The 144,179-nt window shown below is 38.1% G+C and overlaps 2 protein-coding genes across 13 annotated transcripts in view; both read right to left on the reverse strand.

Moving 5' to 3' along the window:
* Nucleotides 1–29,736: 29,736 nt before the first annotated feature.
* PCMTD1 (protein-L-isoaspartate (D-aspartate) O-methyltransferase domain containing 1) lies at nt 29,737–76,173 on the reverse strand. 12 transcript variants are annotated; one of them, XM_081324680.1, is made up of 12 exons: nt 75,949–75,976; nt 74,830–75,241; nt 74,347–74,433; nt 73,475–73,664; nt 67,240–67,373; nt 65,489–65,584; nt 64,877–65,300; nt 63,875–63,977; nt 42,840–43,011; nt 33,960–34,083; nt 31,952–32,044; nt 31,742–31,853 (listed from the first exon to the last, which is right to left on the reverse strand). In XM_081324680.1, the coding sequence occupies exons 7-12, from the start codon at nt 65,181–65,183 to the stop codon at nt 31,843–31,845; spliced, it is 810 nt and encodes a 269-aa protein (XP_081180806.1). In that variant the 5' UTR covers nt 65,184–65,300; nt 65,489–65,584; nt 67,240–67,373; nt 73,475–73,664; nt 74,347–74,433; nt 74,830–75,241; nt 75,949–75,976; the 3' UTR covers nt 31,742–31,842. The 12 variants fall into 12 exon arrangements, with proteins under 12 accessions (XP_081180812.1, XP_081180805.1, XP_081180813.1 ...); XM_081324686.1 differs by having other exon boundaries at nt 29,737–32,044; nt 74,969–75,241; XM_081324679.1 differs by having other exon boundaries at nt 29,737–32,044.
* An 11,705-nt stretch (nt 76,174–87,878) lies between these two features.
* Nucleotides 87,879–144,179, reverse strand: part of ST18 (ST18 C2H2C-type zinc finger transcription factor) — a gene marked incomplete at its 3' end in the record, with an annotated part of 117,311 nt that continues 61,010 nt past the window's right edge. The window contains exons 7-21 of the mRNA XM_081324677.1: nt 142,527–142,617; nt 140,893–140,997; nt 138,308–138,513; nt 131,779–131,990; nt 119,595–119,840; nt 111,370–111,482; nt 108,024–108,086; nt 107,578–107,646; nt 102,632–102,694; nt 102,471–102,551; nt 101,633–101,854; nt 98,493–98,581; nt 97,626–97,729; nt 91,583–91,726; nt 87,879–88,019 (exon numbers count right to left, since the gene is read on the reverse strand). Of these exons, the coding sequence (XP_081180803.1) occupies nt 87,879–88,019; nt 91,583–91,726; nt 97,626–97,729; nt 98,493–98,581; nt 101,633–101,854; nt 102,471–102,551; nt 102,632–102,694; nt 107,578–107,646; nt 108,024–108,086; nt 111,370–111,482; nt 119,595–119,840; nt 131,779–131,990; nt 138,308–138,513; nt 140,893–140,997; nt 142,527–142,617 (1,949 nt within the window). The remainder of the gene's footprint in view (nt 88,020–91,582; nt 91,727–97,625; nt 97,730–98,492; nt 98,582–101,632; nt 101,855–102,470; nt 102,552–102,631; nt 102,695–107,577; nt 107,647–108,023; nt 108,087–111,369; nt 111,483–119,594; nt 119,841–131,778; nt 131,991–138,307; nt 138,514–140,892; nt 140,998–142,526; nt 142,618–144,179) is intronic.

The following is a 144,179-nucleotide window of genomic DNA, read 5'->3' on the forward strand; positions in this document are numbered from 1 at the left end:
AGATTAGACAAATAGAAATATAACATTTGAAATGGCAACATTCTACAAAAAATGAGAAAAGATTTCTGTTTTGTGGGAGTCTGTCAAGGCTGACAGAGACACTGCAAAGTCTGTCATTTTACAACAGTGGTATTTCAGAGGACTCCATCATGCAACCACTGAATTGAAAATAACCAAGAAGTTTAATAAATCACAGTACAGCAAACCATATCTTAGCACTTTGTATGAATCAAGTTATAGTCAGTAAGGGTATCTTGAAAAAAAAACTTTTTAAACTGCTATTTTATGCTTTCTACACACATGCTGAGTATTTGCATTCTAACTTCCATAGTAAAGTAACCTAGAAAAATGTTGATTTTTGTGTTAAATAAACCAAAATATTGTACCAAATCAATATTTTCCCAGTTTATGTCGCTGTTAACAAAATGATGTGGAACTTCATTTTTTTTCTTGCTCAACAATAACTAAAGTGCCAGAAATTACCTCCAGGAGATGACAACAAAGTCAGGAAGATAATAGATAATCTTTAAAATTCTGAGTTTGGCTTAAGGGGGAAGGCTTGTTATTTGTTTTATTTTATTTTATTTTTATTTTTATTTTGTTTAACAAAATGGAGAATGGAACATGAGTGCTTTGACATGTACAACTTCTCTTTGCAAGTCATTGAGACCAACACCAGTTATAAAACCTACTGAGAACTAGGGATATAGGTTTTATGTTCTATTTTGAGGAGCTGCCAAATTTGGTTAGAAGATGGCTATGTAAATGTTTTAAATAAATAAATAAATAAATAAAATATTGGTTGTTTTGAAAATGGAAAAGTAAGTGACCCTACATCCCATGCACCTGTTCTACTTTATCCCCAAGATATTATATTTAGATATTAATGTCAAAGTACAAGAGATAATTATAAAAAATGCTCTCTCTGCATATCTTATTTACGTTTGTATTAAAAAAGGTCTCCCTCTTTCTTTGTGTAAGAGAAAATCAACAAAAAAAACTTTGGGAAAAAAGCAAGAAAGAATTCTGTGGGAACTTATACGGTATGCAACTGAACAATAGCAAGTACCCTGCTAAAGAACACAGTTGTGAAGTTTCAGATACTAGAGCAGACATGTCAAACACAAGGCCTGGGGGCCAGATCCAGCACGCGAAGTGGTTTCATGCAGCCCGCGAAGCCATCCTGAAAACAGTGAAGGAATGGCCCCCACGGCCTTGGTCCTGGCCCAGAGACCCTCCTTCTGCCAGAGACCCTCAGATCTGTCCCACTCTTGCCCAGGCCCCCATAGGCCCCCTTGATGCAAACGATGTAGAGCTGGCCATGCCCACCCAGTAGGCCATACGCACTCTAGCCACACCCACCCAGTAGGCCATGCCCACCCAGGCCATACCCACCCAGCCCCCTGAGGGCAACCACAATGCTGATGCGGCCCTCAATGAAATTGAGTTTGACACCCCTGTACTAGAGTATATTATTCTATAATTATTAACTTTCCTGTAATTAACTGCACAGAAGTTGTAACAATTCAAATACTGTTCAATCCATTCCCAATTAAATTATGAGATATTCTGATTTTATATCCAACCAATTTCCATAGCAAGCTTTCATCAGACAGAGCAGCTTCTACTACTGATGCATGCTCAGTTCGTGCTGAACTACACCTATTATTCAGACTCAAATATTGTCATTCTTTACTGTCTTAGATTTATAGTCCAGCTGTCACTGATAGAGGAATGGCTCAATATAATGCCAAGAATATTTAACTCTTTGCCAAACTTATTGATTGTTTCACTTAGATTGTATCTTTCCCTAGTCATCTTTGTGAATTTCCTGAGGCTTCAATAAGACTTTGATCACATATTTTATGGGCACAACATTTATCTATTTTGCTCTGATTCTCCAGCCAAATCAAGCATCTATTCATTTCATCAATAGATCACGATGAGCAGGGGGTGGAAGAAACTATAGTAGCAGCAATGGTTTCCAGTGCATTAAGATTTTTGCTATTTCCTACGCAAATAATCTGGAGCATCATGCCATTGCATAACACATAATGTAGCACAATATTAGCCATATATTTAATATTGCTATGCTAATGGTGGGGGGGATGAAACAGTGAGTAAAAGTCATTTAAGAATATCAACATAGTTACATAAGCCTTTGAATCAACTACATTTCTGCCAGGATTATATGAAATTCTGATACTTATTTTCTTAGTAATTACTCATTGGCTTCTGAATCCTTTTTTATCATTCATTCATTCAAAGTCATTTCATAATTTGACTTCTGTGCCAGCCATTTTGTGAGAGTACGCATAGCAACTTTTCAAAATTCTAAAATTCTAAACAGTCTAAGCAGTCCAAACTAGCCCTAGGAGTTGGAAATAAAACATTTTCTTCCAAGATATAAAGAATATAGAAGTATAGTAAAGTATGATACATTAATTTTACTGTAAGATATTATTTAAGTAAGTTGAAGCTGGCTTTATTTTGAACAATACTTACAGAAACACATGAGATAAAAATTCTATAGTATGATATTAATTCAATGAAAAGTTGATGAGCAGAAGTGATTAGCAACTATTTCTTTGGAAGGTTATATCTAATGTAGCATTTGACATTATGTAAAGTATCTCAGTATTAGCACTTTAGGAGGAACTTGTTTAGTTACAGCAATTTTACCCAGACCACTGAATTTATTTCCTAAACCTTTGCAATTTCTTCCTTCACAGAAGTAATAATCCAACTGTATCTACTGACATTTTTCTGGGAGATTGATCTTTACAGTCATATGGCTTTTAGAAACATAGTACCCATAGTTACATGATATATTTTATGCAGAAACATTTTCGTAAGTTAAGTATCATTTCAGCTTGTCTTCAACCAAATCAGTCTATGCAATACTAAGCAACAAAATGTCAATTTGAATATTTTGTCTTTCTAAATGGTCCATAACCAAGAGCAAGATTATTCAGGAATAAATCCACTGCAGCTTTGTGACTTTGAAAGAGTTTCATAATTAAAATATCAGAAGCTGCTGAAGTTGATAAAGATCTATTCAGATGAGATAACACTGTCAGCCTGCCAACAGAAATCATCAGGTGTGCTGTCCCACTCACTCACATACACGTAATTGTGATTTAGTGAGTTTATTAATATTCCACAGCAATTCCCTTCACCAAAACCCCAAAACTGTCCCAATTAAGTCCAGCCATGAGCAAACCAATGCTAGTCCACAGGTCAAAGAGTCAAAGAGTCCACAAGCTACTTGAAAATTTCTCAATCAAAATAAACCCACCAGGCAAACTTAAATCCACAACACAAGAGAGTTTATGAGGCAAGAAAAGTCCAGAGTTTCCAGGCCACAATCAAAGCACAATGTCAATCCAAAGTGAGGCAAAAATCACAATGACCAGAAAACACACATTGCCTCCATCTGTCTGCTGTGCTAAATAGACAGCTTCCCATGCAGCCTATCAAGAAGAGCAAGACTTTCTCCTCATGAGTAATCTGGCTGACCTTCTCTACTCTGCCCTATATGTTCTTGGATCAGGTGCAGAAGGCAGTACCTCTTCCTCATCACTGACCAGCTGCAGCTGCTTTCCCCACCTGGAGCTTCAGGAATGTTCTGCTGCAACTGTACGTCAGCCAAATTTCTTGCATCAGGACCTCTTGGATCTCTGGGTAACTGCACTAGATGTGAGCACTCCAGGGACATTACTAACCTAATGTGAGAAATTGACAGTGGTGCAACTGACAGTGAGAAATTGACAGTGATCCAAATGTGAGTGTGATCTCCTTCTAAGAACATCCCTGATGGTATGTCAAGGCAGGGGTGAGTGCTCAGTCACTGAAACTCTGGCCATCTCTTGGTTGGACTACTGCAACATGTTCTACATGTGGCTATCCTTGAAGAGTGTCCAGAAGCTTTAACTAGTGTAGAACACTGTTGGAGGGGGAGGTCTTGGGGTCCCTAGAGTGATCCATGTTACATCGATGTTCCACAAGCTGCATTGATTGCCAGTTTGCTTCCAGGTGCAATTCAAGGTCCAATTACTCTGCCTGCAGACCCCCATAGATCCAGTTGGATTTCAGAACAAACTATCATGATAACAAACAAACAAACAAAAAAGAGAATGAAAGTATTAAACGACTAGAAGAATTCATAATAACTGAACACAGTCTTTTATCATCAAACAAAAATGGCAAAGAAAACCAAAGGTGCTTTTTCAAGAGGCAACTGGGCTTTCTTGTTTTACTTTGAAGAAGTTTCACTTCTTATCCAAGAAGCCTCTTCTTCAGCTCTGAGCTAGATGACTGAGAATCTCCATAGACATTTAGCTATGCAGAGCTGAAGATGCTTCATGGATGAGAAGCAAAATGTCTTCAAAGAAAAACAAGAAAGTCCAGTTGCCTCTTGAAAAAGCACCTTTGGGACAACCATGACCTGAATGACTGAGAATCTTCACAGACATTTAGCAATAGCAAGGAAAATTATCTCAATGAAGAATGTAAACAAATATTGAAACAGTACAAATAATTAAGTAATATTGTTAAAATCAGGGAACTCACAGGGACATCTATGTCTAAAGTAAATTGCAGTCATTCATGGAGGCAATCTACCAGATATAAAGGAGCATAAAAGAAAGATGAAAAGAATACACTCAATCCATTTAGGAATGGTAGCATTGATTAACCGAAACATATAGGAAGAGTAATTCAGATGCCAACTCCACTAAAAGGGACATAATATAGACAATAGACTACCTGTCAAATAGGGAAGTTCCAAGAATAGATGAAACACCTATTGAATGCTGCACAAAAAGAAACAAAGTTCTAATTTTATGTCAACAAACATGAGTTTGAAAAAATACACCTGAAAAAGATTGGTCTATATTCCTACATCATATCAAAGGCGAAGGATTCAAGGAACTGTGAAAATTACTTAACCATTGCATAAATTCATTGCTTAAGCGGATGTTAATATCTTAGAAAAAACAATAGTCATATGTGGTAATGTCAAATGAACAGGGAGTTTTGGAAACAGATAGACACAAAAGATCAGATAGCTAACATAAAGTAGCTGCTCCCTTAAGCAAGTACACTGTGATGTCTAATAGGAAATTAAAAACTGAAAAACATTTCCAAAACATCATCTTGCCCCCGTTTTAGATGCCAAAACTACAGAGATACTTCTGGTGAAATATAGCTCTAAAATAAGTTTTCGGAAGGGATGCTTCCTAAAGGAACAGTGAAAGGAATTTTTTTTTAAAGTTCTTTATTGTTTCTGTGAAACTATAATTTTTCTAATTTCATACATACATACACACACATATTGAATTTCCTGTCAATTATTAAACATGGTTGGATGCTTAATGGTTAGACTAAGCTCAGAAAATCTGTTTCTGAGGGATTCCACTCCCCTGAAAAAATGAAAGCTAAAGAGCTAAAAAAAGAAGAAGAAGCTATTTTCTATAGAAAGCAGCATAAAAGGAGAACAAATTCTCTTGTCCTATACATTTGTTTAAAGTTATGACAAGTTCAGCAGATCTACAGTAGAGGCATTTTGTGGATATAGTTTTAGATGTTAATTATAGTTGATAAAAAGTATTCCATCCAGTTGATAAAAAGTCTTTAATCAAGACATAAAAGCGTAATTTTCACTACAGCAAACAATCACTAAATGAAATCCAAATTTAGCCATGACTACATTGAGATGGTTTCAGTAGAACTGTTATAAGCAGGACTTTTGTGGACTTATGCATATGTGTTGAAATTTGTTTTATAGATAGTCCAGATGTTTTCAGCTTTTTGGTGGCTGATTATGAATGAACCCTCAAGCTTCCACTACAAATCCCCACATATGCACATATACATACATACATACATACATACATACATGGCTGTGCCTCTTTGTGTGTATGGCAGTAGTAGTGTCCAGGAATGAAGGTATTCTTTCCTTCTGTTTGGATGAAGATAATGAATTAAGTAGAAACGCTGCACTTTCAGGGAAGTTTTGCCACCAAAATCCACTGCTATAGCTTCTACAACTTCAAAACAGGTTTGAGAGTTTATGGATATTTGCCACAGGTTAACCACTAGGGATTTAGATATATTGGGATCACATACAACCAGTGGTGGGATTCAGCCAGTTCACACCACTTCACCGGTTTTTCACATATTTGAATCCCACCACTGCATGCAACTCACTAGCATGCCTTTAGTAAACCTCATTTCCATAAGGTGGATGACATCTATAAACTAAGCCTGGTATTTGTCCCCCACACCTTTTTAAGTAATCTTTCTTTTGAAATGACAATTTGACAATTTGAATGCCTTAAGTTTTGCAAGCATTTAAGAGTCCTGTTTCACAAATTCTCTACTCCATAGACCCAGTTGATGTCACTTGAGATCCTTCTCCCTTTATGTTTGTAATGCAGCATTCAGGCTGGTAGAAATTCCACATCCTAAGTATTAATTAACATCTACTAAAATACAAATTTTTGCTATACACACTAACCAGTGAATGCTGAAAAGTCAAGCAAAAAAAAAAGAAAATCAATAAGGAATTATTGAGCTTTTCAACTCATTTCAGCTAAATGGAACTTAAAGCATGCTATTTCTTTATGTAATAATAAAAGTTCAGTCTTCACTCTTCAAATCAATTCAGTATTCAAATTGAATAGTTCAAAGTTTAGAAACAAAATACAGTTAATTGTAATTTGAAATGTCCATACTCTCAATGCTGAAGAAAAAGTTCATCTATGATTTCATGGCCATAAGCTTACCTGTACATGTTGCTGTGGGAAATCAGACATAATGTGGTTTCTAAGAGGTGATCCCAGTTTAATGGCATGTAATTATCATCAATCATGCTTTTAGTATTTAGTACTTAATATTTTTATTTTATTTCTAGGCATAAGATCTATTTCAATGTTACCATTCATGCATTTAATATTTATTATATCACATTAATTTGTGTTTCCACTACATAAAATTAAGATAAAGCCTCTTGAAACAGTGTCCTTGAACAAAATTATAATAAGGCATAATTTGTGTAACATGTGTAGTCGTTCTAATATATTCAGTTTATATTCACGATTCAATAAAATTTGAAATAACTGTCAAGGTTGGGTATGATATTATGCTGGGAAATGCTATTTAGAAAAGAATTTGTGGGAATATGAAGACAATAGGTTAAAAGAGTTTCAAGAAGATTTATTGTAAATACCCTAAAACAGTGTTTCATATTTGAAAGTTATTATAAATAATTCAAGTGCTGACTAATTGCCTAGTTACTTTTTGTCTGGTAGATGAAGGGCTCACCACTTTATAAATTTTTTGCCTAGATGGAAGAGAAGATGTTACAAATAGCAGCTTCATAGATTTATTTCAGTTTAATCTTTTCAGCTCTAGAAGGATTAAAAATTCTCTTTGTAATATCCTAATTTAAAAAGAATATTTTATTTTATTTGGTACAAAGTGACCAATGGCCCAGAGTTGCTTAACAGTGATATGGACAGTAGCATAAATAAATAAATATATAACCCATAAGATTGTGCTAACACTATTCTGAAACACTGTCTTAGAACGACATGCCATTTTCCAAATCAGAAATATGTAGTCAATATCTTGGAACCTAGATGCTGTAAGTGACTTCTGCTAAGAATATTTTATGAAAACACTGCTTTTAGTACGTTTCCCTCCCCCTAGCAGGTATTAGATTAGGGTCCTTCAGCTAAATTGTTACAAGTAGGAAGACAGATAACAAGTGAGCCAGAGCAATTAACAATACACTGATGGAATGACAAAAATTGCTAAATAACTTATAGGTATAGGTATACAGGGACGCGGTGGCTCAGTGGGTTAGGACGCTGAGCTTGTCGATCAGAAGGTCGGCAGTTTGGCGGGTCGAATCCCGAGTGCCGCGTAACAGAGTGAGCGCCTGTTACTCGTCCCAGCTTCTGCCAACCTAGCAGTTCGAAAGCACGTAAAAATGCAAGTAGAAAAATAGGGACCACTACGGTGGGAAGGTAACAGCGTTCCGTGCGCCTTTGGCGTCTAGTCATGCCGGCCACATGACCACAGAGATGTCCTTGGACAAGCGCTGGCTCTTCGGCTTTGAAACGGAGATGAGCACCGGCCCCTAGAGTTGGAAATGAGTAGCACGCATGTGCGGGGGAACCTTTACCTTTTTATAGGTATAGAGGTATTGTAATACCAAGCTTGCTAAATCTGATTAAAAAATTGTCTCAACTAGCTAATCAATCTATTCTACAAAACTATTACATATGCAAAGGGGGAAAAGAAGGGAACACATCACTATTTTCTTGCCAATTTTTTACAGGATAGAGAAAAAAAGAGAAGTTGCTAAACATTTCTCTCCTCCCTCTTTCCTCTGCTAGTTGAATCTACTGGATCATAATCCCTTTTTTTCCAAGCTCTCATCTGTTCACTGTACCTCTCATTTTTAATAAATCATTCTCAATCATTCTTTATTGATGACCTATCAATTAAACCAGCTTGAGACATAATAATTCCCAATAAAGAGCACGTCTTTCAACATGAACCTGTAGATAGTAGGAGAACATGTACTAATATACCTTGTATGAATTTTTCACATGAAAGAAAGAGCCCATTCTGCCAGCAATTTCTTTCAATCAGTATGTAGCAAAACCTCTTCCAGGAAGAATTATTTGTCTTCCAATCAATAGTGTGGTCTGATTGTATGATACTGCAGATGATTAATCCTGACAGGCAGACTCTGGTTAAAGTCTTGAATTTTAACTTTTCCTGAATTTTTATTTGCACCTTACCTGACAGAATACCAGTATTAGTATTATAACTCCCAGGGGAAATAGCATTCTTCTCCCAGCCAGCTATGTCAGGAGCCTTGGTGGCGCAGTGGGCTAATGCCTCCTTAAGTAACACCAGCTGCCTGCAATTAGTGCAGGTTCGCATCCCACCAGGCTCAAGGTTGACTCAGCCTTCCATCCTTCCGAGGTAGGTAAAATGAGGACCCAGATTGTTGGGGGCAATAAGCTGACTTTGTAATAATGCCGCTTGGGGGGGCCCAAAAGCCCTAATAAGCAGGCATATACATAGAATGAAGGCTACTGCTAAGCACATTTGATTTGTGCTTAGATTGTAAGCCGCCCTGAGTCTTCGGAGAAGGGCGGGATATAAATGGGATTAAAATAAAAAAAATAAAAATAAAAAATATACCCATGAAAAATGGAAACAAACAAATTACAGAATTGTATCATTTGAGATGTAGAAGCATTACTTTCTTATATACGCTTCTGTTGAAATATGTAATTCCAAGCTTTACAAAGGATTGCCCTATCTTTTTTCCTTATGAAAATCCAAGGCCAGTGTACTTCTATGTAAGAAATCAATGTGGGATACAACCTCATTTCTGAGTTTAAAAAAAAAAAACCTTGAGAGAAGCCCACTGCTTTATAAATATGTTATACTTCTTTGCCTCCCATACTAAATACCCAGACAAGTTTGTAAGCATTGAGAATTTGGGCTCATAACAGCTTATGTTCCATTCTTCAGGGAAGGTGAAAACATCATAGCATTTGGATATCTATGGAGATTCTCAATTATTCAGGTCATGGTTTTTCCAAAGGTGCTTTTCAAAAGGCAATTGGACTTTCTTGGTTCTTTTCCTTGAAAACAGTTTACTTCTCATCCAAGCAGCTTCTTCAGTTCCATTTCACATATCTGAAGAACAGCACTGAAGAAGTTTCTTGAATGGGAAGCGAAATGTTTTCAAGGGGAAAAAAACAAGAAAAGCATCTTTGGAAAATAGCAGTTGGATAGTCAGTGGTCTAGGCTTGCATAAGTTTTACAAATCACTACATCTTTCCTGAGGTCATCTTGGATCGAGACAGATAGCAAATGGCATGTGCATCCTAAATTAAGATGCATGATAAATTCAGTAAAATTATTTATGTTAGATAATCTGTCAAAAACATATTCTGTTTTTTTAGTAACCAGTGTCACAGCTCCAGAGATAAATTATTTTTATTGAATGGTTTTAATAACAGAATCATGCAAGTCTGATTGTGTTGCAATCAGGGATGTCTTTCACTAAGCCTTTCCCTCCTGTTTTCTGTTCTGTTCGTTATGGCCAATATCTTAACTGCTAGTCCACCTGCATATTTGACTACTTTTTAAAAATATGTGTTTCATTTTCATATTTATTTTATGCTGCTTCAGCTTCGGGAGAAGGGCGGTATACAAATCAAATTATTAAATTAAATTATTAAATTAAATTAAAACCCAAATTGGCTTGCAAGAATAAAACAATGAAACAATTTATAGATTTTTAAAGGAATTTAATATAAGAACCTTTATATTTATTTAGCCTGTTAAAAGTCATTTATACTGATAAAAGATGCAGGAAAAAGGAGTTTTGTTATTGTGAGATTCAGTTTCAGACTGGAACAATCCACTTTTAAAAACACTAACTTCAACTTTTACTAGCACTCTGTGAGAAACTCATTTAATCAAAAGTCTACATAATTTTATATTTTAACTTATAAGAACATTCATTTTTATACAAAAGTATAAAATATACTTCTGATGTATGTATAGCTATGCAATTTTTAAGATGAGATATGCATTTCAAATAGTAGAAAAATATGGAATCCAAAAGATTGATATTCCAAGGTATCTATTAGTGCAAAATAAATAAATACTTATAATAAAGACTACATTACATTATCCTGTGAAAGCTGTAATGCAGGCAAAAAAGTCAACAAATAATAATAATAATAATAATAATAATAATAATAATAATAATAATAATAATAATAATAGTAATAATAATAATAATAATAATATAGAATTAATCCAGATTTGGACTGTCACTATATATCTGAGCTACATCTTTTAATTTTCTTTTAAACTGAACAAAATATCATTTAGTTACTTTGGTCCCTTAAAATATTCTTTCTGATTTTCCTTTCAATTGATTTAGTATTGTGGCTGAGGTGGCTCCTGCTCATTAAAAATTTGGAGCAGGGATTTTGCTCTTCATTTGTTCATGTCATATGATGCATATATCATCTTCAGTTAGAAATACTATCAGTACCAAGCATGCTAAAAATGTAGGACTCACTACTAGTATTTGTTTTAAATAATTCTATTCAAATAAAAAAGAGAGAGACCAGGTAAGGACTTTAAAAGGTAACAACATTACCTTTTAAAAGGCTTGCACTTAATGCTCACATTCTCATTAATTCAATTATTAATGATAGCTTCATATGGAGAGAGCAGACAAGAGTACAACTTTCAGTGTCAAAAACAGCTCATCAAATACTGTGAGATGAACAAGAACTGAGGAACAGAGTATCTGTATCTACATGAATCCATCTCTGTGTGTGATATTCTTAGTATTCATCATCTACTTGATCTGCTTTTTTTATAATTTTAGCACTATGTATTTGGTCTCTGTACATTTTCAAATGGTAATTCATTTTATTAACAGCTTGAATAAAGTACACTTTCAAAGCATTTCTCTGATCAGACCCAGCTTATTCTAATCAGAACAAAATTTAAAAGTTGTGTTTCATTCAATGTCTTACCTACTTGTATTTTTTTTTTGAGCAACAGCTTGCAGGAAAGTTTTCTTATAAGTACAGTGGTACCTTGTACTTATTGTTATCTGATACCAATATTTTGTTTAGATTTTTTTACATATCCTCCAAATAGGATAAAATATCCCTTCATGTTCTTCACATTTCCAGCAAAAATTTAGAGTTTTTCCATCAATGAAGCCCAATACTTCTATTCTTCCACTTTGTACATCAGAATGGGACCATGAAAGATAGAGTAACACAGTGTTTCAGGACTTTCACTGAGGACCAGAATTGGAATTGAGAAGAAACCCCTTCCCCCAAAGTCACATAACACTTAAGAATGTCCAAAGCGCTTATGATGTAAATGTAGCCAGCATGCCAAACTCTAGATTATTTTAAAAGCTGAGACATACACTACACATCCTCATGGGTAAGGGATGGTTCTTTGTCACATACAGAGTCAACTTATCTCAGCCTGGCTCTCTGCTGAAAATAAAGAGTTGTTTGCTATAAAAGGAAGAACTCAGCAGAAGCCCCTGGAGATAAGTTGATAAAGAACAAGATTTTTCCTCTCTTCATCAGCCTTTGTTCAACACAGTGGAATTTCCAAGAAATTGGAAAAGTCCAGATTACTGAAACAGAGGAACATACATTTCAAAAAGACTTTCGTTTCTGTAAAAATAGAAATACACATAGCTAGTCTTTTTTTCTTTTACTCCTATTTGTTATGCAAAGTTTCATGTTCTTTATTTCTTTGTACAATTATGAAATTGGGTATTTAATTTGAGCCTTGGTTCTCACTTCAGACTATGTTCAGGGAGGTATAGTTTTCTTGAGATTTGTAATAATAATAATTTCCTAGAAGCTTCCATGCATCACCACCTGTGTTCCACAAAATTCTAAAGTACTGTATTTTCTGGCGTATAACCCATGAAAATCTTCTCAAAAGTCAGGGGTCGTCTTATACGCCAGGTGCTGAAACTTTAGGGACAGGGCTGGCTGGAAAACCTGGAGCGGATCTCCCATTTGGTCTGCGCAGGGAAAGCGGGACCAATTGGAGAAGAAGCTGCAGTCTGTGATTTTTTACAGGCTGGGGTCTGGGCGTCTTTCCTTCTAAAGTTGAAGAGCAGCTGCAGTCTATCCCAACTGGAAAGGCAGGTGGGGAATGCAGCAGCCAGAGCAGCTGCTTAGCTCTAAGGAGACATTTGACTCAGGAACTGGGCGGGCTGGCTGGAAAACCTGGAGCGGATCTCCCATTTGGTCTGCGCAGGGAAAGCTTTAGAGTGAATTAGGAAAAGTTTAATCCACTTGCACTGTTTTATGTTTACATGTTTGATGACAAACAGCCTTATGTTTATAAGTGACAGTTTTCCTACTAAGTACCTGCATGTCATAAGCATTTGAATTAAAATTACCATATTAAAATCAAATCTGATGTTTTTTAATTTTTATTTGGTGTGCGTTGGAAGAGGGGTAGTCTTATACAGCGAGTATAGCCCAAACTCTATAATTTAACAGGAAATGTAGGGGGTCGTCTTATACACCCAGTCATCTTATACGCTGGAAAATATGGTATACTGGAGTGGGCAAAATCCCTAAAGTTCTAAAAACAATGAGATTGACTAAGTTAAGCATAATAAATGCAGGAAATACATATTGTAACCCCTGGTACCCTGGAAAGCCTGAAACTCATTTTCACCTTCTTTCAGGATTGGCCATACTTCCAAGATACATTAAGAACTGCTTTCTAGGTCTTCAGTTACATGAACAAATGAAAAAAGAGCAAAAATCAATAATGCATAAGATTTATAAGAGAAGCAGAAAATATATGACTTTCTAGCCAGCATAAAATTACAACTTCCAACTTTAATCATGCTACATAGCAATATTGCAATATCAAGAAAGATATAATTCCTCAACTCCTAAGTTAAAGGAATTTAAGAAAATATTGTCAATAAAATACAGCACAAATCATATGGAATCCCCACCCAGTTGTTTGGAAAGGGATTTCCTAAGAAAGAAAAATAGATATATCAAATTGCTGCTATACAAGAGAAAGAGAGGAAAAAAGTTCTTTGGAGAAGAGCTATCAAATTACATACTGTATATAATAGAGGTGATAACATATCAAAATAAACCTAGCAAAAATTTAATTCTGAATTTAGAATAACTACAGTTTTACGTTTATATATTTTAAAATAACTTTAATAATAGTTCAATTATTATGTTTTTATCAGCCCAGATTAATCCATAATCCACAGGATGTTTGTCTTGTGCAGTGTATTAAATGAATAATTTTTCAGTTTCCCAGTCTTGGGCTTGTAGATAACAACTGACCCAAAAAATCACCAAACCAGGTTCTCACCCAAGTAAGGGAAGCCTAGAACCTGCACCTCTTTGCTTAGTAGTCCATCATCTTAACCACTAAACCAGAGGTGGGGAACCATCTTCATGACTTGTGGACTTCAACTCCCAGAATTCCTGAGCCAGACTAGTTTAGATAATATAGTTTATTTAATAGAGGTGTACAGATTATAGTCACTTTGCCTTAATAAAGATTAGAAGTAAGACCCTGCTTTGCATTTTGGGTGCACTTGATCAGAACTTCCAAAAGGATCTGTATATCACACGTTAACAATTTAAATCTTAAATTAAGAAAAGTATAAACCCAAAAGATATAAACCTTAATCAGCCCATGATCAGGGGTCGGCAACCTGAAACGGTGAAAGGCCACTCAGAACTGGTTCCCTCACAAAAGGAAAAACTGGGAGCCAGAAAAAATGTGCACGCATGTGCATACGCACACACATGCGCAGAACGGAGCTTAACTGAAGAGTGGAGTCTAAGGTGAGACATGCAAACGCCCTGCCACCTCCACTCTCATTCACTCGTCTTTGCTTGGAAAAGCTTCACTCTCATTCTCATTCACTCACGTTTTGTTTGCAAAAGCTTTTCTCTTGCTCTCTCACTCACACTTTGCTTAAAAAAGCTTCTCTCTCCCTCTATTCACTCACGCTTTGCTCGAAAAGGCTTCTCTCTCTCTCTCATTCACTCGAAAGGCCAGCTGCAGTGCCTCCATTGACTTCCATGGGGACGCTTGGCAATGAAGGGGATGATTGAAACTGCTCCCAGTAGTGCTGCTACTGCTAACTTTTCCACTTGCTGCTTGGTTACAATGAAACCAGAGAACCCTTGGATACCACTGCTGGGGGTGGAGGAGGCTGCCAAGGTTTGGCTGTAGCGGAAGCTGACAACAGTAACGGTGGAGGCAGCGGCGAGAGAGACGCTGGAGGTCTGCTGCATCTCTGCCAGCCTCCGCCTCCCCCACAGAAACAAATTCTCATGCTGGCCCCCATGGCAGCAGCGGGCTGGGCAATTGCTCTGGTGGCAGTGGCTGCTGTTGGGGAGGCCTAGTGCACTCACTGAGAGACGCTGGAGGTGCTCCAGGTCTGGTGTGGGGCCACCACGCTTGCCATCTTTGGCGACTTTGGCAGCAGGAGCAGCACCACCTACCTGCCGAGTGGAAGCAACAGGAAAGTGGTGGCAGCGGCTGCTGTTGGGGAGGCCTAGTGCACTCACTGAGAGATGCTGGAGGTGCTCCAGGTCTGGTGTGGGGCCACCACGCTCGCCATCTTTGGCGACTTTGGTGGCAGGAGCAGCACCACCTGCCTGCCGGGCAGAAGCAACAGGAAAGTGGCGGCAGCGGCTGCTGTTGGGGAGGCCTAGTGCACTCAATGAGAGATGCTGGAGGTGCTCCAGGTCTGGCGTGGGGCTGCCGTGCTTGCTGTCTTTGGTGACTTTGGCAGCAGAAGCAGCACCGCCTGCCCTTTCCTTCCCCCCCACTACTATTCTTCTCCCCTGCGCTCGGTTGCAGCCACCACGGGGGAATCTCTCGGAAGAGGCCCTGTAGATCCACCACTCACGGGATGGCCAAAAGGTGGGGGACAAGAGGAGAAGTTTTCAAGACTCCCAATGACCCCCCCAGGCTAGCAGAGGCAGCGGCGGAGCAGGGCGATGGGAGACCCGCCAGGCAGGGAAGAGCGCCTTCTCTCCACTGCCTGGCCCGAACAAAGAACAGCCAAAGGCAACAGCTCCACCAGCCTCCGCCACCCCCTTCTCTCTGCTGCCTGGCCCGAACGAAGAACAGCCAAAGGCAGCAACTCCGCAAGACTCTACCACCTGCTTCTCTCCACTGCCTGGCCCAAACAAAGAACAGCTGAAGGCAGCAGCTCTGCAAGCCTCCGCCATCCCCTTCTCTCCACTGCCTGGCCTAAACAAAGAGGACTGGTGGAAGCTTGCGGAGCTGATGCCTTCAGCTGTTCTTCATTCGGGCCAGGCAGCAGAGAGAAGGGGGTGGTGGAGGCTTGCAGATCCCCATACGAGGGTGGGGACACCTCCAGGTACCTGCACAAATGCTGACAGGGGAGGTGCGCCAATGGCTTGGACTTGTTGCCAAGGTCAGCAGGCCTGGCAGGCACCGTGGGGGAATCTCTTGGAAGATCCGCCACCTGTGGGACAGCCAAAAGGCAGGGGCCAACAGGGGAAGCTTCCAAGACCCCCGGCAGACCCCCCCAGGCTAGCAGAGGTGGCGGTGGAGCAGGGCGAGGGGAGACCTGCTGGGCAGGGAATTGAATTGATTTGAATTGATTGATTGAACTTTTTTAGTCCCACTTTTTTTTGGGGAACTGCACATGGTAGAGGAGGACTGGGAGCCGCAGGAGACAGCTTAAAGAGCCGCATGCAGGTTGCTGACCCATGTCCTATGTTAACAGATTTACCAATAAATTCCATTGCCAGTTCACCATAGGTTTTTTTTCCAGTATTTGCTTGTACAACTAATTGTAATCCACTGCTGGGAAACTCTTTATGTGCTAGATTCTGCTAGAAAGTTTAAACATCACTGCTTGTAAAAGAACTGTCACAGTAACATTGTGGATAATACAAAGATTTTAATGCAAAATAATAAAGAGAAAACCTTAATCTAAATTAGGAAAATCAACACTTGAAATGTAATAAAGAGTTTTGAGATTTTATTTGTTTGTTCCTTCAAGTCACTTTTGACTCCTGGCAAAAGTCTGGATAAGTCTCTGCAGTTTCCTTGGCAAAATTTTCAGGAGTGGTTGGCCATTGTCTTCTTCCCAGGGCTGAGAGATCATGACTGGCCCAAGGTCATCTAGTTGGTTTTGTGCCTGAGGTAGGACTAGAACCCACAACCTCTCATTTTCAAACCTGGTACTTTTAACCAGTACAACAAACTGGCTCTCTTTAGATATTTACATGTTCAAATTTCATTCTTTTTAAAATTATTGTTTTCCTATTATGTTGATCATAGCTGTGACATCTCATGATTTTCTCAGCTGTTGTTATTTAGGTTCTGTCATTAATTTTAAATCTCTAACAGTGCCACTGTATTTATTGTGATTCAGATGAAAGGCATATGCATTTAAAGAGAATTTAATCAATTCATCTTTTCAACTAAAAATAGTTAAATTTTATTCATAAAAAAATTAAACAAATTTAACATTAAAAATGAATATTGTAAAAAGAATGAGTAACAGGCTAGCACAATTAACAGGCTGTTGAACTTGGCTGGAGAGACTTTTTAATAATGTACTCCTGTACAGTATAAAGTACATGTATTTAACTTGGCTTAGTCACCACTTATTTCTTCATATAACTTAACTCTGAATCCAAGCCGCTGAAACTACTGGTGAATTCTGTCCTTTAAGCATAGACATAGTTATTATCTTACAAATACACACATACATATGTACTATGCCACTCTTGTTATAACAGCACAAATGCCAAGATGGCATATTCCCTCAGATAATTCTTTTTCTCTCTATTTTTTTTCATTTTTTTCATTTTTTCATTATTGATGTGCGCCATTGTGCCCACAGTATCTTATCATCTTATCTTATCTTATCTTATCTTATCTTATCTTATCTTATCTTATCTTATCTTATCTTATCTTATCTTATCTTATCTTATCTTACCTTACCTTACCTTACCTTACCTTACCTTACCTTACCTTATCTCCATCTCCATCTCCATCTCCATCTCCATCTCCCTCGCTCCCTCCCTTCCCCTCCCTCTCTCTCTCCATATTCATCCCCTTCATTTCCAAAACTTTCAGTACTACATTATCCTTCAATCTACAGTACGTCTAAAATAAAGATCTTTATCATTCAATATCTGGCAGTTGAGTCATGGCAACTGGACTTCTTTTCTTTCTGGTTTGACACTGTCCAGTTCAAGAAATCCATTTGCCATGTTTCAACTTCCAGACAACTGTGCCTGGATGACTAAGAATCTTCAATGACATATTGTCATTCAATAATGCATCCTAGCCATCCTTAGCCATTGTGGGAAGGACTTTTTAAAATCTCCTTTGATAATGATCCAAAGTTTTAGGACAAAATTTCATAATACCTTAACAAATGAATGTTTTATTTTTGTATCTCCAAATATAACAATGGAAAACAATAACACAAACTGGGGCAAGATTAATGGAAAAGAATTGCTGAAAAGAGACATGCTAAGCCCTCCTACTTTAGCTGATTTCTTCTCTATAACAGCCAAAAAAACCAATTTTTTTAACTATAGTTGGCATAAAAACAAAACAAAACTAAAATGAGTAGAAAGAAATTTGTAAGAAAGAATTGGCAACAAAGCAAAACGTAAACAATACTTGCAGCCTATTGAATTCTTCCTAAAAATACTACTTGCATTAAGATGGACAGTCTCCATGCCAAGAAAAGTGTTTCCTTCACATTGCAATTGACCCCAAACTATTTAAAGCTTTAAAGGCTAATGCCAGTAAGTTATTTTTTTAATGTAGCATGAGCTGTCAAAGTGAATGAAATATTAAAACTCTATACCTGGCCCCAAATGCAGTCAAAGGGTTGCAAATTACATCATAAGATGATCATTCTTATTCTTCCCAACTCAGTTCATGAAAATTTCAAGCAAATTTGAATAAATACCAAAGCATTATTTATTTAGACTAGCAGTATCATTAAAGCTGAACTGCAACTGTGATAACTGTGATAAGAAAGTAAAATGTTAGCTTTATGTTAGTTATATTTAATGTTATGTCTCTGTTAAATTGGAGGCCATCAGTTATCTCAGATAATATTGCCCCATTTGTACTGAAAACTCAGCACATAAATAGTTAAGACTAAAGTAAATGTGAGTGACTTTGTCAACAAAATGATGAGTGGAAGGGTGGTAGATATTCTTGCTCATCCAAATCAACAACCTACCACAATCTATTCCAGCAAAATGGTTGCTAAACAAATAAAAACCTCCAGTGATGGAGCACCCACAACCTCTGAAGGCAAGCTGTTTTAACTGTCAGGAAATTTTTCCTTAGTCTTACATTGGTTCTCTCTTTGATTAGTTTCCATCCTTCTTTTCCTGCCTTCAGGTGGTTTCACCCCCTTTTTTGTGGAAGTCCTTTAGATATTGGAACACTGTTATCATGTCACCCCTAGTCCTTCTTTTCATTAAACTAGAGATATCCCCAATTTCTGCAACTGTTCTTCATATGTTTTAACCTCCAAATCCCTAATCTTCTTTGTTGCTCTTCTCTGCACTCTTTCTAAAGCCTCAACATCTTTTTATATCGTGGTGACAAAAACTGAATGCAATATTTCAAGTGTGGTCTTGCAATGGCACTGTAAAATGATACTTACACTTCACATGATCTTGATTCTATCCCTCTGTTAATGCAGCCTGGGACTGTGTTGGCTTTTATAGCAGCTGTAGCACACTGCTGGCTCATATTTAATAAATTGTCTACTAGGACTCTGAGATCCCTCTCACAGTTATTTCTATTGAGTTAGGTACCACCTATTCTATACTTGTACATGTTTTTCTTGCCTAAGTATAGGACCTTACTTTTTTTTACCACTGAATTTTATTTTGCTAGATAAGGCCCAGTGTTAAAGCCTGTCAAGATCCATCTGTATCTTGAGCCTATCTTCTAGAGCAGGGGTGTCAAACTGCCAGCCCCCAGCTGGACGTGTCATGACAAAACCGTAATTAGTAATGTGAATGGCTATAACCACTGTAGAAATACTAACCATTTCTTGTTAACTACCTAATTAAGACTTTGATTTTTCCATGTGATCATATCATATGATTCATGATCATCTGGTAGATGCAAACCAGCTTTCAAAACTTCCTTACATTCTTCATTGAGATGAGTAATACGTTACATAAATGTAAACTACTTTCCACTTTCTACTGCACTTTAAAAAACAAATATTGCAAGAACTAATCTGCAGAAAACATTTCCATGTATTTTTTACTACCCATTTTGTGCAGTTTGATAAAAGAGATTGCTCTGAAAGAGTTGGGTAGAATGTACTTCTTTAGTTATAAGATGGCTAAAGGGTTTCTATGAATGTTTTTATAATGTCCTTGTATAAAAAAACTTGTTGTTTAATTAACTCCCTCACCTGCTTCCTCTCTTCCTTCAGTTAAATTCTGAAGTTGCCACTGGACAGTATCCAACTAGAAATCACGGATCTTAAAGTTTTCAGAGTTCTGTAAAGATTTGTACTTTATATACTTGCAGACAAGCCAAGAATTTTAAGTGCCAATATCCACTCAAAAATTGAGTTTGGCTTATCCACTGATGGCCTTATATATAGTAATTGAACATAGCAATATCAATAGTAGCATTCCTTTCCCCCTTCAACTGTATTGTAAGGTCAAAAACATCACCAAGAGAAATTTAACATAGCCTTTCTTAAGCACTCTGATAATACATTTTGTGAATTTCTCACCTCTTTCAATTTTTGTTACCTTATAATAAAACAGGGATAAAGCCCATTTTTCTTCTTTCAGCTAAGATTCCCTCCTCGCAACAAACCACCTACTACCCACTATCTTTTGACCAGCATTTGCACGTTTTCCCACATTCTACTTGCTTTAGAAAACATTCTACTTGCTCTAGTTTTTTACCATTTGTGTATATAACTAGCAATTGTTCTCTCTATTTTTAATGCTGCTGGCTGAGAACCTAAATGATTTACAGCAAACATTAGATCTGATAGGGAATATGAACCTAATAATTTATATAGCCAACTCTCTCAATTTTCAGATCCATCTTCCATGCTGGATTATACAGTCTACATTTACTGCAAATCATTTGGGTTCTCAGCCAATAACCCAGCATTGTCTGTATACCAAAGTACATGTATCTTCATTGCATAAATCACCTTACACCTTCGCAAACATTTCTTTCACATTTATTCATAAATCATCAGGAGGACATCACTATTCCTGAGCTTACTGGCTCAGCACTCTGTTTATTCTCATGCATGCTTTATTTCCATCATAACCTACTCTTATACCATTTAGCAATCAACCTTAACCTCCACACCTGTTCAAAAATTTCCATAGATTTAGCTGGGTAATTCTTTCTCTAAGTCAACAAATATTCAATAAAGAATAACATTTTTTTTTTTAAAAAAACAATCTAATATTATTTTTTCATTTTAGTACATGTGAAGGACAACTTGAGTAGTTAAACTCCATGTGAGTATGAATATATTACCATTGCCACAGTTTGCCATGAATACTGTACTCACAGCCATTTGTCTGTGAAAGTGAAATCTGAAATGAAGAAATCTGGAAATAAATTGCTATCATTCTCTTAATGTACAAAGCCGAAAAATGATTCAGGGTGAACAAAGTCAGGCAGTGAATATGTTGTCTCTCCCTTTTATTTATTGATTATTGCAATGTACTGATTTTAGCTATGCAGTGGGATAGGAATTTGCACAAATGATTTTTTCAGCTTTTGAAATCTGCAGCTTTTTTAAATTATGCAAATAGTTCTCTCACTCAATTTTTATTTTTCTCTATATTCTTCTGTAAGACAACATTGCCCTCTTGTGGCTTTATAAAAGGCATTGGTTTTGCTTTGCAATAACCTGTCTTACAACGAACAATTTTTTTTAAGGTTCCCTCTATAGCAGAAGCAAAGAGATAAGGGCAGATAAGGGGGTCTCATCTATTTGTTTCACTTTAACTGTTTGGCACTTATTGTGTTATATTAAACAGAGGAAATTAAAAAAAGCACATTTCATTGGCTTGGCTGGAAAACTAGTCATTACTAAGTCACTATTTTTATTTTTATTTATTCAATTGATGGGGCACTCCCATTAGGTGCAGTAAACTAGGTAGGAACTCCTGGTTGCAATATAAGTTGTTGAAGCATTACGTCTACATCTTGTTCGTAATAAAATCAATGGAATATTAAATACTGACTTTGGATGTTCAAAAAAGCCTCCCTTTTTCATTTGTTAAGGATAAGAGCAGGAATTATCACTTTATTGATTTGCATATTAGAACTCCTGGAGAACCAGCTTGGAAAATAACATTAACACATTAAATTTTGCTTATGAGACCACCACCTTTGGTTAAGTGGCAATTGATATCTGCATCAAATAACATCATAAAATATTCAAAGCCAATGCTGAAAATACACACACCTTTCAATAAGTAAATATATAGAGACACATTTTTTAATTGGACAATTATCCACTTATGATAAACAACAAACTTAGGAAGATTTATTCTCAGAACTACTCAGGCAGGCAGACAGGAGAGTTTAAATCCATTCAGCAGCTTCATGGTGAATCAAAATTAAAACTAGGACTCCTTGATTGAAAGCAATACCATTCTTCTTATTCAAGGGCTGAGAAATATACCTAGAACTATAATTATAGCTATAACCCTGTGTTTGCCTGTACCTTCATCTTCAATGATAAGTAGTGAGTTACAACCACTTTCTTTTTCTCTCTCCCCGCCCCCCATGGCAATAGAAGTATAAAATTATTACATTATTTTTTTAAATGGTACATATACATTTCAGAGTTTACAGAAGAAAACTGCCTAATCATGAATTTACTCAATCAATTTTTATGATCCCACAGACCAGCATTACCCTGAATTTACTTATTCACTCAAGTTCTTCTTCTTAGCTACTTGGAGTGCCACAGTTCTTCCTAGAAAATATGTACTGTGTTAATATAATTTACCCTCAGCACAGGGAACTTAGAACTCATTTCCATTTTAGGACTTTGAGGAGTGTTTTATGCAAACAAGATCTGGAAGAACTCTGGAAGAAAACTGCATTTAAATATATGTTTAGAAGATCCTTATTGTTGGATACAAAATTACTTCATTACATGGCTAGTGTAGCATACAGGTTTCTTTGCAAAAAGCCTGTGGAGATAATGTCTATCATTTAGACAATTGCACCCATTTATCCTAAACAATATTTTAAGGAAAATGCTTTATTTTGGCATCGTTTTCATCAAAATATCATAACAAATGGCAGAACATATCATGACTTTAAAAAAAACACTTTTCTGAGATCAACCTGAGGTAGAACTTATTAGTACATGATTGGGAGACAACCAGGAAAATTAAGGCTATAGACCAGGGGTAGGCAACCTCGGCTCTTTTATGACTCATGGACTTCAACTCCTAGAATTCCTGAGTCAGCATAGCTGACTCAGGAATTCTGGGAGTTGAAGTCCATGAGTCATAAAAGAGCCAAGGTTGCCTACCCCTGCTATAGACTATACTGGAAAGTAAGTTAAAAGGCAATAATCCTGTAAGTATTACAATTACAAACCACTTCTGTATTGTGGGCAACAAAGCAGTATGGATATATTGAAACAGATGGAAAGTAAAATAAGCTGAAAATACATTGTGATAAGGAAGCCCAATTGTCCAATTTAATTTGTACAATGACTGCTACTGAATCTAATATAGAAAATACACAAAAAACCCCAAAACCCCACAGCCATATAAACTTAATTAGAAGAAATAAATGTACAATTAATTTGAAAGCAAACAATGCTACAAACCTTTGCTTACCTAGAATCTGATGATTTATCAGTGAAATCCTTTAACAATAATAATGAAATCTGATGTATCCATGTATACCTCCAGATAGTGGCAACAGGAGTGTAAAAACTATTTCACATGTGCACCAAATAGTAGAAAACGTACCAATATAAATCTACCTGAGAAATGTATATGATAGAATGCTTTATACTATTTTAAAGACAATTTTGTAGAAAAGATTTTGTTATCCAAGGTTATATATGGTATCTGTCAAATACAGTATGAGACATTCATTTAGACAATTGTATTTTAAGAAATATACAGAGGAAAAAGATTCCAAAAATCTGAAGCTGTTATTTGCCTTGCATCTGGAATAGATTAAACATTGAAGTAGCTTTATTAATGAGTTGATGTGATTTTATGATACTGATCTAACTTTAATAAACTATGGAACTTTAGTTTTATTTAATTTGTAATAGAACTTACCTTTAGCAAAAAACAGTGTCATTTAGCTTCAAAATATTTTAATTATTAAAAACAGCCCTTCCTAGCAGTTTTTAGGAAGTTGCCATGGCCAACTTGCCACAGCCAACTCGTTGTGGGACAACCCGCCAAGGCTAACTCGCCAGAGGGCAACTCACTGCAGGACAAGAGTTATACTAATATCAAAGAAATGATGGAATAAAATAATTAAAGAAAGCATGCAAAAGGAGAGACACAATGAAATGTGAATGGCAAAAAATGTTTTAAAATTTTATTTTAAATAAATAGAACTTTTAAATTGTCTCACAGCAAGTTGTCCCATGGCAATTTGGCTGTGGTGAGTTATCCCGCAGCGAGTTGGCCATGGCAAGTTGGCCGCAGTGAATTGGCTGTGAAAGTTGTCCCATTCAGCTTGGAAGTCACTAACGGCTGGCTGATTGAATTTGTATCTCACTGCAGTAAAGACATCACACTGGCCACAATTGTGGAAATGTCTTCAGATAGTGCTGGTGTATGGCCTTGAAACAGAGATGAGTGCCACCCTCTAGAATCAGCAACGACTAGCAGAGAAAATCTGCAGGGACTCCTTTCCTTCCTATAATTTAAGATTGCAAGAAGCTACATGCCCTACATAAATCTGACAGTGTATTTCAATATATATTGAGGAATATAGTACACAGAATGCTGATATTCAGGCTATTACTTGAAGCCTGTCCCACACATATAAAATAACAAAACCAAAAGGATTTATTTATTTATTTATTTATTTATTTATTTATTTATTTATTATTTATTTATTTATTTATTTATTTATACAAGATACACTGTTGAATGTGAATCATAGCTGTTAAATAAGTAATAAACTAGAGTTTGGTTCAGTTAAGGAGTGGACAACCATGCCAGTGGCCCTTAAGACTCGTGGTCCCAGCAGTTGGCAACTGTTGTCATTAATAAACTATTTTGATTTTGTACACAAATAAACACAGCATCTTTGCTCTTCAATTTTCCCAATAACATAATTTCCAATCATTTAGTATCATTTAGAATTCTAAATGAGCATTTCCCAATGTGAACATAGTTTTGACAAGACATACAATGTAATTGAAACAGGAAGTGTGCCAGGCTTCCAGTTAGGCGTCGCGGTGTAACAGGCACAGGAAGATGGGACTCCATCTTCCACGTTAGATTTTGCCCTGCTGTGGACCCTAAAAAGGGTCGAATGTCACCCTGGAGAAGCGATGGAGGAGGGGACCTTTGTTTATCATGGAGGGGTGGTGGCTCCTCCACTTGATCTGAGAGAGCCGGCGGGGAAGACTGGCTACACTTCTGTGGCCAGTCAGAAGCTGCTGACAACCAAAGAAAATAAGCACTAACGATCAACTTTTGAGCAACATGGATGGCACTGGGCGAGACTATATCATCTCTTTGTGATTTTAAGACTTTTTCCTGGAAAAAAACTACCCAAAGCAAAGAATCCTTTGCAATGAGAGAGAGAAGGGGAATTTCTGCCCCATTCCCTCAGGAAAAGAAAAGCAGCAAACTAATTGCTTGGGGGAAAACAGAGAAAATTACAAGATTAATTTGGAACCAATACAGATATATAGCTTTGAAATTTGGGGACTAAAAGTATTTTTGAGAATTTGTAGAAAAGAGACTTGAAAAGTCTGTAATATACCATATTTTTCGGACCATAAGATACACCTGGCCATAAGACGCACCCAGTTTTTAGAGCAGGAAAACAAGAAAAAAAAATATTCTGAACCAAATACCGGTATACTGAAACAGGGCTTTTCAGCCTTTTCATCCATTGCACCACTTTTAGGACAAGGCAATGTCTGAGTACCACCAGTCGCCCAGCAAGGTGTCAAAAACTTGACCCCCCCCCAAAAAAAGGGAAAAAATGATAAAGTACAGGTAGTTCTCAACTTACAATTCACTTAGTGACTGTTCAAAGTTACAACGGCACTGAAAAAGTGACTTAGGACCATTTTTCACACTTATGACCGTTGCAGCATCCCCAGGATCGTGTGATTTACATTCGGATGCTTGGCAATCGATTCATATTTATGATGGTCACATTGTTCCAGGGTCATGTGATCACCTTTTGCAACCTTCTGACAAGCAAAGTTAGTGGGGAAACCAGATTCACTTAACAATCATATTACTAATTTCATTTTTCTCTCTCCTTCTTTCTCTCCCCCTCCCTTTCTTTCTCTCCTCTCTCTCTCCCTTTTTCTCTTTCCCTCTATTTCTCCCTCTCTCCCTCCCTCTTTCTCCTTCTCTTTCCCTCCCTATTTTTCTTTCCATTTCTCCCTTTCTCTCTCCATTTCCCTCCCTCTTTCTCGTCTCTCCCTTTCCCTCTCCCTTTCTCTCCCTTTCTCCTTCTCCCTCCATTTCTTTCTCCTTCTCTCTCTCCCTCTTTCTCTCCCTCTCTATTACTCTCTCTCCCTCCCTCTCCCATTGTCCCTTCCTTCTTTCCTTCCTTTCTTCCTTCCCTCCCTCTTTGTCCTTCCCTCTCTGCGTTAGAGCAGTATCCGCGGAGGCGGCCCTGCTTTCTCTTGCAAAAAGCAAGCTGAAACGGAGTGAGGGAGATTCCCAGGAACGCGAATCGGCTGATCTCGCGCTCCTGCAATCTCCCTTGCTCGGTTTCAGCTTCCCTTGCTACAAGAGAAAGCAGGATGAAACAGAGCGAGGGAGATTGCAGCAGCTTCTCCTCCAATTGGTCCTGCTTTCCCTGCACAGACCAAATGGGAGATCTGCTCCAGGTTTTCCAGTCAGCCCGCCCAGTTCCTGAGTCAAATGTGTCCTTAGAGCTAAGCAGCTGCTCTGGCTGCTGCGTTCCCCACCTGCCTTTCAAGTTGGGATAGACTGCAGCTGCTCTTCAACTTTAGAAGGAAAGATGCCCAGACCCCAGCCTGTAAAAAATCACAGACTCTGCCTCCGGCTGCAGCTTCTCCTCCAATTGGTCCCGCTTTCCCTGCGCAGACCAAATGGGAGATCTGCTCCAGCTTTTCCAGCCAGCCCGCCTAGTTCCTGAGTCAAAGGCGTCCTGGGTTACACCTTCGGACTATAAGATGCACCCTCATTTTCCCCCCCCCCACTTTTGGGGGCGAAAAAGTGCATCTTATGGTTCGAAAAATATGGTATGTTTGGATTTAAAAAGCTGGAAGACGGTGTTAATGTCATCTAGTGGAGAACTATAGCACTACAACTTATTATTAAAGGAACTTGGCTCAAAGCCTAGACTGAGATAAGACTTTGGTTGGCCTTGGAAACTTTTACTTTTGCAGACTGCAGCTGGGAAAAGGGGAAAAAACCTCTTGGGCTGCTTATCTGTGTTGGGGACTCTATTGGACTATAAAGACTACATACAAAAACAAAATGAGTGTTCCATACTTAGCCTCAAATGGTAAAATATCATCTTTAACACCTGTCTCCGAAGCTCTCAGCTTGATATACCAACAAGAAAATGTTAATGAATCTCAGAAATTCTATGTTAAAATCAATCGAACAGACAATTGATTTATTTCATAATGAGACTAAAAATGAGGAAAAAATGAGAAAAAATAAGAATTTTCTAATCTAAACTTACAAATCCAGACAATGACTACAAAGAAGAAACTAATAATCCAAAAAACAGAAGGAAAATTAGAAATGGATCTATAGATGGAGGACCTAAAGGAAGGAATTAACAGACACAGCCAAATGAAAAATTAGAAGATGAAGTGGTAACATCAGAAATGAGAAAGATATCTTACTAGTCAAGATCTCAGAACACATTTGAGGATAAGGAAGAAGAACTGATCAAATGGATGATAAAGCTGTTAGGAGAAATGCTAAATATTAACAAACAAGAAATGAAAAGAAAAACTGAAGGAGAAAGATGGGAGGCTGTTTAATGAATATAAATGTGTTGAACGTTCTTCCAAAATTACTTCAATCAAATTCTCTTCCTCATTCCAAACGATATATACTAAAATAGAGGAAGAATTACTTGATGAGTCAAATGTACTGACTTGGAAAGTTATTTGGCAAAGGAAGGTAGAGTAAGACTGAAGAAAATAGAGGTTTTGGCCTATTAGATGGGATATTATACTATTAAACAGATGTTTGAATATGGTTAAGAAAATAGATAACCATTAGAAATAAAAGTATTATTATAATTAGAAAGATAGGATTTGTAACTAGAATATTGTATTTTGTTATGAGATGGGAAATATGAAAATTCTAAAAGTGTTTGAATAAGGGAAGCCTTTGGTTACCCAAATATAATTTAGTATGAGAAAATTATAATAGTAAACTATTAGAAATCCTGAAACAAGGGGGACTAGATGACAAAGACATCCAAATAATAAATAATCTATATTGGCATCAGGTAGCAAAGGTGAGATTTGGCCCAAAATACTCAGCTGATGCAGAAATACGAAGAAGGGTCAGACAGGGATGTATTCTGTCTCCACTGTTGTTCAATATCTACTCAACGAGGCACTGGAGAATATCGATGCTGGCATCAAAGTAAACAATGTTTGGATCAACAATTTTAAGATATGCTGACGATACAGTGCTGCTTGCCAGTAAGCATGAAGACCTTCAGCTCCTCATCATCAGTTACAGAAATATCTGAAAAATACGACTTAAACCTTAACTCCTCAAAAACCAAGATCATGGTCATCAGCAAAGAACCCGTTAATTTACCACTAATACATTTGGAAGGAATACCATTAGAAAAAGTTGAAAGGATCACGCACCTCGATTCTAATTTACATGAAAGCTGGGACATGACCACTGAAGTAAAGACAAGAATAGAGAAAGCTTGAACAGCATTCTTCAAAATGAAAAAGGTCAACTGCAGTCACGACATAAGCCTAAGATTGAAAATCAGGCTCGTCAGATGTTATATTTTTTCTATCCTGCTCTATGGAGTAGAGTTGGTCTCTGACAGAAGGCCACCTGAAGAGACTAGAAGCATTTGAAATGTGATTTGCAGGCGGCTGTTATGTATAAGCTGGGTTGACAAGATCAGAAATGAGGTGATAAGCTGCCTGAGAAAGCCAAGGGAAGTCATCAAAACAATTAAAAAATGAAAGTTAGAATATTTTGGACATGTGATGTGACACCCAGAAAAATATGGCATATTCCATTTAATCCTCCAGGGAAAGATTGAAGGCAAATGAGGTCCAGGCAGAAGAACAACATTATGGCTTCAAAATCTAAGGGACTGGTTTGGACAGAACTCAGCAACACTTTTTCGTGCGGCTGCTGATAAAACTAGGATCGCCAACATGATCTCCAACGTCTGATAACAGATATGACACAAGAAGATGATGAGACAATTAGAAGCGATAGAGATACTTTGAACATTGAGGGGAAATTTAAAAAAATAAAACTGGGAAAAACAGAATATTGATTGAACAAATGGATTTTAAGTACAAATGCAATTCAGATATGTTTTGGCTAGAAAGATATTATAAACTGACGCTATCAATATTATGTACAATACCAGAAAAATGTGATGAAGATGTCTATATTTATTTGTATATGTATTAACAAGAACAAGAACTGTATTTGCCCAGTGTTGAAAAATACATACCACCAGAAGAAGAGAGGATCAAGGAAGCACTGGATGGTGTTAGTATTGGAACTAGACTGAGAAAGTTAATATGTACCACTGAATTACCAATGGACCCAGACAACACGTTGTTTATTAAGTACTTATGATTGAAAAATTAGAAAATTAATACTTTTTAAAAAAGAAACAGGAAGCGTACCAGATATTTTACTGCAATGATGACCAGAGATTTAACTTTGATTGACTCTGAATTGTAATATTTTATTTTAAAATACAAATCAAAAAATGTGAAGTAAACTTATACACAAACAAAAATGCTTCAGTAACTTAAAAAAATTACATAATATTTATAACTCTTCTATTGTCTATCTGAACAAGTTTACAACAGAAAACACAAGAAACAATCTGTATAAATTTCTGGGAAAACCTTTGCACTCTGAAAATTGAGAAAGTATGAAAAACCAACACTAGAATATAATTATTTTTCAAAATGCCTTAAACTTCATTTCAGCTAATAAAATATGCTGGATGTGTCAATGTTTTCCACCACTGAATATTGAGAATTACTGCGGTAGTTTCACTATATAAGCCTGCCATTTGTCAGTTTCTGTTACTGTGAAATAAGACTGGCATACTTTTCTAGTAATGTTATTTGTTAGTGTTAATTTTCTGAAAACCATTCTACATTATAACACCTGAACTTTTTTCCCAGTGGAATTTAATTTGATAATTGCAAAGAGGGAGGACAACATTATTTGCATTTAAAGAACAAAGCCCATGTATTTCACAGACTGCTCAAAATATTTATAATACTTATGAAGTGGACACCAGGAAAGACTTTTTGAATTATGTAGATAAAATGGTTGATTTCCATTAATTCCAAATATGAGAACATATATAGCAGTCATCTGTTGAATCTGCTTTATGTATCTACAATAATAAACTCTAGAGGAATCCTCTCCATAAGGAATGCTTTTATTTGGCCCCAGAGATTTGGTGTCCTCAACAATTATGTTTTAAAGTATTTTGAAGTTTGTTTTATTCACTTAAAGCTCATAGAAAGATGCTCTAAAAATGACCCCTTTAACTATTCAATAAAAATGCAGATGGAACATTATAGTCAAGCAACTTGACTCCCCAAGCTTGCAGAGAACCAATATCAAGTGTAAAAATGAAATGCATCTTCCCTTATCTGCAATAAATAAGGTACAGAATCAGTTAAAGTGCATTGCTGAACAAATCCTTGAATTCTATTATTACTGCTATGCAAAAAAGCAATACAAGATTGTTTCTACATGTTCTACTCTATAAAGGCGTAAATATAGTAGCTGAAATTATAGTCTTTTATAAATGAAAGATGTTTTCTGTACCATTAAATTTAAAAATAAGTTATATACATTTTCATAAATGCTGGAAAGTTAAGAAATCAATCATTGGCTGGTGTTAAAGAAAAAGATTTTTAGAAATGCTGTTGTCAGTATGTCCTTTAAGGCTGAGAGAGAGAGAAAGAGACAGAGAAACAATCACTTTTCTTGACATTTTTTGGCAAGAGATATAAAAGAAAATTATCTGTCATTTCTAAATTTGAATGTGTACTGTATATTACACTAAAGCCAACTCATTCAATGTCCACTATTGCACTTCTGTATTCCTTTGAACACACTTACTTCAACACAGTAACAATGATTTGCAATATAACCATGGTAAAATATAGTATTCCAATGCGGTGACATGAAAAAATGTCTTGTTTAAAAACTTGCTTAAGAGAATGCAGACCATCCTTACTGTTATCTGAATACACTTTTATTCACTTATATAAAAATGTTATAATTCTCATCAATACAAATTTGTCAGGGAGCAAAAAGATTTATCATGCAAACTCTTAATTAATGCTATATACTGCTGTGAAACCCATTTCTAGTCAAGTTAAAACAATATTTCCTGGGGGGAGGGGGAAGAAAAGGTAACAAAACAGGATTTAAAATAGGAAATTACTGCTGAATCCAAGTCCTTATAGCAAAGTTAAGACAAGTTATGTTTTGATTCATCACAGTTCTAAAGCTTTGCTGAAAGATTACTGTACTTAAGTAAATGCTACATTTCAAGGATTAAGAAAATATCAAGTAGGCATTATTATTTTTACTTAAAAGCAAAGGTTATTTTTCTCTGTAGTATGTCAAGTAGGCTTTTAGAGATTCAGGGAGTGGTAGATTCATAATCTTTTCCCGCAATAAGTTTGGTGGAGGTTCCTCTGTTTTCAAGACTTCATTTTGATCATTTTCATCATCTTCTTTGTGGTCTTCCTCCATCTTTTCATCTTCTTCACTATCTAGAGACTGAGGAATGAGTTGATTGCCAACAAACACATAGGTATTAATCCTGCGTCTACGACACCTTCTGCGTTTACGTTTTGGTGGAGGTTTCTGTATAATACCTTTGGTTTGCATTTCATCATTTACATAGTTTCTAAGGGTGCGTCTAATGTAGATCCGAGCCAAATCCTGTAGATTCCTAACAGCACAGGGAGCTATAAAGAGAACAAATTAAATTAAATAAGTCATTGTACTTAAGTTACACCATAAAATGTTCTGAAAAAGTGAATCATTAAAAATATTGAACTAAATTTAAAATATGTAAAGGCAGCAATCACTTTTCTAGCATGATTTCTTGATAGCTTTGATAAAGGATCTTGGAATGGCTTCTTTCGCTCATTATTAAGCCAGACACCATTATGAACATTTTGAAAGGAGTCTCTCTATATTCCAAATATTTTTAAATATAAGGGATCCTTGGTGTTCTTTGAGCTTGCTTGTTTTCTTGTAAAAAAAACAAGCTCAGAGTGCACCAAGGACTCCTCATTTCAACCCTGAGCTGCAAATATTTTCCTTTATTGGTATTTTAAAATATTTTTAAAACTTGAGTCCAATATAAAGAAGTTTGCAATAACATGCTTCATCAAACAAAAAATTGGCGATGACAGAACAATGAACTATATAAAACTATAATAAATCACATTTAAATTTAGAAATGTTTAAAAATTTACACTTATCATTTATTTTCAATCATCACTTTTGCTTACTATCTACTTGCAATAAATTGTTTTTACCCTGGCAGAAGAGGCATGCTATGCACTCCATCAGCCAAGGAACTTCAGCTGGTGGGAACCAGAAGAACTTTTTCTGCGATGGCTCCTACCCTCTGGAACACCATGCCCCTTGAGTCGGATCTGCCCCCACCCTCTTGGCCTTCCATAAGCCTCTGAAAACCTGGCTCTGCCAATTGGCTTGGGGCCCTGCTGAGATTGTCCCTTGCTGGAGATGATTAGTAGACTGAAAAGATCCCACCTCCACCCTGTTCATGCATTGGTCCCTATTTTATCCAGTTTTTGTTAACCCTTAATCCTCTTGTTTTTGATGTTTTAATATATTACAATTTTTATGATGTTGTAAGCTGCCAAGTCGCTTGACAATGAGATGGGCAGCATATGCATTTAATACATAGACAGATAATTTGCCTATTCAACTCAGAAAGAAATAGATTAACTGCAGTCAATAAACCAGAAGACTGTAAGTTTTATTTATGCCTTAGGCATAAAAGTCAGCTGGATAACTTTGGGCCAGTCATTCTCTCTCAGCCCAACTTACCTCACAGGGTTGTTGTTGTAGGGAAAGTAGGAGAATAAAAGTTATTAAGCCTGTTTACCATATTGAGTTATTTATAAAAATAATAAAAGCAGGATATAAATAAAATAAAGTTTATTCTGAAATATTATTTTTACAAACAGAAATAGGCAAGAATAGAATACAGTAACAGTTATACCACAATATGCCATCCATTAAATTATGTTTTAAGCAACTAAATTGTATTTAATTCACATATCAAAGTACTGTTAGCAACCAAATCCTAGTAACAATGAATTTATAAATTGTTTTTACCCAGAAATAAGTTAAATTTACATGGTGCACTACTCTCCCTTATCAGCAATCCCTAAAAACGTTTGTCAGCACATCAGTTAACTCAACCTAGATTTAAAATTAAGATTCTAAAACCAAAACCAAAAAATGGAATTAGTAACAAGATGGAGTATAAATCTGGTATCCTAGTCAGCTAAAGTTGTTCAGCTTAAGGGGAGAAAATATTGCAGACAGTTGTTAAGCTGGATGGGCAGATTCCAACAGATTGTTTGCATAAATAGAAGACGCATTCATAAGATTTATTATCAATCTACTTGCAACAGGGAATCCTAGGTAATATATTTTATGGTCTTACTCAGGATTGCTTACAATGTGGCCCAACATAGAGAAGAATTATTGAGATTAAGTGTCAATATGATTTTTTTCATTTATTCTTTTTCAAAGACTTTCAGCTGCTTAAGTACAGTACAATGTTTATTTTTAGTCTATGTTAGTTGTACTACAAGGAAACACACAGCAAATACTTACGCAGCCCCACGCTATCATTTTTGCTGGTGTCACTTTTGCTTGGCTGTACAAGTGGAGCAAATGATACAGCAAGGATGTTTTTGCTTTCCCAAGTATTCTGTCCAGTTCTCAGGATCTGGGTTAGCTATATAGAATCATTGAAAATTAATTATATAAATTTAACCTACATCAGTATTTGTATTTGTTTTTCATATAATGACCTTATTCTGATAGAAAAAAATATAGCTTATAATTTATTCACGTGAAGTTGGGTAAATCTTGTGGGACCCATTTTGATAAAGGGTTGTGAGTTCCATTAAGCATTTTACTTCTTAAAAGCTCTTCTTATAAATCCAAAATTTGGCCAATAATCCCTGGTTTTCAGGGTTTTAGAAAGTGAATTGGATGCAGTTAGTCTTTGCAACTATTTTACTCTATCCTGCCTACTCCAAAAAACCCTTCAAATAAAAAAGGATTTATTTTATTTTTGCTCCAATTGTTTGGTAATATGAAGGTATTCCTTTTTTAATTTCATTTTCCCTTAAAGGGAAAGAAAGACAGCTGCAGAAAAGTTGGCTGTAACAAGCCAATTTCAAACTTTATTTATGAAGTCTAATAACCATAGCTATTATAGGATAATAATGTTCATACCACTCATAATGGTGTAGAGAAACATGTTAAAGTACCAATGATTATTTCTCTTAATCTCCTAACAACAGGAAAGGTTATACTTGTTAACACTTTTAGCCAAATTCCATCTGTGATTATAGTCACAAGGATCATATTCTTTAATTATAGGCATGCTCTTAGTAAGACTACCCGCCATTCAGAAAGGGATATATTATTTGATATTTTCCAAATAATTTGAACTTCTGATTTCAATCAGCTATCGTTTATAATGCCAAGCAAATTGTAATCTAAAGTAAACAAAGGGTAAAAGTTGCTTCTATCTATGTTAGAATTTGGAGGAAATCCTATGGCTGATTTCTGCCTGCTAGGGGACCCTAAATGGGCCTGAAGTTGCCCCGTAGAGGCAACAAAGAAGGAAGTCCCGCTGATTACGGAGAGACGGCGGTCGATCTGATCAATTTGGGAGAAGCTCTCCAGAAACCAGCAGGAGAAAGGCTAGCTTAACTTCAGAGTATAGCCAGGGCTTCTTTTCTCATAGAATGCTCAGAACGGCGTTCCGGCACCTTTTTTTTTTTTTTGAAGAAAAAAAAAGCTCCCTCTATTGGCTTTAGGAGTAGGCAATTTTGGCTCTTTTTTATGACTCGTGGACTTCAACTCCCAGAAATCCTGAGCCAGCCACGCTGAGGGGAAAGAGAGAGGCTTTCCTGGCTCAGGAATTCTGGGAGTTGAAGTCCTTGAGTCATAAAAGAGCCAAGGTTGCCTACCCTGCACTAGAGGAGGACATTAAAATTATTTACAAGGTTACTTCTTTAGGAACTAAACTTTTAGAATCTAAAACAGCTAATTCAAAAAAGCCAACAGGAAAGAACCTCACATTTTTCATCTGCTTCTGTCTTTTGGAAGTTAAAATTAGATAACAAAATAATCTATTTCCTATGTTAACATCTCTGCAATGAAACCAAAGGTAACAGGAAAGAAATGGCACCCTAAGGATACCTGCATACATGCAAATGCTTCTCTGGGATCAGTAATGCAGCAGGGATTGCTTTTTCCTTCCAGTAACAGATTGCTGGGAAATAACAAACATGGCCTTGAGAATTCCAATGTTTGTTACAAATTTTTCTGGATGTGGTTGGAAAGAGGCTGTTTGGCGCTGGAGACCACTGCCACGAGGAACACAGCTCTGGGTTGGGGTTCGGAGCAGCTCCGGGTGGGGGCTCAGCACGGGCCGCAGCATGGCAACTGCGGGGAGGGGAATCCCCACAGCGGCTGTGGGGAGGGGAATCCATGAGGCATGTTGCTCCGAGCCGCAGGGGCGGGGGTGCAAAGGACGGGAGGCGACGCCATAGCAAGACACCAGCATCGCTCCCAGTGACAGCACCTCTGAGTTCCAGCACCTTTTTTTAAAGAAAAAAAGCACTGAGTATAGCCCAAGCTACAAACAGCTGAAGCCCAAAAAGCACTACTTTAAGCTGACTGTAAACAATGTGTTTGGAACTGGGTAAGAACAGTGATTTTCTCTCTCGAAAACTGATTTCCTGGGCGGGGAGGGAACCCTAGAATTTGGAGGAAATCATAAGCGATGAGTTGGTAACAGCCATGCTGCTATGTGTAATTATGGCTATCATAATCATCACAACTTTGTGATGATCTATCAGTAGCCACAGATGGAATTAAGAACATGTTAGTATAATTTTCATCAGTATTTTTCTTCAATTTAATTTAAATTTAAAAAAATTAAATTGGTGAAATTTATTAGTGTAAAAGTAGGGTTTACTGTTAAGCTACAAGTACTTAAAACTTAATTTATAACTGAAGCAGCCCCAGTTTCATCTTTTTTTCTTTACACTATTAGTTCATGAAAAATATCACCCCAGGTGACTACAATCTCTTCTCTTCTTCGCCCTAGTACACACATTGGGGAAAGAACCTATTGGATATAAGCAAAGTGGCAGCAATGTTTCCATCAACACTGGACTGACAGTGCAGATAGGTAGAGCTGTTATTCAGTTTCTGACTCTTGCCTCCCCAATAACTGTCTCCATTTGCCTACTAATAGGTTTTGGGAACTCATCTGATAAGCCACGTACAAACAAAAGATTTAAAATATCTCAATTTAATCAAAGTATTCAAAATTACAAATTGGTAACATCAATTTATTTTTCAATTGCAGTATTTCAGCATGTTAACAGGCAGAAAAGGAATGGGTGAAAGATCAAACTGTGCTCAACTAGAACATTTCTTGAAGACAAAAGGGAAGACAATGGGTTTTATTGTTGGTCCTCATCTTCTATTTTACATTCTGTTTACAATACTGAGGCATCTGACAATAGAAAGATTAAGAATAATGTTATTAAAAGGTGAAAGATTTATACGATTGACTTCCGGTTTGCCATCGCAGTGCCGCGGATGCAGGAAGATGAGCTCCATCTTTTGTGTCCGAATTTGTTCTGCTGGGAGACCCTGGAAAGGGTTGGAAGTCGCCCTGTAGGGGCGATGAGCAAGGAGGGGACCCCCATTTGATTGTGGGAGGGCAGAGGTCCTTCCGTTTGATCTGCGGAAGCCCTCCAAACCGGCAGGAAAAGACCGTCCATATCAATATGGCCTGTCACTAAGCTGCTGACAGCTGAAGTCAAAATCACCACCAAGCACCTTTAAAGCAACGCAGATGAAACTGGTGAGACCTGATCCTATCTTTAAGATTTTAAGTATTTTTCCTATAAAAGCTGCCCAAAGTATTTTTCCCCCTCTGAGGAGAGTGGGAAGGGAATTTCTACCCCACCTTCTAAGAAAAGTGGCGACTAACTACCCAGGGAAACAAAGCAACTATAAGAACAATTTTAATCTAATAGGATGTATATTCTTTTGAAGCCTGGGGACTAAAAGTGCTTCTTTTCTCATTGGAGATGTTTGTTTTTTATCTAAAAAAAGAAATAAGACTTGAAAAAATATCATAAAAATTTTGGACTTAAAAAGCTTTAAACAGTGTTGGTGACATCTTGTGGCGATGTATGGTATTACAATTTGTTATTGCCTAAAAGAGACTTGGCTTGAAGCCCAGACTCCAGAAAAAAATTTCCTTGACCTTGACAGTTACCACCTGTGAAAAACCCAGCTACAAAGAAGGAACTTCTGGGTGGCACATCTGGCTTGTTTGAACTATGAATGTAAACTTCTACTGACTTTCAGAGCTACACTTGGGCAATTGTTTTCCTATTTCTTTACATGAGAAGCATATGTTATTATATGAGATGATGGAATACCTTGGACTATAAACTCTTACTGGACAAATAATTTCTACTATAAAGACCACCTATAACACGTAAAATAGATGTCCCATCCCCAGCTACAAAAGACAAAAAATACTTTTAATGTTTGATTCTAAAGTCTTCAACTTAACATACTATCAACAGAATATGAAGATGAGGAAAAAAAATCCTTTCCATGTTGAAATCAATACATGAAACCATCCTTTCAGCTTGTGACAAAATAAGATGCAACATAAAGGAACAAGATGCCAGTTTAAATATACAAACTCAGATCTTGACTACAACCAAAGAACTAACAATGCAGAAAATAACAGAAAAATTGAAACAACTAAACACCAAGACAGAGGACCCAATTGACCAACAGACCCAGCCAATGGAAAAATCAGAAAAGGGAGTGACAACACTGAAACTGGAAGACTTTTTACAAAAATCAGAAGAAATTTGAGGAAAAGGAAGAAGAACAGATTGAATGGAAGATAAACCAATCAGGACAATTGTGGGAAATTGGAGAAATAGGGAGGCAACCTAATGAATATAAATGGTCTCATTCTTCCAAAAAAACTTCAACCAAATGGTCTTTCTTATTCCAAATAATATATATAATAATAGAGGGAGAACTATTTAATGATTCAAAGACACTAAATAGAAGGTTAGTTGACAAAGGAAGAAAGCCAGAGTAAGGCTGAAGAAAATAATGGCTTTGATTTATTAGAGGGGATAGTCTATTACTAACTAGAGGGTTGAATATGGTGGAAAATAGATACTTTTTAGAAAATAAAGTAACATTATAATTGAATAGGTAAGATATGCAACAACACTATTAGACTTTGGTTTGAAAAGGGGAAAAGGGAGAAGTTGAGATAAGGGAAACTTTGGTCACCTAACATAAAATATTTGGAAATCATAAATAACAGTGCTTTTCTTTTTTTCCCTTTTTTGAATATTGATGGAAAATTAAAGTTTATGTATAGGCTAAAAAGTATTGATAAATGTAACAAGATTTTTTTTACTTAGTTGAAAATAAGAATTCTGTTTGCCCAATATGAGATAACAGATATTATTAGAAAAAGAGGGAGAGTATTTGAGCTTCTAAAAATTAGACCTAAACTAAAAAAAAATATGTATATTACTTATTGGTTAACCCAGACAACACATATAATGGTTTTGACTTATTAGAGGAGATGTTGTTGTTAGCTGCGAAGTCATGTCTGACTCATCATGACCCTATGGACAATGTTCCTCCAGGCCTTCCTGTCATCCACCATCTTCTGGAGACCATTTAAGCTCACGCCTACTGCTTCAGTGACTCCATCCACCCACCTCATTCTCTGTCGTCCCCTTCTTCTATTGCCCTCAATCTTTCCCAGCATTAGGCTCTTCTCCAGTGAGTCCTTCCTTCTCATTAGGTGGCCAAAGTATTTGAGTTTTAGCTTCAGGATCTGGCCTTCTAAAGAGCAGTCAGGGTTGATCTCCTCTAGGACTGACCGGTTTGATCGCCTTGTAGTCCAAGGGACTCGCAGGAGTCTTCTCCAGCACCATAGTTCAAAGGCCTCAATTCTTTGGCGCTCAGCCTTTTTTATGGTCCAACTTTCACTGCCATACATTGCAACTGGGAAGACCATAGCCTTGACTATACGCACTTTTGTTGACAGGGTGATGTCTGCTTTTTAGTGTGCTGTCTAGATTTGCCATGGCTTTCCTCCCCAGGAGCAAGCATCTTTCAATTTCTTGGCTACAGTCCCCATCTGCAGTGATCTTGGAGCCCAGGAAAATAAAATCTGTCACTACCTCCATTTCTTCCCCATCTATTTGCCAGGAATTGAGACGACCGGATGCCATGATCTTGGTTTTCTTAATGTTAAGTTTCAACCCAACTTTTGCACTCTCCTTCTTCACCCGCAACAAGAGGCTCTTTAATTCTTCTTCACTTTCTGCCATTAGAGTGGTATCATCTGCATATCTTAGGTTGTTGATATTTCTTCTGGCAATCTTAATTCCAACTTTTGATTCCTCTAACCCTGCCTTTCTCATGATGTGCTCTGCATATAAGTTAAATAGGCAGGGCGACAGTATACAGCCTTGCCGGACTCTTTTCCCAATTTTGAACCAATCAGTGGTTCCGTGTCCAGTTCTCACTGTTGCTTCTTGGCCAACATATAGATTTCTCAAAAGATAAATAAGATGCTCTGGTATGCCCATCTCTTTAAGAACTTGCCACAGTTTGTTATGATCCACACAATCAAAGGCTTTAGCATAGTCAATGAAGCAGAAGCAGATGTTTTTCTGGAACTCCCTAGCTTTCTCCATGATCCAATGTATGTTGGCAATTTGATCTCTAGTTCCTCTGCCTCTTCGAAATCCTGCCTGTACTTCTGGTAGTTCTCGGTCCACATACTGCTGGAGTCTAGCTTGTAGGATTTTAAGCATAACTTTACTAGCATGAGAAATGAGTGCAATGGTGCGGTAGTTTGAACATTCTTTGGCACTGCCTTTCTTTGGAATTGGAATGTAAACTGATCTTTTCCAATCTTGTGGCCACTGTTGAGTTTTCCAAATTTGCTGGCAAATTGAGTGTAGCACTTTTTCTGCATCGTCTTTTAAGATTTTGAATAGCTCAGCTGGAATACTGTCACCTCCACTAGCTTTGTTGTTGCTCAGCTTTTCTAAGGCCCACTTCACTTCACATTCTAGGATGTCTGGCTCGAGGTCAGTGACCACCTCATTGTGATTATCAGGGACATTAAGCTCATTCTTGTATAGTTCTTCTGTGTAATTTTGCCACCTCTTCTTAATCTCTTCTGCCTCTGTTAGGTCCTTGCCATTTTGGTCCTTTATCATGCCCATTTTTGCATGAAACGTTCCCTTCATCTCTCCAATTTTCTTGAAAAGATCTCTGGTCCTCCCTATTCTATTGTTTTCTTCTATTTCTTTGCACTGTTCATTTAAGAAGGCATTCTTATCTCTTCTAGCTAATCTCTGGAATTCTGCATTCATTTGGGTGTATCTTTCTTTTTCTCCCTTGCCTTTCACTTCCCTCCTTTCCTCAGCTATTTGCAAAGCTTCCTAAGACAGCCATTCTGTTTTCTTGCATTTCTTTTTCTTTGGGATGGTTTTGGTTGCTACCTGTTGTACAATGTTGCGAACCTCTGTCCATAGTTCTTCAGGCACTCTGTCTATCAGATCTAATTCCTTAAATCTATTTGTCACCTCTACTGTATATTCAACAGGGATATGATTTAATTCATACCTGAGTGGCCTAGTGCTTTTTCCTACTTTCTTCAGTTTAAGCCTAAACTTTGCAAGGAGAAGCTCATGGTCTGAGCCACAGTCAGCTCCTGGTCTTGTTTTTACTGACTGTATAGAGCTCCTCCATCTTTGGCTGCAGAGCATATAGTCAATCTGATTTCTGTGTTGACCGTCTGGTGATGTCCATGTGTAGAGCCGTCTCTTGGGTTGTTGGAAAAGAGTGTTTGCTATGACCATCGTATTCTCTTGACAAAATTCTATCAGCCTGTTCCCTGCTTCATTTTGTACTCCAAGGCCAAACCTGCCTGTTATTCCGGTTATCTTTTGGCCTCCTACTTTAGCATTGCAATCCCCCATGATGATAAGGACATCATTTTTTGGTGTTAGTTCTATAAGGTGCTGTAGGGCTTCATAGAACCGGTCAATTTCATCCTCTTCAGCACTGGTGGTTGGGGCATAGACTTGGACTACTGTGAAATTGAATGGTTTGCTTTGGATTCGAACTGAGATCATTCTGTCATTTTGCAGATTGTATCCCAGTATTGCTTTTCCTACTCTTTTATTGACTATGAAGGCTACTCCATTTCTTCTGAGGGATTCTTGCCCGCAGTAGTATACCTGATGGTTGCCTGAATTAAATTCACCCATTCCTGTCCATTTTAGTTCGCTGATACCTAAGATGTCGATGTTCAGTCTTGTCATCTCTTGTTTGACCACGTCCAGCTTTCCTTGATTCATGGATCTTACATTCCAGGTTCCTATAGAGAAAAAATCTTTACAGCATTGGACTTTCCTTTCACCACCAGACACATCCACAGCTGAGCGTCCTTTGGCCCAGTCGCTTCATTCTTTCTGGAGCTACTAGTACTAGTCCTCTGCTCTTCCCCAGTAGTATATTGGATGCCTTCCCACCTGAGGGGCTCATCTTACAGTGTCATATCGTTTTGCCTTTTGGTACTGTCCATAGGGTTTTCATGGCAAAGATACTGGAGTGGGTTGCCATTTCCTTCTCCAGTGGATCACGTTTTGTCAGAACTCTCTGCTATGACCTTTCCGTCTTGGGTGGCCCTGCACGGCATAGCTCATAGCTTCATTGAATTACGCAAGCCCCTTTGCCACAACAAGGCAGTAATCCATGAAGGGGATTAGAGGAGATACTGTATTATTAATTAGACGGTTTAAATATGGTGGAAAATAGATAACTTTTAGAAAGCAAAACAAGACTACATTCAAAAAGATGTGCATTTAGAATATTAGACTTTGTTATGAAATGGGAAAAAGGAAGGAGTTGAGATAAGGGAAACTTTGGTTACCTAAATATAAACTGCTTGGAAAACATAAATAACAAATGTTAATTTGAATATCGATGGGAAATTAAAGCTTGGGGGAAAAGCAGTAACAGGACATTGATTGTATATAAGGATTGAATGCAAACACACTTAAGATATGTATAAGCTAAAAAATATTGATAAATATAACAAAGATGTTTTTATTTAGTTGATAATAATAAGAAATGTATTAGCCTAATATGAGATAGTAGATATTAAGGGAAAATGAGAGTAAATATCTGATGTTGTAACTTGAGATTTATACTAAAGACTTATGTATGTTATTGAAGTATTGATTAACCAAGTCACTACATTGCTTTTTAAATACTTAATTGTAAAATGAGAAAAATTAATAAAATATTATTTAAAAAGAATGTTATTTAAATGTAACAAAGGAAATATAAATATTTTAAAAATGTTTAAATCACCTGATCTTCTATAGGCATAACCAGAATGCCTCCAATCTTCAATAAAATTTTCATGTAGTTTTCATGGTCTTTTTGCACACCTGCTCCACAATAAATCCGGTCATACTGATGACTGTCTGAGGCTATCTGCAAGCAATTTCCAACTACAAATGCAGGTTCACAAAATTCAAATCTGTGGATAAACAAACATTTTATTTTTTTTAAAAAAATATAAACATTTGCTGAAACTGATACTGTATTCACTGAAATATCTCTGCAATTAAATACATAACCAAAATTTTTTATGTTCTATATCTTTACTTGATTAAAATATAAAGTTGAACGTGCTTTAGTATTGTTTAAATAATATGCTATTTGTTACTAAATATTTTGCAATTTAAAATAAGAGAATATAAAATATGGATTTTCTTTTTTAAAAAGAGAAAATAAAATACATTACAAAAATATGTTGCCATGCCTACAAAGAAAAACAGGGTGAAAAGATGGATCTTCAATATACACCTAATGAACATCTGCAAGGAGAATATTCTGAATAAAAGGTATGACTCAGAAGGCACATCAGAATGACAATCTACTGATTTATGGCATCCACAGTAGGATCTCCTTAGGCGATCTTAGCAACCATGCAAGTTTATAACAGGGAAGATAATCTGCTAGGTAACTCAGTGTGAAGTTACTCAGTGCTTAATATGCCAATTACAAAGTGTTTATCCCAGTAGCTACTGTGCAAACAGTGCAGTTTGCTTTATTATATAAATAACATGGTTATGGTCAGATCCCCCTTCAAAAGCTTGGCCTTACCTCCCAGGCTAGAACACAAATGTAGAACATATTTTAATCATCATGTTATCTTAGTCCAGAAAAAAACTTAGTAAGCCAACAAACATTAGACAATGACAAGCTTCAAAAATTAAAATCATCTCACATTCCACAATACATCTCATTAATTCTTATGTGAAAAGCAATATGCAAGGTGGCACGAAATTAAATTATCTTGTAGTAGGTGCTTTATAAAATTGTTACTACAAGCTAAAGATGAAAGTGATATCAATACTATTTCAAAACTTTCTTATAAGATTCAACATACTTATTTCATTCTTTGGGTAGTGAGAATTATAGCATTTACAGGAATCATAAGACATCCAAAACATTTGATGCTTTTAGCTGCCTCTCTCTCAATTTTGAAACCACTTAATCATTTATTTTTACTTCCAAAAAATTGTAATACTAGAAGGTAGTGATCCCAAATTACCTTAACAGAGGAACACTGATGCAAACAGTACATTCAAAAATGAAAGCATTTTAATGAATAACATTAAAATCTCATAGCTTCTAAAATATTAATGCATTAATGACCTGTTAGCATCACAACTATTTTCAGAATTATGTTCTACACATATCTAACAGATATGGAAATCTAATACCTCCATCAGTATTTGAAAAGTATGATAAAACCTCAGTTTTATGGAGCATTTGGAGGGAATTGGTATCAGTAAAAAAATCATGAATCATGATGTCTGGTCCTAAAGCTGATGTGCCTAACATGTAGTCACATGACCAGGGTCCCCATGACCATTTATGTTAGCCAGGGGTGCTTTCCAGTCTGTAAAGCACCTGTTTTGTGGCTGCAATAATTTTGAATGGTTGTAAAATGACTGGTCATTAAGCGAGAACTACCTCATATTGTAACTGTATTATATTGCAAATATACAGAATACCCATATCATGGATATAATTTACAATTCAGCATTTTATATTTATTCATTTCAGTGTGAAGTCTGCTAAATTAAGGATGCATTAAAGAGATGGTGACAAATGACATATTTGCATCTGGTTGCTTCTTCCTTAGCTTAAGGAAATATTTTCCTGAAACTGCATGGTTCCTATGCAAGCCTAAGAAAAGTCACGGTGACTTCTGGTTCCTGTTTTCCAGTGAAGCAGTTGGAAGATTCGGAATGCTGAACACTTCAGCTGAAATTACTTTTTGTTGGGGACCCTAAGGGGGCCAGAATCCACCCTGAAGGGGTGGAATGAAGGAAGGAAATCCCAGGGACTTAGGAGAGATGGCGGTCTCCCTGAACAGTCCAGGAGAAGCCTCCCAGAAACCAACAGAAGAAAAGGCTGGCTAACTCCATGTCCAGTCATAGCCAAAAACAACGGAAGTCATAAGCTTTTAAACTAAGCGGATTTTAAACAGCATGCTTGAATCTGGGTAAGAATATTGATTTTCTCTATCCTACCTATTTTCCTGAAGAAAGTCCCAAAAATAAGAGATCTCCAGAAAAAAAAGGAGGGGGATTCTACTCCCTCCTTTTGGTTACCGGAAGCGGCAAAACTTACTCTTTAAAGAAAAAAAAAAGACTAGAAAGACCTGAAAAATGAGCAAATGCTGACACCTACTGGTGGGTGGGGATTTTTTTTTCTCTGACCCTCAAAGTTCTTAAAATTGCAGCTGTGTAAACAAAGTGAGAGTAACAATTCTGAAGCAATGAATACTTTACAAAAGGAAACACATGATAAGCAGCAACAATTTCAAAGGACAATGATTTTAAACCACAGAGAAATACAGAACAACCTTGAGAGTATGAATCAACTTATCTCCAACTTAATTTCACTCCAAGAAATTTCCCAGGAAAATAGAGATGACTGAACATAATTCTGAGGATAGACTTAAAGATGGAACCGTATAAAATAAAAAAAATCATGATTTAATTCAAATGGGAAATATTTCAACATGTCCAAACAACTTTGAAGATAAGAAAAAGAATGAGAAAAAATACTTTACAGGGAAATGAATGATGCAGCAAAACATACTGATTAAGAAAGGCAATGGCCAGAGAAAAAAGATTAAAATGCAAATCATGGGACTTATCAGAGAGAATACTTAAAAAAGAAACATTTGTTTGAATATGGCTAAAAATGGAAAAACTTTGGAATATATTACTCTTATAGAGATGATTTTTTTGTTAACTAATACAATAAGAAACATTTGTTTGAATATGGCTAAAGAAATGGAAAAACTTTGGAATATATTACTCTTAGAGGGATTTTTTTAATTAATACAATATGTTTTTTTTCTTTTTCCTTCCTGTAAAAAAAAGTTGAAATGATTTAAACAAAGCAAATGTTTTAGTTATTTAAATGTGACGATAAGAAAAGCATAAAAATGTGTTTTGAATGAGAGTTAAAGGATTAGATGATTAGATCTACTGAATGGAATGCTTAAAGTTTAAATAGATTAAATACATTCTCAGCTATGGTAAAAAAGAATAAGAAATTGAGGGAATAAAAATATATTAAATTAGGAGGGATACCGTATTTTCCGGCGTATAAGACGACTGGGCGTATAAGACGACCCCCGACTTTTGAGAAGATTTTCAAGATTTTTCGTCTTATACGCCGGAAAATACTTACATGCCAGTTGCCAAGTGTCCGACACAAGCCCGATTCAGCCCCGTCTGATGCAGATGGTGCAAAGCCTCCCTTTTGAAGCCCAAAGGGGCTTTTCCTTCCACCCACCCTTTGGAATAAACGCAAGAGCTGCGTTCACACGATGCGCTCTTCCAGGCCAGACTCTGCAAACGGCAAGCCAGAAGCTGCAACCATCGTGGGAACTCCGAGTCCCCGCCTTTTGGCAGCCTGCACGGCCGAGCGCAATCTGGCTTTGAGAGTACATTTGCAGATGGAGCAGCCGCCGTGTCTGGAGCCAAGCCCCGCCCAGGATGCGGTCAGCCAGGCGGGCCTGGAAGACATGCTGGAGAGCCCGGCTTGGGGCAGTCATGCCAAGGCCGGCTGGCGAGGGCCGCTGCTTGGTCTGCGGGCAAGAGGGGCACCAGGCCGCCAAGTACCACTGTCCAGACTGCCGGGAGAGATAGCGGGTAGCAGGGCGCGCTCTGCTTATGCTCAGATGCCGCTTGGGCGAGGGGGAGGGGCTTCCTGCCGCTCCTGGGGTCTGGCATTTGCAAGGGGGAGGGGAAGGGGCTTAGAGGCTCTTGGGGGTGGGAAGGGAGAGTCACATTGGAGGGGGGACTGGACTAAGGAGGCTTGAAGTTACTTTGCAAGAACGAGGCGCTCGATTGATTTATGTACTATTTTCCGGCGTATAAGACGACTGGGCGTATAAGACGACCCCCCAACTTTTGAGAAGATTTTCATGGGTTAAAAAGTCATCTTATACGCCGGAAAATACAGTACATATTTTAAGTCTGTTATTTTATTTTATTATATTATTTTATTATATTTTATGTTATTTATTATTTATTATATTTTATGTTATTTTTTCTATCTCAGTGCTTTTGTCTTTTTCTTCTTCTTTTTTTCTCTTTTTTGTCTCTCTCCTCTCTCTACTTTTTTACTTATTAAGAAATATAAAAGTATGAGAGGGCTTATATGGAAAAAATAGAATTAAATCCACCAATGTAAATGTAAATTGTTGAGAAAATTGTCACTAGTAAGAATATTTAGAATTTGGGGGGAGAAATAAGCTGAAATAAGCACGGTAACAGGATTTACGATAAGGCAACTAAAATGACAAATAGGATTATTGGAAAAACTATATACTTAATTGTTGTTTATCAAAATAATGAGAATTTTTTTAATCTAATGTTTTGCAAAGGAAGATACTTTGGGGAAAGGGGAAATAAACTGAAATTAACATATGGAATATAGATTATAGAAATCAATTGTTAAAGATTGTCTTATAAATGTTACCCAGACAACATACTGTTTACAAATTACTGATTTATGTTATGTTAAAAATAAATATATACCAAAAAAAGGAAAAGAAAAGTCATGGTTTCTTTAGAGAATTGCTGTCTGGTATAGAAAACACACTTGTGCTGGATCAAACACCTTTCCTGCTTTGAATCCAACTAGCTGCACAGACATTCTTCCAAACTATGGAATGACCTTTCTTAGAGATTGTATTTAGTCCCTATTCTTTCAGATTTTATGAAGTGATCAAATCTTTCTGTTTAGCCAGAATTTTTCAATCTAAATGAGTTATTTCAACTATTCATATTTTATTTTCCCTATTGGAGCGGGCATGCTGCACTTCTAAACTGAGATCATACAGTAGAGGTGTCTGGAATGTGGGATGGTTGATACAGAACTTGTCTGCAACAAAGCTCCTACTTTTTCTCTACATGGTCGTCCTCTGCAGACAGCACAGTCCTGGAAAATGACAAGTTTGGTTTAAGGAACCACAGAGAGATGCTCAGTACACAGTCCTGCATGCTTTAAGAAACATTTTTATTTCTGAATTTCAAGCACTGCACAATTGTATTTAATTTTCAGAAATACAGGAAAGAATCACCATTATCATCATGTAGTGAATATATTTTACCATGCACAGGTAAACTAAGTACCCTTGTTTCACAGAACATTTCCACAATGTGCTTAATGGCAAACAGTACCGATATCAGATGATATATTCAGAATTTATAATAGAGAAGCAATATTAGTGCAAGAAATTTATCAGGCATAAACCTCCATCAACCAGCTGTGCTGATGATTAAATTGGTTCATGCTATAATGTAAATCAACCTCTCATAATACAAAGCACAGATGTTAAGCAAATTAACGCCATATCCTCAATAAACTTTTTTTTCATCAAAAAATTCAAGAGTGACAACAGAAGAAAAAACACTTGCTTTCAACACTGAAGATAAAATTCCTCATTGGGAATTGTTTGGCATTATGGTATTTGGTGATTTTATTAGATTTAACAACTATAAATCTATCTGAAGGATTGCTTCTAATATGACTCCAATATTTGCCAATCACATGCATCAGATGTAATCATGATTAAAACCTTGCAACCCCCTTAAGATCTTTTGCAATACTTCTATTGGGAGTTGAATGCTGCATATAGCCTCTGCATCAGAAAAGTAATCTAGGAAAATACACTTACGTATTCAGCAAGATACATATTAATGAAAAATAATGATTTGCTATGGGGAAGACAAAAGCCCAATTATAATCAGCTGGAGTTAGGCCACTGGGTAAAACAGAATTGATTATTGTCCAATAAAAATATCAGACAAAAACCCAAGAAAATTTGTGGTAATATAAGGACACAAATTTATGCTCCAAAAGCTGATTAGAAATGAGTGGATTCTCCTGCATCTTCCTCCCATGGTGTATCTGCATCCAGCTTCCTACGTAACTGTGCACTTATGGACTATGCAGCTGCACAATGAATGTTCTTCCAAAGCCCCTAAAATTCCCATGATAGTGGAAATGAACCGTTATACAAATCTGTAGTTAACACAAATGAAAACAAGATATTAAGACTGTTGTTTTCAAACATTCTGTTTCTTCATGATCAATGAAACAGTGCAGTTAGATATAACGTCTGTGAGAGCTACTTGGCAAATCAGGTGAACTTTAGAATTCACACCAGTTAGTGCCACATAGTCAGACCTTCCCACATGCTTACTTTTGGCTTTAGACAGTGGTGGGATTCAGCCAGTTCGCACCACTTCAGCAGAACCAGTAGCTATTTATTTTTTTGCTTAGTCCAGAATGGACTCCCGGAAGCGGCATCCACACAGAGAACCGGTTGTTCACATATTTGAATCCCACCACTGGCTTTAGAACAACGTAACATGGTTAAGGCTAAAAGTTAATGCTAAAACATATCTAAGTTCGTGCTGTGATTGAAAATACAAAAAGTATTTGAATTTTTTATTAAGCTAGTGATCCACAGAAATGAAATGATTATTTAAAAGAAAATGTTATTGGAGTAGGGTAAGAATTTTCATGTCCTACTCATTGACCTCCTTTATTTAAATAACTTATTACAGCACACTCTCCTTTCAAACAAGTTGCTTGTAAGAATATGGTCAAAGATTGATAAAATGGATAAAACACACTGCAACCCAATCTGTGACACAAAATAGACAAAACAAAAAAGAAAATAGCCAAATGACCAATGTGAAACACAGTTCATAAAATTAGGCCAGATTCCTCTGATTTACAAGTTCAGGAGAATCTTCCTTATATAAAGGCAGATGCAAGTAAAATAATTAATTAGGAGCTCCGGAAATCAAAAGATGTCCTGTCCTTATGGCTAGCACTGAGTAAATGTAAGTTCATTTCATAATTCAGTTGAACACATCCATGTTTTTTCCACTTCTGTGCATACAAATCATTAAATATACTCCAGGAAATATAATAAAATAACTCATATTTTGTACCCGATTTTCTAACTCATTCATTGCTGATAATTTAAAAAAATTTTTTAATCACATGGCCTTTGGAAATACTATAAAATGGATTGAAACAAATTTGGACACAAATTCCTTCAAGACTTCTGATATATAGAAATTATTTTCTGCTAATAAGTAATCTGCTGAGTGCTACTGCACTTCAAGGCCATATTACATTAATCTTGAATTCCCAGTATCTTCTAAAACAAACAGAACTGAAATCTCATATAAAAGAATAATTAAGTGAAGAAGTAGTGTTGGGACTGATTAGGCTGAGACTACCTGAAAAATTCTAAGTGGGCCATTACTTTTGGAATAAATTAAGACTTTCTGATAGGTGATGATTTAAGATGGTCTAACATATCAGAAAGGTAAGATTGAATTTACATACATTTATAGAGTCCCCTCCCTTTATGCAGCAGGTATACATGTTCCATTGATCCATCACAGAAGACTGTACAAGATTTTAAAAAATATCATTTGTCTAACTTGTTGGGAGCAATATGCTGACTCTGCTTAGGGAGGGCTGTAAAGTACTGTGAAGCAGCATATAAATTTAAATGCTATTTTGCTAACACAGACATGCGGCAGTTTGTTGCAAGAGAAATTAAGCTTTCCTCTTCTGCCACTTCAAATTGTTTTTCACAGCTATAATTTTTGTGGATTACAATGGTTTCAAATAAATTGTTGTTTATTTCAGACTATACAATAAGGATATTGAAAGCTCTTTTTGAAATATACTGTTCAAAAGAAAAATTATGATCAGATAATTTCTTGTGCAGTATACATATATTTCTAACTATACTAAGCAAAATGAAAACTGCCTTAATGTAGCTCATTTAAATAAAATTATATTTCATGTTTGCTATTTTCCTAGTTCTTAATAAGTCATGGCATTGTAAGAGAAAATAAATTGATTATAATTGTATTCTGAATATAATACTGTAATAAACTATATAATAATTGTAAAAGACAAGTTCAGGTTGAAAGAAAAAAATATCAGCAAAGCAGGTGGCAACAATGACTTAAGTGTTCAATATATTTGCATATCACAATGATTATTGTGCTAAGCCATAATTTTGAAGAACCAAGTTTAAATATTCAATTACCTTCAAACTGGATTAATTACTTTCTTCTATATTTCTTAAAATGATAAAATAGGAACGCAGTAAACTTTTATACTACTTTAATAGTTTATATATTAAATATTATTTATTAGATTTGTATTCCACTTTTCTTCTGGGAGTTCATGATGCTACCCTGTTTTTCCTGAAAAGGGACATTATAATTGGTCTAAGTTACTCAGTGAAAATATGAAGCTGAGGATGAAATTTATTGAAACTCCAAAGTCCTTAATTATTCATCTGGCTCTGAATGGAACATATGGTATAAATGTAGTAATAAAATAATAGTTATATTTGGATATAGATGCATTACTATAAAGTACTATATAGATTCTGTAAAGATTACCTTCAGTCTTCGTAAAAAGTACATTTCATATCAAAACATGGAAATCTGTATGCACTACGCTCATCTGGTTAATTTTTTAAATGTTTTCCAAACTATTTTGTCTAACGTGTAAAATACATATTTATCACATTTTCAAATGTATATTTAAAAGCTGTTATTACTGATGCAGTTTGAAGAGTTCTAAGTACTTGCTTCTGAAAACACCAAAATTTATTGCTTGCCAATTAGCTGTATTTCCATATTTAATCTGTATTGACTACATTCTGTAGAGTTTTGTCTTGAAAACTGAGCACTCTTTCTTTCAGTAAGCTAGCAGGGCCTAATCTTTGGCAAGGATCCATCAACGTCATGAGCCAATAAAAAACTCTTAACCAGAGGAAAGGTTTCACAGGGTTGTTTTTTTCCCCCTTTGGCCAAAAAGTGCCAGCAAAAATAGTGAAAAAGCATAAGAGCATTAGGAATAGAGGTTTACGGTAATGGTGGTAAAATTTTGCACATGAAATATGTATCAGAAAGAACTTTAATTTTATTGTGTTCAGAGATTAAAGCCACAGCATATTTAGCCATACAGAACACAGTAATGTGTTTGTTGATTGCAGGTTTGTTACATGGACGTGTTTTTTAATCCTGATTTCAATGCCTTTATGGAAACCAGATGAAGCAAATGCAATAGATACAATTATGCTTTGCAGGTTCCTCAATTATTCTGCTGTTCTTCTTTTACCTGGATGGAGACTTCCTTATTTTGATGAAAACTTCTAACTTCCATGTGGTTGCAAAGCATGATGTAAATATAGTGTTCAGCCAGTGTCTGCTAAGAGAATCTCAAATCTTTCCAACCAAAGCAACATAAAAAATACTCAAAGGATTGTGTTTTGCTTGCTCCTATAACAACTAAATTTATCACAATCTCATTTCAACAGAAGTTTTCCAAATCTGAAAAATGTAGACCTCCATTTCTTTTTCTTCAAATAACCAATAAATTATCTGTAAAACGACATATTCATTCAAGTGAAATTGGATAAAAGGCTTTTCTTTTTGTTGTAGGTCAACAGAACATCATTTTCTATCCTTCACTATATTAATAGAACTAAAACATGCTACTGTTTTATTCCTAGGAGGCTGAATAAGTGTCCTTTTCTTCTGCAGATATTAGCGATTAAAAAGATTATCTTATTAGTAATATTTTTTCCAGTAGTAATACTACAATTGATCTCACTTACCATTGTAGAAAGATGACTCTTTCATAACTCAGAGGTGAACTGCTGGTATCCTTGCCCAGAAGGGATCATATCAGCTTTTGCCCTTTGGGGATTGGTAGAGTGCTAGCAGGTGGGCAATCTAGCACTGCCCCATGGCTCTCCCTCCAAGACGGATATTATACATCTAGAAGCTGACTGGGAGCAGAAAAGACAACATATTCCCCTTCAATAAACAAGTGAAGAGGAGTCCTGGCATTGCAACATCTGTGCATTAGATAGCCATAAGGATCCTTCTAGTTTCAAAATTTGAAGTGGCTCATGTCAATTAAAAAAAGAAGAGCATTGCTTTATTAATTTTCAAACTGAGGGCAATGCAATGACCTAAACTTACCAAGTGTTTCCCCTAAGAACAGTCCAGATAAAATAGAATGTTGTGATTTGCTGCCTAAGGTAATGTTTTGCAGTGAAATTAAATTTTAAAAGGGAAAAAGATCTAGCAAAATGGTATCTCCATTTCAAAAGGGAGCTAATTTTTTGACATGTATGTCAAACATAAAAGTTAAACTTAGTGCTAAAATATCTCCATCTTTTGAGAACAGGTATACAACTTTGGTGATTTTTCTAACTGCTATGAAGTTGAACGTATAGAAAATTTTATTTTGAAAATATAGATTTAAATGTCAGAAAATGAAAGAAATCACAAACTTATTTGTGAATAGATATTTCTGTCATATTTTTGAACAGACGTTGTCATATACTAGATGCCGATATCTAGTATATTATCATCAAAGGATAATAATAAATAATAGAAAAGAATTAAAAATTAATCTAAAAATTCTACCCTATTATTGGAAATAATCATGAAATCTATGCCAAAGAACACATTGCTTCATTTTCTGCTTTTTCTAAAGCAAATATATTTCCAAAGGTAATTCCTTGATGAAATATAACTCTACTTATATGTATCAAAATATTAATATTAATAATTCTTAAGACCAGATCATGTGGGTCAGCAATCTTTCAAATTGTTTACATCTCCAAAAATTAAAATCTGATGTCCAATACAATTGGGGTGGAGGAACAGTGTAACAGACATGAAATGCAATTTTATTTTTAAACCTGTTAGCATCAATTTATTACTTTTAAGGACATGCAACCTTTGATATCATATGGGTTTCAAAGTATTCTGTCCATGACTGAAAAATCCCAATACTATTTTAAAAATATTCATATATACTGTATTTTCTGGCGTATAAGACTACTTTTTAACCCATGGAAATCATCTCAAAAGTTGGGGGGTCGTCTTATACGCCGGGTCGTCTTATACGCCGGAAAAAAACCATAAATCAGTCGAGCGTCCCCGTTCTTGCAAAGCCGGGCCGCCCCGCGCAACCGAGCTATCTCCGGCGTGGCTCCGGGACACGGCTGGGCGGGAGCGTCGGGCGGCTCTCCCCACGCGAAGGCGGCGCTGCCCGTCGGCTCTTGGCCCAAGGGGAGGGCCTCACGCCCGCCGCACTCACCTGTCACCAGCACCGCTCTCCCCCCGTGGGGATGCGCTTCCGCCGGGCGGTGCTGGCCAAGATGAGCCAGCAGGCAGCCGCCGTGAGCGCGGCACTGAGGGGCAGCGGCAGGACGGCCTGGCCCAGTGCCTGCAGGACGGCCAGCAGCCCTACGCGCAGCAGCAGCCGCCGGCTCAGCAACAGGTCCGAGCGCAGAAGCCACACCGCCAGGCTGCCCAGGAAAAGCAGCCACACCGAGAGGCTGCACGCCCAGTCCAGCTCCATGAGGGGCAGGGCGGGAAGCCGGCCGGGAAGAGGGACCGGGAGCCCGGGCCGAGCATGCCTCGGCCGACAGTGAGAGGAGGCGGGCGGAGCTGCCCCACTCTGCGCCCAATGGGAGAGGTTCAAGGCCTGGGGGGGAAGCAGGAGGGGCGCCGGCCGTGGCGGGGTGGCGGCTGCCCTCCGGCGCTGCCTGCCGCCCGGGAAACGCTGCGCCTCAGGGGCCGGCAGAAGCGGAGGGCCGGCGGGCCAGTCGGGCCTTCGCCTCCTCTGCGACGGACAGGGAGGGCAGGGCGGCTCAAGTGAAATGGAGCCCTCAAGTGAAATGGCCCCTTTTGTGCGTCCCCCGCACCCTCCCCTGAGAAGAGCCTCCTGGGCTGAGAGGCGTCCTCCCGGCCAGAGCTCGAAGGCAAGAGCCCCCCCAGCAGCCCCTCTTCCCCGCAGGGGCCCGAGAGCCTTCTGTGGGGTGGAGCTGGACCCCAGGCGCAGGTGCGGTGGTTGCACCGCCCCCCCGCAGGATGCCTCCCCTGCATCCCCCCTGGGGAGGGAGCGCCCGCCCGCCGCCAGGCCATTCCAAGTTCCAGAAACTTCCGGGGACTTCTGGCGGGCCTGGCGCCCCTCTCGCCCGCAGACCACGCAGCGGCCCTCACCAGCCGGCCTCGGCATGGCCGCCCCAAGCCCGCCTCTCCAGCGCATGTAAGTATTTTCCGGCGTATAAGACAAAAAACCTTAAAAAATCTTCTTAAAAGTCGGGGGTCGTCTTATACGCCGGGTCGTCTTATACGCCGGAAAATACGGTATTTGAAAAATATATGGTTTAACTTCATCATGATTCCATCAGACATGAAAGACCTTAGATAACTTTGAAACAGCCTAGGTATCTGGGGTATATTATGCTATCAAACTCTGCTTAAGTTGAAAATGTTGCCACTGTTGTGAGCTAAAAATATAGTTGTAGAACAGACAGCAGTAATAAGTGGACAAAGAAAAATTCATGAATTATAAAATTACTCTTTAGTATAACATTAATAAAAGATATACCAAAGTAGATTGAGTTGTTTTTGTGATATTACACACACACACACACACACACACTTTTATCCGTACACTACCAAAACTTGTATGTTTGTCTGTGTGTAACCTTTAATAAGCAAAACAGTATAGCACAGGGAACAATTTTTTTGAACCAAGAGATTTCAAACTGGCTAATGCAGACATGTCAAACACAAGGCCTGGGGCCAGATCTGGCCAACAAAGTGGTTTCATGTGGCCCGCGAAGCCATCCTGGAAACAGTGAGGGAACGGCCCCCACTGCCTTGGCCCTGGCCCAGAGACCCTCCTTCTGCCAGAGACCTTCAGATCTGTCCCACTCCTGCCCAGGCCCCCATAGGCACCCTTGATGCGAACGATGTAGAGCTGGCCATGCCCACCCAGTAGGCCATACGAACTCTAGCCACGCCTACCCAGTAGGCCACGCCCACCCTGGCCATACCCACCCGGCCCCTTGAGGGCAACCGCAATGCTGATGTGGCCCTCAATGAAATGTGAGTTTGACACCCCTGGGCTAATGTGTCCAATGTGTCCAAAATCCAGAACACATGACATTTAGCAATTTTTACAAAACATTTTATTATATGAAATTTATCGTAAAACATTTTATGACATATCAGTAGTCCTCAATTTACAGCCACAATTGGGACCAGAATTTCCACTGCTAAGCAAGATGGTTGTTAACTGAGTTGCATCTGATTTACAATTTTTTTTGCCATGGTTATTAAGCGAATCACTGCAGTTGTTAAATGAATCAAGCAGTCATTAAACAAATTCAGGTTCCTCCATTGACTTTGCTTCTAGGAATCTGGCTGGGAAGGTCACAAATGGTGATTGCGTGACTCTGGAACACTGTAACCATTGTAAATGTGTGCCAGTTGCCAAATGCCCCAATTTAGATCTAGTGACCATGGAAATGCTGTGACAGTTGCGAGCACTGGTTAGAAGTCAGTTTTTTCAGTGCCACTGTAACAGTTGCTAAACAAATGATTATAGTTGAAGATTACCTAGAATACAAAATCTCATAAAACATTTCCTCTGGTCAACTCCTGATGTTTAACTATACCATACAGTTTAATATGGTCTATTCTCAAGGCAGATCAGGGCTTTTTTTCTAAAAGAAAAGGTGCTGGAACTCTCATCTTGCCGGGCGCAGGAGGCGGGGGTGCTGGTGCTGCAGTCACGGGTGCGAGGGGTGTTGGTGGCGGGCTTTCCCCTGGGGCCAGAGCCGGTGCGGCTGGTGCTGTGGGAGCAGCAGGGCCCACTCTATATGGCGGGGCTACATGGGGCATGCGGCTGAGGTGGTGCGGGCCAGACAATGCAGGGCGGCCACTTAGGCATGCAGAGCAAAGCACCGGGTAGGCCACCAGCCTGGCTGTCACGGGTGAGCACAAGGAAGGAGTGCACATGGACTGCACAGAATCCACCTCCCACTCCTTGTCCTCTCTTACTTACCTAGTTGAGATGGTGTAGTTGGGCAGCAGGGAGGGATGCAAAGTTCCTGCCAACTCGCCTTCGCTGCAGACAACTTGCCGGTGCAATGTTTGCCGGCCAGGTCTTTTGGCGTGCTCAGCAGCAATTCCTATTGGCTTTCGAAAGCCAATAGAGGGGATAGCATAGCTTGTGCAAAAGCTTTTTTGTGTGTGTGCAAAAAAAGGTGCCGGAACGCCATTCTGAGCATTCTATGAGAAAAAAAAGCCCTGCTTTTATGTTTTAATCTTCTGATTTTAAAAATATATTTTTTTCTATTGTAAGTTGCCCCAAATCTCACCATATGGATTGCATACAAATATTATATAATCGGTAAATAAAGGTAGAACATATGTTAAATATGCATCAAATGATAATATGCTTCCCTACAAAGTCAATTCTTGCTCAATGACAGACCAAGGAGTTAACTCGGAAAGACAAGAGGAAAATCTAGAAGAGATCTGTGCAACTTGTAGAAGGGAAAGGCCCACGTTGATAAATTAAAAATCTTTGTGGTCTGCAAAAGAATGCTGGTGGGCTAATCAATGATTTGGTGACTAGAGGAGCATCTACAGTGTTGGAGCTCGTGGTCATGGTAAGCTATGGAGGCACTAGGCAATATGACTTTCAGGGCAGTGGTGGTGATTTTATTACTTTTTTTTTTAAAGTCTGTGCTCTGTCCAAGGGTGCTTGGTAGGCTGCATGTACAGGCCTGGTCTAGAATTTATTTTGGAGCATTCAGCTATCTAGAGCAGGCATGTCAAACTCATTTTGTTTGAGGCAACTTCTTATAAAAGAATTGCCATTAATTTGTTTTAATAAAACAATTTAAATCAATTTTTCACTTGATTTCAAATTAAATGAATTATATTGGTTGACAATGAGATTTTTTTTAGTACAATTGCCAAATGCAATAAACTGGTTTTAGGTATATGTTATTGGAAGGAAAAAGCAATCCCTGCTGCGTTAATGATCCCAAAGAAGCATTTGCATGTATGCAGGTATCCTTAGGGTGCCATAGTAATGGATGAGAAATATTGGTTGCAAAGTTGGCATTTCTGGCTGTAATACAGAAATTTTGGACTTATTTTTGTTTCTTTGCATGTTTGATATTTTTAATGCACATATGTAACATTTTTTGCTAGGATACATGACTACTGCTTGCCCAGAATGTGAAAAGTGAAAGACTGTGAATAAACAAAATTTTAATGTACAGATAATACCACCATAAATTATTTTAGCCTTTTTAATAAATGTTGTTATTGATGTTAAGCTCACCATGGAAAACATCATATATTGTTATGTATATACTAGGTGCAACATAGTATATACTGAAGTGCAACATAACTAGATTCTAAATAATCTATTTTTCAAAACACACAACAGTCCAAACAGTAAAAGTAAAGTCTAAATTAAGAATATTTCATTCTTAAGAATTGTTTAATTTAAAGTAGTTTAGTTGTAATAGATGGTTATAGATTCAAAATAGTTTTCAAGAGTATTTACAAAAGATATTTTTTCTAGCATCAGCTAAATTAGACATATTACATTGAGAAAAATGTTTCTCATTTCTTTCCTTATTGATTTATTGATTTCATTGAAGAGATGTTAACATAGGGAATAGATTATTTTGTTATCTAATTTTACCTTCCAAAAGACAGAAGCAGATGAAAAATGTGAGGTTCTTTTCTGTTGGCTTTTTTGAATTAGCTGTTTTAGATTCTAAGTTTAGTTCCTAAAGAAGTAACCTTGTAAATAATTTTAATGTCGTCTAGTGCAGGGTAGGCAAACTTGGCTCTTTTATGACTCAAGGACTTCAACTCCCAGAATTCCTGAGCCAGCATGGCTCAGCTTGGAAACCTCTCTCTTTCCCCTCAGCGTGGCTGGCTCTGGATTTCTGGGAGTTGAAGTCCATGAGTCATAAAAAAGAGCCAAGACTGCAATAGGCTTTCCAAAGCCAATAGAGGAAGGTTTTTTTTTTTTGCAAAAAAAAAAGGTGCCGGAATGCTGTTCTGAGCGTTCTATGAGAAAAAAAGCCCTGAAGCAGATACATCACTGAATATTTCCCTAAATTTTTATTCCCTGAATTTTTAAGAACATTTCCCATGAAGTCAGTACTTCAGAAGCTCTGCCACTGTTGAAGGCATTGAGAAATCTGGTAAGGAAACATTTTTGAGACAATTACCCAATGGGCAGGCTATCTATCTATCTATCTATCTATCTATCTATCTATCTATCTATCTATCTATCTATCTATCTAGCTATCTAGCTATCTAATCTACCTACCTACCTACCTACCTTTCTATCTATATCCATCCATCCATCTGCTGTATTACAATTTATAAATACAAAAAACCCTCTGAAAATAATATAGGTATTTAATTCTTTACCCTTTTCTGTACTCCAACCAATTAACATACATTTTTTTAAAAACATACTGTTTATATTTCCCTTAAAGCATAATCTACAGTGTATATGGAAGCCATTCTTTCTTAAATTTAAAGTAAACTTCTACTATAAATATACTGTTATTGCCATTTTTGTGTATTCTCCAAGTTTAAGTTCCCAATCAAATAGTGTGAGTACCGTGTTACTTTTCCAATGTTGTACAAAGTTTATCCTTATAGACATGCACATATATCTTTACAAATTATTGTATTTTTAGTGATATATTCTGTAATTACACCTAATAAACTGTGGTTTCATTTCAAATTTGATTTTAAGTTTCTCTAAATCTTTATATCTTTTCAATGCTTTGGGATTTGCCCATCAAATTTATGGCATTTCCACCATTTATTGCCACATGATTTCTCTCTTTTTTAGCAATTATTAGCAGAATTGTATGTCATCTATACAACATTTCATACTATTTTTTTTCTTAAATTATTTTTGGGGTAATTTTACACATTTGTTCGTTCCATAATTCTTCCCACTACTGTACTGGGACTATTTTGTAAAATTTTATATCTAATCTATCCTGTTTCTTTAAAAAGGTTCTCTCTGCATCATATATAAATGTGAGTTTATATATGTGCTCTAGTAAGTAGTATTAATTCTGAATAAGGATTTTAAACTATGTCCCTTTCTAATTTTTAAGATTAGATTTATTCTTTCAGCTATTTGTATATATGTTTGTATGGTATAGCTTTCATTAAGTAATTCTTGCTGTTTTAAATGTATTCATGATATCTGAGTGGACTAAATTTATAAATGTAATTACACTTGTTTTTACTTTAATTATCTCCAACATGAAAAGCGCTTAGAGCAAGCATGTCAAACTGCCGGCCCATGGGCCGAATGCGTCACACCGAAACTGCGCCCACCCCTTTGCCAGCAATGGGAAAAAAGTCACGAGACGTTGCGTGACATCACATGACGTCGCAAGTTTGACATGCCTGATTTAGAGCAAAGGCTAACAGTGAAATTGTTGTTACCAAAGGCTAACAATAATGAAATTGTTATTTTTTTTGTAACATTCCATAATTTTATCAGGTTTTGTCTTATGTGTCCTTTTAAGAATTGTCCTCTTTTATATCTTTTATACCATAAGTATCTGTAGAGTGCATTAGCTAGTCCAGCTTCTTCCAGTATCGACATTCTAGTGTTCAGGAATTAAATCTCCAAACAGTTAAGTATTCATGAGTCTCAATCAAAATCCTATCTACACCCCAATAAACCCCAAAGATTTCTTACACCATACACTCCTGGAAGTAAATAGCTTTCTATTGCATGTTTCTACTATTTTCTACTATTTCTACTACATAAAGCCATGGTGGCGCAGTGGTTACAATGCAGTGTTGCATGCTGACTCTGCTCATTGCCAGAAGTTCGATCCTGACCCACTCAAAGTTGACTCAGCCTTCTGTCCTTCTGAAGTTGTTAAAATGAGAAGCCAAATTGTTGGGGGCAATATGCTGACTCTGTAAACTATTTACAGAGTGCTGTAAAGCACTATGAAGCCGTATATAAGTCTAAGTGTTATTGCTATTGTTACGTTGATAGAAGAACTTCCTATGACGATAATGGGAATAAATAACAACTTTTCAATAAGGCCCACAGAAGATGATTTTCTACTAATTTTTCAGTTAGCAATTCATGGATGATAAAAATAACTTTTGTGATATTTTTGCAAGTCTGGTACATTAAAGATCATGATCATCAGGGGGCAATCTTACTTTAGTTAATGATATCTTTGGTGATCTATTTCCCCAAATATATGGTATATTCTATATAACTTTCCACTCTGAAAACAACACTTATTTGTAATTAACACTGAGATGCTTCTCAAAAGCGAAATCAAATGAGGTACAATATTCATTTTAATAACATTAAATTTGCCACACTAACTTTTAATTGATTTATTAACATCTAAATCAATATTTCCTAAACTTTTCAATATATTTACACATATTCAGAAATCAAATATCCTCAAAGTAATAATAAAATGCCCACAAGGATCAATATATTGTCACATCACTACACCGTTAGTGTTTTACTTAAATCATAACTCCATAAGACTTGGCTACTTCCGCTAACTATGAAATGTTCAACCAACCAATTTCATACAAAAAGATGTTTCATCTTTTTATAATATGAGATGCATGTAAAACTATGACATAAATTTTATATCTACTTAATATTTTAAATACCTTGTGTATTTCACATACCATTCATTCCCACTCTGTATCCTTCACTTCAATACATGAAGAATTAAACTTTAAAATAAATGCTCATATAAACCACAGATTATAAACCAGCTTGGCAGGCAATAAATGCTAAGTTTATAGATATATGAGTACAAATCAATATTAAATGGCTAATCAAACAAAAGTAGACTAGAGAAGGTAAGTCTAAAATTAAAAGTATAAAACAATACATAAACAAAAAGAACTTAAACTAACAGATATCTGTAACATTACTTCTATGAAGAACAAGTTCACCACCAAACCTATGTCTCTTCCTGCCCAAATGTTAATACTATTTAATTTATTTAAAAGTGTAATTGTAACAAAACCCTGCATGAGAGGTGCTCTTCCTCCCTTTATAACCATAACCATTTTCTGAAGTAAATTGCATGCCAGTCTATATATTTTAATACAATTTGTAGAAACATGGGAAAAGTAGTTATATAAATTTAATAAATAAATAAAAAGAGGTTGCATCATGCTATTTTGACTTACTTAGCTTATATTTCCCAGTATGAGTGTACTATGTTTAGCAAGCATTTCCCCCCTTTCTCTTGTTTTATGTGTTCCAGTGCCATTATAGTTTATTGCTTCCTGTTCTGTGGTCCAATTGTTTGAACCTGAACTATAACAATTATTTTATAAGTTTTGCCATATTTAAACCTGCAAATACCACTGGTAACCATAATAGCTTTTTTGCAAATAAAACAAATTTCCAGAAAAGTCATAAAAATTGCTTTTATTCTTCCAATGTTTTAATGGCTCATTTTTCTTATTGCTCATAAAGGTTCAGTGAATTTTGTAAGTGTGTGGGTACCTGCTCTATCTGTTGGTATTATTGTAGATAACAAAAGTTTATATATAACCTTGGGAACCTAGCCTAAGGCTACAACATATATTAAACACTTTTAATAGGATACTTACACCTTGCCTTATTTGCATGTATTTACAACAGATGAACAAAATTTTGTCCTAGATGAAAGGATGAGAACTCTACATGCTTAAAAAAGTAAACCAATAACATTGTCTTACTATCATCGTTAAGACTTTTGTAACAACTAATTCTCAAAGTTTATTTGTCAAAGCAAGCATATATTGGGATATTTAAGTGACCCAAACTATTAGTATAACTGACCACTTCAGGGTTTGTTTTTGACCCCAAATTAGTTTAAATTGACAGAATTACCCTGAATACTTCCTGCTAATGTCAGTGGGAATATAAATAATGCTAATTTACCATTCCAGTTTGACAGGACTGGACAGACAGGAAAGGGAGGCTTGTAACTATTTTGCCTAAAGCAGATATTTCAATCATCAAAAACTAAAACCAAAGAAACAATATCAGTACATACTGATCTGTGCTTTAGATCCTGTGGTTTGCCTATATTCTATGCTCAGCATAATCAATTAATAGGTATGAGTTTATGCAGACAAAACCTACAATCTATTTATGCAAAGAACACAACATTTAGTCTGAAAATTGCTAAATAAAAATAGAAGCAGTTATTAATGTAATGCTAAATTAATACTAGCAATTAATACATACTCAAAATACGTGCCAAAATACTTCATAATACATAAAATTTAAATGTAGCATGAATCCTTTTATTATAATCTGTAACAAAAGCCAAAAGATTACTTTTTTACCAATTTTAGACTTTTTTAATCATTTCTTTAGAGTTTACCCGAAGAGTCAAGTTTTTGGATCCATTAGGTGCTATGAAAAAGTGGCAGATACAAGTGCTATTTACAATATTCCTTGACTGAAATCCAAAAAGGTTGTACAACTCAATTTTAATTTGAAGTTCAGAAATATTCAGAAAGCATTCCAGTAATTTTAGCAAGTAGAAATATTTACACAGAGATTTATATACAGATGGAGAGTGAGAAAGGCTAAGGTAAGGAATGCAGGGATCTCCCCCAACAACATGAGAGACCAAGATGTGCAACACTTTTGAAGACTGGACCAGAGTATTGATAATACAACCGCAGTACCAAATTAATTTGTCTTACATTCTGAACATTTTAAAATAATGTTACAAACTTTCAATCGTGGCTGCAATAAATAAGCAGCCTTTCCTCAAGCAGTTTCCTCAAGTCTTCTTAAATGTTTTACTACTGCCACAGGGAAAAAGATTTTAATATAAAATTAGCTATCAATATACTTACTTATCAAAGCTATCACTGTATTTTATGAAGCTCTCCAGTTTTTCCTTAGCATATTCCACCACATCAGGATGAAGTTCTATTCCATGATTTATTCCAAAAGGGCCTGTAAATTAATATTCAGCAACCATGTAAGATTGTTGAATCAATGTATTTTTATAAAACTGTACATTGCTGTGAATGCTAAAGAACATCTTTATTTGACAACTACATAGCACTAAGTAGATAGTGGAAATGTCTGTATTAATTAACAAAAGAGAAAGTTATCCAATAAGTCCCAAACCATATAGCTGCAATACTGACACAGAAATAAATAAAGATCCCAGGGCATAGCAACTATTTTTTATAAGAAGAAAAAGAAATGACTGCAGATAACTTAGTGCACTGCAGAAAGTTGTTTATTGTCAATTGCAGTTCTTTGGGCGGTTTCAGAAAACTATGCTTTACCTTGCTTTGCAATCAAAACCATTATGTGATTATGCTGGCAATCTCATTTATGATAGTGGTAGTGCAGTTTTTATTCAACTGCTGCCTTCTGTTTATAAAAAGCAGGAAAAATTCAGAATAATGCTTAGCATTATAAGCTGCTTTTCCACTAAAACATGGCAAGAAAGTATAGCTCAAAATTCCTTCTTTATTTAGCAGGGAACATGAATTGAATTATGTTATTTTCCTCACTTTATCTCCCACTTTCAAAATAATGTAATAAAGATATAATACTTAAATTTAAGTCTGAACTTAAATGTCATGATTACTGTACTTTTAAAACAATTGTAGGGTCTCTTAAAAATTAAGTTATAAACGTTTGCTCATCTTTGCAAAGCTACAGATCTCTTGGTAATTTCAGAAATTTTGATCAATTATATATCAGGAACACTAATTTGAAAAGCTACTTGCTAATATCTTGCAAGTTTGGCAGGGGCATAAACATGCTATTTTAAAACTGAAAATATCAGTAAATTCAGCTTATATAAAAGAATGTTCAATAATTTTAAAAAATATTACCTAATATTAATCCCACCATTGTACTTAAATATCCGGTTCCACTACCCAGATTAAGAAAAGACAATCCAGGCTGAAGCTTTAATGCTTCCATGACTTCAGAATAAATGCATGGTGCCGATAAATGTATATTTCCATGCTTCCAGGCCAAGTCTTTATATGCATTGTCTCTATAGCCTTCCAGATAGTAATCACCACGATCAATAGCTCTGAAGGCTTGTTCTACTCGCTCAGTGCGAATATATTGTGCTTCTTTCAAGTTATCAATTAAATCATCATTATCTTCTCCTGCACTCACAGCTCCTCCCATGATGATTGTCTTTTAACAACTCAATTAATTTTGAGAATACATTGGTAGGTACTTGTCTGATGTTTCCACACAGAAGGTCCAATCCAGTCTGGCTCAATACTGCTTTGCAAAAGAATCCTAAAAGATTTTTAAGAAGACATACTTTTATTTTCACAGGTTGTAAAAATGTAATCAAATTCAGTGATAATTGGATAGGAAAGGTAAACAATGTTCTTTGATATCTAAAGTGGTAGACATACAGTTACTGAATTAAACAAAATACTCAGTATACAGTGAAAGTCCTCAGAATTTGTAGAAAGCCTTACTAGATGAAAGTAATCCATATCAGCCACCCCAAATGGAACTAAGTCAAAAGAAAGCTGGTCTGGAAATGTATAGTTGATCCTCAGTTGAAAACAAGTCTATTAAAAGAAAAGAACAAATCTGTATATTAATTGTCCATTCAAAGTAATACCCATATAATAATAGCAAGCAAAACATTTTTATTCACAATAAAAATGTTATCTCATCTAGCACTTAAAACATGGCAGGTTTTATATATTCTTCTTATTGACTATGGAATTCATTATTTGACAATTACTTTTCTAAATACAGCCTTCATACAGAAAGCACTGGAAGACATAATATTTGAAATGGATATTATGGTTTTTAAAATCTATTTGAATTAAGTTTTATAGTAATAAGCAATTTCAGTTAAATACTTAATTTCATTCTCAAAAACATATTTGTCTCATTTATTATAAGGAAAAAAAAAGAAAAAGTGGGTGAAGAATTGAGGAAGGACACATGAATCAATAAAGTTGGTTGTAGTAAAAATCCTTTAAAATGAATCTTAGTCTAGTAGTCCAAAGTTAAATGTTGTTACATTAAAGGTAAAGGTAAAGATGGATTTAATGGTCTTTCCTCCAACCTGAAAGCCCAGTTAAGTAATTAACAGAACTTTTTCTCCCAAGGAAACTACCTGGAGGTTATTAAAATAGTTCAGCTTCTGTGGAACAGTTACAGTAAGCTATATGAGAAATAAAACATATATGACATCTAAAATATTTGAAGTTGATTTACATACATCCAGAAAAGAGAAAGTATTTATTGGAGATCATAAGTTCAACTACATTTATTTTTATTCACTCAAGCAAATGAGAATCATTACTACATAGTTGGATCTTCAAATGTTTGCAAACAACTGGTGTCAGTAAAAACATTAGAATATGTATAGGGGGGAAAAACAAAGCAGTAGAAAACAGAATTGGTGGCTGGAAATGAAAAATAGGGGTTTGTCAACATTAGGAGAGGCATCTTCCAGGGTTACCTATTATCACTCTTACTATCTGTCATTGCTATGATTATAGCATAACATGACTGTGATGGTCTCAGTGTTTATTGGCATACTGGGTGATATATGAAAAAATACTTGGCAGCATTTAGAAAACCTACTCATTGACAAAAATTTCCACCTGTCAATTGCAAAAGGCTACACTGCTTGGACCCGCAAATATACTATCCTGATACATTACAACATCCTAGTTTCTACACATCTCGGGAAAAACTAAATGTGTAGAAGGCCTATGTTAGACTTAGATATTTTTTTAAAAAAAGATGGCTATGGCAAACCACTTTTATGTAGTTGCCAACAAAATTCCATATAGTAACCAGAAATTGAAGTACAATGGTTCTACAATTCAAGATAAACAGGACTTATTTTAATATTTCTTGTTATCATATATCAAAAACAAAATTTCATATTAATAATTTGTGCTTCTTCTATATAGCTTAGGGGTGGTCAGATCTGTTGTATGTGAAAACAAAATGCTGCCAAACACATCAAACTGAAGTTGAGGTGCCAATACTGTAATTAAAGTAAAGGTAAAGGTTCCCCTGCACATGCGTACTAGTCGTTTCCGACTCTAGGGGCCGGTGCTCATCTCCGTTTCAAAGCCGAAAAGCCAGCACTTGTCCGAGGACATCTCCGTGGTCATGTGGCCGGCATGACTAGACGCAAAAGGCGCACGGAACGCTGTTACCTTCCCACCGTAGTGGTCCCTATTTTTCTACTTGCATTTTTACGTGCTTTTGAACTGCTAGGTTGGCACTCTGTTACGCGGCACTCGGGATTCGACACACCAAACTGCTGACCTTCTGATTGACAGGCTCAGCATCCTAATCCACTGAGCCACTGCGTCCCTTTTAATACTGTAATTAGACAATAATAATAATAATAATAATAATAATAATAATAATAATAATAATAATAATAATAATAATAATAAGTAATAGTAGTAGTTGGAAGGGACCTTGGAGGTCATCTAGTCCAACTCCTGCTCAGGCAGGAAGCCCTATACCATTTCAGGCAAATGGCTGTCCAGTCTCTTCTTAAAAAACTTCCAGTGTTGGAGCATTCATCACTTCTGGAGGCAGGTTGTTCCACTGGTTAAGTGTTCTAACTGTCAGGAAGTTTCTCCTTAGTTCTAGGTTGCTTCTCTCCTTGACTAGTTTCCATCCATTGCTTCTTGTCCTGCTTTCAGGTGCTTTGGAGAATAGCATGACTCCCTCTTCTTTGTGGCAGCCCCTGAGATATTGGAACACTGCTATCATGTCACCCCTCACCCTTCTCTTCATTAAACTACACATACCCAGTTCCAGCAACCGTTCCCTATATGTTTTAGCCTCCAGTCCCCCAATCGTCTTTGTTGCTCTTCTCTGTACCCTTTCTAGAGTCTCAAGATCTTTTTTACATCGTGGTGACCAAAACTGGATGCAGTATTCCAGGTGTGGCCTTACCAAAGCATTGTAAAGTGGTATTAGTACTTCACGTGATCTTGATTCTATCCCTCTGTTAATGCAGCCTAGCACTGTGTTGGCTTTTTTGGCAGCTGCAGCACACTGCTAGCTCATATTGAAGTGATTGTCCACTAGGACTCCGAGATCCCTCTCACAGTTACTACTATTGAGCAAGGTACTTAACTGAGCAAGGTAATTAATTATTTTCAGCAACTTAGTTTTAAAACTTCTCCCATTCTGAATAGTTGAAAAATTCTGAAAAGTATATACTCCACATATAACTAAACTGATTAAAAAGTATCTCTTACCTAATAGAAAAAAGCTGTTCAAATTGTTACTGTTGTCCAAGTAATTATGCTTAAAGTATTTCCAGCAAGCAAAACAATTCTTCTTTCTCAGCCTTATTCCCACCCATAACTACTTCACCTTTGGCAATAACATATACCTGCAAGTTAGTGACACAACCATAGCATACAATAAGCAAACATATCTAGAGCAATATGTTTGCAATTCTTACAATCTGAAATCTCAACTATCCTTGAGATTCAGTAATGATGTTTCATCATTTAGACCCATAGAAAGGGCATCCCATGTAATGACTTCAACAATTTTCTCCTTGCTTTTAGCCTCAGCATCAAGCATCTAGAGAACAAGTTCATTTCCTGATGTCATGGTAAAACTATACAATGGACACATAAGCACCTTGTTATTTAGAAAGCTTACAGATCTCCTTGCATAACCACATATTTCCTCTTTCTATCTGGAACACATCATCAACACTAGCATCTATTCTAAGGTTTTAACTACAGCCTCATTTATTCTGATCTGCTCAACTGAATAGTATTAAATCAGGCATTTAGGAAACTGAACTAGCTACCAAACATGATCAATAAACAAATCAACAGAGCAGAGCCAGGAGGAATCTAGCTACAAAAGGACTACAATACCACCAGCTGTCACTCATAGTTCAAGCCACTCAAAAGAATTGTTAATAAGCTTACTGGATGATGTCAGTGAACTTTTTCAAGTATGAGATGGCAGGCCCCTTGCGAACAGACAACCAGCCTGAAAAAAATCTATAAGCAGCAAGAAACAACAAGACAACCAGACCTTGCAACAACAGATATCTGCTTTGAGCCTATACTCAAAAAAACGGTACATCACAGGTCCCAAAAAGAGGTATCTTCAGACAGGAAGTCCTCATTTAACAGCAATAATTGGGACCAAAATATCTATCACTAAGCTATGCAGTCATAAACGCCAGTGTCTTGTGACCACATCATTTAGCAATGGAAATCCTGGTAGACCATGTTAACAACTTCAGAAAAGTCAATGGGGAAGCCAGCAGGAAGTTACAATTCCCAAGCAAATTGCAAGTAGGCCAGTGGAGAAGTGGTTGCTGTGGCATAGCAGGAGGGGCTGGTGGTTGCTTCCAGGTGGGGGAGAGCAGTCTGGTGGCTAACATGGTGCTGTGCGAGTGTGGCTAGTAAAGGCTGACTGCTGCCAGCTGAAGAAAGGCTCCCAGGTGGCTGCTGTGGAGCACTAAGTATTATCAGAGAATTTCAACCTCCCAAGATAGTCCAAAGATAACACCAGAACTGAAAAAGAAACTGCTGGACATCAACAGATTTCAGCACATCTCAACATTTGCATGACCACCTTATCTTCCCACTCCTTCCCCCTTGCCTCATCCCAATTAAATCCTATATCAATTTAACTGTTCCATGTATCTGAAAAAATAAGGTGCAGTTCACAAAAGTTCAGGTCTTTTAATGCAGAGGTCCCCAACCTTTTGGGCACCAGGGACTGGTTCCATGGAGAACTGGAAAAGGCGTGGTTTTGTGTGCTGCCTGCATCCCACGGATGGGGCTTTGCTTGTTTGTGCAGCCCAGTTGCTGGCATGCTGTGGACTGATACTGGTCCAGGGACCGGGGGTTGGGGACCCGTTTTAATGAAATTTCTTAGTCTGAAAAGTAATTATCAGACTCCTCCTGATTTTCCTCTCTCAACTGTTAACAGTATCTTTCCACTAAGCAACAGATTTTCCTGTAGCAGGATATGCAAATCTTCTTCTTCCCTCTTCCTCTTTGCATTTTCCCACAAGTGCAGAATCCACTTTTTTAGGATCAACCAAGTATATTTATTTATTGGTTGCATAGGAACTGACCAATCAGTTTTCACCCAAGCCTGATAATGTGTGAGACAGTGACTGGAAAAGTCTTCTTAGCTATGTCTTAAGATAAGACTAGAATTCATAGTCTCCTGGTTTCTAGCCTAGTGCCTTAACCACTAGAACAAACTAGTTTTCGTAAACATATGAAACTTATAGCCTTCCCAATTTTTGCTGAATTGTAACATGCTTCATAACAGAATTCAAAAGTCTTTAGAACAGGATCCCCTGCTCTGATTTTAAAAGATACACTAGGACAGTGGTGTGAAACTGGTGGCCCACGGGCCGGATGTGTCACACACAGGCCACACTCACCCCAGCTCTGCAAAGGCAAAAAAAACATTGCAATATGTCACAATACGTCATGTGACGCAATGAAGTTTGACACCTATGCACTAGGAGGACTTCTAGGTGATCATTTCCCTGTGAGAGTAAGCAGTTGTCAAGAGATGTGATGTACAGCATTTATTTTGCCATAAAAATGCCATGAACTGAAGATAGGCCATGGGCTCAACAAAGGTTTATGTTTTATTAAGATTGTATTACAAAGCATCAGCAAATATGACATAATTTATTTATATGATCAAAATATGTGGGTGTATAATTTGTATTTGCTCACTCCAAATATCATAGGACACCTGACTCCAAACAATATATTTTAACAAAGTTTTTAGTGTCAAATTTAGGGTACCCAGGCTCTTAACACTTTCAGGATCTCAGGCTTGCACACATAGGTAAATCTTAAGAGTCTTATGAAAGGCTAACAGTGTCAGGGCCATCTTGAACTCTGAAGGAAAAATGTTCTGCTGCCAAGAAGTTATGCCTCCTGGTTTCCGAACTGCACCAGCTATTAAAAATGTTGTAACATGTGTCATATAACTGTACCATTAAGCTACCCATGCAGCTGCATTTTGCGCTAGTTGAAGGTTATGGATGCTCTTCAAGAGCAGTTTCATGTATAACTTACTTTAATCCAATAAGAGTTAACAAGAGCGTGAATGAATGTGAGCAAAGTACATCAGTCAAGGAATTTGCATAACTGGTGCAAAATCCATGTGCAAAGATCCACCTAGTCACAGCTGCCACCTGTTCTTCAAGCAAGAACCATAAGTCCAAGAAGACCCCACCAGGTCTTCTGGGGCAATGCTACCTCATCCAGTATGGTACCCCATCACTATGGAAGAATTTTGTTCCCAGGAGGAATAAATACCCAAGGCTACTACTCCATCTTGCTTGGACTGAATCAGAGGCAATTGTGCAACATTCAGGGCCCTATAGCTTCCAGATACTGGGACAGGATATCCATGACATCACTCAACAGATCTGGGGTGGAGCTGTATACCTGACATTTCATCCAAACCACTGGATCACCTCACCCAGTGGCTTCATGTAGATATTAAATAGGAGAGAAAACCAAGCCATAAGCAACAATATGAAAAATAGAAGACAAGCAGAGCCATTCTATTATCAATATATACCAGATGAACAGGAACAGATCTGTTACAATATTCTACTCTGTCCACAGATTATAATGCTAATATGACATACTCAGAGTGTTCTAATGCATTGTGTTTTTTATGCTCGTACAAGAAACAAACAGAAAAATTAGGAGGGGCAAATAAAGTTTGCTGAAATAGCAACATTATTCCTATTAGAAAAAACATGTTGTAAATATTTAAGATATATCCACTATTCATCATCATATCCAATTTAAAGAATGGCTGCTTTTGAAAAAAGGTATGATTTGGCCCATTTCAACTGTATAAATAAAATTAGTCTTACACCTTTATCTAAAAAATCACCTATATGCATTTAAAGCATGCCCTTGAAATAATGTTCTCATTCAATTTTACCAATGAATAACATTAAAAAGTATAGCTATTAAGACTACAAAAATAAAAGGTAAAGGTTTCCCCTGTCCAGTCGTATGTGACTCTAGGGAGCAGTGCTCATCTCCATTTCTTAGAGAGCCAGTGTTGTCTCAAAACATTTCCATGGTCATGTGGCCAGAATGACTATACCCTGAGGCACATGGAATGCTGTTATCTTACCACCTAAGTGGTACCTATTTATCTACTCACATTTGCATGTTTTAGAACTGCTAGGTTTGCAGGAACTGGGGCAAGTAAGAAAAGTTCACCCTATTGCATGACACTCAGGTCTTGAACCCAGGCTGTCAGCCTTCCACTGACAAGTGTCTTTAACCACTGAGCCATCGCGGCTTTTTAATGTTTTTTTAGAACAAATACATTCTAAATATGTTCAATATTCAAATATATTCAACTTGGCAAAATCAGTTTTGCTTCAATGTAAACTGCCAGCTAAACTGACACCCTTTTCTAACACCCTTTCTTACAAACTTTCTTCAAACACTGTGGTGTTTTCAACAATGGATGACAGCTTCACACAATAAACAATTTTGTTCTGCAGTTAACCATATCTTTCAAATGGTTGACCTTGGAATTTTATTAGCAAACACAAAACTTATATTTGCCAGAAACAATATTTAATTTTGTTCTTATGCTTATTCTGTTGCTTTAACTTTTTTATAAGTTGTTTGCAAAATTTGTATAAATCTATTTTCAGCAGAAGTTTGGTTAACCAAACCAAAAAACGTCTTAGAACACTCAAAGGAAATGCACTGAAAGAAGCAAAATGAAAACCACACGAAAAATTAGTTAATCCAATTAATATTTCCTTTTAGGTTTGGATACAGATGCACTGGCTGAGAGCGTATTATCAGATGTTAACACTTTATTTTACTGCTTTTGTAAGCTGATGAAATTTGCTATGAAGCAACTTCACTGGCTTACCTTCCAAGGCTCTTGAAAAGATGACTGAAAACATGTAAAATACTTTCTCCAGCTATATTTCTCATAATCATATTTTACTTAGGTGCTAAATGTACAGCATATGTATAAACTATTATAAATAATATTTAATTATCAAAAAAAATGTTTTCATGATTTCTTTAATTGAGATACAGTATCTTAACGACCATTCATCCAGTAACTGTTCAATGTTAAAACCACCCTAAACAAGGGTTACTTATGACTGGTCCTCAAAGTTTCAGCCAACCCAGTATCGAAATGTGATCACAATCTGGGCATTTGGCAATCGGACTGTACTTATGGACAGTTGCAATGTCTCATGGTCAGAAGATCCTCATTTTCAACCTTCCTTGCTGGCTTCCCACAAGCAAAGTCAATGGGGAAGCCAGCAGAGAAGGTCACAAGTTACTCTTGTAAGTCGCTCACACTCCTGTGCTTCTTTCCCAGCTACAGTACCTACAGCATACACACAGAAATAAAAATATGGCAGTCCCCCATGCATCTTGTCTCACCTGGCAGTAGCCCCATATAGCCTGTAGCAGCCACTTTCTGCCCATCAGTTTGCTTGTGAGCTGCCTGGGACTTATAACTTCCACTAATTTCCTCATTGACTTTGTTTGTTGGAAGCAACCCGAAAGTCACAAGAAGGTCCTTACTTAATGATCTGTGTCCCTTGCTTAACGACAACAGGGATTGTGAGGACTGATGCAAGATTTCAAGGAATAATGTGGGGAAAAAGTCATGGAGAGGAAGCATTAACATCCAAAAGTACAGCTTAGTCCTAAATACACATATGCACAGTGCTCGAAAAGTTAGTCGTTGACCTGAATGACATTTATGCATAAGATTTGGTTACTATTATAATTAACATAGGGCTGCTTTTATTTTATAATATCTATATTCCAGAATATTCCTTTAAAATGTCATAATTCAAGCTTCTCCAAGACCAATAATATGGAAATGTAATAGTTTATGTGCTATAATAAATAGTGCTTATTTTTTTAAAAAAAATTAGACCACCTCAATCAAGATATTCATAGGTAGCCATTATCTACTATAATTTAACCTTCAATTATGGTCCTAAGTTTTGCTGCTCATTAAGCAGGTTACCATGTGACAGTGCCCAATTTTATGATTTTTGCAGTGGTCAATAAGCAAATACCAGTCATTAAATGAACTCATTGCCTGTAATGGGCATTTCCCCCCCCAGAAATCATAAGTAAACTTTGGTTTGCAGCAAAAAATGTGGTAGATTGTGGTCATATGATTGTGAGATGCTGCAAATGGCCATAAATGCAGGCTGGTTACCGAGTGCCCAAAATGTGATCGTGTGTATGCAGAGTGGGCCCTGCTGTCAAAATTTCAAATCCAGGTTTATAAGTACCTTTTTTTTTGTCCCGGTCATATGTTGAAAATTATCTTCATGGCAAAGTATTATTTATATCAGAGGCACTATATATCACCATACTATCTGTGGATTATATGAAAAGGAATATTTAATTATGCTGAAGGATATTTTGGCATTTTAGGAAACATATGCTTAATTAGGTGGGATTTTTTTCATAAAACTGAACTTTTAACTTGCAACTTTCATTGCACTTCATAGTCATCAGGAACTGAGGATGTTGTACAAGTTTAAATAACCTTTAAATTTGCTTTAGGACATAAAGTGATGTTTTGTCAGCTAAGTTCAATAGAAGATGCTCCACTTCCACCATTTGATATATATTTTTTAAAAAACTTTTGGATGGCTTTAAAAACTTGTTGAATGAAGTAGAGAAATATACTAAGGATTCGCTTGATGGCAAAATGTGCATGTCTATCAAACATTCAAAACCACCAGGATCTCATCCTATGTCACACTTACAGCTTTCATACAGGATGAAGCACTAAATCTCAGAAGGGGGCACCGGATTGACTTCTTAAATCTTTCCCTTTTCTCCTTGAATGATCTTTCTTTTGCTTATGCAGTGAAGAAACGGGGCAAATGAAAAACAACTTCTTACTCTGGCATTAAACCAATATCGTAACAAATTCCTGTGCCCTTCATTCAGCATCCAGAAGACGGTAAACACACTTCAGAAGTAGTGGGGGGTAGGGGAGAGAAAGAAACGGCAAATAGGCCCTCGATTTGAGCAAGGCTCTGCAGCTCAGCAGCTTTTAAGCTTGCCTACAAAGGCAGTCAGTCCCCTTCTCTCCTCCAGTCCAACACTAAGAAGCTCTCTCTCTCAAACGACTCCGAGTCCCTGCGTCCTTCCCCCGTTCAACGTAACGTCTTCCTATAAACAGAAGAAAAGCAGATGCGCTCGCGGGCTGCGAGGAACTTAGCAGTTCTACCTAAGCCGTGTAAACGTATGCTTTCCTCACGTGCGGGGGAAACTCGGGTAGTCTCCGCTTCTGTTGTTGGGGCGATTCATTTGATCTCTTCCTCTTTGGCACCTCTAACACCAAGCCAACTGGCGGCCAAAAGCAGAGCAAAGGAAGCAGCAGGCGACGGCGGCGGCGCCTACAACAACTTGTTTATTATCCTTTTATAGTCCCAGCCATGGTGCAAAAGCTCGGAGCGAAAAGGGGCCGCCTCGGTTAACAGCTGGAGGCGGCGGGGAGCCGGGCAGCAGAACAACCGTCGCCTTTCTTCTGCCCTTTTTAAATGCTCAGCGACTAAGAGGCTCACAGATACGGGGAGGGGGGATGGGGGGCTCGAAATGCCTCCCGTGAGGAACGGCAGACGCTCTCTTTCCCCCCCCCTCCGCCCTCTGAACACTTTCCCAGAGTCCCGGGCCCTGGGGGGGGGAGGGAGGGAGGGACCAACGAGGAAAAAGAAGAGGGAAGCGCCAGGGGCAGTTGGTTCCCCGGAGCTTTCAACGGCCTTCAGAGAGCTAACCTCGCCAGCCAGGTCGTTCGGAGCCCTCGAGGCCGCCCCGCGCCTCACGCGCCCGTTGCCCTCCCTCTTTCTGTCAACGTGCCCCCCCCCCATCCGACTCACCTTCCACACGTCCTCTGCGTCCCGAAGGGGACTGAAGATTTGAGAGGCTCTCCGGAGCGGAACCAAGCAGTTTAAGAACGAAAGGGACGCCTCGGGCTCCCGAGTCAGAGAGGACGTTGCCCGCTGAACGCGTATATGTCTGTGCGTCGTGGGGGTGGGGAGGGGAAAGAAGGTTCTCCTCGCCGTCAGCCTCGTCCGCCGGCCGCGGCCGCTGATCCCCGACTGTTTGTGTTGGCCTGAACAACGCCAGGAAGAAGGGGGGAGGAGGGGGGGAGAGGCCAAACAGCTGAGAGGATGTAAACACTGGGGCACGTGACCCTATCTCTGGGTGGGAGGCGGAGACCGTCTATCCTTCCTTCGGACTGGACACCTGGGTGTTGCGTCGAGCTTGCAAGCTAGGGAGACTCCGCCCCGCAACTCCACGACCAATGAAGGGGCAAGAGTGTTGCGTCAAAAAAAAAATTGATAACGTCAATAAGGCAGCCAATAGCAGTTCGCAATTTGTAGGCTTTGTTTTTACTTAGTCTGTCAAATAACAGCTCTTCGGTGGGAGATAGGGAGCGGTAACTTGTGAATGGAATCTATTTGTTTGAAAAATAGAAAATGTAACGCCGTGGGCATTATTAAATTTAGATTTAGGAAAGTTCCCCCCCCCTCAGTTTCACAAAAAAGAAAGAACCAATTTTATGCTTATTTAATGTTACGATCTAAAAAAATAGAGACGATGTTACTTGCTCCTACTATTTTTGCTTTTGATTACCAGGGTCGTACCAGATTTCCCTAAAGCCTCTTCCCATGAGTGTGGATGCACATACTTTATGCTAGACAGTATGCCCCACTTTCCTGCTTGATCTTTTGCTTTCAAAGACAAAATTATATTTAAAGGGATTTGTAAAAGATTTTTCTCCAAATCTTTTATCTCAGTGGCAAGCCCTGATTCATCAATTGTATGTTAGTAAAGCTGCCATTAAAAGCATATGAGCAGAGAATATTTTAAAAATTGTCCAATTTCTTCGTATTAAGGATATTTTCCTAGAGATTAAATAATTATTTTATTTTTATTTTAATTCCATTTATATCCCGCCCTTCTCCGAAGACTCAGGGCGGCTTACAAGCTTAGCAGTAGCCTTCATTCTATGTATATGCCTGCTTATTAGGGCTTTCACACACACCCCAAGCGGCATTATTACAAAGTCAGCTTATTGCCCCCAACAATCTGGGTCCTCATTTTACCTACCTCGGAAGGATGGAAGGCTGAGTCAACCTTGAGCCTGGTGGGATGCGAACCTGCACTAATTGCAGGCAGCTGGTGTTACTTAAGGAGGCATTAGCCCACTGCTCCACCAAGGCTCTTAATAATCTATAATAACAGCTATGATTTACTTGTTTCATACTTAACCACATTTAAATCCATCATATATTACATGACACATACCCAGTGGTAGGATTCAAGTATGTGAACAACTGGTTCTCTGTATGGATGCCACTTCCAGAAGTCCATTCTGGGCCTGGGCAACAAAAAATTAGCTACCAGTTCTGCCGAACTGGTGTGAACTGGCTGAATCCCACCACTGCATATACCCGTGGTGGCGAACCTATGGCATGCGTGCCATAGGCGGCATGCAGAGCTGTCCTTGTGGGCATGTGCGCCATTGTGGCTCCCCTCCCCCTCTCCACACATGCGGAGTCTGGGAACAGCTGCTGGGCAGGGTGAGGGAACCTATAAAAGAAGCAGTTTTGGCGGGAGAGTGAGTGAGCAGCCTTTGGAAGCGACCAGTGGTGGGTTTAAAATCATTTTAACAACCGGTTCTCTGCCTTGCCTTCCCTCCATCTTGGTCAGGCTGGGCTGCTCAGGGGGTCGGCTGGGGTGAGGATAGGAGGGTGGGGGTTATCCTGTACTGTAATCTAAGTTTTGCATTTGTTGTATTCAGTTGGGATGTATTGTTAGCCATAGCATTAATGTATATGAGCTATGACAGATATACTCTGAATTTTATTTTCTAAGTATAATTTCTTTTTAAAAAATGAGAAAAAATAAACTTTTCATACATACATTATTGTACAGATAATTTCATCCTATAGCATCTATAGGATGAGCCTTGGTGGAGCAGTGGGCTAATGCCTCCTTAAGTAACACCAGCTGCCTGCAATTAGTGCAGGTTCGCATCCCACCAGGCTCAAGGTTGACTCAGCCTTCCATCCTTCCAAGGTAGGTAAAATGAGGACCCAGATTGTTGGGGGCAATAAGCTGACTTTGTAATAATGCCGCTTGGGGCGTGTGTGAAAGCCCTAATAAGCAGGCATATACATAGAATGAAGGCTACTGCTAAGCTTGTAAGCCGCCCTGAGTCTTTGGAGAAGGGCGGGATATAAATGGAATTTAAAAAAAATCTCACTAAATCAATTACAAAGTTAAATACTATTTTTCTTTGTTTTTATTTTTAATGCAGATCAATAAATTGTTTATCCTTATTTGTTGTTAGTTGCGAAGTCGTGTCCGACCCATCACGACCCCATGGACAACGTTCCTCCAGGCCTTCCTGTCCGCTACCATCTTCTGGAGTCCATTTAGGCTCACACCTACTGCTTCAGTGACTCCATCCAGCCATCTCATTCTCTGTCGTCCCCTTCTTCTCTTGCCCTCAACCTTTCCCAGCATTAGGCTCTTCTCCAGTGAGCCCTTCCTTCTCATTAGGTGGCCAAAGTATTTGAGTTTCAACTTCAGGATCTGGCCTTCTAAAGAGCAGTCAGGATTGATCTCCTCTAGGACTGACCAGTTTGATTGCCTTGCACTCCAAGGGACTTGCAGGAGTCTTTTCCAGCACCATAATTCAAAGGCCTCAATTCTTTGGCAGTCAGCCTTTCTTATGGTCCAACTTTCACATCCATACATGCAGCTGGGAAGACTATAGCCTTGATTATACACACTTTTGTTGGCAGGGTGATGTCTTTGACAGAGGCCTGGCCTGCCTGTTCTTACTTTTTCGGCTGACAGGCAGGCATTATGGCTAGCTCCATGCCTGATGGGAACTAAGATCCCTCCTATTGATAGTCCAGTGTGGCTGGGACCGGACCGTGGTGGGAGGACGGTTTTGGACTGGCCAGTAACCACCTCACTGGTGTGAGAGACCAGTTGGGGTGGCCCTGGCTCAGGATCCCCTTTTCTCTCTCTGCTCCTGATTGGACTCCTCAGCCGGAGTGAGAGGACGACTGAGGTTGTCCCTTGGATTTCCATCTCAGGTGAGAGCTGAGATGGCTTTGCAGACTAGGAGAGGTGCCTACTGGACTTTTTACCATCTATACACCATCATTGAGCGATCCTTTGGACACAACATCTGCCCTAAAAGACTATCTCAGCGCAGTATGATTTATTATTACTCCGAAGCGGACTTGTATGCCCTTAGGGCAGTTCCTGCCTCATGGGCGCGACCTGTCGCCTGTTTCCATACTCCCCTTAATGACGATCCCAAGCTTTGGGATTCCGAGAGGTGGCTGGGCTTAGATAGGGGCCTCGAGTCAAGACATGCTAAGAGGCCCCTGATAAAATTTTTAGCCGGTTATTTTAAGAGGTTAGGGAGGGGGAGGGAGGGGGGGGTAGGGAGGGAATCTTTAACCGGCACTCAGTCTGGTCCTGTTAGAGGTCCTGACGGGACGGGGTCGGGGGAGGTGGCTGCTGGTTCTGGGAATGTGGGGGTGGGGCTTCAAATCCCCACGGCGATAGGGAATGGCAGCAGGTGTCTGCGCGGAGGGCCATATCAACATCTGGGATCGCGCCCCCGCTATCTCCGAGCGGTGGCGCGCTCCGACCCTCCGGTTAGCACCCTCCTACCCGGGGATGAGGGTGATCAGGCCCCTGAGCTCAGGTTGGTCTATTTTAACGCTAGATCCGTAGTTAACAAATCTCCCCTCATCCGTGATCTGATCGAGGAGGAATGTGCGGATCTAGCGTGCATCACGGAAACTTGGTTGGGTTCGGAGGGAGGGGTGCCTCTCACCGAGTTATGCCCGCCAGGTTTCCGGGTGCTGCACCAGCCACGGGCTCAGGGCAGGGGTGGTGGGGTGGCAGTGGTTATTCGGGAGACTTTGTGTCCCCGGGAGACCACCATTGTCCAGATGGCCGGGAGTGAATCCCTCCTCTTGAGATGTGGTCCTCGGGTTCAGTTGGGCTTGTTGCTCACATACCTGGCACCCAGCTGTGTGGCAACAGCCCTGCCTGAGCTGCTCGACACCCTCTCAGGGTTGGCGGTGGAGTTCCCCAGGCTTATAGTCCTGGGTGACTTCAACCTGCCATCACTGGGGGGGTCGTCGGAGTTAGCTCGGGAGTTCATGGCTTCCATGACAGCCATGGGCCTGACCCAGGTTATTGAGGGCCCTACTCACGAGGGGGATCATACTCTCGACCTGGTGTTCCTGTCTGGACAGTGGTTGGATGATCTGGGAGGGGGTTCTCCGTCCATCACCCCTCTGTCATGGTCAGATCATTACCTCCTGAGGCTGGTTTTCCGTCATGCCATCCTCCGCCGCTGGGCGGCGGAACCGACCAGGTGGTTCCGCCCCAGGCGCCTAATGGACCCGGACCGGTTCCAGAGGGCGCTTGGGCCGATACCTATCACCCTTACCCACAGCCCAGTCGAGGCTCTGGTGGAGGCCTGGGAAACGGCTGCCACCAGGGCACTCGACTGTGTTGTACCCATGCGACCTCTGACTCGGCGCAGATCCCGTTGGGCTCCATGGTTCTCGGTGGAGCTCCGGGAGATGAAGCGTCGGAGACGAGGTCTAGAGAGCGGTTGGAGATCCAGCCGATCCGAATCCGACCGATTGCAGTTAAGAACCTTTATAAGGTCTTATCTTGCGGCGATAAGGACGGCGAAGTCTAACTACTTTGCCGCCCTTGTCGCGTCCGCAGATAATCGCCCGGCCGCCCTGTTTAGGGTGACTCGCTCCCTCCTTAACCAGGAGGTGAGGGAGGATCTCTTGCAGGGACGAGCCGAGGAGTTCAGTCATCATCTGACGGACAAAATCGCTCGGATCCGGACCGGCTTGGACTCTGACTGGGCAGAGTCTGATGTGGAGGAATCAGGCGGTCTTGAGCATGTTATCTGGACTGAGTTCGACCCTGTTTCCCCTGATGATGTGGACAGGATCATGGGGAGACTGAGCTCCACCACCTGTTTGTTGGATCCGTGCCCCTCCTGGCTAGCTTATGCGGCTCGGGAGGGAACACGAGGCTGGTTCCATGCAGTAATAACTGCTTCTTTGAAGGAGGGTGTCTTCCCTGCCGCCTTGAAGGAGGCGGTGGTGAGACCCCTCCTCAAGAAGCCTGCTTTGGACCCGGCTGTTTTAAACAACTATCGTCCAGTCTCCAACCTTCGCTTTCTGGCGAAGGTTGTTGAGAGTGTGGTGGCGCATCAGCTCCCTCTGTTCCTGGAGGAAACTGATTATCTGGACCCGTACCAATCGGGCTTCAGGCCCGGACACAGCACGGAGACGGCATTGGTCGCGCTGGTGAATGATCTCTGGAGGGCTAGGGACAGGGGTTGCTCCTCTGTCCTGGTCCTATTAGATCTCTCAGCGGCTTTCGATACCATCGACCATGGTATCCTGCTGCGGCGTCTCAGGGGGTTGGGAGTGGGAGGCACCGTTCTACGGTGGTTCTCCTCCTACCTCCAGGGCCGCTCGCAGTCGGTGTTGACAGGAGGGCAGAGATCCGCCCCGAGGTCTCTCATTTGTGGAGTCCCTCAGGGGTCGGTTCTCTCGCCTCTCCTGTTCAACATCTATATGAAGCCGCTGGGCGAGATCATTCGTGGTTTTGGGGTGGGGTATCACCAGTACGCTGATGATACCCAACTTTTTCTTTCCACCCCGAACCAACCCAGTGATGCCCTCTCCGTGATGTCCCGGTGCCTGGAGGCGGTTCAGGTCTGGATGGGGAGAAACAGGCTTCGACTCAATCCCGCCAAGACTGAGTGGCTGTGCATATCGGCATCTCGGGTTAACCAAGTTATTCCACCTCTAACGATGGGGGGTGAGGTGTTACCCCCCGTTGATAGGGCTCGCAACTTGGGCGTCCTCCTGGATTCACGGCTCAATTTTGAAGATCACATAGGAGTCGTGACCAGGGGGGCTTTTGCACAGGTTCGCCTGGTGCGCCAGTTGTGTCCCTATCTGGACCGAGACGCCCTACGCACAGTCACTCATGCGCTTGTGACCTCCCGTTTGGACTACTGTAACGCTCTCTACATGGGGCTGCCCTTGAAGACCACTCGGAGGCTTCAACTGGTGCAGAATGCGGCCGCGCGAGTTGTAATGGGGGTCTCCCGATACTCCCATGTAACACCTCTACTCCGCGAGCTGCATTGGCTTCCGGTTGCCCTCCGGGTGAAATTCAAGGTGCTGGTTATTACCTATAAAGCCCTACATGGCCTGGGTCCGGGTTATTTGAGGGAACACCTGCTGCCGGCATCAAACGCCCTTCACCCAGTGCGCTCCCACAGGGAGGGTCTGCTCAGGGTTCCGCCGGTGAGAGATTGCCGGCGGGTGACACCCAGGGATAGGGCCTTCTCAGTGGGAGCGCCTGCCCTCTGGAACCAGCTGCCGGTGGAGCTGAGAACTGCCCCCGACCTCCGATCATTCCGCCGGGGCCTGAAGACCTGGCTCTTTGAGCTCTCGGGCCCAGGCTGAGGAGAAATTTTTAATTGGGGTTTTAATTGTGCACAGGGTCAATTTAATATTTTTAATATGGTTTTAACTTTTGTATGTTGGATTTTTTAATTCCCTGTAAACCGCCCTGAGTCCTCAGGGAAAGGGCGGTATACAAATGCAACTAAATAAATAAATAAATTTGCTTTTTAGTGTGCTGTCTAGATTTGCCATGGCTTTCCTCCCCAGGAGCAAGTGTCTTTTAATTTCTTGGCTGCAGTCCCCGTCTGCGGTAATCTTGGAGCCCAGGAAAATAAAATCTGTCACTACGTCCATTTCTTCCCCATCTATTTGGCAGGAATTGAGATGGCTGGATGCCATGATCTTGGTTTTCTTAATGTTAAGTTATTTAGATATGACTAAATGCTATTTTGTCAGGAACCTTATTTAATGCATAATATTCATGCAATTAAAAGTAAATTTATCCTGTGTCTATAGTCTGTTGTCTATCCATGTGTCTATAGTCATTTTCTCTGATACAGACTGCAATTATCATGATGAAAATCATTTTTCACCTCTGTTGTCATCTACAAACCTTTATTTGTGTGTGAAAGGGAAACTATTTTGGGAATGGTCATTGACTGGTTTCCATACATCTCTAGATTAGATATGGTCATACTGCAGAACATGAGTTGGAGTAGGATATGGACATGGAATGGATGGGACAGATACGTGTAAATCCAGTCCATTTTGAATATGAAATCATGAATTTGGAAGTTTGTTTTTGTCATGCTCTTCTGCTTTATAAAAAATGTCCTCCTGTTCTTTATGTACAACAAGGTTTCTCAACCTTGGCAACTTTAAGATGCGTGGACTTCAACAACCAGCATGCTGACTGGGGAATTCTGGAAATTGAAGTCCATACATCTTAAAGTTGCCAAGGCTGAAAAATACTGATGTAAACTCTGTGTAGTTATGGTGAAGGATAAAGATGAGACAGCACAAAAACAGAAAAAAATATTTAATGTCTGATATGTCTCTTCTTAACTCAGATTGTCTTAACACTACCATTATCACTCCAATCATACCACTGGGGGAGGGCATAGATTCTCTTATCTCTCATTATTACCGGTCATTCACTGCTGTGATTGTGTGATGGTCTTTTTGTATTTCATAAACTAATTCACCCATAGATACGGTTAAATGAGATTTAATGAGTTACTTTCTCAGCAACTCATCACAACACTTTCTCTACATTCATGAAGATGACACAATAATTCTATATGAGTATCCTTTACCTTTGTGCAACTCTTCCTAAAGTTTTGTTTGAAATTTGTATTGGTATTCCAACCCATCTTTTACCACGATATATCATCTGAGATAAATCACTTAAAAGAAATACATTAAAGGAGCATATCTATAGGTATTCCTACAAAATCAAATCCTTTTCATTCCCCAACTTGCTTCCAAATTTCATTTGACTCTGATAGAAAATAAGTTACACAAATTTCTATCTTCTTTCTATAAGAATCTAACTGTTGTTTTTTTACCCAGACCTTATTTGGATCTTGATAGTCATGTCAAATTGCTTCTAGGATAACCTAGTCCACAGGTCTGCAACCCGTGGCTCCAGAGCCGCATGTGGCTCTTTCAGCCGTCTCCTGCGGCTCCCAGTCCTCTGTCATGTGCAGTCCCCCCCCCAAAAAAGTGGGACTAAAAAGGTTCAACCAATCAATTCAAATATGCAGGGTAGGTGCATATATCACCTTGGCTCCACTCTTCAGTCAAACCCTGTTCTGCGCATGCGCGCATGTACGTGCATGTGCACACATTTTTTGCGGCTCCCAGTTTTTCCTTTTGTGAGGGAACCGGTTCCGAGTGGCTCTTTCACTGTTTCAGGTTGCTGACCCCTGACCTAGTCCATTAAATATGTAGAAGGACAATGTCAGCCAGTACAACGTCTGCAAAAGGAAGTCCTGTTTCTCTAAAAGAAGTATTTAAAAATACCAACCTGCATATAGATGGGCTGAAAAGGGCTAAGGAAATAATAATAATTTGCCCTGTAATTAAACAAACAAGACCAAGTTATGCAGGAGACATATTTCAATATGTTTTTATGTGTGATGAATTCAATAAGTACCATATGCCCTCATACAAGAGGATCCAGAAGCACCCCAGAAACATTTCAGAAATACACACTGGAATTTATACTGGCATAGTCCCCTTCTGAGATAGTGGAGTCCTTTAGTGTCTCATATGAAGGCATGACATAATATATCAACTGTATCTCTCTAGTCCCGTGTTTCTGAACTGTAGCAACTTGAAGATGGATGGACTTCAGCAATATGTTGCCTCAGCCTTCCATCCTTCCGAGGTAGGTAAAATGAGGACCCAGATTGTTGGGGGAAATAAGCTGACTTTGTAAAAATGCCACTTGGTGGAGGGGGGAAGCCCTAATAAGCAGGCATATACATAGAATGAAGGCTATTGCTAAGCACATTGATTTTGTGCTTCTTAGATTGTAAGCTGCCCTGAGTCTTTGGAAAAGGGCGGGATATAAATGGGATTAAAAAAAATTGAGAAATACTGCTCTAATCTAAAAGCTTAAGGAAGGTAGGTGTATACCACTCATAGAGAGTCTGAATTGATTGGTGATTTTTTTTAATAACAAGAAGATTTGGCCATATTACTTTGTGCTTCTAGTTTAAATATCATTTAGCAGCTATTCAGAATCTTTTCTTTGATCTTGGGCATAACACTAGAAGTTAGGTACCGTAACATTTAGAGGAGGGACAAACTTCTGCAGAAAGCAAATCATACATCTGTCAGCGTGAGAGTTCCTGGGAGTATTTTTTAAAAAAAACCATCATGCAACATGTGGAATTTAAAAAATGCCAAATAACTTATGGAAGCCGTTCCAGTATCAGTTTTTATTTCCTACCATACACCAAATGTACAGCACAGAACACAGTTTTGTTGCTTTGATGTAAGAAATATTAACTGTATGAAGAAACAGTATACAAACTACCCCAAAATTAAAAAAAATGCATACATCATTGTCCTTTACAAAAGGTCTAATTTACAGGATAGTTCATCAAAGCAAATTAACGCAGAGAAAGGAAAGGAAAAAAGAAAGAATGGGAAGACAGAGGAAGGGAAGAATCACAGCTCACATTACAAAACATCAAATACAAAGAAGGCAAATAAATATGAAGATACATCTTGAGCAAAAATCCAAACACAGATAAATTAACTGAAAGCCATAGTAAATAATAATAAATAGATTAAGAGAGATTGCTTAATTTAATTTAAATAAAATATAGGATTACTTTCTTAAAATATTTAGTACATTACTTCTTATTTTTTGTCATGGGTGAATGCCTTTGTATGCCTTAAACTGGCGTCAGCAAATGTCTTATAACAAACAAATGAATCAACAATTACAGTAATTTAATAGTAATTTGGTGTTCTAATTTATATTAGCACATACTGTAGCTTTGTCAAATTGTTTTATTTAAAAAATAAGCACAGCTTCTAAGAACATACACCTCTCCTGTCTAAACTAAGGTCTGAGGGCCACACCAGTCCCTCCACACACAGACAGCAAGCCCACCTAATGCCAAACAGCAATCACAGCATATGAAAATTGGAGAATGACTGAGAGGCAATCTGTGGATAGGAACACTATATGTATGAATGAAGACTGTGAGTAGGGTCATACCCAGTTGAAATATCATGTTGGCAAATAAAACTAATCACGGTCATTATAGCACCGAAAAGTAAAGCCTATGCTGTAAGCCATTATACACTTTCCACTGAGGCACATACGCACATGAGATCTGTAAGGATGGGTAAAGGCAGTTCAGCTGGTGGTTTGAAGTTTCTTTTTTGAAAAAAAATATTGTTAACATTGGGGGAAGGGAAATGACTTATTATTTTTACACTCCCTAAAATAGATGTTGGATCTTTGTTCAGAGCAGTTACAAAACAGGAACTGAAAACAGATTACGAAAGAGTTCACCTTGGACTAATAAATGTGAATGTGTTTCTGAATGAGGACTTACAGACTGCAACTCCCTTTCTATAATCAGTGGAAACTAAAACTTGCTGCCACATGACTCAGAGTTATATAAGACTCCGATATGTATATGAATCACCTCTGGATGGTCTCTGTTTTCTTCAGTGTAAAAATCAGTTGTATCAGTTTTATCAACTAAGCCACTCCTAAGATTTATTACTAGTCAATGTTGACAGTATTTAGCTGAATGATAAGTGGTGTTTAATGTTCTTGCTTTGTGATATGTATAAAATTATCAACTTGGGAAGCACTTTTCCAATATGAAATTATATTGATAGTGGTAAACAGAACAATGTTTTTTTCCAGCTTCTATACTTCAAATCTATCTTATTTGAATGATTAAACAGTTTGATCTTCTTTCATGAATGAGCGTGAAATTGGGCCAATGAGAAGCTATCCTTCAATCAATCCAGTCTTCCCCTGAATGGTTTCAAACAACTGTTTCATGTAGGCTAAGGCTGTAGCTGGATCCAGTGGTTTACTGATTGCTATATTTCATTATTGCTACAAAAATTCATGAACTCTTACTGTATGCTGTGCTCAAGGAAATTAGCCACTAGAGAGCACAATTCACCTTGGTATCACTGGATCTTTGCCTCTCATGCTATTTGCAAACCCATTTCTTATTTCATAAAAAAAACTGTTATAAAAAGCAGGATGTGGTGAAAATAAACTAGAATCACAGTTCTGTTACTTTGTTTCTTTCATAGTATTTTTTTTTCTTCCTGTACAAACCCAGCACATTATTTAATTTACACTATAACTTTCAGTCTATTTAAAATCCCATTGGAAAATAAATTAACAAACACGTTTGTAAAAATATGGCAGGCTGCAAGAAATGCTGTTAAACAATCTTTTCTTTTAAAAAAAATCCATACAACTCTTTGATTGAAAATAAATTAAAAATGTAAAAAAATAGTTACACACACTTTGTACATTCACTTTACAAAAATGAAACAAGTGCAAAACAACAATGGCAACTAAAAGGATTTGTACAGAAATAAGTAAGTTTGATGATCTAACTCATTGCTGTTAATACAATAGTCTGTTATGTTTAATGTCCATTTTATGTCAGCTGGAAAAAAATAGTGCAATGTTGTAATTAAAAATGCAGCACAGCAACCAATATTTCTAAGCAGTCCAGGTGCTTTTCATGGATTCATCTGGAATTTGCAGCTGCTGAGACCTTCTTGTGCCCAGCAATTCTTCCATCCTACACATGAATACCCTTCACTGCTTTCTTGATACTTTCCAGTAGAGCCTTACAGTCCGGGGAATAGTCTCTTTCCAGATTGCTGTACATTTCAGTGAGTGTATTCACGTATGCTTCAAAATTATGCTCACTGATCGGGCCCTGAATAAATGACACAAAACAAAGAAATCAAAGATAAGTGGGACATTAGCAAGAGAGATAAGATTTCTTATCTGTGGACCGCAGACTGAATTTGGGAACTGATTTTTTAAAATCTAAGTCAGAACCTTTTTTCTGGTAAAAGCATGTCAAAATCAGTTGGAATCATATTAAATGGACACCCCTTTTCTCTCTGCCTATTCCTATTTTACTGTGAGTGCCTTCACTTGTAATGCTAATATACTTGCCATATTACTAACAAGTAAAAGACTTGTCTATGCTATCTCCCTTGGATGGCCCAGCAAGTTGCTATAGGCAGATATTTATAATTCTTCGTCATCCGTGGCTGGTACTCCAACATCACAAGGAGTCTGTCCAGATATCACTTTTTGGGGAAAGGTTTTTTTAAAACAACAACAACAACAACAACAACAACACACAGGCATATGGAGGCTAGATTGAGTTGCGATATGATTGAAGGTAAAGGCAAGTTTTTTTTTTTGTCCAGGGGCTCTGTGTGTGAGTGTGTGTGTTTAAGTCTTTGAATATACATGGGTGATGTGATGATAACTCCAGTGGTTCAACATGTGGCCCTTGACAAAGATATTGTAGCCATAGAACAATGGGGAACCCAATCACTTTTCCTTCTTGCCAACTGATCACTATCATCTGGTTTGCAGCAGAAGTGGAATTTTATTTTCCTGCTGCCATTAATGGAAGGGGACCAAGTAACTTGGTCTATATTGTTCTCCTGCTCATGGGGCTGGCAGGGACCAGATGCTGGTTTCCCATTAGTAATATTGGCAAGTAAAAGCAGTATACAGTATGCCATTGGCAAAGTCACTGTGTGTGTATAAGTTCAACCCTTGGATTAAACATTTGAAGAGAAAATCATCCATCTTCATGTTAGCTGCATAAGTTAGCACAAGGGCAATTTGGAAATAAACCTCCATTTGGTTATCAATGACAGACACTTGCAAATACAGAACTTTTATTATACACATTAGAAAACTACAACATTATATTACTTTTTGACATAATCTTGAAGGAGGCGGTGGTGAGACCCCTTCTCAATAAAGCCTGCCCTGGATCCAGCGATTTTGAACAACTATCGTCTGGTCTCCAACCTTTGCTTTTTGGCAAAGGTTGTTGAGAGTGTGGTAGCGCATCAACTCCTTCTGTTCCTGGAGGAAACTGATTATCTTGACCCGTACCAAACGGGCTTCAGGCCCGGGTACAGCACAGAGATGGCATTGGTCGCGCTGGTGAATGATCTCTGGCAGGCTTGGGACAGGGGTTGTTCCTCTGTCCTAGTCCTATTAGACCTCTCAGCAGCTTTTGATACCATCGACCATGGTATCTTACTGCGACGTCTCAGGGGACTGGGAGTGGGGGGCACTGTTCTACAGTGGTTCTCCTCCTACCTCCTGGGCCGTTCGCAGTCGGTGTTGATGGAAGGGCAGAGATCCACCCCGAGGCCTCTCGTTTGTGGAGTTCCTCAGGGGTCAGTCCTCTCTCCCCTCCTGTTCAACATCTATATGAAGCCACTGGGTGAGATCATTCGTGGTTTTGGGGTGGGGTATCATCAGTATGCTGATGATACCCAGCTTTTTCTTTCCACTCCGAACCAACCCAGTGATGCCCTCGTCGTGATGTCCCGTTGCCTGGAGGCGGTTCGGGTTTGGATGGGGAGAAACAGGCTTCGACTCATTCCTGCCAAGACTGAGTGGCTGTGCATACCGGCATCTTGGGTGAACCATTTTTGTCCATCGTTAACGATGGGGGGTGAGGTGTTACCTCCCGCTGATTGGGCTCGTAAATTGGGCGTCCTCCTGGATTCACAGCTCAGTTTGGAAGATCATATAGGAGCCGTGACCAGGGGGGCTTTTGCCCAGGTTCACCTGGTGCGCCAGTTGCAACCCTATTTGGACCGAGATGCCCTATGCACAGTCACTCATGTGCTCGTGACCTCCCGGTTAGACTACTGCAATGTTCTCTACATGGGGCTGCCCTTGAGGACCACTCAGAGACTTCAGCTGGTGCAGAATGCAGCCACGCGAGTAGTAATGGGAGTTTCCCAATACTCTCATGTAACACCTCTTCTCCACGAGCTGCATTGGCTTCCAGTTCCCCTCCGGGTGAGATTCAAGGTGCTGGTGATGACCTATAAAGCCCTAAATGGCATGGGTCCAGATTATCTCAGGGAGCACCTGCTGCCAGCATCAGCCTCCCATCGTCCTGTACTCTCCCACAGGGAGGGCCTCCTTAGGGTTCCGCCGGTTAGGGAATGCCGGCGGGTGATTCCAAGGGGGAGGGCATTCTCTGTGGGCGTGCCTGCCCTATGGAATGAACTGCCGGTAGAACTTCGGACTGTCCCAGACCTTCGCTTGTTTCGCTGGGACCTGAAAACTTGGTTATTTGATCTTTCTGGCCTGGACTGAGGGGGTTTTAATTTAATTTTAAATTTTAAATTTTACTTTGTTTTAATTGTGGGCTAGTCTTAATTTAATTCTATTTTAATTGTATTTATTTGTATTGTTTTAATTCGCCCTGTAAACCGCCCTGAGTCCTTTGGGAATAGGGCGGTATATAAAATCAATCAATCAAATAAATAAATAAATAAATAAATAAATAAATAAATAAATAAATAAATAAATAAATAAATAAAATAATCACCATTCAGATTGAGGCACTTGTCATAATGTCTTACAAGTTTTGAAATTCCTTAATAGTAGTCACTCGGCACCAAATCTGGGCTATATGGGTGTGTGTGTGATCAGAAACATCCCAACGGAACTGCTTCAAAAGTTATTGGGTGCATCTAGCAGTGAGCGGGCAAGCATTATCATGGACCAACATTACACTGGAAGAGGCTCCATAGAAAATCCTGCCAAATATGAAGATGCCAAAGGAGTAATGCTAGTGAAGTTTATGGAACGTGGTTTGACCATCAGTTCAGAAGTCTACTGTGAAACATTATGAAAACTCAGATGATTCATCCATAACAAGTGTCGGGGCTTGCTGACTTCCAGTGTGAGGTTGGTTCATGATAATGCTTGCCCACACACTGCTAGACACACCCAGGAACTTTTGAAGCAGTTCCATTGGGATGTTTTTGATCACACACCCCTCATAGCTCAGATTTGGCACTGAGCAACTACGATTAAGGAATTTCAAACCTTGTAAGACGTTATGAGAAGTGCCTCAATTTGAATAGCGATTATGTTGAAAAGTAAATTTTCTAATGTGTATAATAAAAGTTCTGTATCTACAAGTGTCTGTCATTGATAAGCAAATGGAGGTTTATTTCCAAATTCTCCTTGTATATCTCTTATTTCTCTACAAGATCAGTTGTCCCACTCCAAAAATATTATTCTTTTCTATTTAAAGTACTGTCATTATTCTATCCAGAATTGCTCATACAGATTTTCCATAATTTCACAGTGGCATTAATGGATTGTGCATCATAATTTTCCATTTGACAACCCTGCAAGATGCTATGTATACTTCTTTATTCTTTGGCTCTTAGAGAATGTGCAGAATTCTGAGTCACAAACATACTGTACCATTTGTGGAAGTTGAATGTCAGCAAGACTGGAGATGAGAGCTTGGCTTAAACCAGCTAGTTCCTTTAATAGGCTCTCATTATTCTGCTCTATCAGTTTATTCTCTTCTTCTATGGTTTTCAGATTGCTCTCCATTGATGTGATCTGAATCCATAAATAAAAATGAGAGATGGCAGAATGAATAGTTAGGCTCTTGATATAAAGCTTCAACTATGTATTAGAATTTGCTCAGAAAGAGCCAGCAGAGGAGATACAACCTTGAGGCTCACAAAATAGTGTTAACAATATTCATCAGAAAAATTGCTAATTTTAGCAACACATTATTGTTTTTGAAAGAGTGTAGAAATGAAATTTGTTTGCCTCTTGCTTCCATTTCCACCCAACCTAGTCCCCTTCCCAACACTTCCACCCAACTCCAACTTGAGGAAAATTGTCTTCTCCACTCTAGACAGCAGCAGAAAACCTGTAGGATGAAAAGAGAAAGCATTTGTTTCCTTGATTGTTTGGCAGGAGTTCACAAGTGGAAGAAAGGCCACAGTTTGGCAAAATAGGAGAAGGCTTGGTGGTTGGTTAAATGCCTGGTTAAAAAAAGAATTTAGCTACAGTATTAGGCATACAGAAAAAGAAGCAAGCAAACTGCTGTTTACATTGCTGATTTATTTTTTTTGCCTTGCAGCATCCCTGCTGACTCACTGCAATAATAACAGCCCTGCTATTCTCACTAGAGCTAGATAAGACAATGCTGTAGGATGACTGAGATTGTAACCCTTCTGAATGTAAAAGACTAAAATAAAACAGAATAGAAAAAAGTGGGACCTCTTTGACAAGAAAAGCTAACACAAAATATCATCTTGAATGAATGATCCATCAGAGTAAATCATTCTAGACTAGGGGGCACCAATGAAACATTTATATTATTATATTATATTGTTATGTTATGTTATGTTATATTTATTATATTATATTATATTATATTATATTATATTATATTATATTATATTATATTATATTATATTATATTATATTATATTATATTATATTATATTATTATAATATTATATTATATTATATTATTATATTATATTATATTATATTATATTATATTATATTATATTATATTATATTATATTATATTATATTATATTATATTATATTATATTATATTATATTATATTATATTATATTATATTATATTATATTTATTATATTATATTATATTATATTATATTATATTATATTATATTATATTATATTATATTATATTATATTATATTATATTAATTATATTATATTATATTATATTATTATATTAATATACATAATTATAGCACAGCACATTATGCATTACAAGCCTATCTATATTTAGGTAATATGTAGTATATAGTAATTATTCCAAAGTTAGAGATTTAGTCACTTCTTGTGAAGGTGATAACTACTGTATTTGTTACAATAGAAACATCTAACAACTCCTCTGTGTTCAGGAAGAAAAGAAGGCGTTCCATAAGAGAACAGCCCCTGCAAATTGCCTACAGATTCCTTCTCATCGTATTTCACTGCTGAGGGGGGCAGATTCCATTTAGAATTAGTGGTCTACAGATAATCAGGCACAAGCCAGATAAGATTTTAAAGGTTATAAAGTCTCTAAACCAGAAATAAACCTATGCAGGTCCTATGGTATTAATCCTAATGATAGCATGCTCCATTGTGCATTAATTGCAATTTCTTGATGTGTACTGCTCATTGCATATCTATACATTATTTAAATTCTCATGCCTGTAACATTTAATTGGGCAAAATGGTTTACCATAGAGCAGAACTTTTCACCTCAAATAGGCTAGACTTTATGGAATGTGTCAAAAATCCTGTGGAACTGAAATCTGGCAAATTTTATAAAACATTTTATGATATACAAGTTATCATAAAGCATTTTATGACATCAAACAAAATGACACAAATTTCTTGTATGCAACTTCTGATGTTTGATTGTGCTGTGCAGTTCAACATGGGCTACTTTCAAGGCATCTCTGGACATCTCTCTGAATTTTTAAGAACTTTTCCAGGATATTAAAAGCTCTGTCAGTGTTGAATATATTGAGAAATCTGATAAGAAATCGGGTATCTCTAATGATCCAACAGGCCACAGATTGTCTAATTGCATCCTAACGTGATGAGGAAAGCTAAGGCTCAAAATGAACTAAGGCTTGCGACCAAAGTCAAAAATAAAAAAGCTTATTTCAACATGTAAAAAACAACAAAAAAGTGAAGGAAATGATTGGTCCATTAGTGAGTGAAAGTAGCAAGAAGGTGACAAGCAGCAGGGAGAAAGCAGAACTATATAACTCATTTTTTGCATCTGTCTTTACACAAAGGGAAAAAAAAGACCAACCTATCAAAAATAGTGCCATATAAAACAGAATAGAAACACAAGTTAAGATAGGCAAGAAAATGGTAAGTGAGCACCTGTCCAGCCTAGACAAGTTCAAATCACTAGGGCCAGATGGATTACACCCCAAGGTTCTCAAGGAACTGGCAGATGTGATCTCAGAACCACTGAACTATATTTTTCAAAGATCCTGGAGCACTAGGGAACTACCAGAGCACTACCAGACGATTGGAAAAGAGCTGATGTAGTTCCCATCTTCAAAAAAGGAAAAAAAATGGATCCAGGAAATTACAGAACTATCAGCCTGACCTCAATACCTGGGAAGATTCTGGAAAAGATAATCAAACAATGAATCAGTGAGCACCTAGAGGCAAACAAAGTCATTACTAAAAGCCAACATGGGTTTGTCAAAAACAGATCATGCCAGACAAATCTTATTGCATTCTTCAACCAAGTGACAAAATTAGTGGACCAGAGGAATGCTGTGGATATAATTTACTTGGACTTCAGTAAAGCATTTGATAAAGTAGAGCACAAACTACTACTTGATAAGATAGAAAAATGTGGGTTAGACAGCATCATCATCAGATGGATTCATAGCTGGCTGACCGGCTGTACTCAGCGGGTGGTCCTCAATGGAACCGCATCTACATGGAGGGAAGTATGTAGTAGGGTGCCCCAGGGCTCTGTTCTGGGCCCAGTGCTCTTCAACATCTTCATCAATGATTTGGATGAGGGGATAGATGGGGAACTCATTAAATTTGTAGACAACACCAAGCTGGCAGGAATAGCCAACACTCAGGAAGATAGGCTTAAGATACAGGAGGATCTGGACAGACATGAACACTGGGCGCTATCTAACAAAATGAAATTCAATGGTGAAAAAAGTAAGGCTCTACACTTAGGCAAGAAAAACCAAATGTACAGGTATAGTATAGGGGGTACCTTGCTCAATAGTAGCAACTGTGAGAGGGATCTCAGAGTCCTAATGGACAATCACTTAAATATGAGCCAGCAGTGTGCTGCAGCTGCCAAAAAAGCCAACACAGTGCTAGTCTGCATTAACAGAGGGATAGAATCAAGATCACGTGAAGTATTAATAGCACTTTACAATGCCTTGGTTAGGCCACACCTGGAATACTGCATCCAGTTTTGGTCACCATGATGTAAAAAAGATGTTGAGACTCTGGAAAGGGTACAGAGAAGAGCAACAAAGATGATTAGAGGTCTGGATGCTAAAACATATAAGGAACGGCTGCTGGAATTGGGTATGTCTAGTTTAATGAAGAGAAGGATGAGGGTGACATGATACCAGTGTTCCAATATCTCAGAGGCTGCCACAAAGAAGAGGAAGTCAAGCTATTTTCCAAAGCATCTGAAGGCAGGACAAGAAGCAATGGATGGAAACTAGTCAAGAAGAGAAGCAACCTAGAACTAAGGAGAAACTTCCTGACAGTTAGAACAATTGACCAGTGGAACAACCTGCCTCCAGAAGCTGTGAATGCTCCAACACTGGAAGTTTTTAAGAAAAGACTGGACAGCCTTTTGTCCAAAATGGTATATGGTTTCCTGCCTGAACAGGAGGTTGGGCTAGATGACCTTCAAGGTACCTTCCAACTTTATTATTATTATTAGGATAGGATATTAGTCTTCTGCTCTAAGATTGACCACGACTGGCATCCCAGTTGTAGCTGATCTTATTGGTCATAGCTTCTAACTTCTGTTCTACTAGGAGATGAGAGTATAGGACTCTGAAATTGCTCACTAGCTTTTTCTAGAGGAACGCAACTCCTTTCATATCCTAAAGCTGGTTTTATTCTGGAATCAGTCAGCTTTGGAACCCAGTACTACAGTCTGCTGACCGTGGATTAAAATTCCACCATGTATTAATGACACCAATCCCAAGCTGGTAGATAATCTCTTCCAGAGGCTTCATAAAAATGTTAAATAAGATAGGAGAGAAAGTTGATCTCTGAGGCATCCTGTAGTAGAGTGTTGAAGGGCTCAGACTGTCTTTTGCCCATCCTGTCTCCAACCATCCACTTAGGGAACAAACAAAGCAGCACAAAATGAACCCCTGACTTCTAAGCCTTAGAGATGATTCAGAAGGATACTGTAGCTAATGGTATTCAAGACAGCTGAAAGATGCAGAAGGACTAAGAGGATCATGTTCTCACTATCTAAACCTCAATCATCATTTATTATTATTATTGTTGTTGATGTTGTTGTTATTATTATTATTGTTGTTGTTATTGTTATTATTATTATTATTATTATTATTATTATTATTATTATTATTATTATTATTATTATTATTATTATTATTATTATTTCTATTCTCTTCACACACCTGGATTGTGACTGAAAAGATTTCAGATAATCTTTCCTACAATCTATACTTCAGAAGACAACTGGAATCCTAACAAAACCACCCTGCAGACTCTGCAAATGCCATTTGGCAGCCAGTAGGATCTATTCTATGCTTGGGATGGGCTGATTTAATTGGATTTATCTCCTTGCAGAGGTCAGTAAAGCCAGTCAATTCTATGGTCACTAAAAAGTGATCTGTCAATGACAATGGAGTAGCTTTTATATCTACCACCACCAGAGCATGCTCAATTGCTCCAGAGTATAAACCAGGTCTCATATGTGGTTTCCTAAGCATTGGACTAGGATAGCTTGGGTCAAACCCCCAGTTATCACGATGACTATGAAAACCCAAGCTGCCTCAGAACATCTCCCCCTCAAGGATGGCTGTTTGAGATCGTCTATACCACAGGTCTGCAACCCATGGCTCCGGAGCCGCATGCAGCTCTTTCAGCCATCTCTTGCGGCTCCCAGTCCTCTGCCACGTGCAGTCCAAAAAAAAAGTGGGACTAAAAAAGTTCAACCAATCAATTCAAATATGCAGGGTAGGTGCATATCTCGCCTTGGCTCCACTCTTCAATCAAACCCTGTTCTGCGCATGCGTGCATGTACGCGCATGCACACATATTTTTTGCAGCTCCCAGTTTTTCCTTTTGTGAGGGAATTGGTTCCGAGTGGCTCTTTCACTGTTTCAGGTTGCTGACCCCTGGTCTATACCATTCAGTAAATCTAAGTGTCTGACTCACCATCCATAGTGAGGCTTGAATGTGCACAATGACATATTAGCTCTTTTAATTCATTTTTCCAATCCTTTCCTTCTCTTTACATGCTCTTTCACAAAACATCACTTTAAAATATTTCACTTTTCTTCTTCCTTTCTTTCCAATAGATTTGGCAAACAAACATTCCTAGACTCAGCCTCAAGCAATATGAACCCCTTGCCATGTCAGGATAGTCAGCATTTTAAAACTCAGCTGGTAGTACTCAGTGGCAGCCAAGGCCTCGGTGTGGTCCAACCAGGAAGAAGCAGAGCATAGGCTAACTGGCAGATAGCACACAGGGAAGTGTTCAGGTGTTGTTCATGCTGTTACCATCTGTCACTATGCCCCTTTTCCTATTCTTCTGAGAAAAAGCTGCACATAGAGAATGTGTGTACTGACCTGGTCACCAGTATGCTTTCTTAGCAGTGGCCTTCATTTTTCCCCCAAACCAAGCTGTTCTAAGGAACAGGAGACAGGCCTGGGGAAAAATATGTATTATTGCTATATGCCAATGAAGTAGTTACATTCTTACCTGTGTCTGGAGTTTCATCATGTCAGCTTCAATTTTAAGGTTGGATTCATTTAGTTCTTTAATTTCTTCATCCAAATGTCTGATTTCCTCTTCATTCTCTAAACCTGCACAAGATTTACTAGTTCAAGTCAAGTACAAAATGTCTTCCTGAAAATATTCACATCTTTCTTTAGAAACACAGTGAAACTGAGGCTTAAATTGGTTAGATAGCCACCCATTTAATTAGAAACAAAAGTGCATATTAGCAATTTCATCCTACACTTATCAGAATCAATATAAAACTCTCCATTGTGACATATCAAGGACCAGGAAATCATGAAGGGCCTCAAAAGGCTCATGCATGTCCACTACATTTCTTGATATTTTCCTCATCTTCCTTCTGTTCTACTGATTTAAATGCCTGTTGGTGAGAAAGTTTTATATCTAAAGGGAACATAGTTTTAGTATGTAATCTATGCATCAATTTCAGTTATATGACACAGGTCCAAAAGTTAAGTTTTGTTAAGTTAAATGTTGTATTACATAGGGATAGGAACTGCTGATCTTCCCTTTGCATATCAGTAAAGTGACAATGTGGTAAATATAAATTTATAATCAATGCAAGTACATCTGTGCCTAGTGCTCAATCATAAACTTCAATAGTTTTTAAAAGGGAATCTTTGGTAGCTAATCAAAATGACTATATGTTACCTATAGTCAATATCTATTGAGGGAAGACAGAGAGCATAGTATCACATAGATATTATGGGAAAACAATACATAGTCAAAACTTTTGTAATAATACTGCTTTAATGTGGCATAACTGTTCTTATAATTCTCAGTAAATAAGTGGGTTGATAGTAGATTTATGCAATCTAGTCTCCTTACCTCCATTTGCTTTCAATTTAACAGTCATTAGTTCTTCAGATATCTTGCCTTTTTTTAAGGCTTGTGCATTCAGGGGACATCCAGACAAACTAAAAAGAGTAGGAAAGGGGACCTATATGAAAGTTGAAACATATTTTGATTGCAACAACTCAGCCTCCAACATCTTGTCAATATAAATCCATTTCAGTATGCTATCCATTATGCTCCACACTTATAATAGCAATAGCAATAGCACTTAGACTTATATACCACTTCACAGGGCTTTACAGCCCTTTCTAAGCAGTTTACAGAGTCAGCATATTGCCCACATCAATCTGGGTCCTCCTTGGAAGGATGGAAGGCAGAGTCAACCTTGAGCAGGTGACACTTGAACTGCCAAACAGCAGGCAGCCAGCAGGCAGCAGAAGGAGCCTGCAGTACTGCATTCTAACCACTGCTCCACCAGGCTCTTAACATAATAATCTTACCATGTTTTCCTGAAAATAAGACCCATCCCGAAAATACGTCCTAGGTTGAAATTTAAGCATGTGCCTAATATAAGCCCTACCCCCAAAATAAGCCCTAGTTTTGGTGTGAGGCACATGTGTAAAAAGGTAGGGCGGGGTGGGGGGGTGAAGCTGCCCCACATGCCCCACACACCACTGCAGCCAGTCCTCCCACACCCCAACACTTGTTGCACTGCTGCCTGAGTTCTTCTGTAGCTGCTTGCAGCTGCACGCCATGTGGTTTTGGAGTTGGGTATCATCAATATGCTGATGATACCCAACTTTTTATTTCGACCCCAAACCACCCCAGTGATGCCCTCGCTGTGATGTCCCGTTGCCTGGAGGCGGTTCGGGTCTGGATGGGGAGGAACAGACTTCAACTCAACCCTGACAAGACTGAGTGGCTGTACATTCCGGCTTCCCGAGACACCTGGGATGTTCCACCTCTTTCTATGGGGGGTGAGCTTTTACCCCCTGTGGATAGGGCTCGCAACTTGGGAGTCCTCCTAGATTCACGACTCACTTTGGAGGATCACATAGTGGCCGTGACTAGGGGGGCTTTTGCCCAGGTTCGCCTGGTGCGCCAGTTGCGGCCCTATCTGGACCGGGAGGCCTTGTGTACGGTCACTCATGCGCTCGTGACCTCTCGCCTAGACTACTGTAACGCTCTCTACATGGGACTTCCCTTGAAGACTACTCGGAGGCTCCAACTGGTACAGAATGCGGCCGCGAGAGTTGTCTTGGGAGTTTCCCGGTACTCCCATGTTACACCTTTGCTCCGTGAGCTGCATTGGTTACCAGTTGTCTTCCGGGTAAGGTTCAAGGTTTTGGTTATGATCTTTAAGTCCCTACATGGCATGGGTCCGCGATACCTCGAGGACCACCTGCTGCCGGCGTCGACTCCCCTCCGCCCTGTGCGCGCCCACAGAGAGGGCCTCCTCAGGGTGCCTCCTGTCAGGGAATGTCGACTGGTGGCCCCCAGGGGGAGGGCCTTCTCTGTGGGTGCTCCGGCGTTATGGAACCAACTGCCGGTTGAGCTCCGGATGGCATCAGACCTCCGATCCTTCCGTCGCGGGTTGAAGACCCATTTATTCGAACTAGCGGGTCTGGCCTGATGGGGGTACTTGGGTTTTTTATAGGTTTGTTTTATTATTCTGGTTTTAACTTGGGCATTAATTTAATTATCTTTTAATGTTTGTACTGTTGTTTATATTTATGCCCTGTGAACCGCCCTGAGTCCCTTTGGGAGAAGGGCGGTATAAAAATCTCAATAAATCTTAAATCTTAAATGTGATGCATCGCACTGCTGTTGCTGCTTGTAGCAGGAGGCCACGTGGCTTGTCATGACAATTGTGCCACTGCCACCACTTGCGGCAGGATGCTGCATGGCTCATTGTGTTGATTGTGCTGCTGCTGCCGCTCACAGAAGGATGATGCCGTGAGCGGTGGCAGCAGCATGACAAGCGCAAATGGTGCGATGAGCCATGCGGCCTCCTGCTGGGAAAGGCAACAGTGGCGTGATCAGTGTGACGAGTCACGCAACCTCCTGCCATGAGTGACAGCAGTGGCATGATGCACCACATGGCATGCAGCCGCAAGTGGCCAGAGAAGAACTCAGGCAGCAGTGCAACAGGTGTTGGGTCATGAGAGGCCTGGCTGCGGTGGTCCTAAGGTAAGCAGGTAAGACATACCTGGTGCCTCTTTTGGAGGATATATATATATATATATATATATATATATATATATATATATATATATATATATATAAAGACTAGGGACGCGGTGGCTCAGTGGGTTAGGACGCTGAGCTTGTCGATCAGAAGGTCGGCAGTTTGGCGGGTCGAATCCCAAGTGCCGCGTAGCAGAGTGAGCACCTGTTACTTTTCCCAGCTTCTGCCAACCTAGCAGTTCGAAAGCACGTAAAAAATGCAAGTAGAAAAATAGGGACCACTACGGTGGGAAGGTAACAGCATTCCGTGCGCCTTTAGCGTCTAGTCATGCCGGCCACATGACCACGGAGATGTCCTCGGACAAGCGCTGGCTCTTCGGCTTTGAAACGGAGATGAGCACCGGCCCCTAGAGTCGGAAATGACTAGCACACACGTGCAGGGGAACCTTTACCTTTTTTTTATATAAAGACTGGATCTTATTTTCGAGGAAACACGGTTATATAATATTTGTTTTGTATGAATTCCAGGGACATGTCTACAACTGTCTTCTCTTTCAGTGCATTGTTCAGTTCTATTATGGCTGCACCTTGATAGCTCTTGCTTCAAAGCACCAAATCTGATACTTTTGCACTACTGTTTTATTAACAGCTGCTATGAAATTTATGACCTTGAAGTCACATTAGCAGCTCAACAGAACAAATTATGAACAGCTTATGGTGCCCATTCTTCAAAGGTCTATAAAATATTAGCTCAGTGGTTTGATCCTAGGAATAACTTATTCTTATATAGTATGCATAAGTGTTCATTAAAGGTTCGGGCCCCAATCATCCCTGAAAGATGAGCTATTTAAAATGCATGCAAAATCCTAACAAGACTTTTCCTGTCAGTTGAACAGGATTGTCAAATTAACAAAACTCCATTGATTTATAGATACTTGCTGAGAGAAGTGGGGGGGGGAGAGAAGGGAATAAAAACAAAGGGATACCTTCTGTGGGTGACAAAAACATTATTAACGTGACCCAGCCCATTGCAGCCTGGCAAGGGGCAGTGTGGCAGTTCTTGCTTGTTCAACTTCCAGGGTAGAGAAGATCCATTGAGAGGACTTTCCTTCTGTCTCTTGGCAGCCATGGGACAACCTGAAGCGGTGCGATGGGAAGTGTATTTACCTGATACATGACCTTGGCCATCACAGCCTAGCACTGGACATCTGTAGGAGCACAGCAAAACTGATATTTGTCTAAAGATCTCTCTTACAACAGTAAGAGCTCAGGAAAATAAATTCAAATTAGCAAAATAATATGCATGTCCAGGATTTTTAATGGAAAGCTCTTAGCATATTTGATCTCACAAATGACATAAGCCACGAAAGCTATAATGTGCTCTGGGATGAGTGTCCTGTGTTAACCCACATTATATCTTGGCATTTTATCTGAACTTAACTTTTGTGTTAACCCACTCATTGCATTTAGCGGACAAGCCAAGGTTAGTCTAACAGAGCCACTATAAAAGATGTAAAATATCCAATGATATTTCATCATAAAGACTTGACAGTTGTTAACATTTATCAGCGTATTTATCTGCATGGATAATTGCCAATCATAAACTCAGGGTAGGAAAACATTGCTGATAATATATTCAGGGAAAGACTTAGAAACTTTCCTGCATTACATCCTTTTTGCAATATCAGGGATAGTGGTATTCACTGAAACCATAAAGCTAGCTTTCATAACTTTATTTCAATTTGTTATTACATATGCACATGTTAGTGAGATCAACTGGGGTGTGCTTTGTGATTCATCACAAACCTTTGGAAGTCTACTTACTTAAGTTCAGGATCTTCTTTTTCTTCCTTTGTAGGAGTCACTTTCAGACCACTTTTCCTGGCCCGAGGACAGCCAGACAAACTAAAGAAAAGTATGCAAAGCAGTTTATTTCTCTTCCTGACTTCCTAATTTTTACTTTTGAATAAGTAAGGGGTCCATACCTTCTGTGAGAGGCATAATTTCCTGTCACATGACCAGAACCATCACATCCAGGAGTGGGGCACCTATGAAACACAATATAGAGAAAAAGAAGAACTATTCAGATGAATCCTACCTTATTAAATTGAGAACTTTAGCAAAAGTTTCAATAGGACTTTCTTGCGTTGCAATTTTGCTACTTCATGGTGAAAATACAGAAAATGCTTTAATGTCTTTAACTTAAAATTTGTATTATTTTTACTCTGTGAAAAACCTTATATATATATTGTCCCAGCTTGGCAGCCCTGAAATGCTCCTATCACCACTGGGACCATCCAGCCTTTATTTTCGACATCCTACCCAGTTTCTACTTGTGGTCCTGATACTTCCCAGCTTCTCATATTCCTTCTTCCTGATGTTGCTGTCACTTGGCACCACTACATCTATCACCAGCTCTGTCTTCTGCTCCTTGTTGATCATGATGTCTGCTTGATTGGCCAATACCAGCATGTCCATCTGAGTCTGAGAATCCCACTGGATCTTAGTCCTGTTATTCTCTATGACTTTCTGTTGAATATCCCATCTGAACTGGGGACAGTCCAGCCCATGCACAGAAAAATATTCCTATACACAGTGCCAGGTACTTGATTGTGCCATTGTTCCTACCTACATCTTACACCCTGCCACTACATGTTTGACTGTATCTGAGGCCTCTCTGCACACCCTGCACCTTGGTTCATGTCTACTATGGTAGACCCCTTCTTCTATGGATTTGGTGCTTGATGCTAGTTCTTATGCTGCTATGATCAGTGCCTCAATATACCTTAGATGGCCAACCAGTTATTTTGACTAAAAAATCCAAAGGTAGAATATGTATGCATCTGTATCTACAGTATATGCATTTAATATATATATATATAGTTAACAAGCATTTAACACATATCTCCCTTGCTTCTCAGCTAACAAAGTGAGATAGAGCTTGTGGCCTAGAGATAAAAACAACTGCCTAATGGGACTTCCGGTGGCTCCGCGGCGACGGAGGGAGCCTTCCCGGGCTGCCCGCGGCTCAGCTGTTGTTTTTTTCGCCCGAAACAGCGCCGATCAGCTGTTCGGGCGAATCCGAAGCCCCCTCCTCGGGAGAAGAGGAGGGGGCGAGCTCCCAGGTAGGGGTAGAGTTCTCCAGGGCCGCCTGAGCTTATGGCTTGGGCGGCTGAAGGATTGAACTCCCCCGTAGCCTGGGCTGCTCCCAGCTGGCCGTCGCCTCTGCTCCTGATTCTTGGAGCAGAGCCAGCCGTCTGCGACCACCCCTGCCTGAAGGAATGACTATGATTTAAAGGAGCAGGCAGAGCGATACAAGAGGAAATGGTAAAGAGGATTACTATGTTTTACTCTCCAGCTTGATGGACTTTTTTGGATTACAAATTTGAAGTGAAAGTGCGTCATATTTGGTAAAAGATGGCGGCTAAACCACCCCCTAAAACTCTTCGGAGTGCTGGAACTTCTCCCGTGCAACAATCATTATTGCAGGCGCTGCATCCTCCTGATGTATTGACATCAAAGGACTTACAAGAGGCTCTTGAAAAACATACCCAGGTAATTTTGGAATCAATTAATATTAGATTTGCACAGATGGAGGAGAAATTGGAGAAATTGGAGGAGAGAATGGAGGAGAGGATGGAACAGAAGCTCAAAGCGATGAGGGTAGACATCTTGACTTCAGTGTGTAAAGTGGCTCGGTGTGTGGAAGAATTGGAGGAAAAGCTAGAAGACTTGACTCAAAAGAATGCTATATTAGAAGCAAAAGTATTGGAGAATGAAAATAAAATGGAAAAGGAACTGTGTCTTGCTGAATATTTCCAGATGCAGTTTGCCATTAGAATTAGAGGCTTAAAGGAGAATACTAAGGAAGATCTAAAGCAGCTGGTTTCTGAGGCTTTTGAAATAGTGTTGAAACAGCCAGCATCTGAAATAAAAGGAGGCATGGACAAAGTGTTTTGTGTGAATTCATGGATTGCCAGACAGAGGAAGTTGCCTAGAGATGTGGTGGTATATTTTGCAAAAAGGGAAACTAGAGATGAAGTTATACAAGCTGCTTATGATACTAAAGTTATGATTGCTAATCAAGAAGTTTTGGTCTTAAAAGAAATTCCTCCAAAGATTCTAAGGAGAAGGAAGGATTTTACATTTCTTGTGCAAGAGCTCAAGCAACGAGATATAAGGTTCAGATGGGAGATCCCAGTGGGGTTGATGGTGACGCACGAAGGTAAAAAGTACCGTTTGGTTACTGTGATCCAAGCGCGTGATTTCTACAATAATGTTTTAAATGTAACGCCATTAACACTTTTGGAAGCTGGAAAGGGATCTGGAGAAGGAGTGCATCAAGAGGCCGAAGATGGTCAGATAGAAGACAACGGTGTTGGAGGAGATCAAGATACAACCTCGTTGGATGAATCTATAAAACAGAGGGTGATGCGTGCTGCTGCAAAACGATCTAAGAAGAGAAAGTAGCAGGAATCGCAGAAGTCTTTGGAACTTTTACGATATAGTCAAGTAGTCAAGTAGGGGAGGGGGGAAAAGATTTGGGTGTAGACGCAATATATTTTTATATTTGGTGGTTTTGTGGAAAGGGTGAGCTTTTTTGGATTAAAGTTCAAGTTTTGTTTGCAATCTTTTTTTTTTTTCTTTTTTGTTGTGTTTGGAATAATTATAGATGTGGTACTGGAAGAGGAACGGTCGATTACAGAAGAGTTGACTTTAAAGTTTTTTGATTTGGGATCCTTGGTTAATTTGGAAAATTATTTGTAAGAATGTTATATCATGGAATGGATAAAATGGATGGAGTTTATTTAGGATAAGTATAGGGTTGAGAAGGGTTTTTTTTTTCTTTTTCCTTTTTTCTGTTTTTAATATATGTTTAATACTATTAAGGTTTGTTCCATTCTATATAAGCTAGAGAGTGTCCTTTTCTTATTCTAGTTTTTTTTTATATATATATTTAATATTGTTAAGGTTTGTTTTATCCTATATAAGCTAGAGAGTGATGGATTTTAGAATTTATAGTTGTTAGTATATGGTTGCTTAGGTTTGCTTTTTTTTATATATATATACCTTGTATTCAGCTCTGGGAAGTAGGGGGGGGAGGGGGGGAGGTAGGGGGGGGAGGAGGGAGGGGGGAGGAGGGGAGGTAGGGGGGGAGGAGGGAGGGGGAAGGGGGGTTTTTCAAGGGAAAATTGTATTTTAAAACTTTTCAATAAAAAAAAAAAAAAAAAAAAAAAAACAACTGCCTAATGTGCAATCAGCCCAGGTTCGAATCTCAGAAGGGTATGGCTGACTGATGAAAACAAATAAGTTTGAAATGCATATCAGTCTCCCTTTAATTCTTTGTTAGCAATCTAAAAAAAATTACACAAATATGAGCTGTCTCTGTTGTGACTACTGCCTGTCGATGGCCTTCGGTTAGGCTGAAACAGGAAATAAAGGTTTGTCCCATGTTTGGGGCCTAGCAAGGTAATCTAAATAGTTAACAAGCATTTAACACATATCTCCCTTGCTTCTCAGCTAACAAAGTGAGATAGAGCTTGTGGCCTAGAGGTAAAAACAACTGCCTAATGTGCAATCAGCCCAGGTTCGAATCTCAGAAGGGTATGGCTGACTGATGAAAACAAATAAGTTTGAAATGCATATCAGTCTCCCTTTAATTCTTTGTTAGCAATCTAAAAATTTTTTTTACATACATACATACATACATGCATACATATATATATATATATATATATATATATATATATATATATATATATACTTTCAACTTCACTTCCAGTAGTTTATAATCATATATAAGTATTGATAAAACATAAATCATATCAGTCTACCATCCAAAAATTGTGGTATACAAACCCTGGCCCAGAGCAAGTTCTCTTCAAACATGAAATGCTAGGTAAAAGAACTCAGGCTTGACTGCCCTATAGAAAAATGTAGGAAGGACATTGTCTGGGTCTCCAAGTCAGGTGCTCCAAAGGAGAGAGAAGTAACTTACAGAACAATGTGCTGTGCCTCTCTCCTTTGATCTCCTCTGAGAAGAGGTTCTTAACATATTCCTTGGGATCGAATGCACTGAACAGATCAACTCAAGAGCCTGTCTTTGAGACTCACAATACTGTCTAGGGTCAGGACTGGAGTGTCCCACTAGAACAGAATTTCCAGCCATTCATTTCCAAAAGGGGTCATCCCTGATTCTGCAACAGGCATAGTTATGCACTTCCATCATGTACTTAAACTGGAACTTGAACAAAAGTCTTATTCTTCAGCTCAAGACTACTCCCCAGCAGCAGGTGACCAGTTGAATAGAAAACATTCAAATGTCAATAGCTAAGTTTGCCCTTTCTCTTCACATTATTCTTTGTCAGTGGGATTTACCACTGTTTTTTTTTTAAAAAATACATTAAGATTCAACTATTATTATTCATCCTAATATAATGTTCAACTATTGTTAATGATCCTAATGGGATTCTTTTTCTTTGCTTTACTGCATTCATATCAGCATCTAATTTAGAGGACCTTTGGATCAGTCTGTTCTCCATGCAATCAAACCAGTGGATCATTTTAATGTTTATTCTATTAGAAACCCATCCAAAAAGTGGGAGGAATAAGTCTCCAATACTACCACCACTGTTATCATTTTGGTCCTCCAGGAGATAAAGGACTACTTATCTAACTGGATAATTTCCCACCCATGAGCACATTCCTCCAAACTCTCCATCATGCAATTTTAATTACATGAGATTGGAATGGCTTAATAAAGCTGAAGAAAGAAAATATTCCTGGTAAAAGTGATTTATGATGTTTGGAAAAAAGGGAGTACAAATAACCTTACTTGCTGCTCTTATTAAATAACGGATTTTGAGGAAAGAAAACCCTGTAAAGAAATGTATCAATCAATACCTCCTCTTTCTTTGCAACAAATACATACTTAAGCTCTTGAGAATTGGCAGCCATTAAGGATTTTAACGTCTTGTCAGCCAAAGGACATCCAGAAACACTAAGAAATGCAAAAGAAATGCATGAAATGCAAAAGAATTTAAAGATACTGCAACAAAATAATAATGAAAGATTACTGTTTTTTCTTTTTAAAAATAAACTAAAAGTTTAACCAAAGTAAGACTCACCAAATCTAAGGCTTCAGGATTTATTTATTTTTTTGTAACGTAAGTTTCAGTAAGTACATACAGGTGAAGGAGGTCTTGTGAATTACCAAATCCAAAGTATTTAGGATCTTAAGATTAAGTTATATTTTAAATTGGGCCTAGAAATGTATATTGGATATGGTAAATATATAGCTATTATTATTAACTGCCAATTGCAATCTTGTATCTGTATAGTTTGTTAAATGCTCTCACATTTCTTTTTCTTTTTTACCTGCGGTGGGAAGCATAGTTTCCTGTCACATGACCACTGCCATCACATCCTGGAGTTGGACACCTAAGAAAATAAAGTGAACCATTCAGACACAAATTAATTGGGAAAGAGAGAAAACAAAGGGGAAATAACTATGTTCTGCTGGAGAACCATGTTCTACTGTTCTCCATGGTCATTGGGCTGCACAAAAGATGTATTGTGGTAGCCTTTCCTCCAGTAGTGTTGGCACAGTTGTTTTGGGAGGTGCCTGTGTGCAGCACTCATGGTGCCAGCAATATGAAGTGGCTATATATTCATTTACATGCATGAATAATTTGGGAAACCCCTTGAAGCAACTGCACAGAGTTTTCTAGAACAGTGTTTCTCAACCTTAGCAGCTTTGAGGTGTCTGGATTTCAACACCCAGAATTCCACAAGTAAATAGCTGGAAAATTTGGAAACTGAAGTCCAGACATCTTAAAATTGCTAAGGCTGAGAAACACTATTCTAGAAGATGTTCCTGCCTCTGAGTTTTGAGGAGAGACATTCCATTTAAGCCACTATGTTTGGGAAGTGTTCCTTCAAATGCTTTATATAATGCTATGTGTTAGTAATGAGGAAGCTGTCTCTCTTCTCTCTATCTTGCAATGGGCTTTAGTGAAGACTATTTTTATGGCTAAGCAATCTTATATTCCCAATATTTTGGGGGGTGGGGAAGAGATATTCTCTGTATCAGGAACCTGGTTTAATTCCTCATTATCAAGATCTAATCTTACTTCAAATCCTGGTTTGAAAAAACAATTAAACCTCTGCTCCTTACACTGGAAACAGTGACATCCAGGCATCAGACAACTGGAAGTTTATAAGTCCCTTTCCCCCCACTTTTGGTTCACTTCTATCTTCTGGCTGACTTACGTTTTATTACCCTTATTTGTCTATTCTGCTTTTCCAGTAGAACTCCTGTACCTAAACTGCAATAATCTGGCTGACCACTAGAGTTAGAGTTTTCTGTATCGTGTTGCTTTCCATGTAATGGTTGTCCATATTTTTGCAGCAGCCCAAATATCCTATGGGATGTGGCTATTTGCAATGAATTAAATGCAGAGGATGGTGAAGCAGAAAGGAAATGCACAAGGCAAAATATATAGTTGAGTCTGGGGCAAGCTTCCAAGCCCTTTAAAAAAATCTTTCAGTGGCTTCCACTCCTAGTTAAAGAAAAGTAAAGAAAAATAAAGCAAGTTTACAGCTGGTATAGGATGCTGCTATTACCTGTTGTAAAAAGCCAAAAATTCCACATATATGAAAGAAAGTCATGGGGAAAGAGAAAAGCAAACATAGAGGGCTTTGTCTGTATGATAGAAAAAATGTATGTCAGAGGGAAAGTATAGGCTTGCTGAGGTAACATTACGTTTTTATTTTAATTGGAGATGCATTCAGTTTAATTCTATAAAATACCTTCTCGTGATTGTCTTCCTTTCTAGCTGCCTATAGCTGCCTTACTTAATGGTGGCTAGTGACATTATAATGATTACTAGTTAGTACAACAAGAGCAGCTGAAGTGAGATCCCAAGAAGAGAGAAAGAGTAGATTGTGTGGGAAAATACTGCTTTAATTTAATAAATTATCTGAGGGTATCTGAGGGAACACCTGCTGCCGGCATCAAGCTCCCTTCGTCCAGTGCGCTCCCACAGGGAGGGTCTTCTCAGGGTCCCACCGGTAAGAGATTGCCGGCGGGTAACACCCAGGGATAGGGCCTTCTCAGTGGGGGCACCTGCCCTGTGGAACCAGCTGCCAGTGGAGCTGAGGACTGCCCCCGACCTCCGTTCATTCCGCCGGGGCCTGAAGACCTGGCTCTTCGAGCTCTCTGGCCCAGGCTGAGGATAAATTTATTTTAATTGGGGTTTTATTTGTACAGGGATAAATTTAATCTTTTTTAAACTTGGTTTTTAACTTTTGTATTTTTGGTTCTTAATTCCCTGTAAACCGCCCTGAGTCCTCCGGGAAAGGGCGGTATATAAATGTAATAAAATAAATAAATAAATAAATAAATAAATAAATAAATAAATAAATAAATAAATAAATAAATAAATAAATATGGATTATAACACTATAAGTATTTTCACTGAGATGCATCTATATTTTTATAGAGTGAAAATGAAGATGAAAGCTGCAAAACTATACCTTGAAGATTGTAGATAAAAATATGTTGTTTTCTCATAAAGTAACTAAATCATTTAATTATTTCATTTAGTTGTTCACTAATGAGTTGAACCTTCTAATATTTTTTTTCTAATAATTAACTGACTACAGTTTTCAGTAATATCCTTAAAGCATGATTGGATCACCCCATCGTAGCTGCTTAAGAGTACTGGAATTTTAAAAAGAGAAAATGTATAGTTTCTTTTAAGTAGAAATATAGCACATTAGATCACCTAGTTTATTCTGCAGAATACTGTTTGCCTTGGTATAATATAATTATTGAAGATGCCATTAATATTCTAAAATATGTAATCCATATTTATATTTGTATTGTAACTGAGCTTCACACATAGAATTTTGCTTTATAATTGCTGTTGCCATTCTTGATATTTCCTCACGATGGAGCCATTTGCATTACCAATTCTACCAGCAAATATTTGGTAAACATTCCTTGCTCTGAGTGTTACTTTTAGACCTTTTACATACTTGTATTTAAACATATTTCAGTTAAATTACACAGCCAAACATATTTTAGATACATATTAGCAAGCAAAACAACCATTACCAGGTGATTTAAAATCTAATGCAAGGTTTACAAGGTATGTAAGTTATTATACACAGAGTAAATTATATTCTGTGTTTATTGTGTTAAACAGTTGTGTGGACCTTGGGAATTAACATAGTATAAGTGGAGTTCTTGAATCACTGAATGAAAAAAATATTTTTTATCCAACAAATTTTATTAATATTTTCTTCATACAGGAAAACTAAGCGATACTGATGCAATATCTATCTATCTACCTATCTATCTATCTATCTATCTATCTATCTATCTATCTATCTATCTATCTATCTATCTATCTATCTATCTATCTATCCATCCATCCATCCATCCATCCATCCATCCATCCATCCATCCATCCATCCATCCATCCATCTATCTATCTATCTATCTATCTATCTATCTATCTATCTATCTATCTATCTATCTATCTATCTATCTATCTATCCATCCATCCATCCATCCATCCATCCATCCATCCATCCATCCATCCATCCATCCATCCATCCATCCATCCATCCATCCATCTATCTATCTATCTATCTATCTATCTATCTATCTATCTATCTATCTATCTATCTATCTATCTATCTATCATCTACTCACGTGATCAGTTCCTTTTTGAGGTCTCTTGAATGGATCTTGGGTTTTGGACTACATTCTGAGACATCTGAGGATTTTTTTTCCTCCAGGCTTTCGGGACAGATTGCAGGATCTTTCTGAAATAATAGAAGAGACTATTACTTAGAAAAACTGCTATCTTTTAATCCAGTTTCACTAACCTGATGCCACCCAGAAGTTGTGGACCAAACAGTTTCAGTTACCTAATCTAACTCAGGGTAAATAGAAACTGTTGAAAATAAACATATTTTTAATTTAGTGCTATTTCACACAATATTTTTTAAATGTACTGTAGTGGGAAAATGCATGGTAATTTTACTTTTTCATGTGTACTCATATGTACTCATTGAAAGAGATCATTCATTAGGTCACGGGAAAATTGTGCAAATTGTTCACAATTATAAACACAACGTTATGTTTTTCTATTTGTTTTATCATCTGTTTTCTATTTACTTTGCCAACAGAAGTTAGTCAAAATAAAGGAATATCTGATTATATAAGCTGGTTCTTGGTTTGTGGTCAACCATGATATGGTTTATTTGGGTTTGGTTTAACAAGATGTCTGATTGCAGCCAGGGTCATTCAATATTTATGTTGTATGTTGCATGCCACTATGATTTGTTCCAAAAACTATGGCTTAACAAGTCATATGAATCTAACCATACTGTCTAGGCAGAATAAGTAATCAAGTAATCACTACTGAAGAAGTTCAATATCAAATAATAATGTCATGGTCACCTTATATCATCTGTCATCTTAGATCCAAGACTGTATTCAGAGTTTGTTGTATCTACTCCAATACTAGAGTCAGCTATTGGAAATAAGTTTATTAATAAGACCTTTTCTGTATGCTTATACAATCTGTTTCAAAACCAGAAAACTAGAGGCAAACCTCATTATTTAATACAAAGGTATATTAGACAGACAGTGGTAAGGTACAGACAGCTAGTAGAAAGTAAACTAAAAGTCTTCCGCAATTATAAGTTGTTGTTTTTTCCTTTTAATCAACTTCTCCCAATTCTGTTTCTAAGTGATCTCTTAGATTGTCTGTATGTGTGAGCTTTATTTGGGAAGCTGAGCTACATAGTTCTTAGGATCCTTGCCAGCCTCCATATTCCTACCCATTCAGGAGGGGGGAAATCAAATGAAATTCCATTAATGTACAGATGGACATTTATATTGATTTTTGCAAAGACCAGAACATAATGACAACACAAATAACAGATAATAGCATCTGGCACTTTTAACATTTTAAGCCCTGAAATCTTTGGAAAACTGACAGTTGAACTAAACTAAAAGCTCCAGTTATTTCTCAGCTTTTTGCTTCCTTTTAAGAAGAAGGTCAGCTTTTTTCAATTCAGGATTGATTTATTTATTTATTTATTTATTTATTTATTTATTTATTTATTTATTTATTTATTTATTTATTTATTTATTTATTTATTTTTGAGGATGGCTTCTGGGCAGATACATTATTTCTTTGTTAGGAAAAAAAAACTTTTAGAAATGAACTTCAATTTGACAATCAATTCCATGTGTGTGTGTATGCATGGATAATAACGATTACTTGCTGCATCTAATATAATACCTTTATAGTATGCTGTTTTTGACCTTTTTTCATTTATAGCCAATATTATTTGGATCTTGTATATTTTGGATATGGATCAGACACAAAATTATTCAGATGAAAGGATAAATATTTTGTCCCCTCCCGCCTGTATTCCCAAGGCCCATTTGGAGAATTCTTTTGGTTCATGCATGACCCATGTGTATGCTACCATACTTTTATCTTTACATTATAAATGACAGTATAAACATCTCTATTTGATGAAAGTAAATATATGTGTCCCAGGATAATGTGGCAGGATCCAATCTGGAACCAGATGTCTAGTCTTCTGAGCTTTTGGATTCATGCTGGAGGCCATCCTCCAGACTGGAGAGAAATAAGTTCTCTGAGGATGGGCTCCAGCATGAGTCCAGAAGCTCAGAAGGCTTAATCTCTGGTCCCAGTGACCAGAGTGTTTGGATCCTGCATCTTTATCTGAGTATTTTTGGAAACATTTAGTTTCAGTTTACAATCATTTTCAGCTGTTCCAGCTGCAGAAAATATTACTTACTCTAAACTCATCCTTGAGGATAGTGATAAATATTACCAGAAAGACTCATAGGACCATAGATTTAATGCGACCTTAAGCAATTTAGCTCAACTTCTGCTTAGTGCTTGACAGTACTTACCATTGGGAAATTCCTCCTAATATTTGCCCTTAGTTTTATATTCCTTTGTCTTTGTCCAGCTTCCAGTTTGAGTTAAGAAGTGATATGTCCCATCTTATAATATATAACATCATATAAACACTTTTCAGGTATTTGTATACCATTGGCATATTTATTTTAATATTCTCTTTTGGAAATGAAATATGCACCATTCCTGACAAAGAATGGTTTCCATATCCCTTACCATTCCGATATCTCTTCTCTGAACTTGTTTCAGCTTCTCGATATCTCCTTTAAACTGCATGAGATAGTACCTCTGATGATTTGGATGCAATACTTCTATTAATACACTTATCTTTTTAACTGATGTCTTATAATGTTTTTTTCATGTTTAGCTAATGGTCCACTAGTTACTTTACATCCTTTGGACAAACACTCCTGGCAAGCCAGCTCATTAAAATTCTATAGTTATATGTTTGATTTTCTTCTTAATCAGAAACTCTGCTAGTTGGCCTAGTGTTCAAGTCTGTCAAGATAATTTAGACTGTGGTTGCCATCTTAAGAATTAGCCAGCCTCCAAGCCTGGTGTTAGCCACAAATTTGATAAGTGCCATTTCTATCCCAGCTATCTCTGCCCAAGAATCCCTTATGCTGATGATGTAGGCTATGAATTAGGAATCTGGATGCTTTGTTTTAGCCAATTGTTCAGTTCCAGGATTTTGTTTTCCATTTTGCCCCTTGACCATCAATGTATAGATTTATTTTTTGCAACTCCTTTGCTTTCCTGTGCTTGGCTTTAAGCTATTTATCTGAAGTATTGATTTCTTTTGGTTGTGTTGTTTTCTCCATGTAGGGAAGCAGAAATAAATAGCAATCAATTGCAGTTCCCAGGATATTTTATATTTTGTGTGAAATTTCTATATATATATGGATTTCCCCCCCCCCCAAAAAAAAGGAGTATATTCTGTAATATAATATTCTGCCCCCTCAATTCCAAAGACAGCTTTAAAAATGAAGTTTTCATTCGATGATGGGAGGTAGTGGAGATTTTCTATACCTTAAGTTATGACCATTATACTTTTTTTACTATTACCAAATTTGAATGGCTTTATTTAGTAAAACTCTCTTTCTTTCAATCTTTTGAAATATTCACACATATTATGTTTATCTACTTGGACTGCTTGAGACTCAAAGTGTAATAGAGTAATATAAATCATTCCACTAACAAATCAGTTTGAATATCATGATATAATATTAATAGAAAATTGCATTTTGATCTTTTGTTCATGACAAATTGACATTATGAGCTAATACAGATTGCTAAAAATTGTTGTGTGAAATGTTTGAATGATTAATGGGATTTTTACTTTAACCATTTTCTTAATTAATTTTCATATGCCCAAAGGCAATATTTACAATTGTAACTTCTAGTGACACCTCGGTTTGGGCCTGAAATATTTTCAGCTTCAGAGACACTTAAATTATTAGGAGTGATTAGTAAAATTATAATAGTAAAAGATCCCACAATTAACCTTTATAAATCTTTGTCAATGAATTAATTCAATATGCAAATGTTAAAAACTAAATAGAACAAAGAATTGGAGGTCCCCATTTCCTTTGTCAAGGAATTTTCATATATAAAAATTAAATAGTTCCTATATTATGCCATATTTAATTAAAATAAATTGGATCTATTGTATTTTTACTGAAAAGATATTAATTTTCATCATGTTGTTTAAGATACGGTAAGAACAATGTTTCATTCAAACACATTTTCAGCAATGACCTAAAACTGCTATATTCTGGGAAGAAGTCATATATGTTACTTCGATAGTGATTTTATAAAACTTTGCCATTGTTCCATTATATCTTGGATTCAGGAAGATAACACACTTTTTTGTGAGAACTTGCTTGATCCACATATAGCAGTGCAGCAGCTTTATTTTGTTTTGTTAATCCCTGAGGTGGTAAAATCCATTGTTCTATTGAGATACAGAAGAAAGAAATATCTCAGAAAGTTGGAGTTTGCCCTTCATGTCCATATCTTCAGAGTGATTGTTCAGCTCTGAGACATAAGCCTCTCTTGATTTTTTTATATGTTTCTAAGAACTCACTATTTCCACAGAGCTTCCTTCTTTCTCTTTGGGGGTCTTTTTTGCTCTTCTGCCTGGTCCTCCTTGAGGTGTTATTCTGCCCGCTAATATCATGAAGATTGTTCTTATGTAACACTTGTATTTTCCCAGAGGAGTCTTAAAGAAAATGATTGCCATCTGGCCTTTCATCTCCTTCAACAAGGAAAATAACCTACTCTTATAATTAGCATACTTTTCTAGTAAGAAGACAAAATAAAATAAAATAAATAAGTGAAATAAATAAAACAAAGTAAAAATAATAAAATAAATTAAAATAAAATAACATAAAATAAAGTTGCTTTGTAAGAGTGGATTTATTGACGTAAGAGCAAGAATACTTCCAGACAGATAGCTGCAGTGCTAACAATAAAAATATTGTGTAAATATTGCATATTCTTTTGCTTTTAATAAAAAATCTTTGATACAAAATAATTGGCATAGCTTTTAAACTGACATGTTCAAAGTATAATTCCTTGGCAGGTTTCTTTCAAGTAATGGTTCCATTTAAGTTTGATGTATTCAGATATGTTCTGTTTGATTCATAAAAATCCAGCATAGTTGAAATCTACTTGAATAGCTCTATGTATACTTTGTAAGTCTTTAGTTGCATTTGAGAAATCATAGCCTTCTTTCAACAATAGGTTATGAGGTTCTTTGATCTGGTCCAAAATCAGTCCAATCATTTTTCAATATTACTTGTAATTTTACTATGGGATGGGGATGAATATTTTTTTTGACATATTTTTTATCAAAAACAAACGGATGGTCAATGGCTCTCAGAGTCAGAACTAGAAAAGGTAGGGTAGAGACACAACAATTTAATTTTGTTTTCCTTCCTAAGGCTAGGAGAGCCACTTGAGGTCCTATGACTTCAAATTGTGGGGTCGTTGGTGCTCTTTGAACTTGGTGGTTTTCTTGCAGACATTTCTTTAGCACTGATGATATTACCTAGTTCAGTGATGGCAAACCTTTCAGAGACCGAGTGCCCAAACTGCAACCCAAAACCCACTTATGTATCATTGTGTGCTGGGTGGGCGTGGCCCATTGGGTGGATGTGGCCCATTGCATGGCGTGGCCAACTGAGTGGATGTGGCCCATTGGGTGGGCGTGGCTGCAGTGGTAACGGAAGACTGGGTGGGACTAAAAAGTTCAATCAGTCAATTCCAACTTTGTGAGATCTTTTTTTTCCACTGCGAGAAGTTGAACTTGATTGATTGATTGAACCTTTTTTTTTGCACATGGCAGCAGAGACCTAAAGCGAAAAGGTTTTATAAAACCCAGCTGAAGGCCTAGGACTGGGGTGATGGCACACATGCCGACAGAGAGGGCTCTGCATGCCACCAGTGGCACGCATGCCATAGCTTCGCCACCAAGGACCTAGTTTGTTAATAAAATGTCTGCAAGAAAACCACCAAGCTCAGAAAGTACCCCAAACCCCACAGTCCATTCCTGAGCTACAAATATTCTCTTCTATTGGTGCCTCAAATTGTACCATTCTGTTCTTATGTGTTTCATTGAATTAAAACACAGAATACTTATTGTAAAGATTTAAAGCAGCTGTTTAACTACAGCAAGTCAGAGATTGGGGTGATGGCTCTTCCTACACAACTGCAATCCTTCTTTGCAATGCAAGATTGCAATGACATGGAAATAAATCTCCTACTTTCTGCACTAATTTTCATGTAATTAATATGGTCTCCACCTGGCAGTCATTATACATGCACTGTTCTTATGTTGTACACAAAGATAAATCTGAATAAACAGTGCTGATTCCTGTTAATTTATCTAAGTGTCATTCAACTCGCATTATAAAAATCTGATGCTGATTATTCATCATAAGAGTAGGTTTAAATAATACTCTACTTTGCTTAATTCTGGCAACAACATTTGTATAGAAAACATGGGCAAAAAGTTGGGGGAAGGGAGAAAACAAACTAGAAATGTACTATCAACAGTCAATAAACATATAAATGAAAAGGGCATAACAAAAATCAAGGAAATCATCAGGGTTTAAATTATAATTTAGTACAGTATATGTTTCAAATGATGATTCCCTTTATGTAAATATTTGTCTTATTTATGTAAGGGAGAGTATCAGCCCACAGCTGCATTTTTGTTTCCTGTTCAGCTTCTATTGTAAACCAAATTGATACACTATACTAATATGCATGTTGATGTTTTGGGAATGCCATGATGAAGAATACAGAGGAGCAAATGAGATATGGGTTGTATTTTAAGTGCTTGATTTATTTCTTTGATGATCACTGTCCAAGGGTCAATTTTTATATGATTTATATGTTTCTGGCAATTGAGATTTCAAATTCAAAGAGGTACACAGCCAAGCTGTATTGAATCTTCACATATCTGCTGTATTCCTACACCAAACCTGGGTAATTTCCAGGGTCAAAATGGGGCTGAAAATATAGATGTTAGAGAACAGTACATGTATATCTAGTATTTTTGATTTGCATACCTCTTTCCACCTTAATTGTTGCTCCATTTTATTTGACTTAGGATTGGTCAACTCTCTGTTTGAAGATTATTATTCTGTTATATACTGGTAGGATGGCTTTATATTTATTAAATATAATAAATATTAGACGTAGATGGGTTTTGGCTTCTATATGGTGAATATCAACAAAACAGAAAGCAGTAAGAACAGATAAATGTGGCCATAAACGTCTTCCTAGAGACTGGTCAGGAGCTTTTTTAGACATAGCTTTTAAGAACAAAATTAACCAGAGATTTAACATGCTGCAAAACAGGACACCACCCTAAAGCATTATCTGTCTCTACAAGAATGCTATAGCGTTCTACACAGGGCTCATAAACATTCTTAGAAAATAAAATAGAGGATGACTGCTTTGTTTGGAAACATATTTATCTTTTTTTTAAAAAAAACAAATGTAGAGAGTGTCTTAGCATGACTAAATCAGAGAAGAAGCATTCCCATTTATGTGTATTTGTGTGTTTGTGCAGATGAACAAATTGTCATGTAGCAGCCATTTTAAGGAAATTCACAACATGCTCTCTAAACTTTAGACATGGCCTCCTGCTTAAAAATATTGAGGAATGCATATCTGCCTTCCTAAAATAGGTAAAGAACTTACTGACATGGTCTTTCATATGCTAAACTACAACCCTTTCAGCCATCAGCAATATTTTAAAAGTACAGATAGGTGTAGAGCAGACATGTCAAACACAAGGCCTGGGGGCCGGATCCGGCCCGCGAAGTGGTTTCATGTGGCCCCCGAAGCCATCCTGGAAACAGTGAGGGAATGGCCCCCGCTGCCTTGGCCCTGGCCCAGAGACCCTCCTTCTGCCAGAGACCCCCAGATCTGTCCCACTCCTGCCCAGGCCCCCATAGACACCCTTGATGCCAATGATGTAGAGCTGGCCATGCCCACCTGGTAGGCCATATACACTCCAGCCACGCCCACCCAGTAGGCCACGCCCACCCTGGCCATACCCACCCGGCCCCCCGAGGGCAACCACAATGCTGATGTGGCCCTCAATGAAATTGAGTTTGACACCCCTGGTGTAGAGAGTTGAATGTTTTCTCTTCATTCTCATAAAAATCTGGCAGCCAAAATCTGAATTTTCTAGGAATACCACCATACTATCAGAAATGAACATGACATAACAGTTAATGGCACATCATTCTAAATACCTCTTTCTGCCAGCATCATATAGGCAGAAATAACCTTGATCAGTCCTTAAGACAGTAACCAACTTCTAGCTGAATTGCATTTGTTGATATTTAGAGATGCAGGAATATCTGCCATTAACTCAAATTATGCATTAGAAAATAAACTGTCCAAAATTACACCCCTGGGTATTGTCAAGTAAAATAAAACAAAATACCTCTTTCTCTTCCTCTTTTTTGCCTTGGCTCTTGCTATAATTGATTGGTGTATCCCAACCTTCTTTTTCATTCAAAGCTTGGTAGAAAGTGGCATTAACCAGAATGCTGCCTGATTTGAGGGGGGAGGAGGAAGGAGTGGGGACACTTGCACTGAAGGAACTTAGAGAACCAATATTTTCTTGACTTCGGTTCTTTTTCATGCTCAGATCCAAAGTGCCATTTTCATCTACTTCTATTTCAGTTCCCTGAAACATAAGAGAGAAACGTTTAAAGAGCTGTTTGCAGAGGTACCCTAAGACATGTGGAGCTTTTAAGGGATAAGTGAAAATGCCTCTTATTATTTAAATATGTCTAAATCTAAAACCAGCTTTACAGTTTACACCCATTAATATTTAATTCTTAGGCAGACTTAAGTGATACTTCAATAATGCTCTTTCTGCGTTTGAATACTTCTATATTACAAGCAGAATTGGAAAAGGGGCTTCCTAAATGTAAACTGTATATACTAAACCAGAGGATATGTTTAAAATTTAAATCTTGCTCCTTTTATTTGCAAATAATTATGATCCCTTTCGGATCAAAGCATAAATTCATTGCTTATCAATCTTATTTTTTTTTCCTTCCTTCCCCCACACACTACAGATAGTACATTTGCATTAGAGGAGGGTAAAGAAATGCAAAAACATTTGTCCTTTACATAGGAGCTACAATCTCACTTGATCTAAAGTGCACTCTGAATTATAAGATCATGTTAAAGGATTATCGTAATAAATGTGGTGGTACTCCTCTTTTAAATATAATATCTCATTGGACATTATGAAGAACAAAATCAGATATAAATTATTCTTGTTGCTCTGTAGTTTGCCTTATGGCCAAATTATGTGCATTTTTCCATACGATACCTTATGCATGTTTGCTATCTACAAAAGTATCTTAACTGAACTATTGAAAAGTTTTGACCTACAAAGATTCAAATAGGATTTTTAACCTGATGCTTTCCCAGATGTGTGAGCTAAATGCCACAATTTCCTTTAGGCCCTATTGACCAAGAATTTGGGGGAGTTAAAATATAATACATCTCCAGGTTTGAGACAACACTGTATGCCAAACCAGCTAGGATTGCTGTCCCTTGCATTTATCTCAGCATCCTTTGGTACAGAGGAAGAATAGAGAATTTCAGTTTACTCTCTAATTCAGGGGTACTCAACCTATAGCAAATGAACTCTATCATTCCTGCATCTTTTTTGCCAGCAAGGTAGCCTCAGGAACTATATTACCCAAATTTAGGAGCAATGCAATTGCCACCATATTTTTAAATAGATTTTTGGCACTAAGCACTAAACTAGGTTTTAATAAATTAATACAAAAAGAAAACAATCAACATCTGGGGAACAACTATTAATTCTATGACAAAACAAAATCAATGCAATACAAATTAAAATACAAATTGTAAAGTTGTAGAGTTGAGAAAGGAGATTCCAGGAGAGAGATAACTTTTGTTTAAAGATGGATGAATGAGAAATGGAACAGTGCTTTTGCTTTATATATTCCCTTTATAAAACATTGCAAAACGGAAAATGGTTAGGTTACTATGGTATTCAGAAATTGTTAAATCCAATCAGAGGGCTGGATTATTATACTCACATTCTGGATCCAAAACTTATTCAGAAAAAACAAAATTCAACCCTCCCATAATCTAGTATCGGGAACACAAAGTATGTACCACAACAGCCATATTTTCAGGAAAGTTTATAAGAAAGTTGTAAGAAGATTCCACTTTTATAAGAATCTTTGCAAAGGTTTTTGAGCTACAATGCCTTACGTTGTTATGCTTTAAGAAAATTTGGTAGCATTTAAATTCTGAATCATAATATCACGACATTTATAGTAAAATGGGATTTCAGGGAAGAGTATTCCTAGCAAATTTTACACTGGTAGGTTGAAGGTGTTTGGGGACAAGTTTAAGGTGCTTATCTTAAAGGGAAGGGATGATGGAAAGAAATGATGATGTCCTTCACAAATATGTTATGTTGAGAGTAGAAGAATGTATAAAAAATTCTCTCAATAATCTTTTCAATAAAATATAAAATAGACATCCAAAGCAGCTCATGAAATATCACCATGCAACAGGAAATAACAAGGAAAGCAAATGACAAAATAAACATCTCCTTCCAAGATGTTTGCAACCCTCCAAAGAGGCTGTACTGGTGGTCTGATCTCAAGAGGAAGCCTTGTCATTCAGTGTAATTTTTGTTCTCCCTCCCAGCACAACCTGGTTGTAAATCTGGAGCAACAAATTGGCCAAATGCACTATGGGAATGCTTTAATTGGGACCAAGCAGGCTAGAGGGATACATTCTATCTCATGTACTTCACAATTTATCCCAAATTATCTCAATAAACCTTGACATTCAACTCTTGACAGAATCCAATGCTAAACTCTTTTACTGAGTTATCCTGAATTTCTTCTAGATAGTAGGAAAGTATAGGAAGTGAGGAAAAAAATACAGGGCATATACTGGTCCAGTATCTGGTTTTTTCCTTCATATAAATGAAGCTTCAATGGTTAGATAACCCAGACTTTGATATCTGAATATAGATCTTTTTTAACATTCATATTTTGTTATGGTTTTTTTTAATCTAGCTGAAATGTTAATATATATTGCAAATTCATGTATGATATGCCATACTTTAAATAAATAAATATGTGAAACTACTTCTCAGGTATGATTAGTTGTCTGCTTGGTGGTTATCTTCCTTAACCTATGAACCACATGTTGCCAAATCAGATCAGCTACTGCTTTAGTGACTAGAATATTCTTGAATTATTCTTATAAAAAGTTTTATTATAAATCCTGACTGATAAATGTATCTGCTGTATGATTAGTTGCTCCACCATAAATGCTTGGACACGAATTCAGTATGTTGGTTACTAAGAAAAAGAGAAAGACAACCAAATAGAATAAATTCTGAAAAAAAGTTATAAAAGAATAAACTATTTTGATATTGCTGCTAAAATATCAATCCTTTTAGAGTATGTTGCTCATATAATGTTAGAAAATTATCCAGAAAATGTAAAGTTTTCATGATACTTGCATAAGGTTTTTGAAATATCAGTTTTCTTGCTTTCCTTGGAAAAAGCTGAAAACAATTGGGCCAATTACTTCTCTGTGTACAAACGAGAAACTCTTCTATGACAATGGTCACATTTTAATCCCTCATTTTAAGAGAGATATACTTCATTATATTTATGGGAAGTAAATATACTTATAATATGTTCATGGTAAGATGCTTTCACTATATCTTTCTGTCCCTTTTTAGTAAATAATTTAATCTCCTGTGATAGTTTTAAACCCTGAATTTGCCAGTACAGCTTATCCCGGATAATAACTTAGTAACCACATCTTATGCCATCTGTATAAAATCAAATACAGTTTTATATCAGCATTAATAACTCTTACTTACAAAAATCCAAGATATTAACTGTATCACTGCCAGCTGAACTTTCCAGGCTGCATTACCATAATTACCCTTGTGTTTTTTTGGCTTCATAGTTGATATATAAGTGCAGCCATGAAAGAGAGCTACAAAGTAATCAAGTTTAATAACCACTGTAAAGTAAAATACTAAATATTGTAGTTGCAAACATTTTTCATAATAAAAAATCTTGGGTTAAGTCTGCCTGACCAACATTCGCATAAAATGCCAGACCTCTGTGACAGATGGCTTAGGAGAAGATGCCATGTGATAGGGCTGCAGTAGTTTTATAGTGGGGAAAAAAAATCCATAAATAGTGCAGATTTTCTGTCACTAAATAAAATACCAGCTATAGGGAAGGCAGAGACAACAGCAAATAAATTCCATAAAACAGTCAAAGTCTTCTCAAATTAAAACACAAATCCAAATATGTTAGGAAACACATCTGACGATTGGGAACCAAGCCGTATTTAACTGAACCAAAAAGGCCTGGTTGGAAGACAATTCATATCCAGAGATGTGAACATTCTTGATTTTTTTTCTTTGTTTTTAACATTTATCATTTTATTGTTTGTGTTTTTATCATTATTGTTGAGCTGTGTGCCAGAAGATGAGTTGCTTTATAAATCTTTTCAAGTAAATAAAATTAATACAGCAGCTAGGGTTCTGATGTGTAAACATTGGTGAACACAAATTTAATTATGATCAGAAAGTTGTGCATTTGCAAAAAAAAAAGAACAGTTGGAATATAAGTGAGCTCATAGTTGAACAGAGTGATCAAATGGAGAAATGGGTCTTGGGTTTGTAGAAAAATGGATCCCATTTTACCTCTTGACTATTTATAATATGATACTTGTAACATTTTCTACAGTCATACCAAATGCCAAAGGAATACTACTATGGAATTCATCTTTCTGCTTCACGAATTAATCTTTTGATCATATTGTCAAAACATTTTAAACATAAATTACTAGAAGAGGATGAACACTTATTCAAAGAATAAGAAAGTCTGGTTTTATAGTAGTTTTTATTTTCATCTTGCCAAAATATGCAAGATGTGCTTAAATAGCTCTGGAAGATACTTTGGGAAAAAATCCACATGGGACAACTCTTTGATTTCTCCCCAATCAATAAATTGGTTGCATAGAAAACCAACATCTCAGGGAAATGGCTAGGCAAAGACATTTCTCTGTCATGCTAGGATTTGATAGGCAGAATGGTTGACAGAACAGGTGACTGTTCTAGGTATTGGCTGCATTCACACAACATACTTCACCTTGTTTAACATATTACTTTATAATATAAATCATTGATAAGAGATGGTATTAAGAAACAAACATGGAAATTGATCCAGGACAAATCACTGTTATCTTTTGGTATGATTTGGGATTGATAAAATGTCACAGTAATTTTTTAATGTGTTGATTACAATAAGTTTGTTAACAGGTTTTGAAACCTTAATCTTGCCTTTTTTATTACTATTCTTCTTGTTAATTATTATGTCATTAATATAGTATATAGATGACAGGTTAATAACTTGCAAATAAATTTATTAGTTTAAAGATTTGGTTTTTTTTTCAAGGGATGGGAAACTAATATTGTTGTAACATATTAGTCAGTGTTCAACTAGGGGGATAATATGTGCACATGTGTTAGTGTTTCTCCTTTTTTAATGCACTTTTTAAATGTCTGTTTTGTATTTTTTTCTTAGTTTTTAATTTTTTTAAGTTTTGTATTTGTATTTTGTATTTTAACTTTTTTTTGAATAAAATAATAATAGAATTGAAAAAAAATACTATAATATATATCAAACTTGGCAATTTTAAAATTTGTGGATTCCCCAACCAGCGTTCTGCCCAAGATTAACACTAACTAAGCTACTTAGTAAATTGTGCAAATGCGTCAGCTAGCTTTACCTGTTCTGGTTAAGAATGTTACCTGACTGTTATTCTGAAGTCATATAGTCGTAAAACAACCGAACCCCAACATGTTCAGAATAAGGAAGATTAACTGCGGCAGTGGTTACCAAGTTTAAGACACATCAGTTATTACTGGTTTACAATCCCCATCATCCTTCAATATTAGACATGGTATGATGGGAATTATAGAGAATAATATCTGGGGATCCCAATACTAATGCAGCTGATAATCTAAAAGATCATGAATATTCTTAAATCTAGTCAATCCTATAATCTCAGTGTGAAACACAAATCTCATGGCACACATAAGAATTATGCTAAATTAAGTCAAGGACTTGCCTAGTCTGGTATCCTATTTCCACAGTAAGCTTCTAATGTTTCAACACAATTTACAAGAAGAATCAAGCAGAACCAATTTCTTGCTTCTGTACTATCAGCAATTGCATTTCATCAGCAATATTTTTGTTTCCCTCCATCAGAAATAAAGTACCAGAGGTATAATGCAATGAATATGGAGATTCTTCTTGGGTCATAATAATTTCCAGTCATTGAGTTACATGCTGTCTATCTCTTTTAAAACAATATATGCCAATGGTCCTATCACATTTCAGACTATTATTGCAGGAAACTACTTTTTTCCAGTACGAACTCCTACAAAAATGTGTCTTGTAACACCACATTTAAAATATGTCTAATCCAAGAATTCATTATTCTATTTGTGTGTCATGTTTCACATTATAAGGACTAAAAAAGCGTTCTGGTGACGGTACTATGTAGTGTGATTTTCTTACTCAAAACGAGTATATGATCTGCTGTTTCTTCTGTTTCTTTGTTCAATCTGCACTTTGAATCATTTGATGATTTTTTCAGTTCTGGCCTTGATTGCATTAGTTCAAATAGCTTGCTCTTGAGAAGTCAAAATTAAGCATTCAGTTGCTTTTTTAATGTTCCGGTTGTAAGCCATTGCCAGGTTTTATCTTTATCCACTTTCCCTTTCATCTTTTGTAGAAATTTACCATGTAATGTTTCTCCTTGCTGGTATTTCATTCTTGTTTTTTATTACATTATTTCAATGTTCATGCTTTATTTCCTGTACATTTAAGTAAGTTCCAATTTTTAACTTGCATTAGTGCTTGTTCTTGGCCATCTTTTATATAATCATCCAATGCAGGCTTTTCTTCTTTGACAGTTTGTTTGACTTGAAATAAGCCTCTGCCTTCATTTCTGCAGGATGGGTATAATTTATTAGTACCATTACAGGAATATTATACATAGTGAATAATCATCAATTTCTTGTTTTTCAGTCCATACTGTCCAAATGAGCTTCTGGGCAGTTAATAATTCCAGCAATGTATCATATCACAAGTATGGTTCAGGAATTCCTGGTTTTGATGGTGTTTCCACTGTTTCGACTGTTCAGTTTTGTCTTTAACCATTTCCTCACTTTTTTGATGTATTCTTTATTAATCACATTTTAACTTGTCCATGTTTGATGTTATCCAACTGTAAAATGCCCAGATACTTGTAAGCTTCATCCTGGTGGTTTGGTCATTCAGTATTTAAATTCCATTATTCATCATTTCACTCGGATTTATCGCTACTTTAGCACATTTCTCTAGGCCAAATTCCACTGCTATATCTGTGCTAAACATACTTACAATATTTATCAATGACTAAATTTTGATTTCTGATTTTCTGTAAAGCTTCAGATCATTCATATAAAGTAAATGCAAATAAACAAATATATAAAGCACTTTGGTCCAGTGGTTAAGAAACCAGGCTAGAAACCAGGAGACTGTGAGTTCTACCCCACCTTAGCCATGAAAGTCAGCTGGATGACCTTGGACCAGGCACTCTCTCTCAGTGCAACTCACTTCACAAGGCTGGTATTGTGGGACAAGTAGAAGGAGGAAGTTAGGTTGGATATGTTTGTTGCCTTGAGTTATTTGCAAAAATAATGAAAATCAGGATACAAATTAAAAAATACTGTAAACAAAATGTGAGATTTTATTAGTATTTTTTGCTGTTGAATAGCCAAGATCTGTTTATTTCAAAATCACTGAAATCAGAATCATAACAATGACAAAAATAAATGTAATAATAAGTCACCCTTGTTGTTGTTGTTAGTTGCGAAGTCGTGTCCGACCCATCGCGACCCTATGGACAATGTTCCTCCAGGCCTTCCTGTCCTCTACCATCTTCTGGAGTCCATCAGTCATATATATATATATGACTGATGAGAACAAAATAAGTTCAAAATGGCCATATCAGCCTCCCTAATTCTTTATTAGCAATTTGAATAATTTACACAAATAATGAACTGTCGTAAGTTGTGACTATAGCCTGCGGATAGCCTTGGGCTAGGCTGAAACAGGAAAGAAGATTTAACCAGCAAGGTATTCAAAAGACTTGACAAATACTTAACACATATATCTCCCTTGCTTCCTAGCTAATAAAGAGAGAAAGAGCCTGTGGCCTAGGGGTTAAAACAACTGCCTAATATATAATTAGCCCGGGTTCGAATCTCAGATAAAGGGTATGACTGACTGATGAGAACAAAATAAGTTCGAAATGGCCATATCAGCCTCCCTAATTCTTTATTAGCAATTTGAATAATTTACTATATATATATATATATATATATATATATATATATATATATATATATATATATATATATATATATATATATATATATATATATATATATATATATATATATATATATAGTAAATAGTTATTCAAGTGCATAATTTTATAAACAAAAAACAGTCAGTTTGGTATAGTGGTTAAAGAAACCAGGCTAGAAAGCAGAAGACTGTGAGTTCTACTTCTGCCTTAGGCTAGTTAGATGACCTTGATCAGTCACTCTCTATCAGCCCTAGGAAGAAGGCAATTGCTTTTAGAATATTGCCAAGAAAATTGAAGGGACCAGTCCTGGAAGTTGCTAGGAGTCAATAATAAGTCAAATATGCTTTCTCTCTCTCTCTGTCTCTGTCTCTCTCTCTCATACAAAATTATATGAAAGAAAAACAAATTTAAAAACCTTTAAAAAATATAAAGTAGCTTAACCAGTAAATCATGATGGCTTTCAAATTAATGCACACATTCTGTATGCCACCATCTCTCTCCTGAGATAGGTATAGGCATTAATGAAAAGAATTTGGATTCAATTCTTTGCATCTACTCTTCAAAAGTTCAGAATATTTTATGAATTTGTTTGCCATCAACTGATGAATGGGAATGTTGGCTTTATTTGTCTGGATAGAAATCTGCTTCCAAAATTGTTATTTAAACTATTTAAAATATAAGAAATAAGTATTGCAAAGGATCGGAACCTATAGAACAGATACCACCCCAAAGAAGTCCTGCCATTGGATGGAATAAAATATGAGGAAAATAAATTAAAAATAGGAGACAAATTTAACCAAGTAAATTTACTCAAAATTCATTTAGTGGACCTGTAAATGCCTAACAGCTCATGCTATTCCATTTACGGTAATTAAAAATCTGTGGATTAAAAAAAATCAATAAGCACTAGTTTTCAAATATATTAAAATAAATTATTATGCTTAGCATTTATACTGTGGTGTAATAGCTTTAAATGTATCAACTGCAATGGTATTCCTGACTTAAATATATCCTTAATACCACAATCCAGATTCCTGGATTCTGTTTTGTTATCTATTCACCAGTTTCAGCACCAGGAATAATTGAGAGACATCAGATATGCTTGTCTGCTAAATATTTCATGCTGTTTATTTTCCTGTTGTGTTTTCTTTCAAGATAGAGTACACATATGCCACTCTGTCTAAACCTGTGGGGGGAACACCCAAACATTAAATAGATTTCTTGGCAAAACACCATAAAAAGATAAAGATAGAATATACTGCATGTGTTCCTTCTTTGAATGGCAATTACATAAGGTATGAGATCAAATCAGAGAAAACTGTAGGAAGAAGTGATATCACAACAGGCATATTTCACAAGAATTTAAGTAGAAGAAAAGTTAAGAGTGTCACCATTTTCTAAATCATTTTCAAAACACCCTCTAATACAAACTAAATAATCAGTTTCCTTAATTCTGGATAAATACAGGTGATTCAAGCTCATATTCTACTGTGTTGCCTAGAATATAAAATTTTTATATTGAATCATTTGCAGTTATTTAAATGTATTGGGACCGTTAAAATCAATGCTAGAAAAATTCCCTATCTTCTGCACTTAGTGTAGAACAATCTGGTTTAATTTATTTTGTTATTCAAACTGATCCAGAGAATTCTTTGCAGGAATTCATAACTATGCTTTTAAATATGTCGCATTTCATTGATGTTACTACTGTGTGTTGATTTTTCCCTTGCTTTATTTCATAGCGAAAACTAAGTTATGGAGATCTGTGTTTTTAAATAAATATGCAATTTGATTATAGATCACTTCTATTCTTTCTTAACATGGAAATACAAAAAAAAAATCCCTTAAAATATATGTTATAAAAACAAATTAAAGATCTCAGTTCAACTTTAGAATGTTTTAGTTAATTGTTTTGATAGGTTAATCAAAACATATTTTTTCCATTGAAAGATGATTTATTATATAAGCCTCATTAAATTTATTTTCATTCTTGAGGTTAAGTTTGAAAGTGAATAATCATTTTCCCTCATGTAATTTTCCACATGAAGATAATATTTTATTAGATGATGGTGAACAGACAATATACAATAGAAAAGCATAATAAACAATCTAAATGATTTTGCTTGGTTTTCTTTCATTCCCCCCACCCCACCCCAAGACTAAAGTAGACTTTTAGAAGTATGTGGCCTATTGAGGCATTTTTCCCTTATTCTTTTGGTGAGTTATGGGCTATTTGATTAGAATTTTTTGTCTGCAAAGAAATTGAAGGGGAAAGCTAGTTCACAAATTCATTTTTCATTCTTTATTTCACAGAAAATGTTCCCAGTGCAATGGAGAGGGAGCTACAGAATTTCAGATTCCCTGCCTGATATTATTTTAAATTTAATAACAATACCTTCTGAGAAAATTGTATGCACAATTAAAAATAAATTGTAAATATTGTTTGGAGACAAGAGTGAAAATCAGAGTGATTATCACACCAAACTAAAACCATGCAGTTTTAGAAAAAGTTTTGGATCACGTTATTCTTTATTCTCATTCTTGAGGAAAGTGGATAGCATAAGCAACAAAAAAAATACCATAATGTATATTAACCTGTTTAAAATCTTAATTTCTCTAAAGGGGATCTTTATTTAAACAAAATAAAAAGAATATCTTTGATTCTGGCAAATCCATCTCTTTCAACCTTGCTTTGCTTTGCTTTTGCCAAAAACTAATTCTGTTGGCCCTTCTGTAACCCTGGTTGTCATTTTTCCCTGCTGGAAGTTTGGCAAAAGTAAAATCTGGCAGAGGACAACACATTATATTTTTAACTGCATATTAAAAACTTTTTTGTATAGCCATTATTCTTACTATGTGCTCCAGTTGTGACTAGGAGTTGCTTCAATCACATTCCCTTCTTTGGCAAATGCAAAGCAGGTGTAAAACTGAATACGGTATATATATATTAACAACGGTCCCTCTATTACTGTTCTTTGGCAAGAACAGTCTGTTTCTAAGGTCAGCCAAAGGTAGGGGCAGCAGTTTAATATTGCCTCTGGTATCAGCCTCTTTCCACACAGTGGGATGAAAGTAGGGATTGTCATAACAAGTACTAGAATACTTTCTTGATACAAGGTAATAAATAAAATTGTGGCTCCAGCTAAAACTTGTTAGAAATTCTGTACCTCAAAAAGAAATTGCCTGGATAATTGGGCTTGGAAAATAAGACTCTCAGCTTCATTGGTTGTTGGAAAAGGCAAAGCAAAATATTCTTGTTGAACATCTGTGAGCTTCACTTGATTTTCCATATTTTGATATGCTATAAAAATGATTTGCCAGAAGGAAACAATCTTATTAAAGAAGATCCTCTGGCACCAGAATAATGGCTGCTCACATAGCAGGACTGAGAACTATGGCTAAAAGTTTAGTAGAAGGACTGGGAAATAGTAATTTATCTTTTCCAGAGCAAAGACATGTCACTGTATAATACTTTCAAGTAACCTACCTAGCTCTGCAGATCTGTGCCTGTTCATCTGTCTACAGGACCATCTCAGTGTGTTTATTCAAGACTGTACCAACATTATTTCCAATGGTGTTCTTGCTACTAGACTGGTAGCGAATGGTACTAAAGCAACCTAATTTGCCTACCTGAAAGGCTGCATTGTTAAACATTTCTGAGACTCCTAAACAAAGCTGAAGTACAGCAAATCTAGAGGACCTTGGTTGAGAATCCTGTCTTATTAAGTAACAACAATAACAACAAAAACAACAAATCTGTTGCCTTATAATCAATGAAAACAAAGCCTAATTAAAATTAAAAGTTTACAGCTACATATTTTCAGCAACCACCAAAACCTGTATATATCTCCAATTTATCAAAACTTGAATCTCTTTACATTTCTATTATTTTTATAGTAGTTTTTATTTCAGGTGAGAAGAAACTCTTTTAAAACAGTTTTGCACCATGTCCTTCCCTAGTTCTTTTCCATGTAGAAGCCATTTATGACAACTCTCCAGAACATAGTCCTGTCATTTTTCAAAGGAATACTCAGAAAGATGCTGCTCTTTTCAAGGGTAGGAAGGGGGAACAATTGAGTGCAATCACTAATATGAAAGACGGTTTATTCACACAGTTCAGTAGCTAACGCACCCTCCAGGTTTCTGGACATGCCTACCTTGGCAGACAGACTCCGTGGTTTGCTGGAGAGGATCTCTGTAGCTTCCCTGCAGTGGGTGGAAAGGTTCAGAATTGCAGCAGCTGCTGCTATGTGGGTGTCTTCACTACATTGACCATAGCGATAAGAGCTGGCATGGCAAGGACTCTGTGTGTGGGCGCTAGCACTAGGCTGCCGATTAGAAAATTTCCCTGGATTTGAAAAATGCTTTGCTGTTGAAGAGAGATTTGATTAGAAGTAGTTCTACAAAACTGTCCTCCTATTAAAGGGACAAAGGCAATCAGCTTATACAGTAAAATAGACAAACAATGCATGAAATAAAAGCTCCTTTTGACACAAAACTCAACATTTTTTTAAGTTTCAGAAATTAATAGATTTAAAACATTAGACATTGTTGTCATATAAATGTTCAGATACTTCCAAAATCAGTAGAGGACAACAATTATAAATTCATTTCCTAAAATGTTCTCATGCCATGTGAAGGAAACTTTGTAGGAATTTATTTATTTATTTATTTATTTATTTATTTATTTATTTATTTATTTATTTATTTATTTATTTATTTATTTATTTATTTATTTTTGGGACTTATATGCCGCCCTATCTCCTGAAGGACTCAGGGCGGCTAACAACAATAAAAACAACAATACAAAAGTTAAAAGAAATTAAATAAACAGCCCCAATAAATAAGCTAAACTAAACAATTAAAAATTAAAAAACATTTTAAAAAACCCTGTCATCAGTCCAGGTCAGCCTGATGAAAAAGGAAAGTTTTAAGGCCGCGGCGAAAGGACCGGAGATCTGGGGCCATCCGGAGCTCAAGGGGGAGTTGGTTCCACAGGGCTGGTGCTCCCACAGAGAAGGCCCTCCCCCTGGGGGTCGCCAGCCCTGAGGAGGCCCTCTCTGTGTGAGCGCACTGGGTGATGGGAAGTTTGATTATGATGCTATGCCTGCCATCTAGCAAATTTTGAAGACTTCCCCCATGGACATTCCTAACTTTTGGTACAGTCTCTTGTCTCTTTATAAAAAGTTTTCTTAATATTTTATAGATGTTTAGCCTGAACTCAACATTGCAGCATTCATTTTGATTCTTGAATTGAATCTCTTGGGATGTATCACCGTTTTCCTGCAAAAGTGCACACCCACTTAGAGTGTAATTGAGTTCCAGTTATAGCTTGAGTGTGCTGGCAGTTAAGTTCCTATATAATTATACATTTAACTGAGAATTTTAAAGTGGATATTTATAAAATGACAATTCATATGGGGTACAACACAATATTGTGTCTCTCTGTCTGTATCCCAGTAACTGGAATTGTTAATAATGCCCTAGAAGATGAGTTTTCAAAATGTACGTGACTCAGAGTTTACCAGTATCTTCAGATAGAGGGATTACAGGATATCACAATACAAACATCAGAGCAATCACTTTGACCTTATAAAAATGCCATAAACTTATTTTAACAGTGTAATTCTAGTAATTTAGATGCTGCTAGCCTTTCTGCAAGAGATCATCAGTTTTCTATAATTACACCTTTTTACATTAATCAGTGGATATTGCATATAGGTTTGGGTGTGAGTCTTATCTAAACAATGTATTGTTTGCTATGCACTATATATGCATAGTTGGAAAGGATCTTGGAGGTCATCTAGTCCAACCCCCTGCTAAGGCAGGAAACCCTATACGATTTCAGACAAATGGCTGTCCAGTCTCTTTTAAAAAACTTCCAGTGTTGGAACATTCACACCTTCTGGAGGCAGGTTGTTCCACTGATTAATTGTTCTGTCAGGAAATTTCTCTTCAGTTCTAGGTTGCTTCTCTCTTTGGTTAATTTCCATCCATTGCTTCTTGTCTTGCCTTCAGGTGCTTTGGAGAATAGCTTGATTCTCTCTTCTTTATGGCAAACCCTAAGATATTGGAACACTGCTATCATGTCACCCCTCACCCTTCTCTTCATTAAACTAGACATACCCAATTCCAGCAACCGTTCCTTATATGTTTTAGCCTCCAGTCCTGTAATCATCTTTGTTGCTCTTCTCTGTGCTCTTTCTAGAGTCTCAACATCTTTTTTACATCGTGGTGACCAAAACTGGATGCAGTAGTCCAAGTGTGGCCTTACCAAGGCATTGTAAAGTGGTGTTAACACTTCACGTGATCTTCATTCTATCCCTCTGTTAATGCAGCCTAGCACTGTGTTGGCTTTTTTGGCAGCTGCAGCACACTGCTAGCTCATATTTAAGTGATTGTCCACCTGTACTCTGAGATCCCTCTCACAGTTACTTCTATTGAACAAAGTGCCACCTATATCAGGGGTAGGCAACCTTGACTCTTTTATGACTCGTGGACTTCAACTCCCAGAATTCCTGAGCCAGCTGGCTCAGGAATTCTGGGAGTTGAAGTCCACGAGTCATAAAAGAGCCAAGGTTGCCTACCCCTGAACTATACTATACCTGTGCATTTGGTTTTTCTTGCCTAAATGTGGAGCCTTACTTTTTTCACCATTGAATTTCATTTTGTTAGATAGTGCCCAATGTTCAAGTCTGTCAAGATTCTTCTGTATCTTAAGCCTGTATTCTGGAGTGTTAGTTATTCCTGCCAGCTTGGTGTCATCTGCAAATTTAATGAGTTCCCCATCTATTCCCTCATCCAAATCATTGATGTTGAAGAGCACTGGACCCAGGACAGAGCCTGGGGCACCCCACTACATACTTCCCTCCATGTAGATGCGGTTCCATTGAGGACCACCCGCTGAGTATGGCTGGTCAGCCAACTACGAATCCATCTGGTGGTGATGCTGTCTAATCCACATTTTTCTATCTTATTTATTTATTTATTTATTTTATTTATTTAGTTATATTTATATACCGCCCTATTCCCTGAGGACTCAGGGCGGTTTACAGGGAATTAAAAATCCAAAATACAAAAATTAAGAACCAAATTAAAAAATATTAAATTAACCCTGTAGTCAGTTAAAAAGAACCCCAAATTAAAAATTCCTCCTCAGTCTGGGCCCGAGAGCTCGAAGAGCCAGGTCTTCAGGCCCCGGCGGAATGATCGAAGGTCGGGGGCAGTTCTCAGCTCCACCGGCAGCTGGTTCCAGAGGGCAGGCGCTCCCACCGAGAAGGCCCTATCCCTGGGTGTCACCCGCCGGCAGTCTCTTACCGGCGGGACCCTGAGCAGACCCTCCCTGTGGGAGCACACTGGGCGAAGGGCATTTGATGCCGGCAGCAGGTGTTCCCTCAGATATCCCGGACCCAGGCCATGTAGGGCTTTATAGGTGATAACCAGCACCTTGAATTTCACCCGGAGGGCAACCGGAAGCCAATGCAGCTCACGGAGTAGAGGTGTTACATGGGAGTATCGGGAAACCCCCATTACAACTCGCGTGGCCGCATTCTGCACCAGTTGAAGCCTCCGAGTGGTCTTCAAGGGCAGCCCCATGTAGAGAGCGTTACAGTAGTCCAAACGGGAGGTCACAAGCGCATGAGTAACTGTGCGTAGGGCGTCTCGGTCCAGATAGGGATGCAACTGGCGCACCAGGCGAACCTGGGCAAAAGCCCCCCTGGTCACGGCTCCTATATGGTCTTCGAAATTGAGCCGTGAATCCAGGAGGACGCCCAAGTTGCGAGCCCTATCGACGGGGGGGTAACACCTCACCCCCCATCATTAAGGATGGAATAACTTGGTTAACCCGAGATGCCGATATGCACAGCCACTCAGTCTTGGTGGGATTGAGACGAAGCCTGTTTCTCCCCATCCAGACCTGAACCGCCTCCAGGCACCGGGACATCACGGAGAGGGCATCACTGGGTTGGTTCGGGATGGAAAGAAAAAGTTGGGTATCATCAGCGTACTGATGATACCCCACCCCAAAACCACGAATGATCTCGCCCAGCGGCTTCATATAGATGTTGAACAGGAGAGGCAAGAGAACCGACCCCTGAGGGACTCCACAAATGAGAGACCTCGGGGCGGATCTCTGCCCTCCTGTCAACACCGACTGCGAGCGGCCCTGGAGGTAGGAGGAGAACCACCGTAAAACGGTGCCTCCCACTCCCAGCCCCCTGAGACGCCGCAGTAAGATACCATGGTCGATGGTATCGAACGCCGCTGAGAGATCTAATAGGACCAGGACAGAGGAGCAACCCCTGTCCCTAGCCCTCCAGAGATCATTCACCAGCGCGACCAATGCCGTCTCCGTGCTGTGTCCGGGCCTGAAGCCCGATTGGTACGGGTCCAGATAATCAGTTTCCTCCAGGAACAGAGGGAGCTGATGCGCCACCACACTCTCAACAACCTTCGCCAGAAAGCGAAGGTTGGAGACTGGACGGTAGTTGTTTAAAACAGCCGGGTCCAAAGCAGGCTTCTTGAGAAGGGGTCTCACCACCGCCTCCTTCAAGGCGGCAGGAAAGACACCCTCCTTCAAGGAAGCAGTTATTACTGCATGGAACCAGCCTCGTGTTCCTTCCCGAGCCGCATAAGCTAGCCAGGAGGTGCCTCTCACCGAGTTATGCCCGCCGGGTTTCCGGGTGCTGCACCAGCCACGGGCTCAGGGCAGGGGTGGTGGGGTGGCAGTGGTTATTCGGGAGACATTGTGTCCCCGGGAGGCCACCATTGTCCAGATGGCCGGGAGTGAGACCCTCCTCTTGAGGTGTGGTCCTCGGGTTCAGTTGGGCTTGTTGCTTACATACCTGGCGCCCAGCTGTGTGGCAACAGCCCTGCCCGAGCTGCTCGACACCCTCTCAGGGTTGGCGGTGGAGTTCCCCAGGCTCGTAGTCCTGGGTGACTTCAACCTGCCATCACTGGGAGGGTCGTCGGAGTTAGCTCGGGAGTTCATGGCTTCCATGACAGCCATGGGCCTGACCCAGGTTATTGAGGGCCCGACTCATGAGGGGGGTCACACTCTTGACCTGGTGTTTCTGTCTGGACAGTGGTTGGATGATCTGGGAGGGGGTTCTCCGTCCATCACCCCTCTGTCATGGTCAGACCATTACCTCCTGAGGCTAGTTTTCCGTCATGTCATCCCCCGCCGCTGGGCGGCGGAGCCGACCAGGTGGTTCCGCCCCAGGCGCCTAATGGACCCAGATCGGTTCCAGAGGGTGCTTGGGCCTATACCTATCACCCTTACCCACAGCCCAGTCGATGCCCTGGTGGAGGCCTGGGAAACGGCAGCCACCAGGGCACTCGACTGCGTTGTACCCATGCGACCTCTGACCCGACGCAGATCCCGTTGGGCCCCATGGTTCTCTGTGGAGCTCCGGGAGATGAAGCGGCGGAGACGAGGTCTAGAGAGCGGTTGGAGATCCAGCCGATCCGAATCCGACCGATTGCAGTTAAGAACTGCAGTTAAGAACCTTTATAAGGTCTTATCTTGCGGCGATTAGGACGGCGAAGTCTAACTACTTTGCCGCCCTTATCGCGTCCGCAGATAATCGCCCGGCCGCCCTGTTTAGGGTGACTCGCTCCCTCCTTAATCAGGAGGTGAGAGAGGATCCCTTGCAGGGACGAGCCGAGGAGTTTAGTCATCATCTGGCGGACAAAATCGCTCGGATCCGGACCGGCTTGGACTCTGACTGGGCAGAGTCTAATGTGGAGGAATCAGGCGGTCTTGAGCACGTTATCTGGAATGAGTTCGACCCTGTTTCCCCTGATGATGTGGACAGGATCATGGGGAGACTGAGCACCACCACCTGTTTGTTGGATCAAATGCTTTACTGAAGTCCAAGTAAATTATATCCACAGCATTCCTCTGGTCCACTAATTTTGTCACCTGGTCAAAGAATGCTATAAGATTTGTTTTTGACAAACCCATGTTGGCTTTTGGTAATGACTTTGTTTGCCTCTAGGTGTTCGCTGATTCATTGTTTGATTATCTTTTCCAGAATCTTTCCAGGTACTGAGGTCAGGCTGATAGTTCTGTAATTTCCTGGATCCATTTTTCTTCCTTTTTTGAAGATGGGAACTATATCAGCTCTTTTTCAGTCCTCTGGTAGTTCCCCAGTGCTCTAGGAACTTTGAAAAATATAGTTCAGTGGTTCTGAGATCACATCTGCCAGTTCCTTGAGAACCTTGGGGTGTAATCCATCTGGTCCTGGTGATTTGAACTCATCTAGGTTGGAGAGGTGCTCACTTACCATTTTTTTTTTGCCTATCTTAACTTGTGTTTCTAATGTGTTTTTATGGCACTGTTTTTGATAGGTTGGACTGTTTTTTTCCCCCTTTGTGTAAAGACAGATGCAAAAAAAATGAGTTAAATAGTTCTGCTTTCTCGCTGTTGCTTGTCACCTTCTTGCCACTTTCTCCCACTAATGGACCAATCATTTCCTTAACTTTTTTCTTGTTTTTACACACACACACACACACACACACACAGAGTGTGCGTGTGTGTGTATGCATGATTTCTCAGAAGGAACTAGATATTTTTACCATAGTGAAGCTTTTAACTATGGTAGTTGCTGGTTTGCTTGGTATATACATCCTGAGAGATAAAACAAAAAAAATACAGTGTAATTTTGTCAGTCTCTTACTTACATTCAAAGGATTGTGTGGGCTTTTGTCCTTGTATAGTTGGCATCACTGTGCATTTGCCAAAGACCTGGGCATCAAAGCTAGCATAGTCAAAAGGTACTTTCCCATATTTCTCTTGCTCTCTTGTAAAAGTGGTTCCGGAGGAAGTGGTCACTTGGGCAGATTGGCAGCTGTACTGAGATAACTCAAAATGTTTCACCAAGTTTGTCCTTCATAATGAAGACATAAAATATCAGAATAATAACTATTGTTATTAGATTCATTCTCTAGCAGAGATACACTCAACAGAGTAATTTTTAGAGATGCAGATTAGCACTAAATGTTTAGAACTAGGAAACACAAAATAGTAAGATACAAAAACTAATATTGTTCATATCTTTTCTTAAAGTTCTTTTCTTATATAGAGAGATGTGCAGATTTCAACTCCTAGAATTCTCCAGCCAGCATGCTTAAAGCTGCCAAGTTTGAGAAACGTTGGTCTATAGAATTATCTTTCTCACCATAAAACTCCTCACAGCTGAGGCAGACAAATTTAGTGGGTTTTGTGTTTAGGCATGCCTGTTACTAGCTTTGACAGGTTCATCAGTTACGTCTTCCTAAATACAGCTCTCCATACCTACCTTTGGTTGGTATTTCTCTGAGAAATTAGGAGGATAGAGTTGAGTTGAATTTATTCTTCCCAATTTAGCCTGATGAATGCATACAGTATGAGGTCAGTTCTTTATCCATGATCAAATAATGGATAATAGTAGTTACATTGTGAGGTAACCTGGCATCCACCAGATACCTGAAAGAAAGGCCTTTTCTTTTTTTACTTCTGGAAGGAAATTTCAAGGTTTCTTTTGAAACCTTCTTGGCTTTCTTCTTTAGTGTGGGTGATGGCAACACTAGCATTGCCAGCATTGGGGTTGGTTTATTTATTTTTTCTACACTCCATCTATCATTCTGAATCCTTCATAGCTGTCCATATTTCTGGAAAAGACCAGTCCCTTTTCTGGAGAGGAATAGCTTGATAATTGTTGTCCATGAGCAGGTGACCTCACATTTGGATTCCTGAAATGAACTGTATGTGGGCCTTCTTTGTTTCTGCCCTGGAAGATGCAGATGCGGGGCCAGTCTTCAGGATGGGCATCTAGGCATACTTAACAATATTCATATGCTGAAGCTACAGCACTGGTTAACCATTAGCTACCATGCCAATTAGTACTGGCTTATAATGCCCTGAGTTACAACAGATGGCATCTCCTAAATGACCTTGGCTGATTTTGAAAAAGCTAAGCAGGGTTGGATCTGCTTTGTGTTTGAATGGAAGATCACCACAAAAGCACAGGGTTATGGACTAATCTAAGATGTCAAATAGCATTCTGGAAGAAAGTTATGGCAAGACATGGATGTGGATGTGAACAACGTGGAATCAGAATCTCAATATGTCTTTTTTTTTTGTAATATATATCTGTGCAATTGCTATGATCATCTTGAGTGGTCTTAATGCTGATTTCAACTGGGAGTTGACATCTTCTAGCCATTCCAGCCTTTTTAGTGGTAGCAAATATTCTTTGGAAGGCTTTCCTTTGAAATTAGAGGGTTGCTTTCTATTGCCACATATAAGTGCCTCCTAAAGACACATCTTTTATTCTAGTTCTTCCTTATGTAAACAGTAGAGAGGGTTTTTTTTCTCCTTTGTACATTTTAATATATTTTTATTATAATATATTATCATATATTTTTATTATCCTTTTTGTAATGAAATAAGAAATTTAATGGTATTCAGGATATTCATAGGTTAATGAATATAAGCTAATAAATAAATAATGAATTTGAGTGAATAATGAATAGATTTATAAGTGAAATGATAAAGTCCCAATTTCCCTGCATAGTGACCATGGTCAATTGGTGGGTTGTGGTGTTCTTTCAGGTAGGAAGACATAAAGAGTGTAAATGCAAACATTGCAAACATGTGGTGGCACAGTGGTTAGAATCCAATATTGCAGGCTAACTCTGCCGACTGCCAGCAGTTCAGTCCTGATGGACTCAAGGTTGACTCACCCTTCCATCATTCTGAGGTTGGTAAAATGAGAACCCAGATTGCGGGGGGCAACATGCTGACTCTGTAAACCACTTAGCAGGGGTATCAAACTGCCGGCCCACAGGCTAGTTTCATCATACCAAAGCCACACCCACCCCATTACCGGCAATGCAAAAAGAGTAGCAATACGTCACGACACGTCATGTGACGTGGCGAATTTGACATCCGTGACTTAAAGAATGTAAATCACTATGAAGTGATATATAAATCTAAGTACTTTTGCCATTATGGTGCTTAGATCAGCAGATTGCCATTGAATTTCAGTAGCAAAATCCTCAGGGGATTGGGGATGCATTAGGACTTTATATTTCTGTAATAATGAATGATGAGGTCTCATCTGCACCTTTTACATGACATTTTATAATATATTAACTTCTACCTGCACTGCCAATTGAAAAGTTGAATGTTTCAGAACATTAAAAGCTATAGCATGAATATAACATGAATTATAAATGTCTTTTTCCAGAATGCATCTACTATAAATATGATTCAAAAGTTTTACCTATGGATCTGATCATGGCACTGCCCTGTTTTGAGTGATTCATGTTGATTTTTTTCCTGAGACATTGCCATTTTCTCAGCTGCAGCAATTGGACATCCAGAAAGACTATTGAAAAGATTTGTTATACAAAAGTAATTGTTAACAGTTTATACTCAGTGGTATTAGGATTTCTAATCTGCATTTCACATCAAAAATAAAATATTCAGCTTGTTGCCCTTTTTATTCTGCTTATCATGTTAATTGCTATTACAGCCTTTAAAATCCAACTATATCTTCTTTTCACTGTTATCTCAAGCTATTATGCCTGCTAGATCTTTCTTTCCTATACATTCCCTGATGATTTTAATTCAGCTAATTTCCCATGGCCATTCACATACTAGGAGGCTATCCATTCTTTTCACCTGACTGTTGCTAACATAATTATTTCATTACTTCCATAACATCATTATCTCTTTAAACTTGTAAGATCTTTGACCTCTCTAGTAGCAATGTTGACCTTGAACATTTTGTGATATAATACTTATTTCTTTCTTTCTCTGGGAAATTAGCCAAGTCAAACTTATCAATGATATTAATGTACTAAATTAAACCATGATCTATCATAAATGGATCATAAATACTTAGAAGATTAAATCAATACACCAAAGTATATCAAGTTTGAATCAAATCATTTTCACTATATATATTTGATCACTTGATTAGTCTTCACTGTTCTTTGTAAGTAATTTAAATTCTTTGTAGTTATAGACTACAAAGATAGTTTTAATATCAAGTTTACACTTAGGATTTCATATGAAATGAAGATGATGCCACATTCCTATATAAAGTATATATACAGTAAGTACATAATTAAAAGCAAAAAGTTGGGGAGGGCATATATTATCTGAGACTGGATAGCATGTATTGCCATCCTGGCTTTCTTAAGGAGAGCTGTCAATAAATTATGATTTAGGAATGAATGTATTTGATTCAATTCTAACATTTCTTAATACTGTAAAATGAAATAACATAATTTCTTGAGTTATATATGTTTCTTTTTCATTGATTTCAACAGGAGAATTAAGTATATATGTCACTGTCAGTCAGTAAAAACTTTGGGATCTAAAACTACTTCAGTTTGGCTGAAAATTCTTAAATTTATGTTTGTGTAAGGAAGTTTTCTTGGAAGAGTTAAAAGTTTATATTACTAAGTGAGGTGATCATAAAATGTGACATCATGGGACTATGCTGATTTATGATGACAGTTACAACAGTCCCAGTTTCAGGTTTTAAGAAAACCCCACACAGTTGTCAGGTGTAATGCTGCATGATCACCCATTTGTGATCTCCTCCTAGCATTCCCATTATATTTTTCTTGTCAGTAACCAGCAATGAAGTTGGGGCAGTGTGATCATTATAATTGTGAGCTGCCAAGTGCCCAAATCCCAATCACATGACCATGGGGCTGTTGCAATAGCTATAACTTCAAGGTCCTGCCATAAGTCTCCTTCATCATTGTCATTGTAACTTCAAAAAGTTGCTGAACAAATGGTCATTAAGTGAGAGTTACCTATATTGTTGCTTTATATGAAATGACGGATATTAAAGAAAACATACCCTTCTTGAAGATACCAATGGAAGCAGACTTGAATTACCTTCTGTGAGTGTTGCGGTTGCTATTGACATGGCCTCTTCCTGTACATCCAGGGGTGGGACACTTTAAAACATTTTCATGCATGGCAAGGACTAAATAAAAGAAAAAACAAACAAACAAACAAATCCTGAAATCCATGCTAATTTTACAGAATAGTTCAACTTTGGCAACTGAGGGGAGATTTTCACTCTTAAGTTTATACTAGTGAACTTTCAACCCCAAAAATGTTAAGACTTGTCACAACTGTAAAATTGGTGGCTATATAAAGTGATTAAATGAATGGATGGATGGATGGATGAATAAGTATATAAATAAACAAGAAACCATGTCCCTCAGTTATTACATAATTACATAAGCAGAGAATCTAAGAGTTTGAGCCACCATGTATCTCCCAAGATAACAAACCTGACATTTGTTGCCCACCTTTTTTTAGAGAATAGAAATCTGTGTTCACTCTTGAAAAGTCATCATCATCTGAGTGTGTGTATGTGTGTATACACACATACACATACATATGGTATTGGGTATTAGAAGGTAGAAGGTTGTTTTACTGCAAACTGACTTCCCAGCTGTGAGATAATAGCTGCATTATCCTCTCAAACTATATAAACTACTAAACTATTTTTGTTGATTTCATGCACTAGCATGTTCAGTGATTCTGTAATTTACTGTATTTCTGCAATTCTTGATAAAATAAAACAACTCAAAGTTTCAAAGACATAATTAAGGCACTTTGTAAACAGTTATGGGACATATAACTAAAATACATTTTTCCCAGCATTAAGTTCCAATCATACCAAAGCAATTTTTTTCTATCAATTTTACAAAATTTATCACCAAAGCTTCAATACTGACTACACAGGATTATACTTCAATTTACGTAGTTGAATTTGGGATATAGATTGATTTTGAATCAGGTTATCATAGAAAACGTAAGAGGATAGCAATGGCAAGTATAATAGGTATCTGGATCCAATCTGTTTTGGTCACCAGGACTGAAGGCTTTGTCTTCTGAGCATTTGGAGTTGTGCTGGAGCCCATCCTCAGGGAACTTCTCTATGTGCTTTGGGCTGTTATGTTGTGATAGTTCTCTGAGGATGGGCTCCAGGATAAGTCCAAAAGATCAGAATACAAATTTTCTGGTCCCGGTAACTAACCCTGACTGGATCCTGCAACATTATCCCAGGACATGTATATTCGCCTTCATTCATAATAGATACCCTTTAATTACAAGAGTGTTTCTGGCCTCAATCTTTGTTTAAATTCACAGAACAGCACAGCTGTGCCATTTAAAAAATCTGGAGGCCGATGACAAATTTTCTGAATCATCACATGGTCTTGAAGAAATCACAAGCCACAAGCTCTGTGTCACATAATTGCTTCTCTGACTGTCACAGAATTGTCTTCATATATTCAGTGAAGTGAAAACACCAAAGGCAGCACACCTACCATTCCAACGCCCAGTGCCTACTCATATCAGTTTAATAAAAAATACTCTTCCTGTAGCTTATTTCTGCTTTCAACAACAAGGTGGAATTTAATTATCTCCCTTTGCAAGATTGCTTGGGAATTTTCTTCTTCTGTTCTGTTAGAGTAGACCGATCATGACATATGTAAAAAAAAAAATCCTACAGGAAATAACAGATTTGTGATC

Source organism: Vipera berus (assembly GCF_964194415.1).
Source record: "Vipera berus genome assembly, chromosome: 3".
NCBI classification, from domain to species: Eukaryota; Metazoa; Chordata; class Lepidosauria; order Squamata; family Viperidae; genus Vipera; species Vipera berus.

Bases quoted from the DNA above. Each gene is read 5' to 3' on its own strand.
- PCMTD1 (XM_081324688.1), bottom strand. From the start codon at position 65,183: ATGGGAGGAGCTGTGAGTGCAGGAGAAGATAATGATGATTTAATTGAT. The intron at 63,978-64,876 runs GTAATATTTTTT...ATTAATTTACAG, and splicing joins AATGGTGGGATTAATATTAG to GCCCTTTTGGAATAAATCAT. The intron at 34,084-42,839 runs GTGATTTAAACA...GATTCTATATAG, and splicing joins TTATGCCTATAGAAGATCAG to CTAACCCAGATCCTGAGAAC.